A 144,179-nucleotide genomic window follows, 5' to 3' on the forward strand; every position below is an offset into this window, starting at 1 on the left:
CAAAGCAGCTAAGCTTGTGCACCACAAGTACTGAGCCTGCGATCTAGAGCCCATGAGCCACAACTACTGAAGCCCGTGTGCTGTAGGGCCCGTGTGCCGCAACTGCTGAGCCCGTGTGCTGCAACTACTGAAGCCCATGAACCTAGACCCCATGCTCTGCAACAAGAGAAGCCACTGCAATGAGAAGCCCGCGGACTACAACGAAGAGTAGCCCCTGCTCGCCGCAATCAGAGAAAGCCCGTGCACAGCAATGAAGACCCAATGCAGCCAAAAATAAAATAAACAAATAAATGCAGAAGAAAATATATATTTAAGGCCTAAATGTAAGGGCTACAACTATTAAACTCTTAGAATAAACATAGCTGTAAATATTCATGACCTTGCGTTACTTAACCAGGTTCATTTTGCCCAAAGTGCATGAGAACCAAGGTTTGCAGCAAAGAGGGTTTATTCACAAGGCAGCCAAGCAAGGAAACTGGAGAACTAGTCTCAGAGCCACCTCCCTGAAGGCAAGGGGCTGGGGTATTTATGGGATAAAGAATAAAACACTGTAAATCAACTATAACTCAATAAAAAATAGTTTTTTAAAAAAGAATAAAGCAGCAGGGCTGTCTGAAGCACAGGAAGTGTGAGGAAAGGTGATTGGAAAAACGTGTGGTAATGGTTGTTCCGAGCAGGCCTACCTAAGCTACAGGACTCTGCAGGTTCAAAAATAGAGGCACTTACCTGAAACCATAAAAATCCTAGAAAAGGACATAGGTGGAACACTCTTTGACATAAATGACAGCAATATTTTTTTGGATCTGCCTCCTAAGGCAAAGAAATTAAAGCAAAAATACACAAAAGAAACCCAATTAAATTTAAAAGCTTTTGCACAGCAAAGGAAACCATCAACAGAATTAAACGCCAACCTGCTGAACGGTAGACAATAATTGCAAATGATATGACTGATAAGAGGTTAATATCTAAAATATCCCAACAGCTCATACAACTCAGTATCAAAACAAAATCCTGATTAAAAAACAGGCAGAAGACCTGAATAGACATTTTTCAAAAAAAGACATACAGATGGCCAAAAGGCACAAGAAATATTCATCATTAATCAGAGAAATGCAAATCAAAACCACAATGACATATCACCTCACACCTGTCAGAATAGCTAACATCAGAAAGTCTACAAATAACAAATGTGGAGAGAAGTAAACCCTTGTATACCATTGGCAGGATTATAATTGGTGCAGCCACTGTGGAAATCAGTATGGAGGATCCTCAAAAAACTAAAAACAGAACTACCATATGACTCAGCAATTCCACTCCTGGGTATATATCCAAAAAGCCAAAACACTACTTCAAAAAGATGCATGCAACCCCCCAGTGTTCAAATAAGCAATAGCCAAGACATGGAAGCAACTTAAGATGAATGGATAAAGATGTGACGTACATACATACAATGGAATATTACTCAGCCATAAAAAGGAATGGAAATTCTGCCATTTCCAACAAGATGAGCCTACAGAGTATAATGCTTAGTGAAATAAGTCAGATAAAGACAAATACTCTATGTTATCACTTATATGTGGAATCTGAAAAACAAAGCCCAAGCGAATTCCCTCCTGGTAGAGGGAGATAGCATTCCTATCTCTCAACCGTCAAAGAAGGGGCAAGGGGCGGTGGGAGGGGTCAGGTGGTGGCAATGAAATTGCAGCAGTGCCATTATCTCCTTTCATTAAAATCAAGGAGAAAAGTTTCTTCACCTTTCCATTCTGTTGGGCCATAACTTTCCATTTTCTTTGCACAGGTTTCTTCTGATAAAACACTGTACGTAAGGTATTTCCTCCCATTTTTCTTCCTGTTTACAAAATAATTCTAGGTGCAAAGTTGTACTGTAATCGAAAGACCCATTTTCAGTCCATTTTTCTCTGAGTCTAAAGGCTATGCAGGGTTACAAAAAAACCACCTTTTTCTTTTCCATGGATTCAAGTCGCCCAATTTTGGATAATGCGTTGCCTAGAAGGCTGCAAGGGTAAATTGAATAAACATTTCTCATTTTGAAAGGGCTTTATTTCTAAATGGTTGCAGCAATAAATCTTTCTAAGGGTCACCCAGAATCTCAATCCCCAACAGTCAATTCTTAACACTTTAGACAATCAGACATAGGCAAAGAAAGGCAGACAAAGGGCCCCCCTAGTGGCGGTAGCCCAGTGGTTGAGAGTCCGCCTGCCGATGCAGGGGACACGGGTTCGTGCACCGGTCCACGAGGATCCCATATGCCGCGGAGCGGCTGGGCCTGTGAGCCATGGCCGCTGGGCCTGCGCGTCCAGAGCCTGTGCTCCGCAACGGGAGAGCCCGCAACAGTGAGAGGCCCGTGTACCAAAAAAAAAAAAAAAAAAAAAAGGCAGACAATCAGAGCCCCGGGCCTTTAACCTGGATATGGATGGAGTGCCTCAGCAGCTGTAAACTTTTATACTGTCTGTCAAAATCCAGCAAGGTGGGCCTCCAACCCACCATCTGGACAGGACTGCCAGACAGTTCAGGCATTTCCAACAAGATGAGCCTACAGAGTATTATGCTTTAGTGAAATAAGTCAGAGAAAGACAAATATTCTATGTTATCAGGTGTGTTCAGGTGTGTTTCTTTAACAAGGTTACTCACCCAAAAGACATCTTCCAAACCCAAAACCTGAAAACGGTTTCTCTGCTGCAAAACAAAACTTAACTCTGAAGGTAGGTGGCACCTCGCTGGGGAAATCAGGGGGACGGTTCGTGAAACAAACGGACCAAGTAGCTGCTTGGATGCGTCCCAAAACTCTCAATACCCGCAAGGGGCCAAGAAACCACAAACAAAATGTCTGTCTGGGCTTACCTTCTGGCTAGCTCACCAAACTTGTTACTGAACCAGGTTCTACTTTGTTCTACCCAACACACAGCAAGGCAAAACTGAGACGCCAAAGTTTGCAGCAAAGGGAGGATTTATTCGCAAGGCAGCGGAGTAAGAAAACCGAAGAACAAACCTCAAAATCACCCTCCCTGAAGGCAAGAGGCTGGGGTATTTATGGGATAAAGGCGGTGTGAGGCGTGGTCTGAGGCACGAGGGCATGCACAGCGTGTAGAAGGGTGATTGGAAAAAGATGCGGTAACCGTAGTTCTGCGCAGGCGTAATTAGGCTACAGGCCTCTGCAGGGTTCAAACGTGGAGGTTTTTAACAGGATCTGAGGCTCATCAAAAGATCACTGAGCACAGATGGTCCTGTTCATTCTTTTTCTTTTTTTTTTTTCGGTACACGGGCCTCTCACTGTTGTGGCCTCTCCCGTTGCGGAGCACAGGCTCCGGACGCGCAGGCTCAGCGGCTATGGCTCACAGGGCCAGCTGCTCCGCGTCATGTGGGATCTTCCCGGACCGGGGCACGAACCCGCATCCCCTGCATCGGCAGGAGGACTCTCAACCACTGCGCCACCAGGGAAGCCCGGTCCTGTTCATTCTTAACCAGCTCAACTCCAACTAGACACGTCTGATTCCAAGTCCCTGGAAAATAACTGGGGCAAACATCTTATTGTTTAGGCTACATGCTGCTCGGAGGACTTGCAAGCCTTTTGTAGAGAACCTTGATTAGTGAAGGCAGGTGAAATGGATTTGACTGGTTACCCATGGTTTCACTTGGATTAGGCAATGGTTTTTTACCATTTGACACCACAAGTACAAGCAACATAAGAAAAATAGATAAATTTGAGTTCATCAGAATTAAAAACTTTTTTGCATCAAAGGGCACTATCAAGAAATGAAGGGACACACTGCAGAACGGCACAACAAATTTTCAAGTTATATATCTGATAAGAGTTTGATATCCAGAATATATAAAGAATGCATACAATTCAACAATAAAAAGATAAATAATCCAGTTTAAAAATGAGCAAAGCATCCAAAGAGACATTTCTCCAAAGAAGATATACAAATAGTCAATAAATACATGAAAAGATATTCAACAACATTAGTCATTAGGAAATGCAAATCAAAACTCAATTAGATACCACTTCATAGTTGTAATTTTAAAAATGGAAAATAATGAGTGTTGGTGAGGATGTGGAGAAATTAGAACCCTCATACATTGGCTGATGGGAATGTAAAATATGAACAGTTTAGCTGTTCCTCAAAGAGTTAAACATAGAGCTATCATAGGACTCAGCAATTTCACCCTCAGCTATTCAAGAATTCAAAACATGTTTATACAAAAACTTGTAGATGAATGCAAGGTTGAGAACAGTGACATCCACGATCTTAATGGCTAGGAAAAGGAAAATTCAGCAGACAGTTTACACATGTGCTTTGGATGAAGAAAACTTCCAGTGCTGTTTCAAGATTTCTCCAATGAATCCTGGATGTACACACTAGACCAGTGGCTTTCAAATGTTTTTGACTTGTACCCAGAGAAAGACATAGAGTAAATGTAGTAGATACCACCACAGATTATTCTGTAGCAGTTAAAAGGAATGAACCAGAGTATAGATAGTGTCTTTTAAATTTAATTTTATATAAATTATAAAAAACAAGCACCCAAAGTAAGGTAGATTTTGTAAGAACATACATATAATAAAAAAGATAATACATTAAACACGTTATAATGTTTGCCTATGGAGGAGAAGGAGGGGAATGGAAATGGAGGATGCAGATAAAAGGAAAATAAAATCTTTCTTTTGTTTTAGAGAAGATATGGAATAAACTAGTTAGTGTAATTGAGATTTTTTTTAAATGCATTTTACCTTGCAACCCAGTACATATATGTACATGTTTAGCTGCAAAAATGTTTTACAAATCATTATTTACCTTCATTTTGTCCAATATTCTCTAGTTTTATTCCATTTGATATTTTTAATGCTCGTCACGACCCACTAAATTGCTTTCACATCTTCCTAATGTGACAGGACCTATAGTTGGAGCACTGTACCACCCTCAGTGAAAAGTTCACGCGCTCAGTAGCAGATCATCCAGCAGCTCTAAATTTGTTTGACAAAGACTCCAAAACCAATTAAGCACCGAAGTTTTTGTAAGGAGTGAAAACAGTTTGCTTTTCTTCCATCTTATACAGATACATTTTGGATTCATTTCTACTTCAGACTGAAGTTTAGAATTACAATGTGGTGGGTAAAAAATGGTCCCCCAAAGATGTCCACATCTTAATCTCTGGAGGATTTGAATTTGTTACATTACATGGCAAAGGGGAATTAAGTTTTCAGATAGCATTAAGGTTGTTAATAGCTGACCTTAAAATGGGGAGATTATCCTGGATTATCTAGTTGAGGCCAATGGAGTCACAAGGGTCCTTAAGGGTGGAGGAGGGAGAGAGAAGAGGAGATCAGAACGGTTGGTTGTGAACAGGACCCCACTGGCTTTTGCTGGCTTTGAAGATGGAGGAAGGGGGCCATCAGCCAAGGAATGTGGGTAACCTCTAGAAGCTGGAAAAAGCAGGAAGTGGATCTTAACCAGAGCCTCCAGAAGGGAATGCAGCCTGGCCAACACTTTGATTTTAGACTGGTGTGACCCATGTCAGACTTCTGACCTATGGAACTATAAGACAATAATTTTATATGTTAAAGCCATTCAGGTTTGTGGTAATTTGCTACAGTAGCATATGCAAAATAATCTGTGAGTACACTTAGAAAAAGTTAATCTAACCACTTGCTAAGAACCTGGTAACTACAAATCCCATAATGCTTACCTCTGAGGAAGGAGCTCTAAGCTTCAGACAAGTGAGTACAAATGCAAGTAGAGTTCTTAGCAACAAGAAAATAAACAGTTTCAGAAGCAGCCAGCTAGAGAGTAGAATCACCAACATCTTCCAGACTGCATCTCTTGGTACAAACTTCTGCCTTTTTTTAAACTACTTTACTTAAAAAAAAACAAAAACAGAGAGTTAATTTGAAAGATATGTAGAAATCATCACTCATGATAATTTTCCCAAATATGGGAATTCATTGGGTGGTAAAAATTGAAGAAACAATGCCTCTCAGAGAGTCCCTGAGTAAAGATAATACCTAAATCAGCAGTTAACATCTCTTAGGTCACAGATTCATTTGAAACTCTTTTTAGAAAAATGTACATACATACCTACACACACACAATTTTGCATTTGTTTGTATTAGTTTTACAGCCTCCTTCATGTTTATAAACTCAAGTTACAAGCAGCTGATTTAAGTGGATATTTTCATGATATCATATTTGATTTCAGTGAGGAATAAATTTCTTGGAAAACATGAGCACAAATTAGCACACTAGAAATAATATTATCTGTATTCTAGTCAACTTTCACTTATCAGTTTCAACAGCAGCATTTTGGAAAAGTTCACTGTGAAAAATGTGGCCAAGAAGTCCTGAAGGAGAAGCTCCAAGATCACAATAAGGTACAACGAGTGAAAGTGGGGGAAAACGGGGGACCTCCCCCTTTTCCTAAAATACACGTGCTTTTTGTTTGTTGGTTTTGTTTTTTAATTCTCTTATGGAGATATATTAACAGAAAACTAAACGTTAAAATTCATGGCCATAGGCCACAGGTAGGATGCAGTGGTTAAAGATGTGTGTCTCAGTCTTCTTGGCTCTAAAGGGCCCATCTTGCTGGGCTGCTGTGAAGGACACTCAGCAGAATTCCCTGGACACAAGCATTATACCCAGGGCAGCCACTATTATTGTAATTATTATTCCAAAGTGCTTATGTAAGGATAGAATTCTCACAACCCTAGAATTTTTTACTTTCAATGTGACCTTAGAGGTAGACTAATATACTTCCCTCCTTCCTCCTCCCCCATTTTACAAATGAGTGATCAAAGACTCAATTAGGTTGAATGATTTGCCCAAGGCCTGCAAAAGTAAATATCAGAAAAAGAACTGGGACCTTATTCTTCTGCTTTTATAAAACAAAACCTAGTGCTTTTTAAAAAATACTTTTTTCATCACGGTGGTTCTCATAGTTCATTGCTTGATTAATCTACAGCAGTTTTCCATCTGTGTCAGAAAAATTAATGGACTTTGCCATGTTTTGAGAACCATAGAATGAGAATTCGCTGTGCCCATGAATGGGAACATTTAGTGAGAAGCCAAATGAAAACCAGCAGATCTCTCAAATAGCTCTTATAATTCCTGTGTTAAGTATTTACTTTTTCTCAGTCTATACATGACAGGTCAACCATGGAGACACACAAGCTACACGGGGAAAATCGAGAAGAAAGGAATATAAAGCATATGGCTACAAAAATATCAAAGACATGTAGGATGTGTTCTAGGCACTTTGGAACAGTCCTGAGTCGGGAGAACCATGAAATACAAGAGCATCACTTCACAGCCAGTAAAAGAGGTAATGGAGATGCCCAGTGCTTTCCCTCTGTGGATGTTCATGCAACATAGAAACCATATTGTGAATTCCCTCCATCAGGGCATTGCAGATTGTTTCCAAGAATAGCAAATAGAGAAGGGAGAGGAAGGAACTAGGTTGTGGCTTGACACTACATACTCTTGGGGTGGCAGGGGCGGAGGATAATTCTGCAGAGGCACATTCGAGGAGGAAGCTGGGAAACCGAGGCATTGTGTAAAGAGGCAACACAGAAGCACAATTCTAGGGGTTCCCAGTCAGAAATGGGACAGAGTGTCAGGATCCAAGCGGGAGTCAGATTATGATCTGACCATCGAAAATAACCACAAAACTAAGATATTAAACCTTTTGCTCTCATATTCATGGTTCTGTCCTCTAAACTAACTGGTGGTTGCTGCTCTATGAAAGTCTTTTAATACATTTAAGCTTTTTCCAGGAAACAATAATTGATTCTGAATACAAAGTAGTCACTGAAAAGTGATCAGTTTTTGATGAAATGTCTCTAAAAAGAATGGTAACTATGTTTCAAGCAAAAGAATCAAACTGTCAGAAAAAAACCACAAACCATTAATCCGTTGATTTGACATAATTGATGAAATTTAAACAAGGGGCTGTGTATCCCCTGAGTGTTGATATAAAATCTCTTGTTACTGTTTAGTAATATGTTCTGATTTCTATTATGATTTCTTCTGTGATCCATGACTTATCTGAAGTATGTGTTTTTTAAAATTTCTAAAAGTATGGGATATTTTTAGTTATTTTGTTGCTAATTTCTCATTTAATTGCATGTTGGTCAGAGAATGTAATCTGTGTGATAACAGTTCTCTGACATGTGTCGAGTTTTATCTAGAGCTGAGTATGTATTCAATTTCTGTGAATGTTCCATATGTGCTTGGGAAGGAAGGATCAGCTGAAAGTTCATTCCCAGAAAGAATTAGTGAATTCTTCTTCAAGGCATTTGCCAAGAGGCCACTCTAAAATTAATTCTCAGTGATAATATGACTTTGTTATGCAAACCTGAATGAGGGCCACTTTATTACAGCAAATTCTCAGGGATTTTGTGTGTATGTGTGTGATCTATCCAGTGCAAAGGTTTTGGAAGTTTCTGGGCTGTTGAAAGGGATCAGGATATACCACCCCAAAATGTGCCAATTTGGCATATTGATTATTTTGAGCTGAAGGCAATTTAGAAACAAGAGATGCAAGAAGAGCTCTCTGCTCTCCCACTTTCTGCCTAAAAGCAGAGCATAAATTCCACCCACCCCCTGTACCAGGATGAGAGTAGCCCTTATCACCGGTGACATAGAGCGAGCACAGTACTCTGTATAGAAAAACCTTACTAAAAAACTTTTCACATTCCGTTAGTTCCCCCTATCTGTTTCTTAGTCACTTCCCCACAATTTATTGGCCTAGAAGCCCCAAATTCCATTTCCTTTGTCTAGTCTCTCCTCTACAATGTATAGTCCTTTGTTACAATAGTATATAAGTACCTGAGTCTGAATCTTTGTAGTTTTCTTTTTTTTTTTCTGTAAAGGACTCTGTGTATGTTTAAAAACAAAATCAGTAAAATTTGTATGCCTCTTCTCCTGTTAATCTATCTATTGTCAGTTTAGTTCACATACCTCATTCAGAAAACCTAACAGTTCAGTTATTTTGTTCCTTCCTGTGAAGCACGTGATTAGTCTTGTCAGTTCTTCTGGCTTAAAACACACACACACACACACACACACACCCCAAATATACACGCACACACACCTCTAATGTCCTCATTTTTAAAATGTGCTATCTAGAACCAAGATGGCGGAGTAGAAGGACATGCTCTCCTTCCCTCTTGTGAGAACACCAGAATTACAACTAACTGCTGAACAATCATCGACAGGAAGACACTAGAACTCACCAAAAAGACACCCCACATCCAAAGACAAAAGAGAAGCCACAATGAGATGGTAGGAGGGGCGCAATCACAATAAAATCAAATCCCATAACTGCTGGGTGGGTGACTCACAAACTGGAGAACACTTATACTACAGAAGTCCACCCACTGGAGTGAAGGTTCTGAGGCTGATGTCAGGCTTCCCAACCTGGCGGTCCAGCAACGGGAGGAGGAATTCCTAGAGAATTAGACTTTGAGGGTTAGTGGGATTTGATTGCAGGACTCTGACAGGACTGGGAAAAACAGAGACTCCATTCTTGGAGGGCACACACAAAGTAGTGTGTGCATCGGGACCCAGGGGAAGGAGCAGTGACCCAGGGGGAAACTGAACCAGACCTACCTCCTACTGTTGGAGGGTCTCCTACAGAGGCGGGGTGGGGGGGCTGTGTCTCACCGTGAGGACAAGGACACTGGCAGCAGAAGTTCTGGGAAGTACTACTTGGCATGAGCCCTCCCAGAGTCCACCATTAGCCCCACCAAAGAGCCCAGGGTAGGCTCCAGTGTTGGGTTGCCTCAGGCCAAACAAGCAACATGGAGGGAACCTAGACCCACCCATCAGCAGTCAAGTGGATTAAGGTTTTAATCCACTGCCCACCAGAGCAACAGCCAGCTCTACCCACCACGAGTCTCTCCCATCAGGAAACTTGCACAAGCCTCTTAGATAGCCTCATCCACCAGAGGGCAGACAGCAGAAGCAAGAAGAACTATAGTCCTGTAAGCTGTGGAAGAAAAACCACATTCACAGAAAGATAGACAAGATGAAAAGGTAGAGGGCTATGTACCAGATGAAGGAACAAGATAAAACCCCAGAAAAACAAATAAATGAAGTGGAGATAGGCAACCTTCCAGAAAAAAAGTTCAGAATAATGATAGTGAAGATGATCCAGGACCTCAGAAAAACAATGGAGGCAAAGATCTAGAAGACGCAAGAAATGTTTAACAAAGACCTAGAAGAATTAAAGAACAAACAAACAGAGATGAACAATACAATAACTGAAATGAAAACCACACTAGAAGCAATCAGTAGCAGAATAGCTAAGGCATAAGAACGGATAAGTGGCATCCAAGACAGAATGCTGGAATTCACAGCTGAGGAACAGAATAAACAAAAAAGAATGAAAAGAAATGAAGACAGCCTAAGAGACCTCTGGGACAACATTAAACGCAATAACAGGGCTTCCCTGGTGGCGCAGTGGTTAAGAATCCGCTTGTCGATGCAGAGGACACAGGTTCGTGCCCCGGTCCGGGAAGATCACACATGCCACAGAGCGGCTGGGCCCGTGAGCCATGGCCGCTGAGCCTGCACGTCCAGAGCCTGTGCTCTGCAACGGGAGAGGCCACAACAGTGAGAGGCCTGCGTACCACAAAAACAAACAAACAAACAAACAAAAAAAAAAACGCAATAACATTTGCATTATAGGGGTCCCAGAAGGAGAAGGGAGAGAGAAAGGACCCAAGAAAATATTTGAAGAGATTACAGTCAAAAACTTCCCTAACATGGGAAACAAAACAGGCACCCAAGCCCAGGAAGTGCAGAGAATCCCATACATGATAAACCCAAGGAGAAATGCACTGAGACACATAATAATCAAATTGGCAAAAATTAAAGACAAAGAAAAAGTATTGAAAGCAGCAAGGGAAAAATGACAAATAACATACAAGGGAACTCCCATAAGGTTAACAGTTGATTTCTCAGCAGAAACTCTACAAGCCAGAAGGGAGTGTCATGATATACTTAAAGCGATGAAAGGGAACAATAAAGATTGCTCTATCTGGGAAGGATCTCATTCAGATTCAGTGGAGAAATCAAAAGCTTTACAGACAAGCAAACGCTAAGAGAATTCAGCACCACCAAAACAGCTCTACAACAAATGCTAAAGGAACTTCTCTAAGTAGGAAACGCAAGAGAAGAAAAAGACCTACAAAAACAAACTCAAAACAATTAAGAAAATGGTCATAGGAATATACATATCTATAATTACCTTAAATGTAAAGGCATTAAATGCTCCAACCAAAAGACACACGCTTGCTGAATGGATACAAAAACAAGACCCATATATACACTGTCTACAAGAGACCCATTTCAGACCTAGGGACACATACAGACTGAAAGTGAGAGGATGGAAAAAGATATTCCATGCAAATGGAAATCAGAAGAAACCTGGAGTAGCAATACTCGTATCAAATAAAATAGACTTTAAAACAAAGAATGTTACAACAGACAAGGAAGGACTCTACATAATGATCAAGGGATCAATCCAAGAAGAAGATATTGGGCTTCCCTGGTGGCACAGTGGTTGAGAGTCTGCCTGCCGATGCAGGGGATGCAGGTTCGTGCCCCCGTCCGGGAAGATCCCACATGCTGCGGAGCGGCTGGGCCCGTGAGCCATGGCCGCTGAGCCTGCACGTCCGGAGCCTGTGCTCTGCAATGGGAGAGGCCACAACAGTGAGAGGCCCGCATACCTCAAAAATAAATAAATAAATAAATAAATAAAAGAAGAAGATATAACAATTATAAATATATATGCACCCAACATAGGAGCACTTCAATACGTAAGGCAACTGCTAACAGCTCTAAAAGAGGAAATCGACAGTAACACAATAATAGTGGGGGACTTTAACACCTCACTTACACCAATGGACACATCATCCAAAATAAAAATAAATAAGGAAACAGAAGCTTTAAATGATACATTAAACAAGATGGACTTAATTGATATTTAAGGGCATTCCATCCAATAACAGTAGATTACACTTTCTTGTCAAGTTTGCATGGAACATTCTCCAGGATAGATCACATCTCGGGTCACAAATCAAGCCTCAGTAAATTTAAGAAAATTGAAATCATATCAAGCATCTTTTGTGACCACAACGCTATGAGATTAGGAGTGAATAACAGGGAAGAAAACGTAAAAAACACAAACACATGGAGGCTAAACAATACGTTACTAAATAACCAAAAGATCACTGAAGAAATCAAAGAGGAAATCAAAAAATATCTAGAGACAAAAAACAATGAAAACACGATGATCCAAAACCTATGGGATGCAGCAAAAGCAGTTCTAAGAGGGAAGTTTATAGCTATACATGTCTACCTCAAGAAACAAGAAATATCAAATAAACAATCTAACCCTACACCTAATGGAACTAGAGAAAGAAGAACAAAGAAAAACCAAAGTTAGCAGAAGGAAAGAAATCATAAAGATCAGAGCAGAAATAAATGAAATAGAAACAAATAAAACAATAGCAAAGATCAATAAAACTAAAAGCTGGTTCTTTGAGAAGATAAACGAAATTTATAAACCATTAGCCAGACCCATCAAGAGAAACAGGGAGAGGACTCAAATCAATAAAATTACAAATGAAAAAGGAGAAGTTACAACAGACACCACAGAAATACGAAGCATCCTAAGAGACTACTACAAGCAACTCTATGCCAATAAAATGGATAACCTGGAAGAAACGGACAAATTCTTAGAAAGGTATAACCTTCTAACACTGAATCAGGAAGAAATAGAAAATATGAACAGACCACTCACAAGTAATGAAATTGAAACTGTGATTAAAAATCTTCCAAGAAACAAAAGTCGAGGACCAGATGACTTCACAGGTGAATTCTATCAAACATTTAGAGAAGAGCTAACACCCACCCTTCTCAAACTCTTCCAAAAAACTGCAGAGAAAGGAACACTCCCAAACTCATTCTAAGAGGCCACCATCACCCTGATACCCAAACCAGAGAAAGATACTACAAAAAAAGAAAATTACAGACCAATATCACTGATGAATATAGATACAAAAATTCTCAACAAAATACTAGCAAACAGAATCCAACAACACATTAAAAGGATCACACACCATGATCAAGTGGGATTTATCCCAGTGATGCAAGGATTCTTCAATATATGCAAATCAATCAATGTGATACACCATATTAACAAACTGAAGAAGAAAAACCATATGATCATCTCAACACATGCAGAAAAAGCTTTTGACAAAATTCAACACCAATTTATGATAAAAACTATCCAGAAAGTGCCTAGAGGGAACCTACATCAACATAATAAAGGCCATATACGACAAACTCACAGCAAACATCATTCTCAATGGTGAAAAACTGAAACCATTTCCTCCAAGATCAGGAACAAGACAAGGATGTCCACTCTCACCACTATTATTCAACATAGTTTCGGAAGTCCTAGCCACAGTAATCAGAGAAGAAAAAGAAATAAAAGGAATACAAATTAGAAAAGAAGTAAAACTGTCACTGTTTGCAGATGACATGACACTATACATACAGAATCCTAAAGATGCCACCAGAAAACTACTAGAGCTAATCAATGAATTTGGTAAAGTTGCAGGATACAAAATTAATGCACAGAAATCTCTTGCATTCCTATATACTAATGATGAAAAATCTGAAAGAGAAATTAAGGAAACACTCCCATTTAGCACTGCAACAAAATGAATAAAATACCTAGGAATAAACCTACCTAGGGAGAAAAAAGACCTGTATGCAGAAAACTATAAGACACTGACAAAAGAAATTAAAGATGATACCAACAGATGGAGAGATATACCATGTTCTTGGATTAGAAGAATCAACATTGTGAAAATGCCTATACTACCCAAAGCAATCTACAGATTCAGTGCAATCCCTATCAAATTACCAATGGCATTTTTTATGGAACTAGAACAAAAAATCTTGAAATTTGTATGGCAACACAATAGACCCCGAATAGCAAAAGCAGTCTTGAGGGAAAAAAGCGGAGTTGGAGGAATCAGACTCCCTGACTTCAGATTATACTACAAAGCTACAGTAATCAAGACAAGATGGTACTGGCACAAAAACAGAAATATAGATCAGTGGAACAAGATAGAAAGCCCAGAGATAAACCCATGTACCTATGATCAACTAATCTATGACAAAGGAGGCAAGGATATACAATGGAGAAAAGACAGCCTCTTCAATAAGTGGTGCTGGGAAAACTGGACAGCTAACATGTAAAAGAATGAAATTAGAACACTCCCTAACACCATACACAAAAATAAACTCAAACTGGATTAGAGACCTAAATCTAAGACCAGACCCTATAAAACTCTTAGAGGGAAACATAGGAAGAACACTCTTTGACATAAATCACAGCAAGATCTTTTTTGATCCACCTCCTAGAGTAATGGAAATAAATAAATAAATAAACAAGTGGCACCTAATGAAACTTCAAAGCTTTTGCACAGCAAAGGAAACCATAAACAAGATGAAAAGACAACTCTCAGAATGGGAGAAAATATTTGCATACTAATCAATGGACAAAAGATTAATCTCCAAAATATATAAACAGCTCATGCAGCTCAATATTAAAAAAACAAACAACCCAATCCAAAAATGGGCAGAAGACCTAAATAGACATTTCTCCAAAGAATACATAGAGATGGCCAAGAAGCACATGAAAAGCAGCTCAACATCACTAATTATTAGAGAAATGCAAATCAAAACTACAATGAGGTATTACCTCACACCAGTTAGAATGGGCATCATCAGAAAATCTACAAACAACAAATGCTGGAGAGAGTGTGGAGGAAAGGGAGCCCTCTTGCACTGTTGGTGGGAATGTAAATTGATACAGCCACTATGAAGAACAGTATTGAGGTTCCTTAAAAATCTAAATATAGAATTACCATATGACCCAGCAATACCACTACTGGGCATATACCCAGAGAAAACCATAATTCAAAAGACACATGCACCCCCAAAAGACACATGCAGCACTATTTACAATAGCCAGGCCATGGAAGCAACCTAAATGCCCATCCATCGACAGACGGATGGATAAAGAAGATGTGGTACATATATACAATGGAATATTACTCAGCCATAAAAAGGAATGAAATTGGGTCATTTGTTGAGTCGTGGATGGATCTAGAGACTGTCATACAGAGTGAAGTAAGTCAGAAAGAGAAAAACAAATATCGTATATTAACGCATATATGTGGAACCTAGAAAATGGTACAGATGAACTGGTTTGCAGGGTAGAAATGGAGACACAGATATAGAGAACAAACGAATGGATACCAAGGGGGGAAGTGGCTCTGTGATGGTGGTGGTGGTGGTGGTGGTGTGCTGAATTGGGCGATTGGGATTGACATGTGTACATTGATGTGTATAAAACTGATGACTGGGCTTCCCTGGTGGTGCAGTGGTTGGGAGTCCGCCTGCCGATGCAGGGGACACAGATTCGTGCCCCGGTCCGGGAGGATCCCGCATGCCGCGGAGCGGCTGGGCCCGTGAGCCATGGCCGCTGAGCCTGCGCGTCCGGAGCCTGTGCTCCGCGGCGGGAGAGGCCGCAGACGTGAGAGGCCCGCGGACCGCAAAAAAACAAAAACAAAAAACAAAAAAAATTGATGACTAATAAGAACCTGCTGTATAAAAAAATAAATAATATAAAATTTTTTTAAAATGTACTATCTCCTGATTTCTAGATGTTGGCTCAGTTTCTTCTTTTTAAAACACTTTTCAGGTCCAAATGAAACATTCAGGTAGAATGTGGCCTATTGGCTGACAGTTTAAGACCTTTAGAATAGATGGCTTAACTTGGAGTTCTTTACCCTGGGATCATTTCATTGAAATTTGATAACATGTGTTTCATTTAGAAACTTAAAATGATTTATAAATTGGGGCAAAGACTTTTTTCTGACTTAAGAATGAATATCTCAGTTTATCTCAGAGAAATTCAGCCATTTCTCTGTGGAGACTTAGGGTTAACCTGCCAGCTAAGCCCAGAGGGAGTAAAGTCTGTTGGTTCACCTAATGCCCTACCAGCAGAGAAGGTAGACCTCCCTGTTATCACAAAAGGCAGTCCTGATAATTTTTTTAAAGTCCTGATAATTAACTAGACATAATTTGCATACAAATTGAAATTTCTGTGCAGTGAATATCGAATGTTGATCATTTCTCTATAAAGCCCAAATGTCCACAGGATTTTCACCTCATAATATGTTGGCGTGTAAAGGTTCCCCAGAGCTACAGAGATTTGCAGACAAAAAAATCCGCCCTGCCTCGGATTCTCAGAGTGCTGCTTGTGTGGCTGAAATCAGCACCCTGATCCAGCTGATCCAGGGTTGCTTTCCAATACCGGCCTCCAGAGTCATCCAGGTAATCTGAGCCTCCAGCCCTCTGGCTGGGCCATGCAGCCCTAAGGAAGCCATTCCTTTCTCTTGGAGGTGATGCACATCAACCGGTCAGGGCCACATGTTCAAAGGCCAGCTTCACCTTCTTTGTGGGATGATAGGCCTTCTAGGAGCCCTTTGAAATGCCAGGGCAGGCTGCAGGCCAGCTGAGCAGGCACTCAACCATGTGACAGCTGGAACCCATTAAAGTTGGCAGTTTTTGCCCAAGGGGCAAAAGTGCCTTTAGATTGGCAAAGCCAAGGACTTGGCTCACACTTGACGGATATTTATAAATGCTTAAGGGAACTTCAGGCAAAGGAGGTGAGCGTATCCCCCAGAGCACTGTTTCATGGCTGGGCAACATGCCTGTGGAAGTAATTAGGTGCCTTGCTGATGGGCTACCAGCCACCTTAAAGACAATTCACTGTGTCTGGGAATAGTTGTCTACAGAGCACAGGGTCATTCTGTGAAAATTTCCTTGAGGGAAAATGGCCTGAACACAAGGAAGTGATCCAAACAACGATGATGGTGTGGTTTCCCTTCTATCACTATTATTTATAAGTTAATATCACCACTACATACTATCTAATCAGTGTTTAGAAAACAAAATACAGGACATAGTTGTGAGGGCATTTTTTCTTATAATTTTTCCATTCCTTCTTCTTAAAATGCACACATTATTGTTATAAAAGTATCTGTAAGCCATGTTTATTAAAATAAAAATATTAACTTTTAATGTAGCTTAATAGCAAATATGTTTTACGAGTATGATTAAATTCTAGCTAATGTAGCCATGGAAAAAGCCTGAATATGAAACAGCATATTTTATTCTACAGAAATAAGGCATGAGCACAGAGCTAGAAATTGGGAGCCAGAGTTCTATTCCAGTCCTGCTAGGTGATGGCTGAAAACAAGGGCCAATGATCAATTAAGTTGTGGAATTGCTGTGCCCTATATTACATTCTTGGAGATTGACTGTACATGTTAGCATATTACAAACTCTCAGGTTCAGGAAGCACTGAAAGCTACATTTCCCACATTCCCTTGCCACTATGACAAAATAGGTTTTGTCAATTAGTTGCACTACTGTAAGACTGAGTCCAGAACTGAGTTAATTTGAGGGGGAGGCAGTAGGGTATGAGGCACCTATTTTAGCTAGTCCAGATGTAGCAAGTACAGGTTAACTTTGAAACCGAGAGTTCTGGTGACGACTTCCAGTCCCTGGATTTACAGTAGGGCAGGGGGTTTCTGGGATGCACAATTGCAGAGGCAGCTTCTTCATTCCTAGATGTCAACTAAGGCAGTATGGTCCTGGAGCCAGCAGTTGCCATAACAGCTTTCAGAACAGGCTCTCTGATTGTAGCTGAGTCCACACTTGGCAGTTATTAAAACTCAGCAATGTTATTCTGAAAGTCATTCCTAAAAGTTCAGTCTAGAGCCTGTTCTTCTAGCTATTCCAATGATTCCCTAAATTAAATTCCTTTCTGCTTAAAGTAACTGAAATGGTTTTTCTTACCTGCAACTAAACCCTTTTGGTACCCTGTGGCTCTCCCTTTTGGAAATGTTTCTCTGAAGTGTAAGGCCATGAGGTAGGAGACATATTCATGTCCTTTCCCCTTGACCTACCTAGCTGTTATTGTTGGTAGGTGGTATTTGTTCCCTTATTTTCTTTAGCAGTAAATACTTTCCATAATCCATGAACTCTCCCCTCTGGCCAAGCTGCCATGTCTCTGTGAAGAGCTCAGTCTCCTCCCAGGGCAGGCTAGGTCAGTGCCAAGAATAAAAATGGCACATTATTGCTTACTTCAGTGAGCCACACAGTGCCTGACTGAATGGGCTGTTGGAAATCCTTGAGATTAGCATTCAATAGATGGCAGAGGGCTCAGAGCTTCGGAATGCTTTCTAACTTCATAAGAAATTGTCATGTCTCATTATGTGTCACAACCTACCTTTGACAGATTGCTTTTACCTTGTGGACATAATGTTTCCCAAATTATAGGTAACAGTTTCTTTTACTGATAAAGAGCCTCCTTCGGGAAATTGCAACAAAAATTCTCCTTGAGTGCTAAAGAAGGCAAAGATATGCTGTTAACTGCTTAAAGTTTTAACTTTTTTTTTTGTACGCGGGCCTCCCACCACTGCGGCCCCTCCCGCTGCAGAGCACAGGCCCCGGACGTGCAGGCCCAGCGGCCATGGCTCATAGGCCCAGCCTCTCCGCGGCATGTGGGATCTTCCCGGACCAGGGCACGAACCCGTGTCCCCTGCTTCGGCTGGCGGACCCTCAACCATTGAGCCACCAGGGAAGCCCAAAGTTTTAACTTTTATAAAATTATATTTAGCAAGAGTTTTGAAATAAATTCTCATTAATTATAATTACAGAATACTCTCTTTAAATCATTTATGATCTATTTAGAAACATAGCAAACGAACACCCTCCAGAAACACCAGTCACTTAAGGTTTTAACTCACAGGTATGGTTTGTTTTAGGGCACCTCTGCCCCAGGTTGCCCAACCAGACGTTCACTGAGGGCTGCCATGTGTGTCTTGGTCTGGGTTCTGCATGTACAGCAGTGAATTTAATTCGTGCCCTCGTGGATTCTTCACAATCAGTGGCTCTCAAGCAGAAAGTCTGAGAACTTCTAGCTCTAACTCTTCATAAGGATTTTCAGGCTTTTCCTGCAAATTATGCTTTCTTTTCCACAATTGAACCTAAATTCTCAGTAGACCATGATAGATTACTTTCTTCCCCTGTCTTTCCCCCCCCCCCCCCCCGAGGTGAAGGAGGATAAACTAGCACATATTTAAGCTATTCACAAAGTTAATTGACCCTAAAAATGCTACAACTAGAAATCTGCACTTCCCTCAAGGTTGAGGTTTTCCCCACATTGTACTCCTTGTCTTCACAGGGCGGTTCTTATGTAAAGGGGACTGACACCCCAAGGATACTCTGAGATTGACATAGTGTTGCTCAGTGATGTGTTTGCCAGTGTGAACCATTGCAAGAAACAACTGAGAGAAGGGTTGGAGACTCTGAGAGGAAACTTGAAGAGAACTTCACATGGGAACAGGTCTGGGTGAATGTGTTTCTGTGAATTCTTTTATTTCAAAGGTGGAAAAGACTGCTGAAGGAAACTCTTCGCTTGTCACAGAAGACTGTTATTGAGTAATAATTACTTGTATTTGCTAACGTTAAATTCGTGGGAGAAAACTTGGAGAGGTTGCCCCAGAGGCTTTTTTTAAAAAAAAGACTTCTGGCTAAACTTTCAATGAAATTTCACGAATTTGAGATCCTATGATTTAAAGACTAATTATGTCTTCTCCAATGCACCTTTATTTAATTTCCATCCCTTAGCTGAAATCTGACTCTGAGGAATGCAAACAGGAAGGGCTGAGATGAGAAAGGTGCCTCCAAGAATGAAGAATCTTTGAGATACATTTGTCTGATAAACATTCCCCTCGGAGATGTCCTGGGGTCTTTTGCTGAAGTGACTTTGCTGACAGGACACACAATGGCTCTTTGACCCCAGTGTTGAACTAGTTAGGTCTTTTTTTTTTTTTTTTTGGTGAGTTCCAAAAAGAAAAGAAAAAGCCTTCTTGACATGTTACTGTTTATTTTTCTATTCCAATTGTACATCTCCTGCTATTTTTTTTCAGTCTAATGAATTGTGGAGGAAGAAAAATGCAAATAACTATGTTGTAAAGGGAATAAAACATTTTTCTTGAGTAAAACAGACCAGACTGTGTGCCACTTCAATTCTAAAATAAGATCAATGTTTTAAAACAATGTCCCAGAACTGTTTATTAATTTAAATAATGGATTCGTTACCAAGCCCTTGCTTCAAATGAGTATAGAGAGCTAGCTTGAATGTGTCTTTTAATGAAAAACACTACCTTCAGGAATACCAAACACCTACTAAATTGTGGTAGTTAGCAGAGATGTCAGATGAATGGCATGATGGTAACTATAATGAAGCACATTGAGGTTGGAAAGGCAGGAAGGGAAATGATGGAGTTTCACATACGATTACACTTTGAACAGGGAAAGACCACCTTTAAGAAAAGAAAAAAAAAGAAGAAATGGGAGAATGTGTTTTTCATTTTTCCCATTGCTTCTTCCAAGTTTTCCCCATTGAATTTGTAAACTATAGGGTACATTATATCATTGTTATTATTATTTATCAAAACAGGACAGTTAAAGTACTCTCAAGGCACATTAACAATAAGAGTTAGGGTATACGCTTTCCCTGGTGACCTTATTTGGAATCAAAATCTTTGTCCTTCATTGTTATGTCCTAATTCTACACTCCCTGCCCACCCAACGTCAAAGACCCTAATAGATGAGCTCTCCCTAATTCCTTTTCCTGTCCTCTGTACCTCAGGCAGGCAGCCCTCTCCTGGACAAAACATGCTTGAAGCTTTTATTTTGTTAGATTTCCAGAACAAATTTTGAAGTAGAACCCATGGAAAAGAACAGCTCCAAAAACCTTCATTTACTTGCTCTAATTGTTCCTCAAAACAAGCAAACTCATTTTCTAAGCTCTGTTCCTTCTATTCTTTCAACTCATTAAAAAATTTCATTGAAAACTCTTTAAAGTTCAAACAAGTTCCCAGGTAACCACCATGCTTTCCTTTTCATCTGCTAAATGCCTGTTCTTTTTCTCTTCCTCGCAGTGATTTTTCAAGGAGCAATAATGGTTTTCATTCAGCTCAGAATATATTTTATCCCATATTTTGTTTTGCTGAACAATTCCTTGGCAAAAAAAAAAAGGAACATATTTGTAGGAAAATGAGACTTCAAGGCAGACTGACAGGGAAGGATCGTGAAGTCAGGAAAGGAGGCAGACTGTCCACGGGTGTTTCCTTGTACTGATATCTGCACGCAGCAGTCATTTTTTCTGGCTTTATTCTCTGCTTCTCAGCACAGCCAAGACCATACCACGATTCATTTGAGGGGAAAATTGAGTTAAAAATGGAAAAGAAGCAGATATGTGAGTCTGACAGTTGGTTTTGACTCCCACCCACTGAGAGAGTAAAGAAGTTTATTGTTTCAGTTGATACCTGGTTTTTGGTGATATATTGTTTGTTGCTGTTATTTTTAAAGCTATTCAGTTACTTTATTTTGCAAGATGGGTGTGAGAAATCCTTTCTTGTCCTTTGGAACTAGTCCATGTCTTAACCTACCAGTAACAGCAACTGTTCTATGTCAGTTACTTTCTGGGCCCTGCTTGTGAATGAAACCTCAGGAGACTTGCCCAATAAGCCCAAGGTACTAGAAATCATTTACACACCAGGGGCATGTGCTCCTCTCTGCACATACCAGTGTGTTTATTATTGAAAACCACATTGGGGAAACATATTCTGAGCTTTTAAGGAGACAGTGCTAAAAATATGTCATGCCTATAACAGTTATGTTTCTAATTGGGATTTCTGCCCATTAGCTCTTATTTCTAATTGCTTTGATTTAGAGGTCGTAAAGACAAGAAGCTCTCTTTTTATTATCAGGTCAGATAACTTAAGGCTCTTCTCTGATATATCGTCCATTTAAAACCACATTGCAGGACATGGAGTTGTCCTGACAAGACATGGCCAAGATAAAACCTGTCCATGGACTGGGCTGACATGAAATAGGAAGTGGCAAATATATCATCTGAGGACTCATGACCAAGCACTGCTAGGACCCATGTCCCATTTCCACATACAATAATAGAAAACCTTTTGAGATACTCATTGGACAGTAAGGTTCATATAAGTTAGCCCAGGATAGTACTGACATTCTCATTAATCTTGACTCATTCTAGAAGTGACCTGAACTCCCCAATTGATTCAATACCTCATTTAAGCCCTCTGGCATCTATAAGAATGAACTTCACCCACCTAGGACCATGTCTCCCTAACATACAGTTACCATGTTGAGCATAGCAAGATCTGCCCCCAAATTATGACAGGAGTGTTAGGCTACTGGTTTCTTTAATTCCTTTTCACTCTCCCTGACTGAGGGAGAAGGATATACTCATGATAAAAATAAGGTGAGGGAATTTGATAATGATTTAATGTATTCCTTTGGTGGTACATGAAGCCAATTAGAATTTCACAGTCTCGACATTTTTTAAAAAGTACTGAGGAGTTATAAAATTTCAGAAATCTCTGTTCAATTTAAATGAAAGGACATTATATATATTAAAAAAATTTTTTTTCATTTTGATGACGCCTATTGGCCTGTCTTTCAGGTCACTTATTCTCTTCTGCTATATCTAATTTTTGTTAAATTTATCTATAAAGCTTTAAAGTTCAATTATTTTTTTTAGTTCTATAATTTCCATTCTTTTTTTAATGTATATAAAATCCAACTCCAGTTTATTTTTTCATCTTTATGTCTACTTTTACTGTCTATTCCTCTGTTCATTGAACATATTAATCAGTTAAAATCCTTATCTACTTCTACCAATATTTGTTATCACCTATGGGGTCTGTTTCTACAGTTTGCTTTTTGTCTCAGTTTAAAATCTTATAGCCCGTCTCTTGGAATTTCTAGTGATTTTAAATTTAATTTCTAGTGATTTAAGGATTAAAACCAGGACACTGTGCATTAAAAATCTTAGATGCTTCAGATGATGTTCTCTTTTTCCAGAGAGGTGTACACTTTCCTCACCAAGGATAGAATAAGAGCTGATCCAGGTGTGTGATCCTGGGTGTGACGCAAGTCACACCTCATATCCGTTAAATAAAAACATCTGGAGGTGAGAGCAAGGCATCAACACTTTTTAAGGATCCCCAGTGATTCCAGTGTGCAGCTAAGGAATCACTGTTACAGCCTAGTAGTTTCACCAAGGACTTTCCCCTAATCCTTGTCTCCTCAGCCCCTGAGAGTGAATCCTAATCCATGTTACCTTAGCCTGGCAAGACTATCTACATCTCCACTCAACTCTCTAACATATTCTGCTTAATTTCATAACCATACCTGTCTCAAGCATCTTCAGAATTCAGCAAATGTTTGGAGGGAAAAGCAGGTCATATCTTGGGTTCAGTTCTCCACCAAGATTTCAGGATTTCAGGATGAAACCCAGGATTTCATCAGGATTGTGGCCTCCAAGTCTCTGCATTGCTTTAGCCCCGTAAGCTTGACAAAGTTCTAGTGGTTTCTTGAACCCCAAAAGCTTCCCTTTTCCCAAAGTCCATATTTTCAGCTTCTTCTCTATTTCCCAAATCGGTATATGTCCCCAGGGAAAAAGGCAGCAGAATATCAGTCTATCTCTCCATTATCTGCTACCCTACTCCTCACTAAATCCTGACCTTTCTAGCTTCAGCAACTCTCCAATGCCTCTAAAACACACATACACATGATTTTTTGAATCCAATTATCTAGTTGTTCTCAGTGAGCATTGGTCCGCTGTTAACTACTTCATTATATCCAGAAAGAGAAGTCTCAGTTCTTTTAAAATATTCTACTGTATCATACTCATGATTAACAGTATCTTATGCCCCCAATACATAGTCAGATAATAATTCGGTTAAAAATTATTAATCATCTACTATGTGTCAGATACTAGGGACATAACAGTGAACAAAACGAGCACAGTTCCTGACTTTGTGCACCTAGTACCCCTGTGTGAGAGAAATAAAGAAAGAATATAATGCCAAGTGGTAATTAAATGTTATGAAGAAACATAAAGCTGGGTAATGAAACAAGGAATAGGGAAGGAGCTCTTGTTTTAAAGGTGGCCAGGAAAGGTCAAATGGAGCAGCAGAGACCTGAATGAAGTCAGGGTCCAGCCATGTAAATTATCTGAGATAAGTGTAGTCTAGGTATAGGAATAGCAACTGCAAAAGTATGGAGTAGGCAACACCCCTGGCATGTTCAAGAAATAGCCAAAAGAGCAGCAGGGCTAGAATAAGGGGAAGGATGGTTGAAAATCATCTCATGTTTTCTTTTTTCTCTTTCTCTTATTGTTCATATGTCATGTTCCTTTTCTAAGGATCCTAATGGGGAAGAGAACACTATTGTCTTTAAGATTCAATTTTTTATGTACTGAAAGTCTTCACAGCCATTCTTTTGAGATCATGGCCTACTATGATGTCCTGGGGCCTACACCCTCCACAGGTAAGATTTACTTGTTTTGTTTCATAGGAAATCTTAAAAATGGCTATTCATTCAATGTGTGTTTATAGAGTACTGACCACATCAAGACACAGTATTGGGCTAGGTATACAGAACCAGGCTGTTGGCAGTGGCACTGAATCACTTACTGGTTTTAGGAGTCACTTTTTTTTCCCGGCAGTGCATTAATACTGTGTATCCTTATGCTACCAGTTTTTAAGTTAAGAAATAAATCAAGTATTAACTATGTGTTCTGTATAATGGAGTAGAGAAAGAACACAAAAGAAGTATGGACTTGGCCTGCAAGGAGCTGCCTCTTGTAGCAGGAATTCCAATCTGAGCCTAAATTGAGTTTGCACTGGGATTCAACCACAATCTGGCTAATTCAGGAAGGTAAATGAGTCTCCTATAATGGAAAAGACTGGTTAGGAACAGATCTTTGGTCTAAATTCAACAGATTGTTGAGAGTATTTAATACTCAGCTCCAGTGGACTCATGCCTCTGTCTTTGGGAGAAAGAGTTCAAAAAATTAAGTAAAAACCAGAAGAGCTGTTTCCTGGATGTCTACTAAGGCAGCCAAAGCTCAAGTTGGCACAGTTTTGCAGCCTGAGTGGTAGAAAGCAGCTCCAGATTTCCTGTGTAAGCAGAGAAGGGGCCCAGAGTGCCTGAACAGCTAAGAGGACCACCTTCACTCTGAATTGAGAAGATGCAGGAGCGGCCATCTCTCTTTGATGCTCTGGTACTGGCAAGAGCAGTTGTGCCTTTGGCATGGCATGGCCACCATTGGAGGCATGACTCTTTTTGGCTGGACCATCCATGCTTCTGGTAGACACAGCCACAGAAGGCATCAAACACAGCACAAAAGAGCAGAAAATGTTAATGGCAGATACCATGTGGTACAAAAAGAAAGAGCCTGCAAGCACATGGGAGATAGTCCCTGGGGACTGAAGTAGGCTAGGGATTTGAGGGAGTTGGAACTCCTAAAAGAAGTGAAAAGTGATAAGGACAGAGTCATAGAATGGCATTGTTATGGTCATTGTGATGTTATTTTTATCCCTAAGATGTTGTGGTATATCGGGTAAGATATGAAATACAGAGTCTAATCATACTCCTAAAACGGGGGGTAGAGTATCTCCATTTTAGGCAAAAACATGATGGCCCTGTTATGGATTGAATGTTTGTGTCCCCCCAGAATTCGTATTTTGAAGTCCTACACCCAAATGTGATGGTATTAGGAGTTGAGGCCTTTGAGAGGTAATTAGGTTTAGATGACATCCTGAGGGTGAGGCCCCAATGATGGGATTAATTCTCTTGTAAGAATAAAAAGAGATACCAGAACTTCCTCTCTCAGCCACGGGAGCATGTAGTGAGAAGGTAGCCATCTGCAAGCCAGGAAGAGGGTTCTCACCAGGAACCAAATTTACCGGCACCTTGATCTTGGGCTTCCCAGCCTCCAGAACTATGAGAAATAAATTATTTCTGTTGTTTAAGCCACTCAGTCTATGGTATTTGTTTTTTAGTAGCCCAAGCAGAGGCCCAGATGACTAAGTGATTTATATAGAGGTAAATGTATTCTCCAGAGAACTTAGGGGTTGAGTCTAGGCTTCTGCTTGACTTAAAACATTTGTTTATTCTCTGTGTGGCAAATTGGCAGAACTGAAAATGCCATAGCAATTTGTGAGTCAACACTTGACCAGTGACCCTGCTCTGGCTTAGCAGCAGGTACCAAATATTTTCATTGATCTATTCATTTAAATATTCTATTCAACCATCATTTCTGGAATACCTACCATGTACCATTAAATACTTATAGTGAATTAGGTAGGCGCTCAATATTTTTGCTCTTTTGGGGCTCACATTTGGTAGAGGAGAGATTCATGAGCCAGTGACTCTTAAATATTTCCCTCCTATCTCTGTCTTTGCACAATGTTTCCACTGATAAACTTTTCTTAACCTGTCCCATCCTACACCCTGCCTTGAAAGTTTCTGCTTACCCTTCAAGACTCAGCACACCTCTGGTGAACTTCCTTCCCTAATCAATCCTTCCTAGACCTGCCTCTTCTGCTTTCCCATGGAATCCTCCCTGGTATGCTTTTGGTGCATGACCCTCTTGTATTGTCATTGTGTCTAGCTTTGGCTTCCCATTGCATTTGGAGGTCTTTGAGGATAAGGTTTGTCTTTGTGTCTAGAACTGTACTATTTAATAAATATGTATTGAAAGAGGGAATGAACGAACATAACATTGATCCTACCATCTCTCAGACAGACGCCAGAGGAACATGTTGACTTTCTTGAGCTGGTTCTTCTACTTATCAGCACTGCTGGACAATGTGTTGCTCATATTAAAATTCTCTTCTGTTGTGCTAGAATTTGTCAATACACATGTACTGCATGCCTACCATGTTCTAGGAACCGTGTTAAGCCTGGAGGTACAAATATGAATAAGACATGGTGGGGTTTATAGTCTGGTGGGGTTTAGAGTCTGGAGACACACAAATCGGTAATTTTTCTAGAATATCATCTACATTATGGGGAACTCGGAGATAAGATGGGATACTAGGAAGGAGACTGTGGACTCAGCCCAACGAGGGTTTAGTAAGTCTTCTTCTCTGATAATCTTGCTGAGCTTATGATTTTTTTTTTAATGCTGTGATTTATCAAGCACTTATTATGTGCCATATATAATTCTCATTGCCCTAAAATTAATCTGATAAATGAATCCTAATTGATTTGCACAACAAACCTGAAAGGAAGCTATTTCCCCAGTTTGAATATTTAAAAACTGAGTCTTAGAAAATGTAAGCAACTTGCCCACAGTTATATAGTTAGTAAGTGTAAGAGCTGGGATGCAAATCCAGGTCTGTCTCACTGTGTAGGTCTGTGTAGACTGACATGACATCGAAGTTATATAATGGAGAGAACACACTGGGTTTGAAGCCAAATCCTAGATCTATTTCATATTGTCTATGTGAACTTGTGTAAATCATGTAAAACTCTGAAGCCTCACTTTTTTCATCTATAAAACTGAGATGAGAAAGCTACCTCAAGGATAGTTGCAAGAAGTAAAAAATGAGATTTATTTTGAAATCATGTAGCATGTAATTGTGCTTAGCTCAATGAATATTTATTAAGAAAAAATACTTCCATCTCCTTAGGTCTCACCAGAGGCCCATGAAGCTCCTGTGTTTGTGTAAAATGCTTTCTTTCTCTTGTGTGCAGACTTCAAAAGCACAATTGTTAGCCAACTCTTGGGTAATCATCTTGAGGATCTGAGGTTATATCAGTAGCTTTTGAGCTTAAGGGTCTCCCAGAGGAGCAGAAGTGTATTTTTACTCTGGCTTCTAAGTCCCCTAAGTTCTTGAGCACAACTGTGTGAAATGAATTTTTAAAAGACTGAAATTATTATGTAACCCTGCTTCTCTCCACTGATGATGAGGAATGGGTTTGAGAGGAGATGAACAGTTCAGACAAGTCCTAGGATTCCATTTAGGCAACTAAATGTTGCTAATAATTGTCAGAGCAAGACTGATGATCACATTAAATCTTCACAGGCATCTTAATGTTATTCCCTGCACATCTTACATATGTGCTAGACAACTAATAGTTTGGCCCTGTGTGCCACAATGCAGCCCAGAGCCATGAGGTTTGACAAGGACATGGTTGACAGTATTCCTGCTCTAAATATGATTCTCAGATTAGCAGTATCAGCATCACTTAGGAACTTGTTAGAGATACAGAATCTTGGGCTCCACCCCAGACCTACTAAGTCGGAAACTGCATTTCAAAAGATCCCCAGGTGACTCTTGTGCTCATTAAAGTCTGAGAAGTATGGAATTAGCCGCCGATTAGGAAGCATTTGGGCTCAGGTCTAACCTGCAACGTAGGACAGTAGGATAGCAAGAGATGGCTTAACTTCCTAGCTGTGTGACTTTGGGCAACCTACTTAATTTCTCTGACTCTATTTCCTCATTTGTAAACTGGAGATAATAATCGTTTCCATATCAAGGGTTGTTAAAGAGTAAATGTGTTAATAAATATAAAGCACTTAGAATAATACTTGATTAATAGCAAGGGAGCCAAGTATTCTTGCTTTTACAAATGATGATGGTGATAAAATAAACTCCTCTAAGTCACACAGTTAGAGTAGAAACAGTTACAAGCCACCAACTTGGGTTCCTGTCAATGAAGAACCTTAAAGAGGAGGAAATGTTGATACAGAGGTGGCTTTGAGTAGATAATCTCTGGGTCAGCCAAGACAGCTTATCAGATAATAGAAATAGGTCATCAAATATCTGACATACATATTGCATACCAAAATTTAAGTTAAATTATTGTTTCTTCTATCTTTTGTCATTATAAACCTGAATTTTTGTTTGTCTGTTTGCTAAGAAAGTCAGAGAGACTGTCAGTAAAATTGAAAGAGTATTTTAATAGTTGTAATGACTCTTGCCTTGTAAGTTTAGGACTAGAATATGTTTGTTATAACAGCACTTATGAGAATATTTGCCATAAACAATTCTATCTGCTCATCTATGTTTATCATAGGAATTTGACTTAACTCTAACCTGTTGATAATCAACCTACTATTATATCTCTGATTTGGCCCTAAACAGCTGGACCAGTATAAAAGGACTGTACAGATACTCTTAAAATTAGGAATCCAGATGAAGGCATAATGTTTTTTTCATGTATTTTACAAGTAAAATAGATACTTGACAATTAACTTTAAAATGTGTATAGTAAAATCTAAATTTGCCATGATTAACGAGTGTGTCATTATTACATGACAATTTAGTTAGACAGAAGGACAGGTGCAGATAGGGGTATACAAAATAGATTCATAATAGAACTTTTAATTGTGTCAAATTGGGAAAATTTAAGTAGATTATGATAAAAAGATACTAAACATTTATATATCATACAATTAGAATGAGTACAATCTGAGTTAATGTTGTTTTATGAGATTATAGTATTAAACTATAGATGTTTATTTGATCATGTTTGCTATTTAATCTAGTTTTCCTTCCTCATTAATGTATTGCTGTCATAGCTTGTTGGTTTGCAATTTAACCTAAATACATCTTTTAAAGTCATCTCCATCTTTATAAGTATAATCAGTTCCTTCAAGTGTCCAGGTAGTAGAATCTCTTCTGCAAAAATATATACAGATAATAACAATTTAGATAATTAAACAGAGGGGATTATATAGGTTATTGTGCACAGAGAATAATGACATTTAGTTTATATGCTAGATGACATTTGCAAATGGTAATGAAATTTGCTTCTGAGAAGTAAACTTCCTCTGCTGATAGAAAACCTTTCTATCATCTGATGAGAAAGATTTTCTTGAACCAGAGTTAGCTCAATTTGAGCTACTCTGGCATCATAATGTTGTAGCTTTCTCTTTTAACCACTTGGGTAAACTGGAATAACTCTCCTAAATACAGAAACTGTTTTGTTTTAAATGCTTAAGCTCTAATTAATCAGAGTAACACAGCTCATTTGTACCACAGGAAACCAGGAGAAGAGAGGAGGGAGGAAAGTCTCACAGTTGTCTTTGTTCCTTGGTGTTAACAGATTTAAAACTTCACCTTTACTCAAACTGTACCTCTGTAATGACAGTGATGAGGCCCAGCTGTGTGCCTTGGCCCTCTTACCTTACCAAGTGGATTTTGTCAAGGCATCTGTCATGAAGGTGAAGGAGCTCATCCGTTTAATGATACATTGGTTCAAGACATCATTTGCCAACACCACCAAGGAAAATAAGTATGTTAGCAGCACATGGGCACCATGTGAGCTTTTCTCTTTTCATGTCCCCTTTCTTTATTCTTTCAGGCTCCACCTCTTTCCTTGGTAGGGAGAGGGAATATATGTAGAGAGGGAAAGAGAGAGAGAGGAAGGAGAGAGGGAGGAAGGAGAGAGAATGATACAGAGAATGAGGGCTGTTATAAAATATGGAACACCTGTATTGCATTATTTCAAATATAACATAATGTTTTGGTAGGAACCAAAGAGTAGAAACTAAAATATTCAGTGGCATAACCAAATGCGTTGGTGCAAGGAAGTAAGGCACAGAAAAGGAAAAGGGAGACTACTAGCACGATTTGAATGAGCTGTTCAGTCGTTCAGTGTTCAAGCTTTAAGTATTCCTTCCACTGTAGCCAATTCTAACAGAGCAGAGCTGTCCTCTACAGGAGGGGGAGCCTCAAAAGTTGATATGTGCATGTTTTAGTATCTTTTCTTCACTTTGGTAGCAACAGGCTCTAATGTATGGTAAAGGGATGTGAGGGAGACTCAGATACTGGTTGGAGTATTTTAAGATAAACTTTTGAAAAACAGAGAACTAGAATATATTTGTATGAATTCTCCATTTGGCAGAAATAGCAGAGGCAGGGGGTTTATTATAACATATTTATATATGGCCACTTTCTACATGGAATAAGTCTTCTTCAGCTTTGTATAAAGTTGTTACAAATCTTGATTTGTTCATCTGAATCACACATTCTGTTTACTCTTTGTGTATTTTTGTGTTTAATATTGATGATAACATTAGTCACTTTGTAAAAACATACATTACTCCTATATAGTTACCTCCTATTTCTAAGCATCTCTAACCATTCTATATATTCTTTCTCTTTTGGTTGAGTAAATATTTACTAGTAAAAATAGGAAAACTAGTGAATATAGAAAAAAGAAATAAAACCTCTGACAAGCCTGGTTTTGAAATCACTTTTTTTTTTTTTTTTTTGATAGTGGAGAGCATTTATAGATCTGCAAGAAGGAACTTATCTAATAATGTAGCAGAAAAATAATTCTAAGACTTAAAAAGGTGGTATTGTGGGGAAATTGGACCACATATTTTTCAATATGATAATTGGTTTTCTATTTCAGGAAAGTAATCTTGTAATGTGTATTAAGTATTTATTATGTGTTAAGGATTTTAAAATATTCAAACCATCTGTCAAGCTAACTCCCCTCTAAGTTCAAATAAAACAAAACAAAAAACAGGTGAAAGTAAGAAGTAAAATATTTCTTATTATTTGGTTTTAAAAAAAGAATTGAGGCCATTTATATTAAGTATTTCATTTAAAAAAGAGTACTCAAAGATTTTAAAAGAGATGTCAGAAATACTTAGATGAACTACCCTTAGAGAAAATAAATCACATAAAAAAAGTAATTTGTATAAGTATATTCAGAATAGTGCTACTAAAGATAATGAAATTTGGGAATGACATAAAATTGTCATGATGAAATACTATTCAAGACAAGCTTGGGAAACATGGAAATTCACAGAAAGATTTACATGAAACAATTTAAAATGACTAAAATACTACACAAAATAATATGAACACATATCAGAGCTATATAAATATATATGTAATCATGCTATAAAAATGTGAGGTTCGTTGCTTATTAAGTCTCCCCCCATCCCCAAATTTTCTTTCATAAAATGTGAAAAGCATATCCTGCTTGAGCAATTTTCAACCATGGCTTACTTTGGGCACTTGGAAGCATCAGATTGTTAAAGTAGAGGTGGACTTTAAGTCTTGTGTCTATTGTCGTCAGTCAACCCCTGAGGGAAAATCAAAGGAACTGAGTTACTGATTAGCTGAAATCTGGTTTGCTGTTCATTACCAGGACAAGAGGTTTCATCTGTTTTTAGTTTTTTCTATTTCCTTTGTTGAGGTAAAAACAAATGATTAATATAATAGTAAGAAAATGCTACTCTGTTTCCCCTAAATTCTATTAGAGGAAATAAATTGCATGATTTTGCAATATATCATCAAAAGAGATGTCTATGGCTAATGAATGCCAAGGCAGTAAAAATACATATTTGAATATCAACCGCCATGAAATCCCAAAACTGTCATGTTGGGTTTTTTCTCCCAAGTTTGTTTATCAGCTTTAAATTGTTTTCCTGGTATATAAACTGCAGTTTAAGACAATGTAAAAAAAACCAAGTTTCTTTCTTCACCCTAAATCCCCACCTCCCAAAAATATGTTTAGAGCATATTCTCCAAATTTGTTTTTTATGTATGCTTAATTTTTAAAAATGTATTTGCTGTTTATTGCTTTAAAATTTTTTCAGTTAATCTATATTGTATCTTTATATCTGTACCTTGTGATCTACCTTACTTCTTTTAATGACTGCATAGTACAGGACAACACTGTCTAAAAAAATAGAATGTGAGGTTCAAATACGAGCCATATATGCAGTATTATACATTCTAGTAGCCACATTAAAAAGGCAAAAATAGGGAAAATTAATTTTAATAATATATTTACCCGATATATCCAAAATGTTATCATTTCAACATGCAGTCAATATAAAAATTATTAATGAGATATTTTACTTTATATAACTCTTCAAAATACAGTACATACTCAAGTCAGACTAGCCACATGTCAAGTGCTCAATAGCCACATGCAGCTAGTGGCTGCCATATTGAATAGTATAGTAAGAGATGTACCATGAAGCTATCTAACTAGTCCCCTATTGATGAACTTCCAATATTTACTATTTCAAACAATAAAATAAAAAATATATTTTTGTATATATCTTTAAGCACTTGTAGATGTTTTTTACAGAATGAATTCATAGAAGTGAAAAATGCTGGGTCAAAAGGATGGAACATCCCAAATTTTAATAGAGTTGACTCCAAAAAAGGCTATTTAGAGTCTCACCAATGGCGTGTGAGTGTCCCTTTCCTCACAGACTTACCAATGTTGGACATTATAATTCCTTTTTTTTTGCCAGTCTGATTGGTGGAAATAGTATTTTTGTTTGGTAAGTAGTGAGATTGAAAATAGAATTTCTTCTTCTGTAAATTGCCTTTTGAGCTTGGATTTTTCTCATAACTGAATAAACTTGTCTTCACTTTCTGGGTTAACGGAAGTAGGTACAACCCTTCATTCTGTGTGTCTAGATTCCGGAGACTTCCCTCCTCTTACACAGTGGAGCTCCTCACCATATACATCTGGGAACAGGCGGAGAAGCCCCTGTTCTTCAGCCTGGTGCAGGGAATGAGGGCAGTCCTCAAACTTCTTGTTCGATATGCAGAAATCGACGTTGTTTGGCACAGACACTATCATCCCAAGTTCCCCATTTTTGTAAAGGTTAACCAGAAGCACACAAGGTAACTATTTATCTTTTCTACACCCTTAATATATAAGAAGCAGGTTTGCTATCAAGGAAGAAAGTCTGGAGCAAAGAGTAGCTTTATTGGGATTCCATGTAAATGAGAAGTCCCTGATTACTACAAAGTCAATTCCCTTCAATTACTTCTCACAGAACTTTAATTCTAAAGTGTGAATTAAGAGTAATTTGAGTAAAATGAATAGAATGTGGGTATAGACAACAAATGAGGAGGAAACTGAAGACTGAATCCAGGGAGGACATGCTTCCTCAGGTGAAAAGGGAAAATGAGATAAAGTTAGAGTTGGTGGGGCCGAAGCAAGTGGCTGTTTTCTAATAGGTGTGGTTAGTCCTCCATGGACTCACTACCACAGTTCCCAGAGAGTCCTTTTCTTAACAGAATTCCATATTTAACTCACATTCTCCTCTTCTAACTATACAGCAAATTGAAACTGGGTTTAGAAATGGAGAGTATGAGGTTTTTCTTTGTTTTAGGCCATTTATTTTAGACCCTGTAAATCCTACTGTAAATGTGTGTGACACCTGCAATGCCTGGGATGAAGTTGCCCATGTGGCGAGACTCAGCTTATTGAAGCCTCTTTTCAGGGGAGTGAGAGCTGAGCCCCCCTGGCTTTTCACAAATGACTGGTAAACTGGGCAAGGAGCTACTGTCCTTGCATTTCTATGAAGAAAATAAAAAAGGATGCAAAACATGTTGCCAAGAACACTCTGGATGAAGGAAACTTGTCTTAATTTAATTCACTACTTTAGTGAACCCAATCTTTAACAAACATCACTTAAAAGGATCTGTCTCAGCCTTTAAGAGAATTTGCTTTGGTGGCCTTGTGACCAAAAAACATTTTTTAAAAATCCAAGTGGCCACAATAAACAAATAAATAAAACAAAATCCCTGGATCCATTGAGAGAAGATTAACTGAAAGGGTAAAATAGCTCCCATTTTTTATTTCATTAAAGTTTCAGGTTGACTTTTCAACTCTCCTGGCAGTCTGGTATTTCCCTGGGTCACCTACATTTTCACAATTTCCCTATGAAAACCTGCTTGCAATAAGTACCGCCTATTTACTTCCAGACATCATCTAACAGATTAGTACATGGAGGTAGGGAAATATCCGGAAGATACACAACGGATTGCCTCAGAATAACTTGTTTCCAAATCATTTTACAGCTATCTGCGTCATAACCCATGGGTCAGAGTGGAGCCATACTTAAGGTTTGCAAGTTGCTCAGTCATGAGCAGGGATAAACAAACTACCCAGGTCATTGCACTGTCCAGTTTTGCCACAATTGTTTTTAATTGTTGGGACCCACTGTTTTCTTTTCTATTAAAAGCATTAGCAGCCACTGGTAATGAAAGCCAGGGCCCACCAGAAATAGACCAGAGGAAATTTCCTGATTCTCTCGCATAGCAGCAATTCATCAGCACGGAAAGTATATGAAGTGTGGCTGCAGAGTAATGCCAGTGATTAGGCCTCTCCACACAACAGAACTCTTACATATAAATAAGTGCTGTCCCCTTCAGGGCAGTCCTCAGAGAACCTGTATGCTTATTCCAACGATGTGATTGGTCTGGAAACACTTTTGGATTTCCCCTCCAGGGGAAAAGCTTCTTTTGAACATCCTTAATGGTGACACAATTTGTCCTTTGAGGCTGAATTTGATTTTTGGAAATGGTACAATGTATTCATAGTGAACATCTGTTGTTTCTGGTCTACCCGGAATCCTTTTCCCCAGCTAATGGTTGAAGAGACTGCGTTTCTTCTATTGTTCACTCTGTCTCTGAAGGCTCTTGAGGAGAAATAGTTTCAAAAATGCCTTGGGAAATGGCCACATTTTCCCTATATTGGTAACTGAACCCATATTTACCTGAGGTGACTACTGCTCCCCTACTAGGTCCAAGTCATTTAGGTGGGATGGCCTCACCAGTAGTTCCAGGGGGCAGACATGTGACTCGGGTGATTGAGTCAACTGAAACACCGCTGTGGCACTCGGCTCTGGAATTTGGATTTACACTGCTGGGAAGAGAATTCTCATTCTGCTACGATGTAAGACTGAAACTGCTGGCCATCATCTTGCTGCTCTATGGGGAGAGAGCCTGCTTAAAAATGGAGCCAACACAAAAGAAAGGAGATGTGAGAAATGAGCAATGATACACACGAATGTGCACATATGTACACATCTATATAATGAGGGAGATCAAGTCCTGGCTTGTGCTCCTGGATCCAGATGTACTTGGAGGAAAAAGTGTCCTGGGGCTTGTTTACATCAATAAACTCCCCTTTTTGAGCCAATAAACTTCCCTTTTGCCTAGTAGGTTTGATTTGAGTTTCTGCCTTACTAATCCTGACTGATTAGTGATTCCTGACTAATCTGCTAGAACAGAGCCAGGTCTGATGAATGAATTAACTCCTCAAGCAAGGAGTAAGGAAGGCACCAAGACACTGATGACAAATTTCTACTCAAGAAACATTCATTGACTACCTGCTAAGTATTAGGCCTAATAGTCAAGATACTGAAGTAAACTAGTCAGTTCAGGATGGCAAGGTGCTTTCTGCTGACAAAAGAGACTGACTTTATTTTCTCTGACAAAAGACTCCATTCCCAAGGAGAAGTTTGTGACAGAAATGTCTTTGGCAAAGACAGCATTCTTGAGCATTGTCAGAGCATGTTATTAGTTTCCCAAGGTGACTAATTATTAAAGAAGACAACAATTATTTGAGGTTGTGAATTCTATCTTCATAAAAATAGAATTCTATGTCCTTCTGTGGTCATACCTCCTGTGGAACATGAGAGCACAGGAATTTCTGTGTAGGGGGAGGAACAGCATGATGGTTAGCACGTAATACATACATTTATTTCAGATTTGGGAAGGACTCCTGACTGGTTTGAGAGCTTACATTGGAGTGGAAGGAGCAGTGAGTGGGGAAAAATTTAACTCTGTCACCAGTCCTAAGTCTAGTTTTCTTAGCAGCATTTCTATTGCTTGAATAGGTTTTCCTCATGTCAGCTTTCTTGGTCTATTCTTAGTATGAAAAGTCCAGGATAATCTAGAGTAATTTTGCTCTGAAATTAGTAAGGTGAGATTTCTTTGGTTGCAAAGTGTGTGATCCACTCAGGTAAAGAGTAAGTGACTTTACTGAAGGGTGCTTGGGTCAGCAGCTCTCACGGTTTCCTCATGGGCCTCATGCTGTCACCTTTGACTTGTTTTTCTGCCTCTCCTTGCATCTGCTCTCCACACCAACCACCTCTCTCCCCTTTCTACTGCCCAGCTTCCTCTGCTGACTCATCATTCCTACTTCCTCATCACTTCAGCCTGCACAGCCCTCATGAACATGACCCTTCCAACTTCAGCTCCCAACTTGAACTGCCAAATTCCTTCCATGTTTCTTAGTTCACATTCCTGAGGGGGACAGACTGATCAGTCCAGTTTGTAGTGTTGAGCCAGATTACCCAGAATCACTGGCTAGCTATGGGACATCCATGATCAAGATGGGGCAATGCCATGTGGAGCCAAATGAGAACACCAAAGAAGCAGGAAACTTTAGGGGTATGGATGACTACAATAATGCAGTCCTGTTTCATGTGCTTGTGTCTTTCCCCACAGGACCTGCGAAGTGGCTTAGCAGCTGCCATTTTTAGGTCATCCAATGTTCCTGTTTCTAGTGATAACAATTCTTAGAAATTTTCAAAGTGTCTGTAGGAAAGGCAGGAGAAAAGGACTTCTTCAGTAAGTCAGCAAGTAGAAGAAACCATGATCAGAAGAAGCAACAAGTGATGGCAGGGGGTGGGGTATTATCAAGCTAAATCTTGGGGTGGGGGGCAAAGAGAAAATAAGGGGACTATTTGGAGAACCAGTCTGAGACTAAGGAATATGCCCCCAGGAGGTAGGTCCTCAATAATATGCCCTAGACCCACAGCTGCCCCTTATTCTATTCTCCCCTGCCCACAACCTAGAGCATATTAGGTCCCATAAATCAATATTTAAGGTACCCTATTGTTTATACAAGCTAATCTAGGAAACTGGCCACCATTTATGACTTTGCTCCTATAGAAGAATGCATCCTCAGGATTCAACAACTAACTGACTTACAAATGGACTTGTGACACATAATTGCTGCTAACAATCGGGAACTGCCTATAAATAGATAGCAATCTGGGACTTTCACTTGGAAACCAACAATCACTAGAGAATCAACAGCTCACAGGAAGAAGTTTCTGCTTCCCTTTCCCACAACCTGCTTTGCTCCAATGAAGAAAGTGCTACCAGGGTTTAGTCAGGTGTTTTTTTTGTTTGTTTGTTTGTTTTGCGGTACGCGGGCCTCTTACTGCCGTGGCCTCTCCCGTTGCGGAGCACAGGCTCTGGAAGCGCAGGCTCAGCGGCCATGGCTCACGGGCCCAGCCGCTCCACGGCATGTGGGATCTTCCCGGACCGGGGCACGAACCGGCGTCCCCTGCATCGGCAGGCAGGGTCTCAACCACCGCGCCACCAGGGAAGCCCTAGTCAGGTTTAAAGAAGTGACTTTAACCATGAGCTAATAGATATTTTCACGGTTTCTAGTAAAGGGATTAAAAGTAATTCCAAATGTTGGAGCCAAAGTGATAAAAAGAGTGGGAGCTCTTTGGGGAGAGAAAAGGCAGCTATATCTCTGCCCCTTCTGCTTCTGTCTAGCTTCCAGGAGGGTAAAGAGGCAGCCTTTCCATCTCCCCTTTATGCCTTTCTGTGCGCTCTCTGCCAAGAGGCTAGTTATATCAGAAGGCCAGGGCTGTGCTGCCTACTAAAGAATGTGCTAGGTAGCTCGAGGCCAAAAGAACTCAAATTTAAGTGTGATCAGAAACACCTGGTGTTGTGGTGAATAATCCAGACTCTCTCCTGGAATTTGGCCAGCAGGTCTGGGTGTGGCCTGGGAACTTGTACTTTTAAAGGATGATTCTGGGGCAGTTAGTGTATCATGTTTGTGAAAGAAAGCCTTGGACCCTGGAGCAGAATCTGGCTCTCCTGCTAAGGTGTGTGTGTGTTTATTATGCACACACAGGCACACTTGCTCTGCTTTAGTTCTGGGCTCCAGGAAAGCCTCTTGCTCAAGCAAAAGGTTTTGCTCCTACCTAAATCAGAAGAGCTCAACATTTTGAATTTGGAGCCAATGCCAAGTTAAGTAACAGCTCCCACTAGTTAGGCCACAGACCTCTGAGCCAGAACTTCCTGGGTAGAGCAGTGGTTCTCAACCTTGTTGTACATTCGAACTACCTGGAGAGCTTTAAAAAATACTGATGCCTGGGTCCCACTTCCAGAAAGTCTGATTTCATTGGTCTGGATGCAGTCTGGACAGTTAGGATCTTTTTAAGCTCTTTGGATATTTCTAATGGGCAGCCAAAGAAAACCACTGTAGTAGGGAAAATATTTTCATTTTCCTGGAACCCTGGCTAAAAACAATCTCAATATTCGTTCTTTAACATGGTGGACACCATAGAAGATTGATATTTGCATTTCTGCAAGGTAAAACAAAACAAAACAAAACACCAACAATATATAATAGATAATGTCTTGAATAGTGTTTACCTGTAAACATAGTCAAGGATAATAAAAATAATCTTAGTCTGGCTTCTTTTGTCCTTTGGCAAGAAAGAAAGGCATGGCATGATATAACTGAGAACTCGCTGAAGCATTTCAGAGATAAAGTCAACTACAACAGTACTCCTGACTTCAAAAGCTTTCCCTGAAGAAACCAAAAGGTGTTAAACCTTTATGTTTTCTCTTTTTCCTGAGACCTAGCTGACCAGATTCATCGTTGATGTAGGTACAGCATTTCAGGAATATCTATGGCTTGATTCTTTTCATTTTCTAGAAATAGGTGAATGAATTTAACAGCAAACATATCAATGGACTATATCTTTTGAATAAATGGACAACCAAATTCTGATCATTAGAGGAACAATGACTTTATTAAATCTGTAATATTCTAACATGTTCACACAAATTTAGTGACTAGTTTGCTTCAAGCTGTTTTTTTCATAACAATCTGGTGTATTGGGGTTTTGTGAGAATTAAACTATCTCTTGTCAAAATACAGTGCAATTCTGTATTTAATGATGATGACATTTATCTTAGAGATAGGTTAATGGGATGATGTCTGAGTTAGTTGGATCCCTGCTGAAAAGCTTAAGAAACTGTAAGTATGTGATCAAAATTAAGAGTTCTAAACTGGGGATCTTTGGACAGAGCAATCTATGGATTTTGGGGAGGTCCATATATGCTCTGAAACAGTTTGTGTAATTTTGAATATATATGCTTCATTCTACTTTCCTAGGAGAAGGTCCATAGCTTCTATCAGATTTTCAAAGGGTTTATAACCACAAAAGGTTAAGACACATAGCTCCATATATTTAAATAGAGAATCCTCCACTCCAGGCCCCTTCAACACAGTGTGCTATTGAGAACAAGATATAGAAATTGAAAAATAATAATAACCTACTTTGCTCTTCAACCCTACTCTTCTCAAGGCCAGGATTATAGACATTTATGTGATGTACTGACAGCCATTAGGTCTTAGCTGAAACTGATCTGCGACAAATGAGCATCAAAGGGAGAAGCAGTGGCAAAGATTCTGACTTTTGCTTCTTTTGCTGAAACTTCCCTAGCATTGAAGGAAGAGTAGGCAGTTTTGACCAGCCAGGAAAAGCTGATAGTGGCCAAGACAGAACCTCTGCTTTCAGTGTACAGAATGGGTACAGTTTTCTAATTGCAGGGCAGAGAATACATTTAATATTTTCCCAGCTGATTCCTGTTCCTGCATCTAATTAGATGGTGTCAGCTTGAGGTGGTCATTGTTAAAGGCTGCAAATGCAGTACAGATGTACCTACCTTTAATCACACCCAACATGGGAAGTTGTGGCTTTTCTGAAATGATAAAGAGTAATGACTTTATGAAAAAACTACCTTAAATAGGAAGTAATTTAATTTTAAAATTTATTCAAACTATAAATATTAATTCTAATTCCTATTTGGAAATTTCTTCTAGGTGACGTTTAGCCTCATTATGGGGAGAAATGTGATTTTTTTTGTTAAAACAATATTTTAAATAAAATTTATCTAATATTATATAGCATTACTTTTTCAAGACATTTAAGTAGGGCAGATATATAGCTAAATTTTCCCCTGATGTGAAAAATATGATGTATGAAGTTAATTTTTTATTAACAAGGCTAATTCCAAAATATATGCTTAGTATATAGTACTCAGTATACAGTTTTATGGGGATTTAAGAAGTGACAATTAGCACTGTAGATATTTAGATATGAAGCTAAACTCACATTTTTGTAAACTTTAATGTAATTATAATGGTTTTAGCTTTCATGAAACTTAATGTGCATTTGCCTAAACAAGAAGAAAAAGAAACCTTATTTAAAATTGAGAAAACTGTTTTCTTAAATTTGAATTATTGGAGTAAATGCAAGATAATCCTTCCCATGTTAAAAATAGGGAAATACTTGTAAGTGTTGAAAATTGACACTGCTGCCGTTCTTAAATCTGAGTGACCAGGAGACATCTAAAAATTGGTTTGTATTTGCTTTTGGTTTTCTAATCTGTTGACTGATCTGAGCCATTTTGAAACGAGATGGCAATGTTTTATCCCTTCTTTAAAGAAGATTCCAGTAATTTAAACTGGAAAATGACACTACATTTGAGCTACTGGTGGCTTAAGTTCTTGAAAAATAACAAAGACAGCTAATAATTCCTTTTCTCTAATGCATGAGAAACAAATCAAATGTGAATATAAGCATTGTTAAATGCTAATGATTTTTCAAAATGTTTTAACCTTTGAAATGCCAGTAACTTTCTCCATTATAGATATATGACTGAGGTGGCAGAAATAAAAATAAATCAGTTAATCTATTTGCAGATTAAAAATGCATATGACTGCTTGCAGGACTCGTAAAAATTGGATATTAATTCTTCTTGAGGAATACAAGTGACGGTACTATCCTGGGTGACATTTATCCCCATATGGAAGAGTGGATTGAAAAAAAATTTTATTACTATGACATTTTAAGCCACATTACATTTATATAGTATTTTCATACTATTACCAGTTCAAAATCTTTGATAGTGGGATGTCCAGATAAAATCCTCACTGAAGTTTTGGATTACACCTAGTAGAGTGTAAGTGATCTTGTAGCTTACAAAGCTTAGGAAGAAACTCTGACCCCTGGATATTTTTTAAAAGAATCCATATTGTTTATTTAATCCCAAGTATTTTAAAATTGCTATCATGCTATTTTCCCCAGTCCTCGCTGGTGTTCTTTTCGGGGATGCTACATTGACCCATTCTTTAAAACAACATATATAATCTAGCAAGGCACATGTCAACAAGGCTTCAGGTTGAAGCCAGGCCTGGAAAATATTTTTCAAGCAATCCTGTCTCCAACCTTTCAGTCTGAGGTGGAACTACTGAGAGTGTGATGGGAAAATTGCATTGAGTGACATGCTGGGTCTTGTAAGGGTCCTGCTACTCTGAGATTCTATGAATGGAATGGGTGGGGAGAATTAGTACAGCCTTCAGGCAGCATCTATAGCTGCTAAAGCCTCTGATGACCTCCTTCAATGAGCTTCCTAATGTTACAGTCTGGCCTCTGCCCGCCTTGGGGGCAGCTGGGACCTGGCCTTGTTAGTGATAGCTGCAAAGGGCCGTGAGGCTCAACTGATCATCACTGGGTGAGGAAGTGTCAGGATCACTGTAGATCTGAGTCAGGGCTAAACTCAGGATTTCTTTCTTTTCTTTGTAAAACCGTAGTTCTTGTCCTGCTTTCCTGGCTTCCTCCAATTCCCTCAGGGCCATTCGTAGCTCTTGGGAGAGAATTCCTGGTGACTCCCGCTCCTTCATGATCCAGTCCAGGGCCATGTGGCTGCGCATCTTTTCATCTAGGGAATACTGGGAATAGTAGGAGATGACTTCCTGGGAGCCAAGAAACAAAGTCCAGAGTGTCAGTAAAGAGTAACAAAGGTACCTGGGCTCATGGCCTTCTGACGCCTCGTTTCCTGTGCCTCCACTAACCCCAACACACCCCCAGGGGTTCTACCAATAACCAAACCTCTCTGATGTTCACAAACCGAAGCCAAATCTCGGGACATACCTCTTAAAGGAAATAGAGGGCTAAGCTGGTACACAAAGTAGGGTCACTCCAGGTTGAATCAAAACACTACCACCAAGAATGACCCAATAATGTTCACAGAACAGAGCTCTGACCTTGCTAGAAAATATGTCTTCCTTTGAAAATGCGTTCCTATAACAATCAGTATGAACATTATCTCATTCACTGAACTCTTCCGCTCAGCATTATCTCCTTTGGCAAGATAGAGAGGGAAACAATTATATGGAAGGATTCGGACAGAACTGGGTTTGGTCACACCCGTTGCAGAAAGCAGGGAGCTTTGAATCAGGACAAGACTTAAACATCAGGAGAATCAACTTCCTAACTGCTATGTTGTTAGCATAAGGAAGATGACAGACTGAATGGCTCACAGAAACTATGGGAAGAACTTTAAAAATGTATTATGGAATATAGGTATTATCATCATTGATATCATAATGGTACCTTCATGTACATTGTCTCTCACTTTCTCCAAATAATTAAAAATTTGTCACTATCTGTCAATTCTCATGTTAAAATTTGCCAATACATTGTAACATCATGTATAAGTTTGATGGATGCCCTTTAAGAAGATCTTGTGAAGTGGATGCATTGTTTACTTTTATTTTCAAGAACATATGGTATTTATTTATGACCTTAACAAATTAAAAACAATCATGGAAAAGTGTTTATAACCAACCCGGCATATTTCAAAGGCTTTTTATTAAATCAAAGGAAAAGAAAAAACCAGCCAAAGCCATTGTCAGCTACTCATTTCTTTTCCATCTCTGACATTTTGAAAGCCAGGCTTTCTAAGCAAAGAACAACTAAAAACTCCTGGGGCTGCAGTGCATGGAAAACTCTTACATCCACCCTCATATTGCTGACTAGTAGAGGCTCTGTTTCTCATACAAATTCCTGTTAGCAAATTCTCAAAACAAACTACCATCTTCGAAGTCTAATGGGGTAAAGGAAGAATAAATCTTGAAGGATAGTAGGTGAGAGCCATTAAGTGCATGGGAGGGGGGTTGTTTTTGCTAAAAAAGGGAGAAGGGTGCTTTTTATAGGTAGCAAAGAAATACTGAGACCCTGTCTCTGAAAAATAAAGAAGAAACTTCCAAACCAAAAAATGGGAGTGACTGAAATACCAGGTTGTCCACCTTTATAATCATTTCTGTTGTCCCTTAAGGACATTTGGTGGGGATGAGAAAAATCCTCCTGCTACACAACCAACTCTACCTGTTCTCAGTGAGGAGGTTCAGAAGCAGTGCAGACTCACATTTCTTTCTGCCTTGAAGAGTGGGAGAGGGCACACATTCCAAGCAGGCAGGACAGGTGCATAGAGTAGATTCAGTATCTGACTTAGAAACTAAGTCTGTCTTAATGATCCCTTCATTCTGGCATTCAGTACAGGTATCTAAATCAGGCCTATGCCCAGCCAACATTTTTCTCAGTGTGCATTTTTGGTCAGTCCCTGATGCAACTGGACAGATACCTATCCTGGAAGATGACAAGCCGTCTGTTCAGTCCATACAACGCAAACCTGTTTTTATTGGAAAATCTCACCTGTCGGGAACACTTTGTTTCACGAAGGGCTTTTAGACTTCCATTCCAGTGCAATAGTTGGAAAATGGTCATGAGCTCCTATAAAACCCAAATACCTGTCATTAGTCTCAAAGCAGAAATGTGAAGGAAAGTGCCTCAGTGATTGCTGAGCAGGGCATAACTCTGAGCCCCAACTGTATTGGGGAAATAGAATATACAGTACTGTCAGAACACTTTGAGACTTTTCAAATACCACAGTCCTAGGCTTTTGGAGCATTTTTCCTTCCCTCCCCTGCTATTTGGCACAAATTATTAAATAATTGACAAATACCTTTCAACATTAAAAATACATATGGTCTAACAATTATATACCGAAGAAATTATGTAAATATACCAGCACATCTTAGAATAATGTACAGGCAAGGCTATTTACTGTATCACTTTTTAAAATTGCCCAAGACTGGGAATATTTTAAATGTTCATTTTTAAAGGAATGGTTAAACAAAATATCATCCTAAAGTGTAGCAGAATACGGCACCCCCAAATATGCCACTTGGGTATATTGATTATTTTGAGCTGTAAATACTTAAAAAACTGCAAAGAGGCTTTCTCTGAACTCCCCTTATCTGCCTAAAGACAGATCCTCCAAAAGGAACACAATTGTCATAAATCCCCTCCCCAAGAGTTGCATCAACCAGGAAAGATTGACTCTTACCATAGAAGTAGAAACTAAAGTCCATTCCACACCCAGACAAACTTTGTCACAAACTATCATAGCTCCCATCTATTCTTCCAAGGGCCCATTCAACTTTCTTAAAGATTATTTAAGGCCTGAGAGGCCTATATCCCCTCTCCCCTTTCCTTATTAAGATGGTATTCAATCCTGAATTCTAAGCCACCTTGTGGAGGTACTCATTTTTCCCTGGGTACCTCTCACATATACATGAAGTGTACTTCTGTTTTTCTCTTCTTCATCTGTCTTTTATTACAGGGGCCTCAGCTAAGAACTCAGAAGGGCAGAAGGGAAATGATTCTTCCTCCCTACAACACATTCATCCTACCAAATATGCTGCAATCACAAAGCATGAGAAGGCTCTCTAGTTCTAATATAAAGAGTCTCTATGAGGTGTTGTTAAGTTAAAAGCAGTGTCCAACATGTACACTGTGTGCTACTATTTGATTAAAAAGAATAGGAGATGCCTATAAATATTTGCTTATAAATGCCTAGAAGAGTTCTGGCAAGATACAAAAGAATCTGGTAACATGAGTTGCCTCTGGGGAGAAAAAAGGAGGGAGACCTTTCTCTGACATTCTTTGCACCTTTTGAATCCTGTGACAATATTACATATTAAGGAAAACAATTTAAATATAATGGACAAACTACAGAAACTGTTAAAAACCCCTAAGTTTATAAATTCCGTCAAGAAAATGCCTTAAACTATTGACAATAAGGTTGAACTGACATTAAAACTCACCCATAGTTTTCACATTCAATGGCTAGGGCTGAGCACAGCATTAAGCCTTTCTATCAGCATGATCCTTTCCCTGCATGATACCCAGGGCAAGCTAATGTGTATTCAGCATACTGAAGATTTTATTTTCCTAATCGTATTAGGATTCGCAGTCTTCCATTGAAGTTACCTGCATTTTTTTTTTCTTTTTTGACCAGAGAAACATCTATTGTGGATTAGTAGTACAAACCACAACCACATAATTATTAGAAAATAACAATACAATTAAGGAACTTCCTGGTCATGAAACTAGTTATGAAAACTTAACATTTAGACAGATGTCTTATGCCCATTCAAAAAAAGTGTACTTTTATTGTCTTTATGTCTGCTTGCTCTGGAAAACGCTTTCACTGTGAAAATCAGGAGACACAAAGTCACTGTGAGATTCCAGTTATCTTAAAATTATGAGGTAAAATTTAAAGTGATAAGATCATCCGAAAAAATAGCACTATTCTCACATCTAAAACTGCCATTAGAATGTAATGCTTTTCTTCTTTTCAGTTTGGGATACAGTTTGGGATTTTGTGTATGTACTACTGCACAGTAAGCACCCCAAGAACCCACAGATACCTTAGTAAAAGCAAAACCATGTGTTTCCATTAATTAAAATATGACATAGACACGAGCTGAGCTACACCTCCTGCCCCAAACACTGACCCCACCACCTGCCCAGGGTCCTAGGTCCAGTGTCTGGGTAACCCACCCCTCTTATGCTAATTTGGAAAAGTGAGAGTGGTTTGTTCTATAACCAAATCTTGCCTAATCTGGATCTTACCACTATGTTTCTTATCAAAGTAACCCCAGTAACTGAGGAAGATAAATTTGTGCTGCCTTTCTTACCGTATCCTTAAGCCTACTCAGTGAATGCTTTGCGCCATAAAAATGAATAGGAATGCTCTTTTGGTTCTGATATGGAATAGTCTCTACCGTGTTACAGGAGGGACAATATTTACAAATAAGACATTTTGTTTTATGTTTTATCTTAAGACTCCACTTACATTTTGTATTCTATTGTTTGCACATTTTTTTTAAAGAAGAAAATAAATACGACTCCACTCCTTTCCCCACCCTGCAATCTTCATGTAAAGCTGACAACCCAGAAAGATATACTGAGTTTATTCTGTGGCTTCCAATAGCCCTCTTGGCATTGCCCTTGCATCCTTGTGGCCCAGTTTGAGAAGCAACCTATTGCCAACAGAGCTCTTAATTCCATCCTCTGACAATTGTTGCCTTAGTAATATATTTTTCTTCCAATGTCCTCTCAGCTCTTATTCTTATCTGTGCACTAAGCCCCCCATCCAGATAAATTTCTTTCATGCCACTCAGCAGTCCTCCTAAGACTTCAGAATCCACAATTCTGTGAACAGAACCAGAAATCTTTTCCATGTGCCTTGGCAACCTACATCTCTCAAAAACTCCCCCACAGAGACCTGAACTGTTTCTGCCTGCAAGAAGAGGATCATCCTCCTCCTCACCCCCCAAATTTCTATTCTATCACCAAGCAGTTTTTCCCTCTGCAGTTAATACAACTGCCTCTTCTTCATTGTTGCTCTTGTTCCTAAAATCCCCCAGGAAAGATAACCTTCTGTCTGACTTCTTACCTTATGTCCTGATCTAGTTCTTGCTCTCCTGTCTGGAGATATGACTCTCACCATCGTCATATAAAGTATATTGAAATATTTCCACATTCTTCCTGTCCCACTTCTTTATTTCCCCTCATACGACCAAGTTCACTATCTTCAGATCTTCCTGAAGCTGTATGAGTCCTGGGTTCAACCCCAGGAAATCCTTGTGTGCTGCACATTGATTCAATTGGAAATCCTTGCATTATGGCAGACTGGCAAGGAGAGGGTAGCCAGGGACTTCTGTGAGGATTCGTTTCATCATTTCACCATGACTCTTCACTGTCTGGTCTTCACAGCCTCCTTTTCTACCTGTCGAAGCCCTACCACTTTGAAGGAAGTCTGTTTGGTATTCTACCTGTCCTGCTCCTTCCTCACTGAAGTCTTTGTACTATGTTTGTTACGTGGGCTGATATAGAAGCCTGGGTCAACTGGGTGGGCTGACAGATAAACAAGAAGCTGGCCTAGAGGTGGGGCTGGGACGAGGGTGAGGTGAGTCTAGCAAGATTTAAGGTACGTCATACAAGTTCAGGGTCTTTTATTTGAAATTCTGTCTTTATTTAAAATTTGGATGTTTTGTTTGTTATGAATTTTTGCACATTTTTGAGTTTTTAAAATACTGTATTATAATATTATTTGCCTTGATTACTGAATTTTTTGACGCTCCTTTAAATTTTGTACCCAAGTTCAATGCCTAACTCTTCTTACCCTAGTCTGGGCCCTTCTGGGAATTTGTCTCAGGGACAAGGCTGGCTTCACAAGCTTGTGATCTGTGCAGTCACAGAGGCTCTGAGCTTGGTTTAGTGCTCTGCGGTCTTGAAATTCTTAGTAATTTTTGAATAAAAGGCCCTGAACTTTCATTCTGCACTGGCCCCATAAATTATGTAGCCAGTCCCCTTCAGCAAAGTAAATTTAAAATGGTGAATCAAGCTCTGCGTTTTCTTTCTCTTCAAGGAAATTGCAGTTGTAGCTTTCATTCTACAGCTTTTCTGGTTCATTTTGTCATTCATTAAATTTAAACCAACAACAACTGGGCTCTGTCCTCACAGTGCTTCCTGGTGTTGCCTCCTAGGAGAAACAATGTTTGGCCTCCCAGCTACTCCCCAGGCAGAAAATGTACACTGCTTCTCTCTGGAACTCTGTCTGGGAGACTGGATTGGTTCTGTGATTCATCAGAAATAAGAAAAACAAACAGTGTAAATGGAGAACTTGAAAAACAGGTGGGCACAATCTCCCCACCCAAGAGAATAGATTTAAGAGGAAATTTGTTTATGGGATGAGGTTTTAAAAGGCGACCTGGAGAATTTAGCAAAGATGTAAATAAACAACTCGTCTTTGGACTGCATTAGGCTTCAGAATAAATATATTAACCAGCTTCAGTCAAAGTCTGCCTTGAATCTGACCTTGACAAGACCCAGTGGCCATCCCACCCCCCAAACATCAGGCAGTTTTCTCTATGGTGAGGGGCAAGGCTACCTTAAACAGGCATCCCAGCCTCCCTCCCACGAAGTGAAGGTAAGCAGAAGCATACATCATGTTTCCTTTGAGCGCTGCCTCCTTGATGGCCCCCCTGAAAGCCTGCAGGCAGTCAGGAGACACCAGTCTTCTTTTTATACCGTACAGTCATCTATAGCTAGATACAAACACACATCTATTACCCACCAGGGGTACTGAATTGCTGTGTTGACTGCAAACAGCCCAGGTCTGTGGTCAATTCCCATTATGTGCAGAAACAAGTTGATGCATTTAACCCAGGCCACCAAGGAATGTGCAGGAACCCAGCAGGCAACCTGGAGCTGGCGGAAGGAAGAGGTACGTGCTTCATGGCCCTCCTCCTGGGTTGCCAGAATCCCTACTGGGAGGAGGGAGTTTGGATTTTTCCTGCCCTCACATCTTCCTCTTCCTTTGTCCCTCATCCAGCACCCAGCCTCCATTATGAGAATTTATGAAGCATTTCCACAGTATGATTCAAATTATTATTTCATGTATTTAAATACCTTACGACACAGACCACACAGAAAACATGCAGCCCGTAGCAAGGCAATTAAAGTATTACTAAAAGATGGTTGAGTACAGCCTTTCATAGTACTTGGACAGAATTTTAAGAATTTTTTGAAAAAAATCTTGCCTTCCCTATATTTGGCAGACTAACCCACTGTGTTGAAAAATCATTTTTGATTTTTCTGAAAACAGCTACTAAATCCTATACAAGCTATTATGTACTGGGCCAGGCAACATTCATTGTATAATAAAAGAAGTACAATATTCTTCTGTCAGGGTAGAGGGGGGAGGAATTAACATAAATGAGATTCTTCCTTGGGGAATCACCATGCTAAATGTTCTATAAATGTCATATTATATACGCCCCACAAAAAAAATCTACACAATGGGCATCATGATGCTTATTTTGTAGATGGGATAACTGAGTCTCAGAATGGTTGAGCTCACAGTTGGCAAGTGGTAACACAGGCTTTACACATAGGTCTGTATGGTTTTTTAAAGTTTGTGTCCCTTCTCTTCTGTCATGCTCTTCCCTTTTATTTTTTTTCTCTGTTTGACTTTAGATTGTTATGGAAGATTAAAAAAAAAACAACCCTTGACAGTTCCACTCTTTTATTCTATAGCAAGGGCTCTGAAACATTTAATGCAGGGGAGCTACCTTGTCCTCATGTAGAGCCTTTAGGTTACATAAAGTTGTCAAGGGAATCCATCTGGTAGCCTCTGGCATTTCAAATGAAGCAGTCCTTCTTCAGAAATATATATAATAACAGTTGTCAGCTTTCACTGAGCATTAACCATATGCCAGGAACTGTTCTGGACTTTCTATGTGGTCCAATTTAGTCTTCACAATGGCACAGTGAGGTAGCACCACTACTATTATTCCTACTATTATTCTTCCTGATTTACATATAAATGAGGAAACAGATTTAGAGATGAGCAGCTGAGCCCACTCCCAAGCCTGGGCTCAGAACCACTGAGCTGCTGCATGCCCCTGTCTACACCAGAAGGTGAACTTCAAGGTCTCTTCCAAACCAAGACAAGCAACATCAAAGGTCAGGGAGACCAAAACCGCTTAAGGAGAAACCTGGATGACTGAGATCTTCCTAGGGCAGGGTGAAGAAAGAGTATTTTGTGTCAATCAAATGAGAGAGTGATAAGGAAAATTACTGGTTTTTAAAAATGGGCAGGTGGGACATATCCACCTGAGAAGTGGCTATGCCATTGTAGTCAGGAAAAGAGTTTGAAAGGTACCAAAGATGGTATTTGGAAGGTGGTGGCTTCAGGGCTCAGCTGTAACACCACTGTAAATTATACCATGATGAACATTTGTGTCCATAAAACTTTTTATTCTGATTGCTTCTTGGAATCTAACCTAAAAAAATAGAAATCTTGGAGGGTAAAGTCTCCTCATTATAACATTGCATATTGATTCCTACTGGCATTGATATATATGGATGGTCAACTGTATCCAAGTTTAATTTTTTAGAGAGTACACTTTTCATTCTCAATAGCTTCTGAAGTTTTGTCTGCCCAGCCCAATATAGGATAATAAGAGTGTGAACCCAGAAATCAGACTGCCTGGGTCTGAACCCTGGTTGTGCCATTTGCTAAGCTGTATGACACATTTCCTTCAATGACGACATGGGGATAAGAAATACATGTTTGTTGTGAGGGTTAAATTATGGTAAGATTTGTTAAATGCTTAGCAGAGTGCCAAAGTAAGCATCCAGTGAGTGTTAGCTATTATTATTCTTATTGCTATTAATATAATTATTTAATTTTCAAATAACAGGTAATATAGTTCCTCAGCTCTATTACTGCTTGTCAGCAGTGGTATGAAAAGGGTTACAGATTGCTAAATGTTTTGATTTAGTTAACAATAGGAGATGGCAGATCTTGTTTAACAGAAATACTGTAACTGAGGGGAAAATTGTTTAATATACATTGCAGGCAACCTTTTCATCCATGACTTCTGAAAATTAAGAACCAAATGGTCACAACCAACACTTCAAACTGTTTGATTTGGTTTAAGGGGGTGCTTTATACTGAAAAGCTGGTAAAATGTTAATAGGGTCATAAGACTGTAATGTTCCCCACCTGTTTCTTAGCTTAAGTCTTTTACTTTCCTTTAAGAAAGCAAAGATTGTGCCTGTTTGCTTTTTTGTTTTAGCCTCCTGAGGTGTGGCTAAAAGAGAGCACAGTGCTGGATTCTAGGAGGGTTAAATTATAATGACCAAAACAAAAAAAGAGTAGATTATTGGGACGGGGGCGGGGGGGCTGTTAGAGATGAGTGGCATTCCCCCAGGCATCTGGGGGTTGTGTAGCAAAACAAAAATGTGGAAGGAAGCAGGTACCTGAAATTCCAGCATCGTCTTCCCCATGTTTGACTCCAGCATGTAGTGGTAGGCTCCAATGCTGGTGCTGGGGTCGTCCGCGTCATCCAAAGTGCCCTTGGGAAGTAAGCAGAAAAGGAAAACATCATGGGTTTTTCCTCCTCTTCTTTGGGTGGTCATGAATTAATTCTGTGGCCTCACAGTGAGCCTTCTATTGTCCTAACCCTTCAGGGGTGCATCCTACAACACTACAACCGTCTCCAGTTGATTTGGGATAAAATCCTGTCACCATCACTCATAGTTAAGAAGATTTTGTAATCAATTTGAATCTAGCTTTTGATTAGAATGTTAACTGATTATATACTCAAAAAGAATAATTATCCCAAAGCAGAAATTCCTGTATCTCTCCACAGAGTTTTTGTTTGTGGTGGCATTAATGTTTGAGCAGTTGCTCACCGAGGCTGCTTTCATCCATTATCAAAATCTTGAAATGCTGACTTGCACCGTAAGATTCCAATGATCACCAAGCAAATTATGTAACTAACAGGGAAAAAAATCTCCAGTTGTATGGACCATTCATGTTTTACCACCATGATTATTTATTTTTATTATTTTTTTAAATTTTTATTTATTTTGGGCTGCTTTGCGCGTTCGCTGCTGCATGCGAGCTTTCTGTAGTTGGGGCAAGCGGGGGCTACTCTTCATTGGGGTGCACGGGCTTCTCATTGAGGGGGCTTCTCTTGTTGCGGAGCACAGGCTCTAGGCGCGTGGGCTTCAGTAGTTGTGGCACGCGGGCTCAGTGGTTGTGGCTCACGGGCTCTAGAGCGCAGGCTCAGTAGTTGTGGCACATGGGCTTAGTTGCTCCGCGGCATGTGGGATCTTCCCGGACCAGGGCTTGAACCCGTGTGCCCTGCATTGGCAGGTGGATTCTTAACCACTGTGCCATTAGGGAAGCCCCCACCATGATTCTTAATGGGAGATTTTCATAATATGCCGGTGTTCAGCATGGAGACATGGATTTGGGTTTATAGTTTTTCACTTTTGGACCACTTAATCTTTAGGAAACAAGGTGGGTGGGTGATGGGAAGAAATGAAATTCCCTTTCAGTTTGGTTAGGGGGAGTGGCATTAAAAAAACTGACATGAACTCAGGAATGGCATTGGGGCCTGGGCTTCAATATCCCATGGCCTTGGATTCCTGGGAAGGTGGGCAACAGCTTTGTGAGACTGAACAAACAACTGCCAGCATCAGATAGCAGCAAATTTATAGCTTTTGAATGCAATAACATTAACACACTACTGCTGAAATATTTATGTTGGCTTTTTAAATATCCCAGAGGAAATCCATCCAGAAGCCTGCAAACCATATATATTCTCCTTCCTTAGAAATTTCCATGAAAAAATGATAAATTACATTTACACTGAGGGCACCTCCCTGCTCCTGAGTAAATTCCACACATATAAATCAGGCATCATTTTCCTAACTTCTCTTCCTCAAAGGCACTTGAAATTTACAGGGCAGGAAAATAAAGGCTCCTTTTCATCCTCAGAGCAGATATAGACCAGAGCTCCCTGAGGTCTCTCTGCCAGGACAACCACTCTCTGTCTCCGCCTCTCCCCTTATCTCTCTTCTGCATGATAAGAGCATTTATGAGGGGGAAAAGCAGCAAAAAGGTCACAGCTAGCGTGATAATGTCACCTTCATTATCAGTAGCTTCTCCAGAATGACAGAACCTTTATAGTCAGATTAAGGGAATCAGAGAATGAAAATCTCAGATGGCGTTGATCCGTGCTAAAGGCAAAGCTAGGAGGTGGCTAATCCCTTTGGTAATGCCAAATTTCTGCACTTGAAGGATACACAGGGCGACACCTGCCCCAGTTGAGACCCAAGGTTTCCTCCATGGTTAAAATGGTTTATAATTTGGAGGTACGAGGATAAGGAAAAATTCATGGGCAAATCATATACTGTACTGCCGAGAAAATGTCCTATCTAAATTTCTAAGACAGAGTTTTTGGCTCTCAAAGCACTTCGTATTTAATTACATCCATTACAGAGATTTCCAAAGCGCTCTGAAAAAAGTAGTTGATATTAAGCATGATAATTCTAACAGCTAACAACTATTGGGCATACGGCTTTTCCCATATCGAAGCAGTCAGGGTTTCCTTAAAAACATAGATTGCAGGACCTCACACTGGCTGGAGAATTGGCACTTTTCATAAGCACTTCAGATAATTTTTATGATTCGTCAAGTTTGGGAAAAATTGAGCTTCTTTATCTCTAGGTTAAAGCAGTATTCAACGGCATGCATTCTCAGGCCCTAAAAGAATCTGTGCTCCTCCAACAGCAAACATTCCAATAAACAAATCAAGGTGGATAATTTGATCCACCTTGATTTAAAGCTTGATAAATTGTGATCAATCCAGGGAGGCTAAAGAATATTACTGAGACATGGAATAGGGAGCCAGCTCCAATATCATGATTTCCAGTCCGAGTGTTCTTTCTGCTGAAAATTAATGATTTAATGGGTTAAAAATAAAACCTGCACAATTCTTTTTTTTAAAATTAATTTATTTATTTTTGGCTGCGTTGGGTCTTCGTTGCAGCAAGCGGCGGGCTACTCTTCGTTGCAGTGCGAAGGCTTCTCATTGCAGTGGCTTCTCTTGTTGCAGAGCACAGGCCCTAGGCACGGGGGCTTCAGTAGTTGTGGTGCGCGGGCTCAGTAGTTGTGGCGCATGGGCTTAGTTGCTCCGTGGCATGTGGGATATTCCCGGGCCAGGGATTGAGCCCGTGTCCCCTGCATTGGCACGTGGATTCTTAACCACTGCGCCACCAGGGAAGCCCCAAACCTGCACAATTCTTAAAGAACTTATTCACATTAGCATCTCCCAAGATTCAAATGGGTCCGTACTCTCAGTATAGCCAGCTTTTCCCTTCCCTGGTGGGTACTCACACTAGTCGAGGCAACTGCTTCCTGCACACTCTCCATAATGAATTCCTTGGTGATCCTGCGAGAGGGCAGCTCATTGAAGAGGGAGTTGATTAGGGCCACTTTAGCTGCATCACGTCTGGCCTCAGCTCTACTTAAGCAGCACTTAAGAAGGGAAGGAGAAAAGGAGTCATTAAAGAATTCAGCATCTCACCATTTCACCCCATCTCAATGGGTCTCTGGACATTTCTATTTATACATTTACTGTCTGCAGCTATTCCTCCATACCCATGGCTAATCCCCTGAAGATCATGCAAATTTTCTTTCAGCCCTAGAGTCCAGGCAAATGTCTTGGTTAGTCTTCAAATGTTTTTGTCTTATTTCACAGTTGTTGAATGTCTACTATGCACCAGATGCTTTCATACTGTTAATAAATAATAACAAAAAAAAATAATGGCTACTATTCTGTGCTAGGTGATTACATTCATTATCAGGGCCTTTCGCAAATCCTTATTCCAGAGAGAAAAAAAGTAAGGAAGGAAGGAAAATGGGAGACACTTTTAACACAATAATTAAAAACACAGGTTCTGGAGTCAGACTCCTTGGGTTTAGATCCCAACACTGGGACTTACTAGCTGAAAGACTGTGGACAAATTAGTCTTTCTGTGCCTCAATTTCCTCCTCTGTAAATGCGAATAATAGTAGTCCCTGTGTCACAGGGATCAAGATAGGCTCAATTAGTTAATATAGAGAAAGCAGTGAGAGTACCCAGCACACGGCCACACTCTATGAGAACATCTCAGGCTTATACTTTTTAACCTTCAGGTTAGGACAAAGGGGCTGCTATCAAAATCTACTGTTTTTGCTTTTCCAGCATTTATTCCTCACCCTCCTTCTAATAGTCCCCTGATTTTCTAGAGGACCACCTTTTCTACCTTGCTCTCAATCCACGCAGTTTGGGTGGGACAGGAAGTTTGGCTTTCCTGAAGTTAGGAGCCATAGGCAGCCTATGATTAGTAACTCACACAAAAAAATTCATTTTTCCCCAATTTAATACTGCTCTCCATCCTCTTAGCCTGGCCTCCTGTGGCTCACATGGGTCTGCTCAATTTAACCTGATTCTTTTCTGTCCTCTCTGTCTCTTTTCTTACCAACTCCTCTTATTCAAGTTCTGGTTTGGTGTGGACCCTGGGTCCAGATAGAGGATGAAGCCCTATGAGAACTGCACTGTCCCTGGAGATCACACATGTTGGAAGACCCCAGGGTGTGATGGCTCTCTCCTACAGGCTCCTGGGAACTAAGGTCCTAGATCTTACTCCAGGACTCCTAGTGGGAAACAAGCCCCAGAATGAGAAGCCCAGGCCTGGGTTGTGGTCAACAGGGTGGCCAGACACCCTTTCCTCGGCCACTCAGTGACTGTGAGACCTGGGCTGCCTGTTCTTTGGAGCTTATTTCCTCACTGAGCAAATGGGAAGACTAGGCTCTCTGGTCTCCAAGGTTCCCACTACCTAGAATGCAAGATTCTCAGAATCAGTAGTGCTTGGTTACTGACGTCAAAGAAGAGGGAAGGTACCAAAGACCCCACTTCATTTTGCAGTTTTGTGCCTCAAGGCCTTCATAGCACCACTGGGAGAAAGCCAAACCCTTCCAGTTTGCTTTTAGCACATTCCTGCCTCTACCCCATCTGCCCCATGCTGACCATCCCTGAACTGATCCAAGAACACTCCAAACTCATGCGCTCATGTCCTCCAGAGGCCACCTCTCCTCTCCATCTCCACAGACCCAGTATGAGTCCCCTGAGGTCAGGCCCTGGCCCCCTCTGATATGCCCCCTGTGACCTCCCTAGAACAGTTGTGACTATTAGTGCAATGATCCTGTACTTGACTATGGATTACTTCTTCTTGCCCTTCCTCCAAACTCCAGGCCTGGGAAGTGCCCCTTATATACTTCTTGAGCATCCTCCAGAGTGCTTACTCCCAGGGTCAGTTCTTGGAATGCTCATGTATGGTTAGTACATGGGCAAAGTAATGACAAGACTTCTGAAATGGTAGGAACACGACACCAAGAAGGATGGAAAAAACATGTCAGGAGCCTAACAGAACAATTAAAGGCAGCTATTTTAACTTAAACAACACAAAGAGATTTCCAATATTTCCTTTAAATGAAGACTGAAGCTAAATTTCTAAATATGTATGTGAAAGGTGGTTTGGGCTTTTTCTCCTTAGTGTTGAATGACAAGCTAGAAGGCTTTGGGGTAGCTTCAGGCAGCAGCGCCCGTCAAGGTTTAGACCTTTCTCAAGGTTTAGGCCACCTGCATTAAACCAGGGTTGGGGGGATCGGAGGAGTTAGGCAGACAGATTGTCTTTGCATTATGGACTTGGCTGGGAATTTACAGGACATTGAGTTCTGAGTCAGCAGTCTAACTGAAGCTTGGGTGCCACCTCTTCCAGGAAGCCTTCCCTGACCAGTCCCAACTGCAGGCTGGAAGGACCAGCATCTGTAAGAGGGACACACCACACTATTGTGTAATTGTCTACTAGTGCTCTGCCCACCGACCCCAGACTGTGAGCAACTTAAGGGCAGAGTCTGTGACTTAATCATCTCTGCATCTTTGCACCTGCAACATAGTTTGTTGAATGAATAACTGAATGCAGCCTAGGAAATTCAAACACAGGTCACTAATGCGCCTGACAAAATATTCAAGAAATCCTCTTAAAGAAGAGAATTCAAGATATATACTTATTACTTTAAAAAGTCCCATTTCAATATACGCTTTTATAGTATTCATAACCCAGTAACATAAAAATATACTAATATGTGAATTTCAGAGGGAAAATTGGCCATTAAGTTCAGACACTCTGAGAGTACTATTTTTGCCTGAGTGTAGGATATGTTTATTATTCTTTGGAAAATCAGTTCCCTGTTAAAAAGCAAACAAAGTTTTTGCAAATATTACCTGACATCTGTAAAAGCAGCTCATTTTAACAGGAATTTGCTGTATGTAATCTATAATAATGCCATTGGGGTTTTAGAAATTAGAGAATTAGATTCAGATCTGGGCACTTTTAAGAAACTTTATGTAACTTTCTATCTAAATAATAGCTATTTAAACCATCTTTCATAGAGAGAGACCTAGTAAACACTACTTAGATAAAAGAAGCTATCTATTTTAAATAAGACCAGCTAAGTACTACATCAAAGGCGCCACATACATTTACAACCAAATGGCACTGCTTCTGAGATCAAAGTGCTGCAGGGCTGAGAGAACAGAAAGAGCCTCTACCCAGAAAGCATGGAAGAGGGCTATGAGACTTAACCAATTTCAAGATTTTAAAGCAGACACATGTCTTTACTTATTTTATTGTTTCAATGTACAGGATCTTTGGTTAAAATGGGGGTAGAAAGTGTACCAATTAATAAGTACATAAAATAAAATAAATTCTGAGCCATCAAAGGCTTTTCTTGCTATTGTTTTTTTGCATTTCTGAAAGACAAGTACTTCAAAATGTCTATAATTTTAACCAGCCGCTCTCTTTTAAATTTTGGAGCTACAAATCCAAGCCAGTAAAGCTGTACATTTTTCTTTAGGGATCTTTTAATGGGAACTCTTGAACCATAAGGACCTGTGCTTGGACAAGAAATTTAGCTAAAAGCAATCTACTTGGCAAATCTAAATCAGAGTGTGTATTCTGCTGTAAGAACAGGCACTGTTAGAGTTACCATCAAACAGTGGGAAATGCTGCAAGAAAATAAAATATGGTAAGTGACAGGACGTTTTATTGATGTGTCCAAACTGGTCGTCAGAGACATCAGTTGGGGACTGAATGAAGTATGATGTTATTTCAAAGCAACTTCCTGCTGGAATTAGACTTCCCAGGTTGTATGGTTTATTCTTGCTGTTTTTCAGCCAGACCCCAATCATAAATACAGATTTGTAAACGATGCCTTATCCGCTAACCATTCTTACTTGTTAATAGAGAGAGACAACTTCTGTCCTTTGCACTTTGTGAAAGTACAGAGCTGGAATATTTAACAGTCAAGATTTTACTAAAGTCAGCTGTGGATTTCTTTGGTATGTGGAGCCACATGCTTTTCAAGTGGCTAGCAGACCCCACTCAGACATTTATCTTGAGGCTTGGATGCCTTTCATTTGCTGGTAGATTATAAAACACTATAATCATTTCAAAGCCTCTCAACTCTAAAATTAAAGCCAAAAAAAAAAAAAAGAGCATCTGTGGCATTGCTTAGGAAAACCATTTAAAGGCAGTGGTATCCAGCCTCTGAGATAACCCCCAGTGATCTCTGCCTCCTGGTATTCACACACTTGTACAGCTCCCTCCCATACTGTACAGGTTTGGTCTGTGCAACCAATAGAATATGGCAGAAGCTAAGGTATGTCACTTTTTAAATTAGATTATAAAAGGCCTTGTGGCTTCCATCTTGGTCACAGTTGCTTGCTCTCTGGGAAGACTCAGCTGGCACGTTTTGAGCAGTCCTACCAAAAGGCACACGTGGTAAGGAACTAACTAACGCCTTCTGCCAACAGCCTTCTGAGTGTGATTGGAAGCTGATCCTGCAGATCCGATCAAGCCTTCCGATGACTCTAGCTCCAGCTGATGGCTTGACTGAAACTTCTGGGACACCCTATGCCAGAACTACCCAACTAAGCTGCTTTTAGATTCCTGATCCTCAGAAACAGTGTGAGACAATGATAAGTTTTGCAGTAATTTGTTACCCAGCCATAGATAGCTAATACAAAGGCTTTGCTCACATCAGGCAATTGGGAATTCCCTCATCCCACCCTTGAGGGAGAGCTCACTAACAGTAATCCTCAGTGCTGACTCTATCTATATGCTGGGTGTTGAGCTAAGCAGTTTATGTCAATTGTCACATTTAGTTATTACCACAATCCTATGAAGTTGGTTTTGTTATTATCCTTATTCCGCCCATGAGAAAAACAGAGGTTACATATCCTAAGGTCATACAACTTAAAAAGTTACCAAAACAAGATTAAACCCCATGTCTGTCTGACTTGATAGCCCAGATTTTTAACCACAACACTAATCCGCTTGTCACAGAAATGGTCACCCACCTTGGGATAGAGAAGATATATAATTTGGCTAAAGTATCCCAGCATCCCCCAAATCAGTACAGATAGTACTTTAGCCCAAGCTCCAACTTTGATATTCCATGGTCATTTTGACATAAGACACCAAGAGTATCTCATCCCATTCCCACATGATGAACTCAACTTCTTTTAGAAGAAAAGGCCAAGGAAGAAGCAGTGCATTGTCATAAGAAACTGTGCTCAATGATAAGGGGCAAGTGCTTACAATTATATTAATACCTTTTCCCTCCTATTGTCCTTTTGATGCTTTCCTCCACCTGGACTGTAGGGAGAAGGAAAATAAAGACCAACTATGACTAGACCAGAAGATCAAATGTCATTCCCTGTTGGAAGTTTCTCATGCTGGCTGGAAGTGGTCCCTTGATTAAGTATGGTGCCAAAAGAATTGGGCGTTTTACCACATACAATTGCTCAACAGTTTTAAGATGTGTTTGGTAACTCTTCAAGAGCAAAAGTCATTTAAATCAAACTTCCCCAGCTCCACTGGATAAGAAATTCTCCTCAGACCAGCTCATTCTGGTTCTGTATTTTATTTTTGGATGTTAGATCATGGACAAGCTACTAGGAACCCACAGGGTACACTATGAAGATCATTGCTAAGCCTAGGCCAGGAGTCCAAACCAATAGTTCAAAAACTTTAGTATTCATAGTAAGTTCACCTGGGGAACTTGCTAAATATGCACATTCCCAGGCCTCAGTCTGACCTATTGAATCAGAATCTCTTCAGATGGATCACCACGGGGGTCTGCATTTTAACAAGCTTTCCAGGTGATTCTGAGGCAGGTGGATCCAGGACTATGCTTAGAGGAATGTTGTTCTAGCTTCTGTCCCTTCTGTGTCTCATTTCTAATTGGCAGAGGCAAAACTAGATTCTGTGGGGCCTGAAGCTTACACAATTTGAGGGACTTTGTTTGAGAAAAACAATACGAAATCACACATTAAAAAGACTGGCATGTGAATTGGAAGGAGCCTATGGCAGAAGTTTCATTGGATTCATGGTTGAAAGCGAGAACTCTCTCCTCTACCAAAATAATCTACACTTCTATACTCTGGTCACAAAATGTCTGGGGGTTTTCCCCCCTACACCAACTAATTATCTGATACCAGCTGGATGTCCTACAATTTAACTCAATTCTGAAACTGTCCACCTGAAGATAGCATCAGATTCCACAGATTAATGGCTCTGTCCTACAAGATGACTCCACTTCAGACACTAATCACAACTCCAAGTTGTTAGCTGTGTTTCTGACCAACTAACTGAAAATGACAGATTCCCACAACTCCCACCTCTGCTTCCATCATTTGCTAGAACAGCTCACAGAACTCATGAAAACTATTTTTTTACTAGATTATTCATTTAGTATAAAAGGATATAACTCAGGAACAGCTAGAGAAAGAGATGCATAAAGCAAGGTATGTGGGAAGGGGCTCAGAGCTTCCATGCCCTCTCCAAGCAAACCACCTTCCCAGTACCACAAACCTAGAAGCTCTCTGAATCCTATCATTTAGGATTTTTATGGAGGCTTCATAACATAAGCATGATTGATTAAATCTTTGGCTATTGGTGATTAAGTCAATCTTTAGCTCCTCTTCCTTACCAGGAGATCAGAGGTTGGGGCTGAAAATTCTAAACTTCTCATCATATGGTTGGTTCTTCTAGCAAACAGGCCCCATCTCTAGGAGCTTCCCCAAAATTCACCTCATTAACATAAACTCAGGTGTGGTATAGCCCTTTATTTGTTATAAATAATAAAAGATACCTTTATCACTCCTATCACTTAGGAAGTCCCAGGGGTTTCAGGGGCTGTTGGCAGGGAATCAGACCACATATATGTTATTAAAAATCACAATATCACAACGGTATATCTACCTCTGCTAACATCAAACATGCTAATTTCTCACTAGAAAAATTACTTCTACACAAAAGTCAAGGACGGCGGCATTCAGGTTGGAAAAAAAAATCCTTTACGACTGTTTTTCTAAAAGTAGGCCCTTAGGAAGTATGTAAGTACTCCTAACTTAACTGAGGTCTCAATTTTCTTTTTTGCTCAGCAGTTTTTATTTCTTCCATGATAATCTTCCATGTGTCACACTACATAACATAAAGATTAAACCAAGAATGATTTGTGGGTCAGTAGGCTGTCCTGAAATAAAATAGTGGCTAATCCATTTTTTAGCATATACGGAAATTCTTAAATTAATTGAAATAAAATTTTGGTAGCCACGTACATGTTGTTAACATAGAAATGACTAATAAGATACTAGTTTTATTGTTAATTATTGATAACAATAAAAATTGAAATTATTATAAGTGTGTTAGTGTTCACAGAAACATTTTCTAGCCAGGATGACACAATTTATACTCTGAACAGTAACTTTCCTGGTAGTCCTCATTTTATTGATAGTTTTTCCCTTGCTTTGTATTAGAACATGTGTTGAATGACTGTTTCTGGATACTAAGATTTTTCTGTCCATACATCCCAACTACAGTGTTTTCTTTATGAAAGCATGTGGAAAGACATCAATGTAAGTGACCTTTCTCCATCTTAAACAAACAACAGACTTCTTAGAATTTTTATTTTTATTTTTTGTGTGTGGTACGCGGGCCTCTCACTGTTGTGGCCTCTCCCGTTGAGGAGCACAGGCTCAGTGGCCATGGCTCACGGGCCCAGCCACTCCGCAGCATGTGGGATCTTCCTGGACCGGGGCATGAACCCGTGTCCCCTGCATCGGCAGGAGGATTCTCAACCATTGTGTCACCAGGGAAGCCCAGAAATTTTTATATTTGCATTTTAAAGACATCAAGAAAAATAAAGGTCTGCAGATCCTAAATGTATAAAACTGAGTTAGGTACACTTTATTCTGTGTCTACCAGTGGTAGCCGAGGAGTTGAAAAGTGGTCTGTAAGGAGCAAGGTTTTTGGAATAAGACCTGTCATGTATTATACATTTGACAGATTTTATCCACATGCAAACACAAAGCTGAAGATGCCATCCTCCCTGGGGCCAAGGGCATGTCAGTGTTATTTAGGTGGCATTTGCTCAATAGTCCATCGGACCCAAGGGGCTCTCCCAAGCTGGGACTTTGCAGGTGGCAAAACCAAATAAACTGACTCTGTGCGAGGTGAGAATTCTTGCCCAGATCCTTTGGGCTGTCAAGTCTGTCATTCAGGTGGTTGGGAGTGTTTTTCTTTTGTGACTCAGAGTCCAAGTCTCAGCAGCTGACTTGCAGAGTTTGTGTGTATGGCCTGCCAGCTCTGGTCAGTGTCACCAACACCTCAGTTTCATCCTGACAGCAAGCCATCAGCACAAAGAATGCCACAAACCAGGCCCTGATACTAATTGTCCCACTTTCAATTCTTTTAAGACCTTGACTGCCCTGGTCTAAGCATGAACATTTGCATGTGTTCCAATTTTTCTATTCGTAGATATATTAGCATTTTTTTCCCTTCCAGACGGTGATGTGAAAAAGGGCAACCGTTGAGACTCAGTCACCCAAGTTAATATCATGTCTCTTTCTCTGTAGGTCAGGCTGGCTGCAAATACATTGGGAACAATTTGGAGCTCTGTGTGTGCTGGGAATGGGGGTCTTTGCTAGTTGTGGGGGAGGGGACTGGTCTGGGAGTCCGATTTTCAGAGAAAACTCACCAGTTCCTGTCAACTGAAAGAAACGTTTCATGCACATGGTGGGTCAGAATGTTATTTTTATAATACAAACCACCTGGCCGCCTCCTCGTTTACCTCTGCCACAAATGCTATTCTACACACATACCTAGACCAAGGTCCCTGGTAACTATTACAAAACCATGTTGTTTTGCTCCTTGAGGTTTTTTCTTTTCCCCTTTTTCTTTTCTTCTTATTCTTTTTTCAACTTAAAGTGAAGACAAGATGAATTGATCAGGGCTCAAAGTTTTGGTTTATTTTTATAGTTGCTTTGATGTAAAAGTACTTGGCTCTGCACAGAGAGGGATGGGGGGTAGGGTGGGGAAAGATGGAGTCAGCCTTTCTTCCTCATTCAGCAGCTTGTGAGACAGTAAGCATCTTCCTAAAATTTATCAACTAAGGCTGGGGGACTCCCCTGGAGATTGTCCCAAGTCTATTTACCACAGAGACTTTTCCTAAGCATTCCTTTCACTATATGCTGCTGTTCTATTTGCAACAACAATATGTGAATATCTCTATTCACTTTGCTTGATTAAAAAAATAAAGTTAGCAAAGGGTTCTGGAGAATAACTAGGTCTCATTAAAACAATATGCACTTCCAGTTTCAAGGGTAAGCCATGAAAGCCTGATCATTAGCTGACATACGACTTTCAAATGCGGAGGGGTTATAACTAACCTTCCTATCTTTGAGTCTCATTAGTTGCAAAACAGGATGCTATCCTGTGGAGATTTCTACCAGGAAATACCTCCTTTAGAAGTTAAGTTACATTGCGTAGCACGTTGTGCATCAGCGTCAAGGTATACAACTCTAGAGACAGAGAAGAGGTCATGGTTGATTTCAAACAGTAATAGTTGGCATTAAAACAGCATTAGTGCAAGGTAGTAGTCTCAATTTTATGGCAGGAACTAAATCTCTCTTTGGAGCATGGAATGTTAAAGCTAGGCCTTATTTAATAATCGGTAAAAAAGACAGCATTACAATTCCATTTAGCCAAGTCTATGAATTAATCAAATTTTCTCTTAGTCCTTCTCTCTCGGGAAAAACTTAATTTTATAAACTTACTCTATTGTGATTTAAATATACTTTTAATTCCCTGGACTTTGAGAAGAAGAATCATGCAATGCATGAAAGTATGAAACATGTGTTTTATATCTGATAATACAGGTGAAGTGTGCTTACTGCCTTAAAAGTGACTAAAACAAAACCCCTATCCTTTCAGGTAGTATATACCTTGGAAAAGTAGTTTTTTCAGGTGTCTTCATAGGCAAAGACTTTGTTTTGAAAACCAAGTGGCATAAAAATGGAAGGACTTTCAGAGACAGAGCTTTGAAAGAAACTCATCTGCTCTGAGTGTTCCCTCTCACACCTCCCAACTGTGCGACCCTGTTACACAATGCCAAATACTGGTTGGAAATGAAAAAAAAAATCAATCAACAGCTTGCCTCTGGAAATATTAAATGTCTCAATTTCACATAGCACCTGGCATGATACAAACAGCCTAAGTACCTGACCCCAATGTTTACCACCTGTTTTTCTGTAAAGCAATTTTAACAATAACAAAATACGTGAAAAAAAGTATGACATCTCATTGAATGAGTGTTCTACACTTCAAATAAATCGAGGTATCACATCAATGTTTTAGCCAGGTGATACATTTTTTATTCAATCATAACTTTTGCACATAAATAATCACATGGTGTAGTACTACACTCAAATAATTTTTACTTTTTATTCCAAATAAGAGTAAAATACATTAATCCAAGTCATTCTAGCAGATTATATGGAAGACGACATCACTGGCTTGAAAACAAACTTGAATCACAAATCTTTTAATCAAAATATAAAATAAGAGAAAATACTCAATTAAGTTCCCCCTTTTGGATTTGGAAACAAAAACAGCTGCTGAAACAATGAGTGGTTTTCCTTCTGAGTTCATCAAGAGGGGAGCCAGACGTGGATCTGATGGCCCTTGTGTTGCCCTTATTGTAAAAAATGGAAATTACTGCAAGTTTTCATGGTCATGATATGGGGCTAGGGAAGGATTAACTGCCTAGACAAAAATGGCATAGAGAAAATACACCCAAGATGCATGAATTTCTACGTAATGCCTTAGAAGATAGTTTCTTTTATAAAAGACACAATAAGCACGAATGTGTTTCAGTATAACTTCCTAAAAGACAAATAATTTAATAACAGTAGATCATTTTATTTATTGTTTAGAAATTAAAAAATGAATCATACATTCACTTCTCTTTTTCTATACTGAAGTAGTTTGTGAAGGCACGGTTAAAAGGCAGGGTTATAGCTGCTTTCTTTCCCTCTGGCTCTCTGTTTTTTTCGGGTTGTGGCGTCAAAACTAACTGAAAATTCTTTAATTAGTCTTCTTGGACACAAGCCTCCCATTTACTTCAGTGGGAGGCTTCTTTGCATAAAACCAGTGGTTTGTGTCCACCACAGCCTTTTGACTGCTTTCCTTTGATTAATCAGAAAACTAAAACTCAGTCTGAGTACCACTTTTCTAAAGAATGAATGAGCATAATCTCTTACAGCTTTCATGAGCCAGAAGGATTAATCTGGCAGTCCAGTCCCATACTCCACTTCAAGTATTTTCAATTACTTGGCACCGTTGGAGGTGACGTCCACGGCTCAGTAAGAAGGCTACTGCTGGCATAATGGTTTCTCCATGTCCCAGCACATGATCTTGGCGTTAATAATCCATCATGAAATGATTTGTAATGCACAAGGGTGACATTTGATTACGTGAAAGGCATTGCAGGAATGAGCATGTAGGCTCTTAAGGCCAACTGCTGGCAAAAATATGATGAAATGTTATATGGTAAAAATAACATTTAGATGGTTTAGTTGAAACCATTGAAGACAGTTTCTGAACTGACCAAGAGAAGTGTAAGGACATTGCTTTAGGAGAAATTTTCTTTCTTTTTTTTTCCTTCCTGGTTTTCCTTTCTCAAATCACATTTTGGGGAGCCAAATAGGTTAAGATTTGGCAGCCAATCACCCAAACACATTCTCAAAACATATTTGATTCAGGAAATTCTGGATCTTTTAAAAGCAAGGATGTTAACAATCCTCCTGAGAACCTTAAAATATGATGATTTAAACATAAGGAAAAGGAAACCCTGAAATGATCAGAGAAATCACCAAGAGGTTTCCCTGCTGAAGAGTTCAGCTTTTTAAATTTTGTTTTCTATTTTTTTAGAGACAATAAGGAGGATGGTAAATTTACTACATACGGGAAGTCTTATCATTTGGGGTAGAAATTTATGAGATGATAGGGAAATTCATAATTCTCAAGGAAGCAAAAACAAAAAAACCCCAAGAACATTAGAATTTCTTAGACTCATATCCTCTAGATCTATTCACTGATCTGTCAAAAGCATTATATTCTAAGTACATTATAATGAATGTAGTTATTACATATGAACAAACATAATGCATGGGTGTGTATGGCCAAATGTTGGTTATTCGAGATCATGGGTATAGGGTGGAGGGAAAGTTATTTTGCATAAATGAAATTCAGAGAGAATTAGAAGGTTTTTTAAAATCAATAGTTTCAAATTAATCCACTTTCAAAACTTTAATCACAGATATGAACATAATAATATCAGATGATTTTAATGTTACTGATTTTTCCTTCCTAGCCCACCATCTTGCAGAGTGAGGTGAAATGCCTTAGTTGATATGTTATGTTGTATGTAATAGTATATATTGTTTTGTATATCTGTCAATAGTGATTATATTTTTTTTAAAAAGGACATATATGAACTTTATTGATTCTTTGGATTTGTTATTCATCATTTAGCTATTCATTCAATATTTATTAGGCACTTACTATATTCAAAGCCCAGTACTTGGCATCTTAGGGATATAAGGATTCAGACTCTGTCCCTGAGGCACTTACATTTTATTATAGGGACAGAACATGCACATAAGTAGCTGTAGCATGAGGTAAAAAAACATTAAATACTAGAAGAGAAGCAGAGATGACTGCACTGGAAAATCAGAAGAGGTAAAGATTTTTAGTGGGGAGATCCAGGGAAAATTCATGGAAAATGTGATATCTAAGTGAAGTCCTGGAAGATAGTCAGGGTTTAGACGTGAAGAAAAGGTGGCAACAGCACTTCATGAGTAAGTCATAGTATGCGTGTGGAGTGGCTGGAAGAGGTCAAGGCCTGGATGAGGGACAGTCAGGCTGAAGCACTGAGTGTCAAAAAGGAATGCCGGGAGATAAAGCTGGGAAAGTTGGGGCTAGTTGTAAAGTCTTTATTGCCAGAATAAGGAATTCAGACTTTAATAAGAAGGTAAAATAGTAGGGAGCCATTGGAGCCATTTTTTTTCTTTTTATTTTGAAATAATTTTAGACTTATAGAAGAATTGCAAAGATAACAGAGTTCCCAGAAAAAAGTCAATATTATCTAAGTTTTTATGCTTTTTTAATAGTTCATGTAGTATTTTTATATCACACTCCTATGATTACATCCCCTTTCTCATGCTGAGTGTAGTGTATGTTTTTTACTTTTATTTCTTACTCACAAATGTCTTTCTTGATTATCTTTTCAAAGATACAGTTTTTAATTTTGTTGACCAGGTTTGCCAGTTTTTGCCCAATTTCATATCAGCTCCCCCATAGCTATCCTACATATAAATCAAATCTACCTTAAAACAAAAGAAAACAAAACCCAAAAAAACAGTGAGATCAATGCACAGAAGTCCCTTGATCCATCTTTTAAACAGAATGCTATCCCTAAGTCTCATACAGCCACAGAGCTGTGTGACTTTTTGTCATGATCCTGCTTGGAACACGGTGGGTCATTTCAATATGAAAATCTGTGCTTTTCTTTGACTCAAAGAAAATTACTTCTGTTACTTATTTCTTCCCCTTATTTCCTTTGTCTCTTTCTAGAACTCTTATTAGATTAATGTTTACCTCCAGGATTTATCCCCATGTCTCCTGTCCTCTTTTCCCATCTCTTTGTCTTTTTGCTCTAAGTTCTAGAAAATTTACTATTTACTTTTTACTTTGTTATCCTTTACTAATTTGGCTGTGATCTATGTCTATTCATCTGTTTACTCATTTTTAATGTATTTTTATTGTTCTAATTTGGCAATAACACTTTAAATTTCCTGTTCCCTGCTTGCTTCTTTTTTCATAGATGTTTTAGGGATACTTATCTTTCCACAATTTTCTGAAGATAATTATTATAATACTCTTTTACATACTCCGTTGCTTGAATTATTTCTGTTTTTTTGTTTGCTTGCCTTGGCCTTTTTTTTTTTTTCTTTTGGTTTTCTTCAAATGTTTGGTGATCTTTAGTCCATTGACATTCATGGACAAAAAACAAAAAAGAAAACAGATTAATTTAGGTGGCTGGCAAAACCTTGCTCTGTGGCTGAGCAGCTCTGTTTTCTTAGGAGGCCTCCCCTGATGGGAGCTCTGTATGAGTAGGCAGGCTTCACCTTGAATGCTCAATGCTGGACCTGCAGACTCATGTGGATTAGGGAATCCTTTCCTCATTTGCTGCCTTTCTTCCCCCTCCCTTGCTCCCCATCCATGTCTAAGTGGCTAGGGTTCCATCAAGTTCTGTTCTAAGGCTTCTAGAGGCATTTTCAAATCATCCTCATCAGGCAGTTCACTTTCATTAGTCAGAGGTAAAAATCCACTGTTGACCACTGCTCAGGGTAGAAGGAAAGACCTCACTGGCTGGCGGTGTCAGAAGTGTTGAAAGCAGTTCTTTAAAATTACCCCATGCTACTGTCAGAGTAAGCTTTCTGAAACACATTTGAATATATCATGCTCCTGCTCAGAATCTTTCAGGGATTTTGATTTTATATAGAATAAAACCTGTTCTTCTTTGCAAAGCATGAACACCCCATATAGCTTGATGTGAGTGCCTATCATCATCTCTTACTGTTTTCCTGTCACAGACACACTTAGGCTCCCCAAATTCTGAAAGTTCTTGTGGGTTTCTCTTGTTCCATGCCTCTGTACACACTGTTCCCTATGCTAAGAATGTTATCTCCTCTTTACCGATTGGCAAAGACACCCCCAATTGTAAATCTCAGTGTGTGATTGCTTCCCATGAACTCTTTTCTGACTTCCCTAGGCAGACATAGGTTTGTGGGTCTATTTATTAAACTATATCTTCCCCTTACTCCACAAAGGATTTGAAATAATATAAAACAGATATATGGTAACAGGGCGAAATAAATGAATGAGGCACACTAAGTTGAAAGGGAGAGTAAAGTTAGAAATATAAATAATATCAAGTATGAGGTTAGTCCTAAAAATTACATGACACTAAGTTTTATAGACATACTATGAAGAGATACACTGAAAATTTGCCTCTGGGCTTCCTAGTTGTCAAAGCTAAAAGGCAAAGTTGAGCGCTTCTGAGTTTCACATTGTCCATAAACTATAAATGATGGATTTTTGCCAGTTATTGAAAATTAAGAGAGCGTTTACTGCACTAAAGGGGTACTTATAAAGGTGACTGGTAAATTGAGAAGCTCCTAATTTTGTGCTTTCATTGACCATCTAATATTACTATGTAATTACTATAATTTTTGTACATTTCTTTCCTCAAGGTATGGACCATATCCTCATTACTGGATCCAGTGCTTGATATTTCCTAGTCACTCAATAAGTATTTGTTGCGCACACAATCAGATACTGATTGTTAATGCAGACAAATGTTTTGGTGTGAACAGGTGTACAACTAGAAATGAATCATCATTTACACCCATCATAAACATAACAAAGAATTAACCAACTGGAAGAATCTTTATACTAATTATCAACACAATACTTGGAATATCTGCTATATATCAGATAAACACATTGCATGTATATTTCATATGACTCTCAACCTACCCTGTGGATATTATTCCCCATCTCAAAATCAGGGGAATCAGTAAGTTAAATAAATTTCCCAAGGGTCTACAATTATTCAGAGGCAGAACTTGGGATTAGCATAGGTGCCTGAATCCAGCCCTGTGACCCTCAACCTTTGCTATAGGTTCATGCTTTCGTGTGTAGTAGATTGATTAGTATTTGATTACAAATTTCATAAACGTGAAGACTTTCTACTGATGGAAGGGCCCTGATGGAAGGCCTTTGCCCAAGTTCCTTTGTTCTTTAAGATTTATTCCAAAATATCTGAGGGAAAAGGCAGCAGCAATCAGGCAAATAAAATACTATAAAATTCATTTTCCATAAAGAAATATCAGGGGACAACACCCTAATAAAAAATACTTCCCATTTAAAAAAATGGGAACATCTGACCAATTTTTCTCTTACATAATGGAATGCAGCACAACTTTTTTCATTACACCCAAGAAAATTTACAATGCACCATTTTATAAAAGGGCTTACTCTGTTTTAACTCAATCAGCTTTCACTGATCAATTTATGTTTGCTTCTTACCTGAAAGTTGCCAAAACAGCTTCCCCCTGGGAGGGTCACATAACTCACAAAGGGTGGTCCAGGAGATGGCAGCGACTCGTAGACCACCACACCTTCACTTGGGAATGCAGCCCTCTGTTGCTGCTTGCTTTCCCAAAATTCCTGTAACATTGACACAACATTCACTGAAAAAGACAAGAAATATAATCAGTTATTAAGGATGGACATACCCTAGCAAAAACAACATTTTATTTGCGGGTTGGATTGTATAACAAGGCACTTCCAGTTTAAGCAGAAGGGAGTATGTGGGGCTTCCCTGGTGGCGCAGTGGTTGAGAATCCGCCTGCCGATGCAGGGCACACGGGTTCGTGCCCCGGTCCGGGAAGATCCCACATGCCGCGGAGCGGCTGGGCCCGTGAGCCATGGCCGCTGAGCCTGCGCGTCCGGAGCCTGTGCTCCGCAATGGGAGAGGCCACAACAGTGAGAGGCCCGCATATCACAAAAAAAAAAAAAAAAAGAAGGGAGTATGTGTATGTTTGGGTGGGGTGGGGGTGTGGGGTGCTTTCAGTTGTGAAAGAAACAAATACTATTTAACACAAATGTGTTTATTTTTTCATGAGTATGGCTCAAGTGGTTTGGCACCCTAATTCTAACAGCATTGCAGTATATTAAATTTACAAATTAGTTTTTGATAACAAATTTGAAAATCTCACTCTTCCTTCTTTGAAAATTTTCCTTAATAAACTTTGTCCAGATCTATGATTATTCATGACTCCCACTCCCGTTTCTCATAGCTTCTTGGACCTGCAAAGTGAAAGCTAAATTCAAAGGTAAAAATATGAGCAACGTAATTTTTAAAAATTTATTTATTTTATGTTTTATTTTTGGCTGCATTGGGTCTTTGTTGCTGTGCATGGGCTTTCTCTAGTTGAGGCAAGCAGAGGCTACTCTTTGTTGTGGTGCAGGGGCTTCTCATTGCGGTGACTACTCTTGTTGCAGAGTGCAGGCTCTACGTGCACGGGCTTCAGTAGTTGTGGCACGTGGGCTCAGTAGTTGTGGCTCATGGGCTCTAGAGCGCAGGCTCAGTAGTTGTGGCACACTCGGCTTAGTTGCTCCACGGCATGTGGGATCTTCCTGGACCAGGGCTGGAACCCATGTCCCCTGCATTAACAGACGGATTCTTAACTACTACGCCACCAGGGAAGCCCCAAGCAATGTAATTTTAATTGGAACTCACCTATTATAAGATTTAAGAGGAGAAAGGCAGAAAGAAGAAAACTCTTTCATGCTCCTTTCCACCCTAATCCATAGGAGAATGAAAGCAATTGTATAATAAGTAGGAGGCTGGGGAAAAAAAACGTAAGTGAGACTAATAACATGGAAACTTTGTTAAGGACCACGTCTGTTAGATGACTTCAGAAAACGTAGTAATGGCTACAGCCATGTGTTTTAGATTAAATGACCTATGATAGCCTGTAGAAGTTCCAGATCAAATTAGGTTGGTTTGTTTATCCTGTACTGCAAATTGAATTGTGGAAATTAACAAGGATAATAGAATTGTAGAGGCAAAAGAGACCTTTCAGGTCATGCAGGCAAAGCTCTGCTTGATGCAGGAATTCCTTGCACAATACCACTGACAGCTGCCCATTTGGCCTGATTCTGGACACGTGGAAGGACCTGGTAATTGGCACATCTTGATGTAGCCCATTTCAAATGCTAATGGTTTTAACTATAAGAAGGTCATTTTGCTGAGTGAGCAGAAATCTGCTTTCCTATAAGGTTCATGCAAGTGGGCTATTTCTCATTTCTGGGACCTCATAGAGGTTAATCCCCGTATTCGTAAGAGAACCCATGACATACTTCAAGGTGGTATAGGAAATCTGTTGTTTTTGCCTCCCTGGCATTTGTTTTCCCTCTTTGTAGGAATAGCACGAAAGTTTTCCTTAAAGAACCACCTTTCCTTCAACCAAGTCTTCTCCAGGGTTGAGGAGTGGGGATTAGACCAAAGTCAAGTCATTTAGAGTCAGTGAGTTCCAGGACTTTTGTTGGAAATGTCAGAAGACTGGATTCTCCTTTTTCACTAGAGTTGCTGGGGTTATCGGAGAGAAGTAACGGTGCTGCCGAGGCAAGGTAGACTCATGGCCGAAAAGAAAGCCAACATAGAGAAGGGTAGAACCAAGAGATAGAGAAAGAAAGACTAAGTTCTGATGTCATAGCTTAAGCTCTTGAACCAACACATCTGCATTTTTCTTAGACCGTTTTGAATTGGCATCTCACACTTGCGTATAAGTGTACTAAAATAGACAACTCTCAGGTTTCCTCAGGTTCTAGATTGAATAGCTTTTCCTCTTTCAAACATTCTTTGTGTAATATGGTGTCTATGCCCTTTGACATTCTCCTGATATATTTCTGAATACATGTGCTTCAAGATGCTGGGTTCTGTTATTTTGCAGGGAATCAGGAGAGTCACAGAGTTTGACCTGGAGGCAAAAACATTGCACAACCACTTTCTAAGCTGTTGACCAGAGCACCTGGCTCTTTCACTTCATTCCTAGGTCACCCATCAGCTTCCAGCTTTACAAGGTGTAGTTCAGGAAAATTTGCAAGATGCCCAGGGAATTAGATGCCTGTGTATATTTAAGAACTGTAGTTTTTAGTATTTAAGATGTGTTTTGGGAAAGAAACTGGGAAATATAAGACTATCAGAGGGAATAATTGAATTAACCAATAAAATACATGCTAAGTGGTCAAGGTGAGCTTGGTAATTAGACATTTTTCATTCATTCAAAAATATTTGAAGTAATATTTGCCACCAGTTGATGTAATCCAAAATAGAATTAGAACTTTTATTTCCTAAACTGTATTTCTGCTCCCCAACTTCCTCTCCCTCCCATGTCCAGGAAAACAAGTATTTTGTGAGCGGGCTGATTTGTGTCTCAATTTGCCCATGACCTACAGAATTCAGCAGAGATGTCTTGAAGATTGAAGCCTAAAAGCAAAGTCACTGGTCTGTTGCTCTGATAGTCAACAAGGGCCATTAACCGGCTATTTTAAGTTGGTTCATTGTTTAATGATGTTCAGCTGAAAACTGGAGTAAGAAGCTGAAGACTCATGCTTATCTAGGTAAAATGAACACAAGAATTTTGGCATGTAAAACTGTGTGGATTAAAGAGTTCAAAGGTGGGTACTAAGTAAAATTTCTGCATGAATAAATGTAGCAATTTTCAAATTTTTTATTCTGCAACCTTGGAAGATTTCTTTGATGGTCTTATGTATGTCATCACCTCTAAACAGTGCAACATATGTACATGCACACACACAATCCATCTTTCTATCTCTATCTCTTCATGTCGACTGGAAAACCAGATGAATGCAGTGCAGAGGGAAGAAGGCCAGCATGCTGTTTGTAATTTCAAAGATCAGTATATCTGAAGAGCTCTATTTATGAAACAGATGCTCCTTTATTTTTTTGAAGTAGCAACAACAAGGTTCATGGACAACATCAAAGAAAAGGCAAGCAAAGGGTCAAGTACTGCTGAAGAAAACCACCCAAATTTGAGGAAAGGCCTCACAAAACAGTTTAGTCGCCAGCTGCAGTTGCACCTTCAGTGCCCAGCCAATGATCCTGTCTTTCACGTTACAAACTTAAGCCACCAAGCGTGTGATATCCCTCCCTACATCTAGTGCCCAGCCCCTCATGCTCTCATGCTACCAGGCCTACTGAACCAGAATCTACATTTTAAACAAGATTCTCAGGCAATCTGATGCACACTAAAGCTTGAGAAGTCCTGAGTAGGGTAGGACGAAGTTGCTATTCTCATCTCTCTTATCACGTGCCTATTATATGCCAGGAACTAGGCATTTTCTCATTTAATTCTCACAATACTCTCTAGAAATAGGTATTATCATCCACAACATAGAGATAAGAAATAAATGATGCTCAGGGTACAATCACACAGCTACTAAGTCTTAGCCTTGGGATTTTTAACCTAGTTTGGTCTAGGCATATAGTCTAGCTTTTTGCTCATCCGGAGCCACTCCTAATTATAATGGAATTTAAGTGGTTTTCATGCATGTCTACATCTATTAGAAGCATTTTAGAAGAAGAATAAAGGTTAATTGAATATTTGAATGTCATCAAAGGTATGGAAGATGTGTTGCCTTTTTGAGGCTGTTGGTAGGAAAGGTGTAGGAGGCTCTGCACAAGAATTACTTCACCTACCATTTTCTATGGGCCATTTTTCTGATACTTGTTCTTGGCAGTCAAACAAAGCAAAGGGTTAATATCTGTATTTTTTTCATAAAAGTGATATGACACTTTCTAGCTTGGAACTCTCACAATGAATGAGCAGTCTGTGTCATGTGAACAGGTATCCTGATTAATCTTCAGCTAACACTTTGCTCCGTTTTAAAACAATGTTGTAAATACCCACCAACCGTAGGCTTCATAGGGGGCTATGATTAGGCCTCCCATTCCAGTCCCTTCTTTCAAGGAATAATGGCTAAAGGAGAGACCACAAGAGGAACAAGAGGAAATAACAAAAGACCAAGGAGGGCTTTGGAACAGGCTTCCTTTGAAGAGGGGCATAAACAAAAGTCAAGGTCAAGTTCCTCTGTCTGATTGTGCCTTCCACCTCAGTGTCAGGAAGGTATCATCTGGAATACATCGTTTTTGGCTATGCATTATTTCTCCCAAAGTTTAGTGAAATTCTTTCTAAAGAGTTTCTACTTTGTCTGAATAGACACTAAAGGAAAAGGGCTTTATCCACAGCCACGACAAGATAAATTGGTCATCCATAGTGAATCTGGACACCAGACAGGAGAGAGGTCGTGAATCCTCAGCTGGAGACCCAGAGAATGCAGATGAATAACAACTTGGCTGATGCTGGAGCCAAGCTGAGCAACTCTCCGACTTCAGGGTTTAACACTACAGGTCATCTATTGGTCTTGCCTTTGTCAAGGTAACTGATGTTTAACTGGTAAAATTACTATAAAGAAGTAGAATGTCCAACAAACACATGAAAGAATGCTCAACATCACTAATCATTAGAGAAATGCAACTCAAAACTACAATGAGGTATCACTTCACACCAGTCAGAATGGCCATCATCAAAAAATCTACAAACAATAAATGCTGGAGAGGGTGTGGAGAAAAGGGAACCCTCTTGCACTGTTGGTGGGAATGTAAATTGGTATAGCCACTATGGAGAACAGTATGGAGGTTCCTTAATAAACTAAAAATAGAACTACCGTACTACCCAGCAATCCCACTACTGGGCATATACCCTGAGAAAACCATAATTCAAAAAGACACACACACCCCAATGTTCATTGCAGCTCTATTTACAATCGCCAGGACATGGAAGCAACCTAAGTGTCCATCGACAGATGAATGGATAAAGAAGATGTGGTACATATACAAAATGGAATATTACTCGGCCATAAAAAGAAACGAAATTGAGTTATTTGTAGTGAGGTGGATGGACTTAGAGTCTGTCATACAGAGTGAAGAAAGTCAGAAAGAGAAAAACAAATACTGTATGCTAACACATATATATGGAATCTAAAAAACAAAAATGGTTCTGAAGAACCTAGGGGCAGGACAGGAATAAAGACGCAGATGTAGCGAATGGACTTGAGGACATGGGTGGGGGAAGGGTAGGCTGGGACGAAGTGAGAGAGTGGCATGGACTTATATATACTACCAAATGTAAAATAACTAGTGGGAAGCAGCTGCATAGCACAGGGAGATCAGCTTGGTGCTTTGTGACCACCTAGAGTGGTGGGATAGGGAGGGTGGGAGGGAGACGCAAGAGGGAGGAGATATGGGGATATATGTATATGTATAGCTGATTCACTTTGTTATAAAGCAGAAACTAACACACCATTGTAAAGCAGTTACACTCCAATAAAGATGTTTAAAAAAAAAAAGAAAGAAATAGAATGTCAAATGGCTGAGGCTGGGGGTATGGGAGGAAGTGGAAGGAGAGAGAATTGTTGGGGAGATCCTAGGAACAACAGCATGAAATCCAGTTCCTTTTTGTGCCTTCTATCAGTTTATAACATCTGAGAGTAAAGAAAGCAATTTAACCTCTGAATTGACTTTGCATATCAAACTTCTTAATGAATTTCATTGCTCCAAATTGTTTTCTCAGACACATGTAATAGACCCTGTTGTGGACTAAACATCTGTGTCTCCCACATATTCATATGTTGAAGTCCTAACCCCTAATATAATGGTATTAGAAAGTGGGGACTTAGGGAGATAGTCAGGTTTAGATGAGATTACGAGGTAGAGCCCCATGATGGGATTGGTGTCCTTATAAGAACAGAGATACCACAGCTTCCTCTCTCTGCCTTGTGAGGACGCAGCAAGAAGGCAGCCATTTGCAAACCAGGAAGAGGGCTCTCTCCAAAGTACTGAGTGTGCCAGCAATTCGATCTTGGAGTTTCCAGCCACCAGACATGTGAGAAATAAATTTCTGTTGTTTAGGTTACCCAGTCTATGGTATTTTGTTACAGCAGCCCAAGCTGACTAAGACAAACCTCTTCAGCAATTTTGAAAATTTTCATATCAACAAGACGACAATTTGCTATGCAGTTTATAGACATTAGTGTGGATACTTTTTTCTTCACTGTGTTTAAAAATCTGAACAGGACAGAGTTTTCAGAGTGGTAACTAGATCCCCAAGCAAGTCTTTCATAAATGAGGTTTTCATTTTCTCCTTCCTCAAGCTTTCTCTTTGATTATAAAGTTCAGCATCAAACTTCACAGAAGGCAGTTGACCAATGAAGACATCCGACAATGTGGAACACTTTGACCATCCAACCTTTGACCCTTTCTAAGAGAAATTCTCAATCAGCTTCAGGAAATGCAGTGTCTTTACTTGTCCTTGAACATATACTGCATATTTTTTCCCTGTGTTTTGGTTCAAGTTCTCTTTCCTATCCTGAGTATTGTTTCTGTCCCTCCCTTCTACCCATCCAATTTACTCTCATAGTTCAGAGGAAATGCCACCTCCTCCATCACGCCTTGCTCACTGGTTCTAGCCCATATGAATGTACTTTTCTGTGCTCTTATTCCATTAGTGGCCCTATGTCTTAGTACTTAATCTCCTATAAGCCATGTAATAAAATAGATGTGGTGCTCCAGGCTAAATTTGTCAAGTCAGACTTGGCTGGACTTACTTCTGGCCAGGGGAATGAAATGCCTTGTGATAACAATTCATCTTATAGAGTACAGTATTATGTTATTTGCCTCACAGCTGACTGATTCTAGAGGGCAGGGACTCTGGTTCATTCTCCTCTGTAGCCTCCTTGGTATCTAGCACAGGACTATTCATCTAGAAGCAGTTGTTGAATTCATTTGGAATCTAAGAAAACTACATATCTGTACTGTGCAACTGAATGAACATACAGAAGATAGGTGAAGGTACTATGATTCATGGAGAGATCAAGACTTCCTTCTAGATAGGAGATTTCTTATATGAACCACCATGGTGCCCACACAGCATGGATGTGGTGGTGGCAGCCATGGCTCAGATGGAGATGGCTGAGGAAGTGCAGAAAGATGAAGCCTGGGCAGAGTAGACATGTGACTGCTAGTTGCTTGCCAGCTCGGGCTTTACCTTCATACCTTCATGATAACTAGGACTTAGGGAAATCCTGAAATGGTAAGTACTTTTGTCTCAGAGTGTCAATTCTAATCCATTTATGTTGACTGCCTGGAGCACTGTGTTGAAAAGGATTTGATAGTAGTCTCTGGGATCAGGAATTGTGTAACAGAACACCACAATTAACCAGCAATGAGGCACTGGTCTATCTGGTAACCCTGTCTTTGACGGTATAGAGTAAAAAAAAAGCAGTCAAAATAGGCCTCTGTTCATAAAGGCTTACAATTTGATTGCAGAAATAATGAATTCATAATATAATTTGTTAACAAAATACTAGACTGCTACATTGTAGAACAGAAATGATTTTAAGGTAATATTTAAAACTTTAAAATTTATGGTACAGTAATTAAATAGATTCAAGGGGAAAAGTAGATAAATGTGAACTGAAAAGGTCAGAAAAAAAATATGCGTAGGGGGACTTCCCTGGTGGCGCAGTGCTTAAGAATCCACCTGCCAATGTAGGGGACACGGGTTCGATCCCTAGTCCAGGAAGATCCCACATGCCACAGAGGAACTAAGCCCGTGCACTACAACTACTGAGCCTGCACTTCAGAGCCTACAAGTCACAACTACTGAACCTGTGCCACAACTACTGAAGCCTGTGCACCCTAGAGCCGGTGCACTGCAACTACTGAGCCCACGAGCCACAACTACTGACGTCCATGTGTCTAGAGCCCATGCTCCGCAACAAGAGAAGCCACTGCAATGAGGGGCTCGCGCACCACGAGGAAGAGTAGTCCCCACCCACCACAACTAGAGAAAGCCTGTGTGCAGCAACGAAGACCCAATGCAGCCAAAACCACATAAATAAATTAATTAAAGAATAAAAATATGCATAGGAGGAGGGCCTAAGCTGAGCCACCTCAGAAAAATGATATTTACAGTGGGATGGGGGAAGGGATAGAAGCTGTGCTCTCAAAGGAGTGAGAGTGGCATTTGACAAAAAGAGTAAGAAAAACAGTAATGCCTCAGCTGTGGAATTATGTATGGGAGCAATAGGGAAGGATGCCATTAGGAAGGGGGTACAATTTGATAAGAGACAGGGTAAGGGGAGTTTGTTTCTTTTAATCATTGGAAATTTATACTACTGTTCTGGTGCCTCAGCTTTACCCAAGTGGGAGAGAAAGGCAGGAACACAGAGTTCCTTGTCTTTTGTCTTTGCCTGAGGTGATGTGCTGCCTGTAGTGGCTCCATTCATGAAGAACAAGGGCACAAATACTTGGAGAGAATGTGCGGTTGCTCTTACGCATCTGGGTGAGCCCAGGAAGAATGTTTCTCTGGGAGGAGCTTGGGCAGAAAATCTCCATGAGGAGTGAGTAGGAGATGAAGCAAGCAAGAGAATGCTCCTTTTGTAGTCTGGAAGGAGGATGAAGCCACTCAGAGGGTTTTTATCCTAAAAACTCCGAGCTTGTCATTTTCATAGACTGGACACGATGAAGATGCTAATAGGGACACATGATATATGTTTTCATATGGGAACTCTGAGATGGAAAGGATGTAAATGCCCCATGGATTATAGAGTGTGTTATACAAGAGTCCTCAAATACAGGCTTTGGTTTGAACACAATAAAATGTGTCCTGCATCTTCTATCTCCACGTTTTATCAACAGGCGGGCAGTTTCCTTACGCAGTTGAAAGCATGGACTCTGGAGCCAGAATGCCTGGGTTTGAATCCTGTCTTTACCACTGTAAGAAACCTACCTAGTGCTCCTGTTCTATCTATAAAATGTAGTACTTACATTACAGGGTTGCTGTAAAGCTTAAAATGGAAAATGCTCAGAATAGAGCTTCACACATAGTAAGCACTAGAGTGTTAGCTATTATTTGTGGTTAGAGAAGGTGAAGGAAGAAAGGAAAAGGCATGATTATATGCTTGCATGTTGCATCTTTGAGACTGACTGTTCTTGTATCGGAAACCATATCATTAAACATTCTAAAAATAGTCTCAAATCTGAAAATTCTCTAATTGGACACATTGTGCTTTTAAATTTATTTCCAAAATATGTGAAGAATTCAGAGATGAAAAAAAAAAGCTCTTTTAATATCATTCACTCTTAAACTCAAAGCTTCATAATGGCCAGAAAATAAATAGATGAAATGCTACATGTCTCAAAATCTGGAGACATGGATGTCTGTCCCAATTTTTCACTTTCTAATAAATGCTAATGGCAATAGAACTGCTCTTAGCAAAAACTACAGAGAGGGGCTAATTCTTATTTGAAATCAATGTTAATGATTGATTGTGCTTCAGGAAAGTAGAAACATAATAGTTCATTGCCCAGTTCAATTACCTAATACGAGGTAAGTCCTTCCTGGAAGACAGTCATTTGTTGGTAATAAAGGGTCTTAACAGTATGTTATGAATGTTATGTTATGAATCTATCAGAAAAAAGAAACAATTTCTTTATGCCTTACGTGAGAAAAAAATTCTAGCTGGGCAAAATTTCCCTTGTCAAAAACAAAGACAAATTGGAAAGGCTACCATTTAAGGATAAACCATTAGGAGGATTTCAAGATGATAAACATATTTTCAAATCGATTCTCTGCCTCCAAACAGATGGATTTTTGTTATGCAATATTTTAATATAATCTTTAAATTACCCTTAGCAGGTGATACTTAAAAAAAAGTTAATTAGTATTTTCTATTCTAGCAATTCAATCATGTACAACTTGTTTTTGTCAATGTGATTCCCTAGATTTGTTGAGGAGAAATAGGAAAAGGATCCCCAGATAATTTAAGGAGCAAGCTCAAGGCATGATACCAATTTGCCATTCGTGCAAAATAGGGTACCTTTAGGTCTTGTGCTTGGCTTGGCTAACTCCAGGACACTGACCAACAGAGCCAGCTGTCTAAACATTTATAACCATCCTCAGGCTTTGACAAGTTTTGACCAGGCTAATGGAATCTTGCTGACACAGCTTGTGTGTTGTGTACAATATGTAGGAATCTTGGGCCCCTTCTTCTTTTCTGTAGATACTCTTTCAAAGGTAGTCACAGCCACACAACAGAGCTGAGACAGCTAAGAGTCTTGCTTTGTTCCCAGCATTATTTTCTTTTAGTAATGCTCCAGAGTCAGTGCCTAGCTCCTTCAGCAGCTGGGAAGCTGGTTGTTTCTTTTGTTTGCTTTTTCTTTTCTTCTGGTCTGGTCCCCATTCTCTACTCTGCACTTTCTCTGAGGGAATTAAGATCCTTTGGGTTTTTTTTTTTTTTTTTTTTTTTTTTTTTACAAAATTAACCTCTTGGGAGATTCTCTATAATATGCAAAAAAGTACATCATTCGTTTTGGTTTAATTTTCACCTTTAGACTTTTAAATTGCTGAACTATAAGTCATTTGGGGAGAAATTTAAATAACACTTAAAAAACATCTTTGGATGTACAAGGCAATTTTTTAAGAAGGCAGAGGGGAGAGAATATCAAGGAACAAGAGGGAATCACAAAGACATTAAAATAAAAGGTCATTAAATATATCACAATTGAACAGCAGCAGCAATAGCAGGGCCTGAGCTCCCAAATGTGCTTTATCTGTGCACCATGGTTCAAATGATGTCATCCAACCACAAAAGCTACATAGACTAAAAACTGATGTAATCTACTTAACCAATTAGGAAGTATATATTGATATCTTTCCCATGTGCCATTGGGCACTGACATTGCACTATATTTAAGAGACTTTGTAGGAACGTTGACTTTAGATAACCAAGGATCCAAGATAACAAAAACAAACAAAAAAATCAAACACTGTTACTTTGCTGACCAGTTCTGTTTAGTTAGAATGGTCAAATCTGTGCAAATGTGGCTTTAGGCATGTAACATACCTTCCCCAGGTAGAGTCATTATAAGAAAGCTCTCCATGATCCTGCCAAAGCTATCCAACTAGGGTTTATGTACAAGGCACGGGCAGAGTTTCGCCCTAAAGAGCTTGGTGCACACAGAGTTGTGTGACCCAGAGTTGAGGGTAGACCCTGAGGATGAATATAAGGACTGGCAATCTGAGTCACTGCCAGTGTGGTATATGGGATAATTTGGGCTGCTCTACCAAGGCCAACCTGAGGCAGTGTTCTGGGGAAGTTGCCTGAGGTGGTAGTGTTTATTTTCACAGCCCATCCTTCTTCCATGTTGTCTCCTGTTTCATGGGGCTGTCAACTTAACCCTGCATGCAATTAGGCTGTGATTAAGGTGTCAATGGATGATGGTTTAGAAAGTCCCAGTACCACTTATTTCATCATATTTCACTTGACAATGGGAAAAATCTTCCCCCTTATTGTGAGGGAGAAAATAAACAAATCAGCCACCGGAAAAGTCTGTGGTGCACCTGCTAGGTGCCTGGCCCTGTGGGAGACACCTTGGGGGTTACACAGAAGTACAAGGTATGGCTTTGCCCTCCTGGGACTTCCAACTTAGGTGTGGACAAAAACATGCCAGCAAAACTATAACTCATAGTACAGAGGCACATGAGAAAAATGTAAACTACACTATACAGCCCATAAGTGTGAAAGGGGTGGTGACTAGATGATGTGTTCCCACAGCTGCATTAATGGGATGAGATCAAAATAGGGATAAACTGATTATCATCCCAGTAGAAAAAAAAAAAAAAAGCAAAACCATAATTCAAACAGTATTCTAAGGACACCAGAGAGAGAATGTAGAAAACTACAGGCAGTGTAATAATTGCCTATTTTGTCATTATTAAACTTTCAGTAGGATTCTTTTTTTTTTCCTTTTTCTTTTAAAATAGGATTTTTAAAACTGCCTTGACAGACTAAACTTATATGAGCATTTGAACATGGAAGAAAAGAAATAAGAGCCTTTGGGGTTAAAACAGCAATATGAAATGTATTAAATAAAGAAGATTCTTTTATGAAAGGCTTCTAAAGTTGTCTTACATTTCTTAAATCAATCTGTAGCACATAATCAGTAAAACCGTATCATTTAAACAGAAAAATCATAACTTAGAAACTCACCCTTGTGCAGCTGTATCCTATTATGAGCTGTAACTTAACACATGAGTTTCAGAAGTTGTTAAAGTTGAGTTCAGGCTAACAAATCTTAACTGTTAAAAAAAAAGCCTATGGTGAGATGAGACAACAGACCATGAAGAGGCACCAGATTCAATCACAGGATGGGTGTCACTCATATTTTATTTTGATTTGTTAAATCTTATTTATTAAGAAATAAATGTATTAGGACAGATATGGCCATTAAGTGATCAAGAAGCCACTTCTTTTTTTCCATTTTGAAAAATTTTCCTCTGGCACTAAGACTTTTAGTATTTAAACTCTGCCAAATGTATCTACTGAAAAAAGGAGAACAGTGCTTATGCCACAGATAGCTCAAATGAAATCTGCATTTCTCTTTTAGTATAAATTCAAATAAAAATAGTTGTGTCCTGTAATAGATAAAGTAAAACTAGCTTTTGAATAGGCTTTTTCAGTAGAATGGACATCCAGTTTAGATGCTAAAATTATCAGAGTTCAAATTATTGTAATTAAGATGCCATCATTAATCCAAAATGAGCTAGCAAGCAGTGGAGTTTTGTTTTTTGGGGTTTTTTATAACAATACTTCACTTTTAAAAAAAAATAAATTTATTTATTTATTTTTGGCTGCACTGGGTCTATTGCTGCACACGGGCTTTCTCTAGTTGCAGAGAGTGGGGGCTACTCTTCCTTGTGGTGCGTGGGCTTCATCATTGCTGTGGCTTCTCTTGTTGTGGAGCATGGACTCTAGGCACGTGGGCTCAGCAGTTGTGGCACATGGGCTTAGTTGCTCCGTGGCATGTGGAATCTTCCCGGACCAGGGATCGAATCCATGTCCCCACCATTGGCAGGTGGATTCTTGATCACTGAGCCGCCAGGGAAGTCCCTGTTTTTTGTTTTTTAACCATGCTCTTTCTAGCACACTTTTTGTGGTGGAATGCAATACAATACGTGTAGGAATTTTACTGCACAAGTGCCTTCATCCCTCACATCCTACTCCATTCCTTTATGTGAATTGCAAAAACCATAAATGTATCATCAAATTTATAGATTTTAGATAACTACTCTAAAAAGCATGGGATGGGGAAAATACTTGACTCCTGAGAATTCTTCCTCTCTTGCATTCCATACAGCCAGATTCATGATTACTAAGATGTTTTTAATAGCTCTATAGTATGGTCCAATTTTTCCAAAGGGTAAAAATGTACTTTTTGAAGTATTCACCTAACTGGTATAAATACAACCTTTCATGAAGAAAATGTCTCCTCAAATGGAAAAGCTAATGTACTTCAAATATGTGAGAAATTTTTCTTCTAATTGTGCAATGTTTAGTTAAATGTTCCACAGTATTTTTTCATTATAAAATTTTGGGAAACATTAGTGAAATCTAACACTTCACTTTATAAATCTGTGCTAGAAACCAACATGTTCTCATGGCTTTAATGACAGCTAAGATAGTTTTTAACTATCTGAAAAAGTTTGCCTTGATTTTGGCCTTTATTTAGTGAAAGTGGTTTCTCCCTGTAGGCATGTATTGCATCTTGCCTGAATGGGCAAAAGGATTCTTGCTGTGAAAAATCTGCAATTCTCTCCAGCTTAGTATCAGGAAGTATACCTGCAGCAGATGTCAATATAATCTTTCCCCAATACAACATGAGGCCATACACTTCCAGAACTAATCTACGATCACTGCTAACTCTAATGGACCCTTGTTGCTTACACTTGAGTGTGACTCCACTTGCCTTCTCAGCCTTGTCTGCACCTCCCCTGATGCATTGTTCCTGTATTGCCTAATCTGCCTTTGGACAAACTGTTGTCTCTCCTCAAAAATGCCCTTCCCTTATTACTCTCCTGTTCAGATATGCCTATTTAATGGGCTCTCTCCATACACCCAGAAGAGTCCATTTCAGTTCCATCTCTGTTTTCCTAACAGATACTGCCATGACAGCACAAATGACATGGTAATGTAACACCTCTGAGAGGCAATGTCTTGCAATGGCTAAAGGTGAGAGGTTGGAAGATAGAATTTGAATCCTGGCTCTATCATTTTATTAGGTGTGGCCTTGGGCAAGTCACCTTAACCTCCACAGGCCTCAGTTCTCTCACCTATAAAATCAATAGTACCTATGTTATTGGCTTGCTGTGAAGGGTAAATGTTCTTAGCATAGTGCCTTAATCACACGATGAGGACTGACAGCTTAGCATTACTATTAATGCATGAAGGAGGATCCCAAGATGGCAGATAAGCATATTATGCTCTTGTAATTTGAGTTAATGCTCAGAGTAGGATCTGAAAGTGCAGACATCTTGAAATCATGGGGCGGTGATTTCCTTTGGGAAAGCATGTGAGAAATTGTTAAACAGGGGCAAACAGATAGTAAGCTCACACACAAACTCTCAAAAGAGCTGACAAGGGCTGCTTTCAGGACAGCTCATCTTTGGTTGTGACACATGACACATGAAAAGAAATTGGATGTTGCACAAAGCCAAGAATGAAGGGCAACATGGATATATGCCTTAATTTCTCTGCAAAGAGATTCTGTCTGGTGGTAGAGATTTCCAGAGATACTTGTTACAAAATGGAGAGATTTAGGTGGTGGAGAACAGTCCAGTGTCAGCTTGATGAGCAAATTACAAAACTGAGAGCCCACCTCATTTTAAATTTCTTTCCATTATTTTTCATTTGAAATGCAAAATAGAGAAAAAGGGGAAAATGTCATGAAATTTCCTTTCAGGAAAGAAAATAAAAAACAAATTACAACTTTTGCCAGATGAACACCTGTCTAAAACAAATGAGAGGTTTAATGCATTACAAAATGCCACTTGGAGGGCCTCCTTGGCTGAGAAAAACATTCATATTTTATTTCCTTAAATGAATGTAACTATCCCCATGTGCATCGGTCTCAGACCAGAAAACTCTCTGGGTACTTTTCCTGACCAACTTGAAGAGAAAATTCAATTTACTATTGCTTGTTTTTAAAGAAATCAAAAGCCAAGGGAGGGCAACAAATTAATCAAATGATCGTTTACATTCCTTGTATTAAATGTTTCTGAAGAATAAAGAGAAAAGAACTGCCTTTGCATCATAGAAGAGAAATTTAGAAAAACACTTTTAGAATGTTATTATTATTTTTTTATGCTCCTTTGTTCAACTGTGCATGGTTTTAAGCATTGTTGAATTGGCTTTTCATCTTGTAGGAAAGCAAGGTAGCAATTTTTCTTAAGGAATTGGCAGTGATGTGTTCAAGTGCTGAGTTCTTTCCTTCTGGCAAAAAGAGACTGGCCTGGGGTGGGGGAAGAGGAGACAAGAGTGACTAGGAGAGGAGGCTGCTTAGAACCTGCTATTCAAGGTTTGATAGCAGCTTTTTACAGGCTGTGTAAAGCAGGACTGTGGTGGCAGCAACTTATGGGTGTGCCAAAGAAAATGAGTCCACGTGCTAAACCCTGGCACATGCATGGTAGGTTGCCGAGGCATGGCATAGGCCCTAGGCAGACTTGTGATGTCTGCCCCAGAAAGTAAGTGAAACTGTTCCCATTTATTCCATGAGGATGGTGAGTGGTTGGATGTTTGGATATCATAAAAACCCCTGGCACAGAAATCTGCCATTTGGCTTACTTTCATTTAGGCATTTTTCAGATCAGATACACCTGAAGGGAGAGGCTCAGAAGTTAAAATTCACACCTATTACACCTATTAAACCATGCAAGCAATTGCAGAGTGGCAGCCCATTCTAGGGTAAGCAGGCAATGCTATCTGATGAAATTTTAAGTTCTATGTTAAGGAATGAAATATATAAAACAGGACACTTCTTTGCTTTTCCATATAAAAGAGTTCCCACAAAGTCCTGGATGATGGAAACTAACGAATGTTTTATTTTAATCCTTTTCTGTTTTATTCTCTCTGGTAAACTGTAAACAATTGCTGGGATTTAGTTCAGTTCAAAAAGTGGGCCATATAATTTCAGATTAAATGTCTTAAATTCACAATGAACTCAGTGAAAAATTTCACCTCTATTTCCATTTACTGTTTCTACTACTCAAACCCTCACCACATGATCCCTGGTCCTCTACAGTTTATCCAAAGTCTTAGGCAGGTCAAGATCCTTTTTACCCTTCACTAGTGAATTCAGTGCTATTGTAGGAGAGAGGCATTCTTTCCTCCCCTTTTCACTTTAAAAAAACATGCCAAACCTGAATAGACTCCAGGCTAGACTGGGGGAGGGAGTGATTTTTATTAGTTGTAACATAGCTATTGACACATGCTTGAAGACAATATTTAAAAGAAAGCAAGAAAGTAAGAAAGCAAGAGAAAGAGTAAGCGGAGTAAGAAAGCAAAATAAAGAAAGGAAGAGAAAAAAGGAAAAAGAAAGCAGGCTTTCACTTTATGCCTTAGTGGGCAAATGGGTTACAATTTAATTTCTAAGAAGAAAATTTTACAGAATAAAATTGCCTAACATTTCTTTCTCTTCATCACACATATGAGAAATACAAACTAAAAGGACATCTGGAAACGAACATTATTCAGCAATCAGAAAGCAAAAATACAAACCATTGATGTTTTGATGGACACAAACATACGAGATTCACAAAGAAGAAAGCTGTAATTTATTGAAGTTAAAAAAAAAAATTCCATATGCATTTTACCTTTTGGGCAGTTCCATAGCAAAGTTCTGTTTCAGAAGCCCTTTGTAATATGAAACCCACTGTAGATAAGATACAAGGTGAAGATAGTCTGTTTTGCAGCAGCAGGAAATCAAATTGGTTCCAGAAACGAAGTTACATGATAAATGGTCTAATAGTATTGCTAGAATTGGAAATCTTGATTGAATTATTTTTCATAACCATTAAAAAAAGATTTTGAAATAACTTTGCCATAGCTGTTTAAATTTTTTTGGGGGGAGGGGAGGGCGTTGTTGCAGAAGTGGGAAGACTTCTCATTTTACTGGCCTTTTAACTGAAGTGTTATACTTTGTTATCAAAATTTAAGAGCTCAGTGGTGATTTATTAACTTGTTTGCAACAAAAATATTTATGGTATGGAGGATTAAACAGGTAAAAAAAGAGATACTTTATTAACATATTCAAGGTATTTTTAGTTTTAATCCTAGTACCAATCAGTCTTGATTTATTTAAAAATCATCTGGAAAAGTTCATTAAGTCTTAGGCGAACCTTAGATTTTCAGACAGACTTCTAATCGGTTAATGAGATATATCACTGACAAAATATCCCAGCGACTGATACCCGTAGGTGAAATGAAATTATTCTGTCTGAAGTCAGGAACAAGTTAAATACCACTTAGACCACAGCACACGACTACAGAGATTTAGGAGAAAACATACTTAAATAGGATGTGACTAGACCTTTAGGACTATTTTCTAAAAAAAGTCAAAAAACGTTTTTCCCTTCAGTACTTACAGTCTTTGAAGACTAGAGCCGGGTCTCTGTGAGGCAAGACTTGGGCAATGATGTGTCTCAAGGATTCCAAGGTTCTGTCCATCTTGGGTCTGCCTGTGCGAGCCTGCTGCACAGTGTCCTCATGCCTGAATTTTTGCAGTGCTGGTCTGAATTTGTGCAGCTCATTGATGCACAGGATTACCAAAGAATCTCTTTTAACATCTGCCAATCAGACATTTCCCAGAATCTAAAGACCCCTCAGGGGGCCCTCCTCCCAGGCTCACTTATCTTTGTTGTATGCTGAGCTAATTAGCTCAAAAGGCTGGCTGACAGGCGGGTTCCCATTGCTTCTTCTGTTAAACACACCCACCTACAGGCTAGCTGGGGAAGCTCACTAATCATGGGAACTGCTTTCCTCTCCAACCAGATTTTGCCCAAATGGTGTGCAGCTTTCTGACTTCCGTATTTCTTTTGGTCACTCTATTTCTCAACAAAGTTTCCTTAGTAGCAAAGGAGTTTCCAGCTCAGGACTTCCAGCTCAGAATCAGTATAATCTAAATTCTTCTCGGTAAAGAAGTGCTGTAAAGATTGTGGATGTAGCCAGGCACCAGATCATGTATTGCATTTGAACTCAGGAGCATCTCTTTGGGAGCCAAGTGTTTAATTTTTTCACCCACCCAAATTATAGTCACTTTTGATGGGCAGAGTGGCAGGTAAAATCTTAGTCTGTGTTTTGACTTGCTTGGGAACATTTGTTTCCCTCTTTATCCTTCGAGGCAAATCGTTCCCAAGATTGACTTTAATGAATTCTGATATCATTCACTTCCTTTCATAACTTTTTATATTAAAAAACTTCAGGAGAAGTAAAAATATATTTTTCAAATAATATAGGTGGTTATGAAAATATCTGAAGAAAACAAAGCTGCTTTTTCTACCGATGTCCTGCACCACTCACAACAATGTTAAATAGTCCTTCCACAGGAGACATATCATAGAATTCTACTGCAGTAATAAGGATTTAAACCAGATGTAAAAGAACTGATTTTAGTGGCTGTAACCTATGTTAGTTGTTGATGGCTTGTTGAGGACTTCGTCACTTTTATTTAAAATATTTTTCCAGGGTAGGCACAGGAGATCGCTTTCCAATACTCAGACTCCGTAATTATGTTGTACTATATGATTAACTGAAACCGGTTCTTTAAAGATTATATAGAGTGTTTTCCATGTGATCAGCTTCTTTGGTTAGTTGGTATTAGTGGTGGGCCTAATAAAAGGAAATAGAAGGAATGAGGCTGTAATTCCTATTATAATGACCATCACCTAGTAAAATGCCCACAGAGTATGCATATGCCACACACACAGGAGACATATAGGGTTGCCTCAGAGTGCAAAGATACTATAAAAAAATAAATTGAAAGAAGTCGCACTTCATAGGGTCCCGAAGTGTACTTTACATGGGCTGTAACAAATAGGAAATTATCAATGTCCTTGCCATCCAGTTCATAATTTAAAAGAGAAAATAGATGGTTTGTAGACAAAAAATTATTATATATTGATTGGATATGAAGCATAAATGAATGCAAATATTTTCAGTGTGATACTGAGTTAGAAACCAAGATATTTTAGGTTCCCATTAGAGGAACAGAAAAAATAATATGGACTTCTCAGAGGAGTGAGACTAATAATATAAAAGTAGAAAAATTAGAGAAATAAGTCTGGGATTTCAATCAATAATGGACTTTTTATGGGCTTAAATTTAATTCCAGTAGTACATAAAGTATTTTGGTTGTGTAGTGTAGTGGAAGGAACACTGAATTTGGGATTAGTAAGATCTAGGACTTGATTTTAGTTATCTGCATAACTTTGAAGAAGTCACTTATCTTCTCTGGACTCAAGAGTCCTCATCTAGAAAATTAAGGGTTTGAGCCAGATGCTCTCTTTCCGATCCAACATCTATGATACTATGGGTATACTACAAATGAGCATAAATACTATCATACTTTTTCTAGCCTTCTGGAAAGTCATATATTTATTTCCTAAAAGCTAGACTGTCTTCAAAGAAATCATTGCTATTCTCATAGTCAACTTCATACACATTCATCAATAGTAAGGGACACATTCATAGAGTGAATTAAAAGATACCACTAAAGCTAACTAAAAGGAAGGGTAAACATTTATTAATAAAACTTATCTTCCACCACCGTAAGATTTTTTTAAAAAGGCAAACTGTGAACATCTGTTTAGAGAACCCCAAAACAGCTTTGCAAAGATAATTTCATAAAGATATCATGATCTTTATTGGGTTATATTTTAAGAAATAATAATAAAAAAAGAATTCGAGAAAGGTGGATATACAACATTCCAATTGGATAGTATATTTTCTTCTTTCTCATTAGGCCCAGTTCTTCAGCAGATGTTTTCTGAAGCCTTTGCATATTCATTTCTTCCTTGTCTGCCCTTAAAGACTTCTTACCTTAAAGTGCTATTGTGAGACTGTCTAGAAAAACAACTCAGTGGTTTCTCACCATTCTCTCTGAAATAGAAAACACCTGATGAAGATGGAAGAGCCTGAGAAATCCCTGTGCAGTGTGCCTGTTTTAGTACATATTCTACAGTTCACACATTAGATTTCACTGTCAAATGCAACCATCTCTAGTCATATGCCAACAGCAAAATGAAAGTATTGAAACAGGGTAGATGACTACAGTGAAAACCAAAATGATATTTTTAGAAATCCTGTTAAGGGTACCACTCAGAAATATGAGAAATGGAATCCAACTGACATATTCAGTGTTCAAAATTTATCACCCAATGGTAAAAGTGGAAGGCTGAGTGCAACAGCACACACAAAGCTCCCAGAGAGTACCAATAATAATACAGATGAGTAATATTCTTGTTGTTAATTAGTTCATTACAGGTAAAAACTGATAAGGAGGCAGGGGCTACCAACTAAAATAACATCCAGAATATTAGAAAACATAATAAATGCAGCCAAGAATAGTCTTCGGTTGGAAACAGGAAGTACCTCCACTATCCTCCTCGCTGTGTCACTTCATACAATGCCTGGCCCTGGAGGAGGAAGATGGGGTAGGTGAAATAGGAGAGTTGGCCTGTTGATGACAGGTCCTGAAAGGTTTTAGCACAAGGTATGCAAACTCCAAAGAGTAGGCTTTAAGTAACTAAGTCTGAGCTTATTTAGAACTATTCAAAACAGAAACAATGGGGAGCAATTGACAGCAGCTCCTTCCAGGTTCCAATGGAGATGGGTGGGGGAACTGGCAGGTCCTAAATACCAGATTGGCGGAAGAGGCTCAGAGCCCTGTGCAATGTTGCTGGGGGCTTGTGGGGAGGGGGGAAAAAGGGCAAGGCTAGGACGAAACTGACTTTACAGGGGTAATGACTAATGACTGTTCAGTGTCAACTTTGTTTAGCCTCATCTAGGAAGAGGCTAGTAGGAGGAATGAAAGGCTGGTTAGCATCAACTTTGTTTACTCTCAACTGCGAAGGAACAAGTAAAAGGAATGAAATGGCTTCTCAGTGTTAATTTGTTTACTCTCAACTGGGAAGAGACCAATGAAATGTTTGAATCAAGGAAGGTATTTATGAGAGGGTCAGTTGGAAAAGCAACTTCAAATTATCAGACAAAAGAAGTTTAAAAACACAGGCAACGTAAAAGAACTTTATCTCAGATATTCGTTCGTTGATATTTTGCTATTTTCAGGAAATCATTATTAAGTACTAACCTGCTGAACTACATGAATAATTAGAAAATTGATAAATCTCCCATTTACAGATTTAAGGGAATGTACATTCTCTCATTTTTATAGAAAATTATGAAAAATGCTTTCCTGAAATAATTTTCCTCCCCACCAGATAAAACCACTAGTGAACTGCCCTTTGTCTTTGCCAGGGCAGTCAGAGAACCTAAAAGCACAATGAAAGTAAACCCTTCATTTATCTGCACCTTCTGTTTCATATAATTTGGGGATCCTGAATGAGCCCACATCATCTTGATTGTTTTGTGTAACCAATAACCCAGCCCAATCTTGGTATTTTGTCTCCAAAGAGAAGTAAAATTGATTCTTCAAGAAATTAATTTAGAGGCCAAAGATATCATTGGAGGAGGCTTTGCTAGTTCACGGGTTAACACTTCCAAGATAAACAGTTATTTAAAGGTGGAGGAATTTGGATGTTCAAATTTACGAGATTGGAGATAATGATGCCAAGCCCTTGGGTCATGAGATATGTGTTCTATGAAAACTGAATTGATTACCTTAACTGTGGCTGGCTGACTTCCAGCATAATAATGTATTTTGAAAAGAAGGGTTAACAATTTTTTTTAGCTTGTTTTTAGAGTGGACTATGCCAGTGGGCTTTGCAACAATGTTTTAATAAATGTTTATCTGATTATTGGTTCCTCTCCCTCTCCTTGCATTTTCTCACAGGACCACCACCCGTACTCCCCCTGCTTCCCTCTTTCCAGGATAGGAATTTATTTTATTGGTTGTTGGGGAAAAAACATATAAGCTGTGGCTATAAAATGATCAGATTCATCTTAAAAGAGTTACCTGAACCCGTTAAACAAAGGTCTAAACTACCCAAGTACACTGGTTTTCCTACCATTCACCTTGCCGGTAGCATGAATTCCATCTTTTCTCTCACTCCCAACCTTATTCAGTCGATGTGACTTTGGAAAAGTAATTTTTACGTCTAAAGATGTTTTCCCATCTCTAAAATAAGAACTCCAGTTTTATTTTTTTTATCTAAAAATAAAAATAAAGATGCGGTCTTCTATAAGAGGCATGCGGGGCGAGGGGGTGAGACACAAGCCTAGTTTACATGGACTAACTAGAGCTACCCTCTTCCTTCTTTAGATAAAATCATGTTTCTGGGGTATGAGTTGTATGAAATGTTTAAACCTTTTGCAACAGTGAGCAAGTTAAAATGAAAATCTAGACTATGAAAAAAATTATATTTGGTTAAAACAAACCTAGGGCAAACGTTTTTGGCTATAAACAAATGACAAAACTGAGATTAGTTGATGGCAATGTTAGGTTCAAGCAAGCCAGTAACTTCACTGCTCTATATATTTTAGATGAAGCTTCCTGTAAAGACTGCATCATTAGTATACTCTTAATTCAATTCAGGCCACACTTATGGATATGCTTACATTAAGATAAAAGCCTTGTGCCCATCCATTTCACACTATAAACTATAATTTCCATTTCACTTCCTATGCAGTCACCACCAGAGCAATGCACTTAGCATGCATCCTGCTGACACAGAAGAAACATTATTTCTTTCCAAATTTGTTTAAAGAAGGAGGGATAGGAAACTGTATAGAAAGGGGGCTTATTTTTCCACAAATTGAAAACTGGAGAAAGACCAAGTTAGACAAAAATACATTCTTCTGATCCTCTCAAGGTACCTCATTAGCCTTGAGCTCAAGGAAAAAGTACTCCCCCAGCACCACCCTGCTTCCCTTCCACCTCCTCTAAACCAGAAATATTCCACTCAGGGCTTCCGTCTACTGAGATGGGTTTCTTGGGCCCGTGAGAAGATGAAAAGCCCTGTTATGGAAAAACAAGTGAAAAAAACCCACCCACTTTCTAAAAATGGAGGAACTTTGTGAAAGATAGGACTCCAAGCCTGGACCTGGTTGTGAGGACTCTCTTTTCTCATATCTCCACGGCACCAGGAAGACAAGTCACAGTCTGTGGACCTTAGTGACTTGTAGAATTTAGACCCCTCGGCCGGAAACAAAGGTCTAAACCACTCGAGTACACTGGTTTTCCTACCATTCACCTTGCTGGTAGCATGAATGCCATCTTTTCTCTCATTCCCAACCTTATTCAGTCGATGTGACTTTGGAAAAGTAATTTTACATCTAAAGATGTTTTCCCATCTCTAAAATAAGAACAAGGCAATAAAGACTATAACTCTAGTATAACAGAGTAGGATTCTATTCCAGGTTGTCTTAATTGGAATACTTAGGCTGACAAGACAAAATGTAACACTTTAGATTCTAGTTTTCCTCCAATCCATTGTCTAACATTGACAAAGTTCCCTTAGTTTTACTCCCTTCTCCTTTTAAAATCAAATACTTGCACTGCTTAAAATCTACAATCACTTTTTCCTAATTCATCAAGTTAAACTTAAAATTTTTCATATATAGGATGGATAAACAACAGTCCTACTGTATAGCACAGGGTACTATATTCAATATCCTGTGATAAATAAGAATGGAAAAGAATGTGAAAAAAAAAATAACTAAGTCACTTTGCTGTACAGCAGAAATTAACACATTGTAAATCAACTATACTTCAATAAAATAAAAATTTTTTTTCAAAATCATCTTTAATTTGGACCTTTGCCACACATTTTTCCCCATGTACAATATAATAAGCATACTACATTGATTTCTGACTTGTGAATTTTCTGCATGACTTCCTCTTAGCAAGCTTTCAGTCTACATATTCAACCAAATCCCCCTTGCCCAAAACAACTCACCAAAGCACTCTGGCCTTTCACTTATCTACTATACCTGGAATTTCCTCAGCACTAGATCAGTGGTATCAGGCTCTTTAGTATAGTCTTTGTATTGTCATGTAACTGTTTTGTGTTTGTTCCTGTCTCTCTGACCTTCAGTCAACAAAAATTTAAAAACCTGTGTACACCTTCCCCAGATACCATTTTACACAACACCAAACCACTTGGAAAACAGATGTGGACATGTTTTTTCCTTCCTATTGCAGGCCAAGCCTCTCCTACCAACAGCAGAGTTATAGTAAGCAGGGTTTTTTTTTTTGATTCATTTATTTCAAGTGGCTATTTTTTTTCTGAACGGAAGCATATAATACTGTGACAAATGTGCTAAATAACATATTTATGAGCATCCTCCTATTTATGGGATTAAACCTACAATAATTTGATTCTAAATGTTACATAATTTTAATGTCATCATTATTTATAATACTAAGGTAAAAGAAAAACTTGAGATCTTTAAAATATATCAGTATTAGTCTTTTTGAGTGTTGTAGGCTTTGTAGTTATTCCCACACATGATGCAACTTTGCAGCTCATGACTATTCTGAACCTTACCTCATCCCCCACCATTACAGTTGCAGAGTACTTCATAAAGCACATGAAGGGCAAACTAAGATATGGCCTGATGCTCTCTAGGGAGTTGTTCTGCGGAAGGATAAAGAACAATGAAGATGGTGAGCCTTGGCCTACCCAGAGCACTGAATGTGACATGAAACAAACCTACACCTCAGGGAAGTGCTCTCCGTGAGAACCTAATGAACTCAACCCCCTATCCTGTGGAAATGGCTGATAAAACTGTGAGGCAGCAGGTTTACCTGCTAAGTTTTTTAATTAGGCAACTATGTGTTTTGTCAGAAAATTTACAGTGCACTTAACTAAAAGGATTATCTTGAACTGCACTAACCTTCCAGTTAGTACCCTTTAAAGATCTTTATGATTCTGGAGAAAGCTCAGAAGCCACCTGTACACCAAAGAACAGACTGATGGTTACCAACACCGCAAACCTGGCACAAATACAAACTGCTTACCTTGCAGGAAAAGCTTATTTCAAGGGAACATGAAGTAGACAACGGAAAGCTGCAAGCAAAGTGTCTGTACATCTTGATAAAATCACAGTTGGAAAACCTTGAAAAATGGAAAGGTTCCTTTGGAATCTCCCTTTTGGTAACCTTAAGTCATTTAAACAATACATACACTAAACATAGTCAGCCCTCTGTATCCTTAGATGCAGAACCCGCTGAGATGGAGGACCCACCGTCTGCGCTTTTATTTAAGGGACTTGAGCATGAGAGGATTTTGATACCCACGGGTGGTCCTGGAACCAGTCCCCAGGGGATACTGAGGGACCAGCATCAAGCACTGTGCTAAGCTCCTGTAAGGTGTTATTTCATTTAATCTTTAGAACAACCTTGAGACAGGGACCATTACATGTCTTCATTTACAAATCAAAAGAGCGAGGTTACAGAGGCTACAGAAGGTACCTGAGAAGTGGTAGAACCAGGATTTAAATTTGAAACTCCCAGATTCAACAAGCGTTTTGAGTCACAATACAGTTTTACTATATTACTAGACTTAAAAATTTTTCTTATTGTTCACTATGGATGTCTTAAAATGTGAGGGTTACATCTTGTCTGATTAAGGCAAAGTCTCTAATTTCTAAATGATGGCTACTCAAAAACATCTTTTAAAAATCATTGTGATTGGACCCAGAATAATTTGTTTAGGTTTGTACATTTGACTAATTTGTTCTGTAACTCACAGGAAATCTTAGGCTATTAAGGGTAAGCACTATGTTTATTTGCCTTCTAAGTTCCTCAAATAGTAGTTAAGCTTTTTATGTAACAGATACCCCAAAAGCGGACTGAGTCAACTGAATAAAACTGAATAGGGTGAAGTCATATAATTTCCCAAATTGCTTTTCTAACTTTTAATATAAGAAAATATATTCCAAAATAAATATTCTGTGGTTCTATTATGCTGTCTTCAACATTGATATTAAAATGCTTTAAAGTAGATAGATTATAAAAAATGAATACCTGAATTTAAAGACATGCCTAAAATTCAAAGCTATGTAAATACTTTCAAAATTAGTATAATTTTCAAGGGAATTAGATTTGACATTTTCTTGTATCTGTATTATTACAGTGAATTTATTAGAAAGGTCTTGTGAAGGAACAGAATTAATTTTGCAAAGGTTAAAGGGAATCTGCTGTCTTTGTCAATCTTGGAAAAGAATCTGCTGTTGTATCTCCTGGCCAATGCTAACTACAGATGCAAGTAATTCAGACATCCTGGCTGGTGACTGTGGGGTGACACTGCCATCTAGTGGCCATTTTCACTGCAGGTTACATTCCCTCTTCTGGGCCATGCTGTTGCTGAAGAGACTGGATTATCATCAGGTACATGTACCTAAGAACCCACTTTCACATCTCACTGGATTATAAAGTCTTTGAGGGAGAAACCATGCCTTACGTATTTTCTTTTTTCCTGCACCCAGTGAAGTGAGTACAGCTGAATGCAGGGCCTAATTAGGGATGATGACCCCCAATCCTGTTGAAAATCAACCTATAACTTTACAATCAGCCCTCCCACATCCACAGATTCAGCCAAACTCAGATCACACAGTGCTGTAGTATGTATTGAAAAAAAATCCGTGTATAGTGGACCCTCGCAGTTCAAATCCATGTTGTTCAAGGGTCAACTATATTTGTTATCTTTGATGTGAAATATGTTCTTGACCCACCCAGTTAAGAATATCAGGGGCTTCCCTGGTGGCGCAGTGGTTGAGAGTCCGCCTGCCGATGCAGGGGATACGGGTTCGTGCCCCGGTCCGGGAAGATCCCACATGCCACGGAGCGGCTAGGCCCGTGAGCCATGGCCGCTGGGCCTGCGCGTGCGGAGCCTGTGCTCTGCAACGGGAGAGGCCACAATAGTGAGAGGCCTGCGTACCGCAAAAAAAAAAAAAAGGAATATCAGAAAGAACTGTTCACTTCTCATCCCTTCTACTTCCCCCCACCCTTAAGTCTTCTACTTCTGTTCAGGCTGCATAAAAGCTGGAAACTGTAAAAATCATGGTGTGACTATCTCAAGTTTCTGTTCCCATGACCACGTTACCAACTGAAGTAGCAGAAAATAAAAGGGGAAATTGCTGGCTTATCCTTAATACTAGAGACTAAAAAAATATACGGCAGTGAATTCTTCCTGTGGCTAAATAAAATGCAACCAAATCGTTAGCAGGTTTTCTGAAAGATAAATCATTATAATTACCATTCCAATAGCTACACTTTAAAGTGCTAGGCATTGTTCTAAGTGCTTTCTGTGCATTGTCTCATATAATCCTCAAAACAAGGCTACAAAGTAGTTATAAAACCAATTTTAACACTAAGAAAACTGAGGCAGAGAAGGAGAGAAAGAGGGAGAGAGAAGTAAGACTTGCCTAAGGTTGTTTCCACTAGTAAGTGGAAAAGCTGGAATATGAAACCAAGCAACCTACCTGTTTGTGGTAGAGAACAAAACCCAGCAAAACCAGTGATATTTAGATTTTAAAAAATACTCAAATATTCCTAACAAAAAATTACTTGGAAAACTGGGTTGTGTTAGCAGAATTACTATAGTTATTCTATAGAAGGCATGTACTGAATGAGTCAAATTTATTGATGAAAGAGTTTACTTATCTATTTATATATATATCTGCCTTAGTCCAAAAAATACTAAAGGTGGCTTAAAAAGGGATCATAGTAACTTTTTGAAAAACATTCAAGTTCTTAAATATATTACTCTCCCCAAAAGCTAGCTGCTTCCAAACTTGATTTAATATTTTGCATGTTTTCTCTCCGTTGCTTTGTAAATATATTTGCTTCTCCTTTCTGTAATCGTCGTCTCACAGTTGATTTTTGCTGTTTTGTCAACTGACGCTTCACCTTCTGTTTCACCAATTCCTGGAAAGATTTCATGAATTAGTATCACTGATAAATGACCATTTTGATAAGGAGTAAACATTCAATAAAACAAAGATTTACATTGCTAATATTTTTAAAATTTCTGTCAAAAGCATGAGTTTTAAAAATTCCAAACACTGACAGTACTATATTAAACAGCAATAAAATAAGACACCAAACTGTTATAAAATAGGAGGAATTAAATTCCTAACAGAAATACAGATTACAGCAAAAAGTAGCACATAGTAGTGAATAGTCACATTTCTTTAAATAACAAATCATCATAGTGCCACCTAGTGTCTATCAGGAAAACTGGGAAAAACCAACCAACCATATCCCCAAAACCCAAACCCAACAAGATGGAAAGAAAATAAAAATAAACAAACAAAACCAAAAAAACCTGCTTATTCCTTTGCTTTCTAGGTTAAAGGAGGCATGGTTTTGTAGTGGAAAATTATGTTTGAAAGCATTTACTACTGGTCAAATATACACGAGTGCCTTCATAACTTCAGGTGTAGAGATGACCTGATGGCAGCAGTTACTCATAGAAAAGTCCTCATACAGTTTCCGGGAGAAACAGTATGTTTTCACACTGTGAATGATCATAAATTCAAATTATTTCTTATCACTTAATACACAGGCTGCCAATGTCAAATGACTTATAAGATGAAGAAAAAAATCTGAATATTGCATTCACATAATTTTTTTTTCCTTTGAAGCAGCCTGTTGTTTAATTATGTATAATCTTGCATCATCCAACCTCTCTCCTAAAAAAAGAGTGAACGCTGAAAGGATAGAAGCAAGGGTCTCTTCTTAATATGCCCCACCCTATGCTAGGCACAAAGAAGCATTTATTAAAAATCTGTCAAGTTAAAAAATTAAAGATTAATGGATTTGAGAGGTAAAAAGGAGCTAGAAAAACTAGTCCGCCTAACGCACTGTTTCTTGTACTGTATATGTATAATATAAAACTCTGGATCAGATAAGTTAAATGCAGACTTCGGATATTTTACATAGTTAGGCAGACAGACTTTAACAAGTTATCCCTCTTTATTTTAGTCTAATGATTCTCAGTGGGAGGAAAGGTAAAAGAAGAGAAAGCGAAACAGAAGAATAAACATGCAAGTTCCTGCAGAGGCTGATATCCCAGGAGATGCAGTTCCAGGAAGGCCAGAGTCTTAGAAGCACCTGGTTGCTGCTATCCCAGAAATTTCATTACTGAAAGCATTAAGATTGGCTGAAAGTTTAACAAAGGAGTGATTGGCCTCTAGGACTTTTCTCTACTCCAGGAAGCCAGGCAACTATCACAGTCTCCTCACCCCAGCAGGAGACCAGAAACCTGAATCAGATCAGCATTGTCTTAACTATCACCAAGAAAACAAAGCAATACCTTCAGAATTCTGAAGGTCAATTATTTCCAAACCACAACTCTAATACTTAAATTCTCAATCAGGTGTGAGGACATGATAAAAAGACATTTTTAGTAATAAAAAGTCCTCTCCCCCACCCAAATTCACTCAAAAAACTACTAAAATCCATTCTGCCACATAAAGAAGTAAACTCAGTAAGAAAAAGAGATAAAACTAGGAAAGAAGGTACCCAACAGGAGACTGAGACAACAGTAGAACATGCACCATATTTAAACTAGAGGAGTTCAGACAGAGGCCTCTGGGATAGTTCCAAGAAAAAAAAATCAATTTCTTTTCTAAATATTCTGCTTGAACTTCCCCTTCGTTCTTTATTTCAATGAGACCGTAAGATAATCATATCAAGCAGCTAAAGAAAATAACGAGATAATGAATTACTATGCATATACCTCCTAATTCAGAACAATTTACAAATCCTACAAGGTTAATTTTCATGTTAAAAAAAGTGGGAGAGGGCTTCCCTGGTGGCGCAGTGGTTGAGAGTCCACCTGCCGATGCAGGGGACACGGGTTCGTGCCCCGGTCCAGGAAGATCCCACATGCCATGGAGCAGCTAGGCCCGTGAGCCATGGCCGCTGGCCTGCGCGTCCGGAGCCTGTGCTCCGCAACGGGAGAGGCCACAACAATGAGAGGCCCGCGTACAAAAAAAAAAAAAAAAGTGGGAGAAAAATCCACATTAGTATATATATTTTAAAAAATGATGAAATGCGAAAATACAGTTGACCCTTGAACAATGAGGGTGTTAGGGGCACTGACCCACTGTGCAGTCAAAAATCTGAGTATAACTTAGAGTCAGCCATCTGTATCAGAGGTTCCTCTGCACCTGTGGATTCAACCAACCACAGATCATATAGTACTGTAGCATTTACTATTAAAAAACCCCACATATTCAAACCAGTGTTGTTCAAGGGTCAACTGTACTTCTGTATTATTTCAAGTAGTACATGAAAAAATGAATGAAAATCATGTACTTTGTTGTTTGTTGCTATTGATGGTGGCCGTGTATGTATTTATTTAAAATCAATATACCTTAATGTTTACCTGGAATTTAATTCTGTTACATATTAGAAAGAACAGCGTTCATAAATGGCAACTATGCCAATAAATAGGGAAGTATAAAAGTATTTTAAAGAGGAAAACAGATTTTACAATTTAAAAGAACACAGAGCAACTCTTTTGGTTTTGCAGACACTAAAACAACAATCATCAAATTAACGAAGGTAATATAAAAGTTTGTTTTCTCCTGACCCTTAAAAAAAAATGGAATACAACCTCAAGGAAAATACTATGACCAAATTTCCAAAAGAATTAGAAGTTAACACGGTCAATTTGTTTCCAATGATTAGAGGGAAACCTTTTTGACTAAGCTGGCTAGAGAGATCTTTTTCCCCCTTAGACTAAAGGCAAATTTGTATTTTATAATGCAGTTTATTATAGGCTTGACCCCATTTGAAATATGTTCCTTCTGTTAGCTGTAAGTTAAATGGCATAAAGACCTAAAGACAATGTCAGTGTCATAATCTTTATATACAGAAGAGAGCATAACTTAGAATTTAAGGAAGTAGCAGGAGTAATCTAACTTTTCTTTATATGCAATTGCCAATTTTACACCACTGTAGTGGGTTGGCCAAAAAGCTCATTCGGGTTTCTCTGTAACATCTTTCAGGAAAACCCGAATGAACTTTTTGGCCAATCCAATAATTAGCTATAAATGCACTTATGTTTAGAATCTGATAAATCAAAGAAAGGAGGGTGAATACATCTCAATAAGTACAGAAAAATATCAAAGCCAAGAATGGACAGGCAATCATAAAGTGAGAGAAATTCTTAACCAAGACAGGTGATAATACTTAAAGGGAGATATTATCTTCCATCATAATTAAAAGATGTTTCAAAGATTTCACAGACTTAAATTTTATGTTCAGAAAATCAGGTAAATTATGAGGCCATCAGAGAAGAATATATAAAATCAATGCATTTATAGAATTTTATTCTTTTATTTTGGTCTCACAAGTTCCAAATGTTTCTATTATCGGGTAAAGATACCAGTACTACTAAAAGTGCTCTATATTAATAAAACAGAGTACTGTTATTTTTAGCTTGTTTTTTGATAACTGATTTAATTTCGTAAATGTCCCATATTACCCACCACAGGGTGTACATTTTAACTTGTTAACAATATATTTGAACTTAAAAACTGAGAAGTTCAGGAAAAAACAGTTTTCTTGTGAATTCACTTTCTAAATAATAATTTGATTTCCTCCTTTCTACCTTCTAAACTGATTTTCTTCTTTTGCTCATTTTAAGTAAAGTTATCACTAAAAACTAGTTTCAATGTTATTCAATTTAGTACCTTCAACCAGAAGGAAAAAACCTACCACACCAATTATGTAATTTTATCTCTGCTTAAAATCTACAAAGGAAACAAACTGATTCTTCCTTCCAGGTAGCCAGGAGAAATGGCTGGCAGGCATAAAAGCTAAACAGTAGGAGCTGGACTATGTGTTCATTATCCTGTCCAGAAAATGTCCTTTATGAAATTCTTTTGGACATTTGTTGCTAAATGTCTAACAAAAGCTTGAGACACTAAAAGTTTTACAATTACCTATTTTCCTCTTTCAAAATTTAAGAATAAGCTAGCTAGCGAAGCTCGTGCATTTTCACATTTAAGGTGCAGCGCTGTCACTAGCTGAGTAATCTTGAGCAAAGTCATGTAACTTGTCTGGGCCTCAATTTACTAATTGTTAAAATGCAGGGACAAGATCACATGAGAATCTACAAAAACCCCTTGGATTCAAATTTCTAAGATTTTCATCTTTCAAATTCAAACCAACTTAGATGCTGTGTTTTCCCTGAAAGCTCTGATCGTTCCAGCTAAAAGCAAAGTGAACCCTCTCTCCTATTTACTAAATTTGCACTTGTTATCAATTTTATACTATCAACATGTGAAGTCCAAATGGCCAAGGTGGTGCTGTACATCATCTAATCCTCAGAGTGCCTTAGCTTAATAATCTGTCCACAGGAGTGCTAATAAACACCTGGGAAATGTTGAATGAATAGTTACCGGAGGAACTGTTGAACGGCTTAACACACTGCCCGCAGAAGTAACACTCAGAGTTCTTGTTCTATGTTGATTAGTAACTTCCATATTTTCTTCATCTCTAAAATTAAAATCTAGTTAATTTTTAATAGTTAATTATGCTTGATTAATTTATATATTACTACTTTGAAATACATAAAGCCATATTTCATCAAACTACCCCAAATCTAAAAGTTAAATTTTAGACCTTTTGCTAATCTAACCTGAGGCTGATTCACTAATATTTGTCAAAAAAAAAAAAAAAACTTAAAAGAAAAAACAACAGTAATTTTAATTGTACATTAACAAATAAGTACAGAAGGTTCAAAGCACGAGGGAAAATTCACTCTAAGTAGATATTTTAAGAGAGTAGTAAAATATCTAAATATCTAAATAGTAGTAAAATATCTAAATATAATATCTAATATCTAAAATATCTTATTTTAAAATAAGTAGATTGGGCTTCCCTGGTAGTGCAGTGGTTGAGAGTCCACCTGCTGATGCAGGGGACATGGGTTCGTGCCCCGGTCCAGGAAGATCCCACATGCCGTGAAGTGGCTGGGCCCGTGAGCCATGGCCGCTGAGCCTGCAGGTCTGGAGCCTGTGCTCCGCAACGGAAGAGGCCACAGCAGTGAGAGGCCCGCGTACCGCAAAAAAATAGTAGATATTTTACTACATGTTTATTGGACTATACATTAACCAAACATACATTAGATGAATAATTATTAAAAAAATACAAATAATTCATCCATCTAAAACCTCATCAACTTATCAAGAGATCTTATTAACTATTTAAAAGTAATCAGTTTGAATTTGAAAGCAGAACTGCTTAAAATTGAATAAATAGGCTGTCTAGCATCAAGTCAACTGTAGAGGATTATTTGAATTTTAACTATAAAAGGGTTATTTGCTTTCATTTTGCACATGATGATGCAGAATACAGCTGTCATGTCATTTGAAAAAAACACTCATTTACCAGAATTAAAGTATAGGTCTCCAGATTAAAGTAAAAAACCAGTCAACAGAAGTCTATACCTGAAAGGCTTGAATTCTTTGTTTACTGATGACAAGGCAATCATATGCGAGAACTCATCTTCATACTCCTCAGAGCCCATGAGGATTCCACCTTGACCTGTCTTATCATCTTGCCTGGTGTCATGTTCAGTTCTGCTATTCTCCTCAGAAAACTCAGTTACAGAATTGTTTTTAACAACCTGCCCTTTTATTTCTTCTAAAGGTTGCTTGAATTCAGTCATTTCAAAACTATGTGCATCAGCACTGTCCTCTGACAAACTGTCTTCCTTTATTTGTTCAAGGTCTCCAGATGATCTGTAACAGCAGTCAACTGATTCACCTATAGAGTTTTGTCCACTTTCATTATCTGACCTACAGTCCTTTGCTTTTTCTGATATCTCTTCATCAGAAAATGAGAATTCAGATCCCTCCTCTGTTTCAATATTTTTATCATATGGACCTACTGGATGAAGTAGTTCACCATCTGCCTGCATTTCCTTTGTGTAGCCGCTGGCAGAAACCTCTACATCAAGAGAGTCCTCCCTCCTAGGAAAAAAAAATAATGTTATGCATTTAGAGAGAGAGAAAAAAAATCCACCTGACATGAATTAAGTATTTAGTGTTTGATAAATTATGACTCTCAAATGAGTTTAACAGTTTATATATTTTAAAGGTTTTTCTCTGCCTAAAAGGTAATACTTAAATCACTTAACTACACAAATGTAAAGGACATATGCTGGTTGTCATTTCAGAATAAAATGACTGTGAGGGACTTCCCTGGTGGTCCAGTGGTAAAGAATGTGCCTTACAATGTGGGGGATGTGGGTTCAGTTCCTGGTCAGGGAACTAAGATCCCACATGCCACAGGGCAACTAAGCCCGCACGCCACAACTACTGAGCTCTCGCGCCTCAACTAGAGAGCTGTGTGTGGCAAACTACAGAGCTCACACGCTCTGGAACCCGTGAGCTTCAACTAGAGCCCACACGCCCTGGAGACTGAGCACCACAACTAAAGAAGAGAAAACCCGCACGCCACAACTAGAGAGAAGCCTGCACGCCACAAGGAAAGATCCCTCATGCCTCAACAAAGATCCTGTGTGCCACAACTAATACCTGATGCAGCCAAAAATTAAATAAATAAATAAATAATAAATCTTAAAAAAAAAAAAAAAAGGAATAAAATGACTGTGAAGAACAACAGATATTAGTAGAAAAGTTACAGAAACTTCAGTTGATACTGACTTAATAAATTAACTTTCAGAGGAGGCTAAAGATTTTAAGTTATGTCAATCATCCCAAATCAGAAAACAGTATCTTAACTACGTACACAAAACGAGAACATTTGGCTGTGAGAATTTCCGTATAATTATGTTCCATGAATCAATTAAAGATAGCTCCTATAGTGAATAAAGGAAAAACACAGTTTCTGATAAACACTTGGCTTGATTCCTTAAAAATGGTTTATTCACATAGCATCCTATACTGAATCAGAGTTCTCGAATTTATAAGAAACTAAGTAGGTTCCTCCTCCAAATTCAGTAAGGTTAATGGACCACAGGCAGGCATAATTTTAAAGTTTCATTTGGATATTACACAGCAATGATACTGAACAACAATAATGAAAATTTTTTAGATGAAAGTGTTAACCTTTAGAACTAAATAAATCTGGTATTCAGAATTCTATCATTTTATGCAACATAGTATACAAACCTGATATCACTAAAGGTTGGGAAAAGCTCACTTTCATAGCTGAAACGTTTCATGAAGAAATCTCTGATGCATTTAACATCTCTGTCAAAATACCTGCAAAAGCAAGAATCATTTTTTATATAGCCTTTGTTGTTCATCTTTTTCCTTATTAGCCAATGACCACATCCTTGTTATTTGTTATGACATTCTTATTGTTACATGAAAGAGAAAAGGATGTTACTCAAAAGAAAAAAGAAACAAATCAGCTGCTGGTGTTTGAAAAACTAAAAGCCCAGGAACAAGGACTATTAAGCTATCAATGGCATACAGTTCTTATGGTTAGTTCTTATACAGTTCTTATGGTTTTCCCACACTGTGACAGACATATATATGAATCCCAGAAAAAAAGATAAGGGCCTGCAGTTTGGGGGCAGATTTCTACTTTCCCTCTCTAGTTTCCAGTCTGTCTGGTTATAGTTCCCATCAGCTTCAGCTATGTTCACTAGAACCTCTAGTCAACTGGGAAAGCTGAAGATAAAAATAAACTAGTGACTCATAAGAAAAAGTTTGGGGACTAATGTTATGTTTATATTATCTTTATTACCCATTAGCTAATATGCAGTAAACATCTATAGGAAATAAGTAATGCTGTGGCTTATAAATGGTTATCTGGAGACATGCTAATCTGAACGAGAGTAGAAGGACCTCTGAATATCAGGTTGCTTTTTAGGTTACCATAAAGCAGCCAGAACAGATTGAATTCTCTAGAAGTTTTCCAGAAAGGGAGAATTAAGAGACAGGATGACATGGAATTGAGAGAACAGGAGAAAAAAATACTCAATTTACACTCAATTGCATCACAGAATACAAACACATAAAGGAAAATATCCTGTCATATTTCACAATTTGGCTGTTTAAATGGTCAAGTAATATGAGAAATAAGATTATCACAGTATATGAAGTGATTCTGCCCTGTGTCAGGGATGAGGTTTTATGTGAATTCCTTTCTCTTAACAAAATAAAAGCTAAAAACAACATGAGACATATTACCGGTCTGGTAACCAAGTTCAGTACAAAACCACAACTTTCATCAAGGCCATAAAGAATTATTAAATTATGGCTGGTGAAGCCCTCTTGGAGGCAACCATGAAAGCAGAGAGAAAAGGGGAAAGGCAGAGAGGATGTGGTTCTACGGTTCCTCCTTCTGTGTCCCTACTTCTTCTGAGCTGGCTTTTGTTTTAAAAACTGGGCTTCCACCTAAACGTTTGTTTGAATGAAGAGTTCCATGGCTGAGAAAGTTTGACTTTCGAAAGTCTGTCAGGTTACAAGAGTAATTCAAATTCTTTTGATGATTTATAAAAGTAGGCAGTTTCTTCAGATTTCTAATATACAGCATTATTTTAATGAATAGGTTTTAAAAACTGTATCAAAGTGCATTTTTTTCACTTTTAAAATACTGAGTAAGAAAAATTCTTGGGAAAATCAGAGCATTTTGATATCCTTAAATAAAACCCCAAATTTTTAGACTCTTAACATCAGCCACTTCAAACCAGTTATTAACCCCAATGACTGTATGACAAAGCTGAAAAATTATTAATAAATAAAAAATGACTGCATCACACATAAACACAGTTACATCCCGAATATACCATTCAGCATTGGTATGAGAAGTTGAAACCATTTGTGGAAAATCGATCATGGTGATGTGGTCATCTTTATCCAAAATGAGATTGAATTCATTGAAATCTCCATGAATCAGCCCATGATTTGCAAGTTTAACAATTAGTTCCATAGCTTCATCATATACTGATGCAGGATCTTCAACATGGTGTATCTGACATCTGAAAGTGTAAGTATGAAAATGGTTATTTGTCCTCATTTATGATTTTAATGAAAGCAAGCATGTGTGTATTTACATTTAAATATTATTTCCATTTCATCATGCCTCCCTTGCAGTTTTCTCTTCAATCCTATCATCATACAGACATAACAGCTTTAAAAAAAAAAAAAAAAGCCACAACCCATTCAATACTGTATCTTCTTTCCTGTACACCACATTCTTTCTTTCATCTTAACAGCCAAACTCCTCTACTTGTGCTTTCTCCAATTTAATGAGCACTCTAATGAGCCCATTTCAAACAAGCTTTCATTCAACCTTGTTCCAATGAAATAGCTCTCGTCAAAACTACCAATGACTTATATGTTGCTACATCCAATGGTCAATTCTTCACCTTCATCATTATCTGGTCTGTCAGTTAACCTCTTCCCCCTCCTTGAAGCAGCTCCTTTCACTTGACCCTTGGTACACTAACTATTCAGGCTGTCCTCTTTTTGCACTGATCATTCCTTCTTAGTTTTTTTAGCTAGTTCTTCAGCTTTTCCCTGACATATAAATTTTGGAGCTCCTCAAAGGTTAATCCTAAGACCTACTATCTTAACCATTCTTGGTGATCTCATACAGGCTCATACACAGACTCTAATCTAGACTTCTCTGAGCTTCTGGGCATCTCTAACTTACCATGTCCCAAACTAAACCTCTGATTCTGCCCCACCCTCTAACTCCAAACTGTCTTCCTGCAGTCTTTCCCATTTCTGTAAATGGCAACTTTATCTCTCCAATTATTCAGGCCCCAGATCTTGGTGTTATCCCTACCTGCCCCTTCCTTTATATCAATATCCAATCCCAAACAAATCACATAGGCCCTGACTGTAAAACATATCCAAAATCTGACCATTTTTCATCACCTTCACATGTACCACTCTGATCTAAACTACCATCATCTCTTGCTTGCATTATTACAATAATTTCCTAACTTTTCTTCCTAATCCTGTCCTAGTCTCCTTTTAGTCTATTTTCAATACAGCAGCCAGAGTGATGCCATTAAAACATTAGTCAGGTCATGTCTCTTCTTAATTCAAAATCCTCCAATGGCAGGGAGTTCCTTGGCAGTCCAGTGGTTAGGATCTGGAGTTTTCACTGCAACCAAAAAAAAAAAAAAAAAAAAAAAATCCTCCAGTGGCTTCCTGTCTCAATCAAAATAGTCCTTATACTATTGCTACAATGGCAATCACATTAGGAAATATAAATGTATCAAATCAACCTTAAAGTTACTGAATGTTATATGTCAAATATATCCTCCCCACCAAAATCAATAAATAGAACATCCTTGCAATGGCTTACAAATCATCTGCTGCCTCTGTGATCTCATCACTTACAATTTCTCCCCTTACTCACTCAGCTCCAACCACAGTGGCCTTCTGTTTCCTGAACATATAGGCATACTCCCATTCCAGGATTTACGCATTTGCTCTTGCCTTTGCCTGAAACGTTCCTAGGTATCTGCATGATTTCCTCTCTCACTTCTTTCAGGATTCTGCTCAAAAATCCCCCTATCAAGGAGACTTTTCCTGGTCACCCCATGTAAAATAGCAGCCTCCTACACTCACTCACCTCAACACTCCCTGTCCCCCTTACCCCACTTTATTTTTATGCATGGCATTTACCACCATCTGATGTATCAAATATTTCCTTGTTTAGCTATTTCCTGCAAGTTTCCTTCCATCAGAGTGTAAGCTCTATGAGGGCAGGGACTTTGTTTTGTTTACTGGGGAGCCTAGAACAGGGCTTGGCACATACTAGACTGTTTATTTACTGACTGAGTCAGAGAGTATAAAATCCATATTGTCAGAATGAAACTGAATTTTCAATTTGCCTTTAAGTCTACTACTTTATGTTAATTTCTAACCTCCCAGAAGCAATATTCCATTTACAGAAAAAAAATTTATTTAAAAAAACTGAACCTTACAATTATTTATTAGGACTCAAGGTTTCAAGAATTATACTTACAGAGGATAGCCTTTTATGAGTTCCATGACCACTGCGTGGCGATTATAATCAACTGGCTTTGGAACTGGAAATTTCCTTTCATACAATGCCTAAAATATAGCAAAACAGGTAAAAAGTAATGAAGAGGTCATTAATTTTTAGGGAACAATAAAATTAAATGTACCTGTCCACAACCAGAAGAAAAACATATAAGCCTTTACAAAATTACAGTTAACACATGATTATTTATATATGGCTTATTCACAGCACAGAATGAGCTGTACATAAAAACAACATTCTAAACCAGTTTTTGTAATTCACTTTTTTACCAAACATTCATTTACTGAACATTTACTAAATATTATACACTGTGCTAGGGTTACAAAAATGAGTGTGAAAATGTCTCTGCCTTCAAGAAGTTTAGTTTCTTACGATATGTATATCTTCTATTTTGTAAGTTTCTGTCATTTTCTGGGAGTGTGGTTAAAAAAATTCAAATGGAAATAAATTGTGATTTAGGAAATATACTGTCTTCTGGCATATCAGGAAATGAAATATTCCAATATATTAGAAATTTCAGTTTATACAGCACTGACCTTTTTCTTCAGACCACAATATACAATATAAACCTATTATGTGACAAACAGTCACTGTAGTCACAAACACTGTAGTAGTCTGAGTCAAATGTTACTACCCACCATCCATAAATCCATTTTTTACCCTATGTTTAACTTTTTCTTATTGCTTACAAAGGCCTGTTGTATTACTTTCTTCAAAATATCTTAGATTTATGCCCTCTGCCATTTGGAATGCTACCATTTCTAAGCAGGCCTTTGTCATTGATACCTGAATCACGCCAACAGTGGTTCTAGTTCTTGCTACCACACCAAACCTTTCTTCAGTGTACCAATACCAACTAAGACGCTTGCGTCAATGCTCCATTTTAAAAAAACTACAATGGCTGTAAATATCGACTTCAGTCTGAATAACTTTTCCTAGTTTTCAAAACTCACCCACATCCCCTGCATCAGCAGGAGGACTCTCAACCACTGCGCCACCAGGGAAGCCCTCAAAACTCTTTAATCCACTTATCTAGTCCTAGTTCTCTCAATACTCTGTCCAATAAACACTCTGGAGTGTGATCAAGACAGTCACCTTAGTGACTGTCCCCATACACACAGGGCTCACACAAATATTCATGTCTTTGCCATTCTGGCTCCTTTGCAAAGTACACTGTCTTATTGTCTTTTCCTTACAGACAAATCATATGCAACTCCATCACTCTACTCAATCCCACTCACTTATGAAACCTCCTTCATCGATCATTCTACTCTACAGAAGATTCTTTAAACTCAACATATCATTTGACATTTAAACTGTTCTTTGTTTTAGGTGTATTCATGTTATCTTTCCATCTTTAAGATGCACACTGCACTCGTTATTTCTTTGGTATCCGCTGTTCACCTCCCCCAACAAAATACTTAATATAGAGGTAGGCACACAGCTGACACTCAATATATGCTTATTAACAGGGTTAATTTTAAGAGCTGTCTACTCTACTTCCTACCTTCTTTGGATAGGAAATGAACTATTTCCCTCTCTCCAAAGATTATCTGCTTGGCCATATATTTCAACAGTATGTAACAACTCTAACTACTGTCATAGTGGTCTAGCCCTTGTACCATAGCTTAACCCTTAAGTTATAGCTCAATCTTACCACATTTTCACTTAGGAAAAGAGAGAATAAATTAAGAAATATATTTATCCACAACCAGGCTCTATTCCTGTGCCTTCATATAAACACACTAAGAAGACACTTAATATAGCTTGGGGGAAATGTGTAACAATTCCTACCAAACTGCCTACTTAATGACTATCACAGGATACAAACCATTGATATAACACAAAAAACACAACATGCATGATATTGGTATCACTTACTTATACTGCCTTGAGGATTCTTCCCTCAGGATTACTAAAAATTTAAGCACATGAATTAAACTAACCTACTCAAAGAACATCAAACTGAAACTCCCAAGAAACAACAGGTCATACACTAGAGTGACTTCTAATAATTGAAGTTATAACAAATAAATCCTACTGGAGAGAATAATAAGAATGCAGTTATTTTCTAATTTAAATTATTAGTGAAGACAATTAATTTGGTTATTATTAAAGATATTTAGTAAATCTATGTTGAACTTAATTTGGAAGGTAAAAGGTTAAAAACTAAAGATTTTTACCATTTCCAATATACATACAAATTCATAAATTGACATTTCTTCCATTGTGGGGAAAAAAAATACCAGTCAACTTACCTGAGAGACTAAGGTTTCTACAGAAGGTAATTATCTGGTGTTTTCAATTAGAGACAGACACACGTATATATATAGATTTACATTCACACATACACATTTGTAAGGCAATTACATCACTAGTTATTTCAGGCTACTCTATCTTGTTAATATTGTAGAATACAAGTTGTCTTTATGCATTTATAACAGCTAAAAATACCTTTGCATAGAAGGAAACCATGAGAAAAACAAATAACAAAAATAGTCAAAAGAGTTAAAAGTGACTGTAAGGATTGGGACAGGGAGTAGGGAGATGTGGAGGCAACAGGCTGATGCATGTCACTACAACCTTTTAACCACACATAGTTTGGTTAAAAGTATAAAATTATTAAAAATACCTTCATATAAGCAAATTCTTTCATGGCAGAGAGACGAGATAAATAAAGCCAAGACATGTTATGCCTGTGTTTATGATAATCACGCTTGTTTTTCAGATTTCGAAAGGAGGTTCTTCCCAGTCTGTGAAGCTTTAATGCAAATTGCTGCCCTTCTTCATTTGCAACAATGTAAATATCTAGAGTCAAAATTTTAAAAGGATCATTATTATATTTTTATCCCAGTAAATTTAAACAATTCCAATTTTCTAACTTTGGTTTTATTTGTACCAAATTTTATCTTTCCTAATAACCAGAAATACTTACCATTCAGCAAAATTCTTTTTATTGTAATTTTAATTAATTACAAAATGATAACATGTATTAATATCTACTACAAAAGAAAACAGGGATGCAAAGGTGTCAAAGTTTATTGCTTCCAAAGATGCTCAATGCTCAATTCCATTTAGTGGGAATACATCTAATTGCTCCTTAGTGTCCTACATGTACGAGCAGTGATTAATAATATCTTCCATTTCAACATGGGACTTGCCTGGCAGTCCAGTGGTTAAAACTCTGCGCTTCCACTGCAGGGCGTGTGGGTTCTATTCCTGGCCGGGGAACTAATCCTGTATACCACGCAGCAGGGCCAAAACGAAAAAAATTCTTTCTTTTCAACAATGTGAAGTTCAATTCTTAAATTGCTTCAATGAATAAATACTGAGTATCCGAATATAATCCTTTAATAATCAGAATGGAGATCTTCCCATAAATATTCTAACTATCAAACAAGTTGCTATTTTAATACTAACATTTAGAACATGTTCTAATTACTCATGAGAGAAACAGCCTCTCATGTTCGTGAGATTATAAATTGACACAATTTGGAAGGAAATTTGGTAATATCAAAATTTTGAATGTACATAATTTTAGCTCTAATAATTTAATTTCTAAGACTGTAATACTTGGCAACTACAAGAAAGACACCTCTGCTGATATGAAATGTCAGGGATGCACCAAGTGGAAAAAAGTCAAGGTGTAGAATTTTAAGTACTGTTTGCTTTCACCTACGATTAAAAAGATATGTGAATGTATATACGTACATCCTCAGTACATTATATACTTGTATTTACAAAGAATATTTCTAGGATATGTACAATATTAATAAATAGTGATAGCTTTGGGAAGTAGTAACAGGAGATGGAGACCTGGGTTAGGAGTTAAGATTCATTTTTTACCGTACTCTGTTTTGCAAGTGATGAAGTTCTTAAAAATTAAAAGAAAGCCATTTTTTTAACTGAAAAAAAAATTGGACATAAAAAAATTAAGAGGAAAAAGGTGTCTCATTACATCATTTTATATATTTTTACACACACATGGCCGTATTTAATAACTCTAATATTACTTATTAAATATATACCATACTGGATATTAATATAGTAGACATACAAACCATATGAAGTACCAAAACAACCTCCTTTGGAATAGGTTTCCTAATAGTTCTTTTACTTCTAATTTTAATTTTTTTGCTCTGTCAGTTTAAATTATGTAACTATACAGCATAAACTTTGTAGGACAAAAAGTAGTGTATAAGAGAGCATGGCATACAGAAAATCTTTCTCTGTTCTTTATTTTTACCACACACAAAAAAACCAGTACATAGGTATTTGTTTAATGCTATTTTAGAATTTTTTTCTGTGGTTCTACACATATCTAACTTTGCCCTGTTGATCATATTGCTGTGATGGAAAGTGTGGTTTTTATAACTTCCTTGTGATATATATATTTTTAAAATATTTATTATTTTTGGCTGCATTGGGTCTTTGTTGCTGCACGCAGGCTTTCTCTAGTTGTGGTGAGCGGGGGCTGCTCTTCGTTACAGTGCATGGGCTTCTCACTGCGGTGGCTTCTCTTGTTGTGGAGCACAGACTCTAGGTGCGCAGGCTTCAGTAGCTGTGCACGTGGGCTCAGTAGCTGTGGCTCATGGTCTCTAGAGCACACGCTCAGTAGTTGTGGCACATAGGCTTAGGTGCTCCACAGCATGTGGGATCTTCCTGCACCAGGGCTTGAACCCATGTCCCCTCCATTTGCATCCTAACCACTGTGCCACCAGGGAAGTCCCCTTGTGATACTTTAAAAAATTATTACAAATGTTCAATTTATCAGATATTAAAATAAGAACAAATAAAGTATTTGCCAAAGATTTCAGTTATTAGAGGATAACTGATTCTTGGTATAACTGAACTTTCAGTGATACACTTATGAAAAAACAGTAATTTCCTAAACTAAGGGTAATTTCAAAATCTGTATTGCTTTCAACCAACTTTTCAATTTACTATTTAGTTAGAAAAATAGAAAAGATGAATCCTTCCTCAAGGGGAAACATAAACTAAAGCAAATAAAATGCACTCAATAGTACTATCAGCACTTACCAGATTCTTTGCCAACACCCATCTGGTTTCCAACAGACTCAACCACCTGTCTAGAAGAAAGTGTTTTCAAAGCTAGGTAATCATAGCCTGCATTTGTCAACCGATAGCCCTGGACAGCTAGACAAAATCAAATGAGAAAGACCATATTTTAGTTACACTGTACCATTGAGTCATATCAGGTCAAGAGAAAAATTTAAACACGGGAAGCCTTAGCTGGAAAAAGACTGGCTACCCAGGCTTATGAGTTTTGGCATTTCTTGCTGTAATTTTTATCTTCTCTAGAGAAGTGTTACTCAAAATGTAACCTACAGACTGACACCAGTCTACAAATGTTTGTTACTAGTCTGTGACAAGTTATAGAAACGGAAATGAAGTGGTTCAAAAATTTTTGTATTAGTATGACTAAGTTATTTTATGTCTTCAATTCTAATAAGAAGGAATTTGTGCCTGTATTTTGTCAGTTTTTTATTTCATTTTTCTAGTAATTATTTTTATTATTTTATAAAGGTACGGATCCATAATAGGTAGAAAAAGAGAAACTCATCCCTCACCGCTATGGTTTGAGAGGTAATGCTCTAGAGTCCTTTGGCAGACTGTACTTGCCAAAGACAGCAACAATATCTTAATCCCACTTGCTCTTCTGCAATTGGAACTTGCTAATCCCCTATGAGGAAATGGAGGCTATTTCTCTAGCCTCCTGGATCTGGGTGGGCCCTGTGATTGCTCTGACAAATAGAACATGGTAGAAGTGTACTGTGTCAGTTCTATGTCTAGTGATTTCCTAGTCTGGCAGCTTCCACCTGCCTTTTGGAATACCTGTTCTGGGGGAAGCCAGTTACATGGAAAATCACAAATGGTGCTTCAAATACTTACTTTTGGTTCGCTCCCAAGCTATAAGTTTATGTTTTGCTAGTTCTCTTAAAACTTTATTACAACCACCATGTTTAAGGCTGGCTATAGAAGCAACCAAACTGCAGGGGACAATTTCATGGTTCTTCATGCCCATTTCAACCTGCAGTTGAAGAAATCAAAATGCAATCATAATCAACAAAGAGCTGTTGTCTACCAAAACCTTGTGAAAAACTTAACTTCTCCGTCAAACTTTCCTGACCATGCAGTTTCCCAACCAATTGTGAGACATAGTTATTACCTTCTCTAGACATATTTTTAATCACAATTTGGTATATAATCACTGATATTCATATTCTCTCTACTATACTATATGCACTTCAAGAGTATGAATTGTGAATGCTTAACATAGTTACTAACATATGGCATGTACCAAAATACGTATTGACATCCAAATATTTGTGTTTAATAACTACAGATATTCCAGGTATTTATTAAGAAGGTATTTAATGAGAAGATATGAAAGTATCTGAAATGTAGACCAAAAATTTTAGATTTTATACTGAGGAAAGTAGGAAACTCATGAAGATGCTTAGGCAAGGGAGATTTAAGGGTTGTTTTAAGGATGTTAATCTATCAGGAATATGCAAAGTGGTTTAGAGAAGGCAAAAACTGGAGGTGCTGTATTGGAGAACTAAGACAATAGTCTAGGCCAGAGGAAACAGAAGCCAGGACAGGGAAGAGGTGGTGGTAATGGAGGGAAAGAATTAAAGAAATTAGTATGGGAGAGATTGGCACTGGATGTGGGAGGGTAAAGTGAATGAAGAGTCAAAGTTGACGTGAAAAGAAAGAAGAGGCTTTAAGATAGTGATAATTATTATTTTAATGGAGTTTGGGAAAGGAGTGAAGGGGTAGACAAAGTTGATTAATTCGATATGAGCACACTGAGTCTGAGGTGTTGGAAGGTCCTTCATGGAAGGTACTTCAGATGAAGATGTTTAAGGAAAATTGGAAAGGCTGATCTGCACTTGGGAATGAAGTCATAACTACAGGGAAAAAATCGTCAATTACTTGATGGAGGTAAGAGTTAAAGTCATAAAGTGGATGTGATCATTAAGTGAGAGATAATGGAAGAAAAAGGAGGGATAAGGGATGGAATTTGTGTGTGGGGGGGGAATTCACACTGAAAGGTAAGGGTAGCCGGTCAAAGTATAATTATTGATGTAGGAGGTGCCAGAGAAGTAAAGGGAAGATGGTCAAGGAAAGGTGGCCACTGATACCAAGACTAGTAAGACTCAACTGAGACTGAAATATTTAATGAATTAGGCCATTCCTTGGTAAACTTCAAAAAGAACTTAAGAATTGCAAAAATAAAGTGTTGGAAGATAAATCTGGCATCGTCTTGATATCCCAACCAAAACCTCACACTTTAAACTTAACTCATCCTCCTTGCTTTATTCTGTTTCTCCCAGCCTCTAACATTCTCTTGACTCCCCTATTTCTGTCAGAGGCATTAAGGAGTGAGTTAATGTGCTGAGGAAGTAGAGACGGAAGGTATCTTTTGACAGTAGGTGTTTAGAAAAGGTCTGGCTGAATTTCAGAATCTATGGGAGGAGAAAAAAGTGTTTTCCAAATTTTACACTGAATTTGCATTTGATAGTTTATTCCTTAAGAAATGCCTATTTAAGCAAAAGATAATAGCTCCTAAATAAATGTGTTTTATTCTGCAAATGCCTAATCTATGTTGATCTTTGTGCTATAAGACCATAAAATCCGTTTTTGTCACTTCCTTGCTTAACAACATTCAGTGGCTCCCCTATACTTAGAATATATTCCAAATTCTTTACCAAGCCTGCATGACTATCTATAGCACATGATCTGGCTCTCACCTTTCCCAGTTACATCTCCAACTCTTCAGCCTCTTGCTCACTATGCTCCAGCCACACTGGCCTTTCTAGTCTTCAGAAATTGTTCCTGCCTCGGGGCCTTTGCACCCACCACTGTAGCTTCCTCTCCCTTCAATTCTTTCCAAGGACTTCACTGGACTGGCTCCTTCTCATTCAGCTGTTATGCCCGCCCCGCATTCTTTCTTTTACTTAGCAAATATTTATTCAGTACCTACCAAATACTAGGAACTTTATAAAAACAGACAAGATTCTTGCACTCAGGCAGTCTTCTCTGACTAAACAATTTAAAAACAGTATTCAGGCTCCCTGCCTCCACCATGAGGGGTCTCTATTCCGGTGTTCGCTTTATCATCTTCATAGCACTTATTATCTTGATATTATCCCTGATTTACTCGTTTACTTGATGATTTACCTCCTTCGTCTTGCCTGTCCTGTAACCTGTGGAACTCTCTAAAACGGTTACTACATATCCGATAAGTATGTGTGGACTGAATGAAACTGAAGGAATGCTATGTGACTCAATCTGTGAGTAGAGAACTCAATGCTATCAATTACTCTTCAGGAGTCTTAAACCCTTCTCAGCTGGTCAGAAGCCCAGGATCAGAGAAGCTTCCCAGGCTACAGAGATCCGATGTGGCTCTGGAGAAAGGGAGCAAAATAAGAAGGAAAAGAGGGGTCTTTGCTTTACGTGGGGGAAGATAAAAAGCTTCTGAACAAAGGCTTTTGAAAAATCCGACTCTCCGGTCTTTTCCCCATTCCCAACCTCGGCCGCGTTCCAGGGCCTAAAGCGCGCTCAGCTCCCAGCAAACTTGGAGGAAGAGGAAGAGCACACGCAGTGGAAAAGGACAGGGGAGAGGGAAAAACGGCGAACTTCTTACCGCGGTCAGGACCCTGAAGTCATCCCGGCTCATGTAACGCAACTTAGCCACATTCACCTTCCCCATGGCGGCCCCGGACCCAGACCAGAAGCCTGTTTCAACAACCAGACAGCACTAGGAAAGCTGGCACTCCGGCTTCTCCTGCGCCTCACAGCGGCCGGGCGGCTCGCGCCTGCGCAGCTTATACTACAGGTCCTTGTTACTAAAAAGAGGTACCGTTCTCACTGACTTGGGGGCAATAAAACGTCTTCTGAGTCTTATGAAGCATATAGTACGGAAAAAAGAAGAGTATTTTTTTATAAAGTGATTTTGTTATGTGGCTTAGTCGGCGGACTCTAAGTGCGCTCTATCATACGCCATTTATTTTTCATATCTGTCAGGACCGGCTGCCTAAAGGATGTTACCCGCCTCTAAGAGCAGAGTGGTAGTTTAATGGGAGGAGCACGCTTAACAGCAACTCCTACTTTAGGCGAAGATGGAGAAAATGAACCTGAGCCGGACGCCGGACAATCCAGGAGGTTAGAAATAAAAAGAGTAACCACACGAGCAGGCCCCTGTCTAACTGCGCATGCTCAGCACAGGGGCCGACGTGGTTAAAGAGAACTCTGGCATCTGCTCAGTACTTGGTTGAAGTTGGTCCCCGAGACACCGGAGTGCGCCTGCGCCTGGCTTGCGCCTGCGCCTGGCTTGCGCCTGCGCCTGGCTTGCGCCTGCGCCTGGCTTGCGCCTGCGCCTGGCTTGCGCCTGCGCCTGGCTTGCGCCTGCGCCTGGCTTGCGCCTGCGCCTGGCTTGCGCCTGCGCCTGGCTTGCGCCTGCGCCTGGCTTGCGCCTGCGCCTGGCTTGCGCCTGCGCCTGGCTTGCGCCTGCGCCTGGCTTGCGCCTGCGCTTGCGCTGCTGGGGTGGGGTGGGGCCTGGAGTGACGTGTGGGGGCGGGGCTGTAGCCTGCGTCTCTCCCGCGCTTTTCCAGAAAAAGTGCGTGTTTTGACGTTTCCGAGCAGACCTACGTGGGTTGTCAATTGAGGACCCGATTTAAGGGCTTTAGGAGAACTGCCGACACCCGCCCTGGGACTCCAACCTACGTGAACAAAAATGTAGCCGGAGAGGGACCGAAAACAGTTTGCACCCCGACAAAGAGGGTGCGTACTCTACTTTCCTTACAAGTATAACAAAACTTGTATGATAATATTTACGTTTATATCTCGTTTCATGAACTATATTTTAAACCTTTAAAAGGCAGTTATTTTGGTTCGCTACTCACGTGAGGTGAGGGTGCTGCATTTGCTCGCAGGGGTTTGTGGGCCACTGCTGTTCAGCCTCTCCCTGGGTCTAGCCTCAAAACTTTTTTTTTTTTTTTTTCCCGTTACGCAGGCCTCTCACTGCTGTGGCCTCATCCGTTGCAGAGCACAGGCTCCGGACGCGCAGGCCCAGCGGCCACGGCTCACGGGCCCAGCCGCTCCGCGGCACGTGGGATACTCCCGGAACGGGGCACGAAGCCGTGTCCCCTGCATTGGCAGGCAGACTCTAAACCACTGCGCCACCAGGGAAGCCCTATCTTCAAAACTTTTAGTGTAAACTTTGGAAATCAGTCTTTACAAAGAGTTCGTATCCTTCCCCCGCCTCCGGTTTTTCACTGACATGTGTGCTGATTTTCCTCTTCTCCAGGCCCCACTGGGTATGTTGCTCTGTCCAAACATATTTAATAAAACATGCACTGGAATTCTAAGGCAGGCAGTTGAATCTGCCCTATCTTTTCAGCCAGGATAGTTAATATTCTGAAATAGAGAATAAAGAAAGCAGAGCGACCTTCTATTCCCTCGGCACAACCTTTGCCTTCTTTTTTACTTTAATTCAGTAAATCTTTGATTAACCAAGCTCAACTAATGGAAATCTTCATTGAAATGGAATTTTTTTCCTGTAATTCACATAAGACATAAAAATGAGAAGTTTGGGGATTTCCCTGGTGGCGCAGTGGTTAAGAATCAGCCTGCCAATGCAGGGGACATGGGTTCGACGCCTGGTCCGGGAAGATCCCGCATGCTGTGGAGCAACTAAGGCGGTGTGCCACAACTACTGAGCCTGCTTTCTAGAGCCCGTGTGCCACAACTACTGAGCCCGTGTGTCACAACTACTGAAGCCCGCGTGCCTGGAGCCCATACTCTGCAACAAGAGAAGCCACTACAATGAGAAGCCTGTGTACCACATCGAAGAGTAACCCCCACTCACTGCAACTAGAGAAAACCCGCGCACAGCAACGAGGATCCATTGCAGCCAAAAATAAATTTTTAAAATAAATAAATTTATTTTAAAAAAGGAAAAGTTTTTAAGGAAACCAAATGACTAACTTATGGAGCAAGAATGGGATGGGAGAAACACAAGTCATTTGGGGTCTATTCATAATCTAACACTTTAGCAGGCATTGTTAACCTATTGTGGCACAAACCTTAGCGTACTTCTTAACTCTGCTCCAGGCAACCACCACTAATTGATTGGATTTGGCTAGAATTGCTGTCCTGGTTCTGGCATATTTCCTGGGGATAATCACGCTGAGCCCGAATATTTTATACTTTCTATATATATATATATATTTAAAACGTCTTAATCTAACCTTTGAAGAGTAAAAGTGATTCAAGTACTGTTCAGTATTCTGCTCTACTCTACCATACCATGCTTAGTAATGACAAAAATGCACAATATTCTTCATTGACTCATTTACCGTTTATCAAACATATATGTCAGAATTTTTTCTCGATCTTGGGGAAACTCAATCCCAACCCTTAAGCCTTGTGGTGGAAGGATATGAGTAAAAAGTTAGAGAATAGTATAAAAGAGGTATGCAAAGGATTTATCACATCATTATTTCTTCCTCCCAGACTCTGTCTTCTACCCCTCTCCCTTCCACATACGGGGCTTGTCTTCACAAGCTGCAGAGATCTTGACTCTCCAGAAATTTAAAGTTCAAATTTCTTAAAGTTCAGACTTCTTAGGCTGGCATTTCAAATATTCAGTAATGTATCATTACTTCCAAGTAGCATATACACTTGCTTAATTGAACTACTTTGTTTTTACCTTGTACAACTCCCTTGATTTTCTGTCTCCCTGCCTTTTCTCTTCATCTCTAATGCTCACTTTCCCTTCCACTTTTCTTTTTTTTCTTTATAGTCACTGTATATGTAAATCCTACCTGCCATTCTTAAAATGCCATGCATTCCATAAAGCTTTTGTTTAATATCTTTATATAAGTTTCCTAGGGCTGCTTAACAAATTACTGCAAACTTGGTTTCTTAAAACAATCAAAATTCATTCTTTTACAAAAGGTTCTGGACCATGCTGCAACCAGAGTGTCTGAGGGAGAATCTGTTTCTTGCCTCTTCCAGTTTCTACCAACATTTGGTGACTGCTGGCATTTCTTACCTTGTGGTTGCATCACTCCAGTCTCTGCCTCTGTAGTCACGTAGACTTCTCCACTTCTGTGTGCCTCTCTCTGTCTGTATCTTATAAAAATACATGAGATTACATTTAGGGCCCACCCAGATTCTTAACCATATCTGCAGTTTTTTTTTTCCATAGAGGGTAAATTCATAGGTTCCTTTATATTATGAAAGGGTTGGACTTGACTTGGTGTTTCTAAACTTTTGGTTTATGTAAGTCCCCATCTCAGCCCCATAATCTCCATTCTGCTCTGGTTGAGAATCACTCTCTTCTGTGTATGCCTAGGAACCAAGAATATTTGGTTAAGATTTGTTTTATAAAAATAATATTTTTTTCATATTGATGATTTTGATAGCGCCATTCCTCTTTGGAACTACTGGACAGAGTCACACCAGGTTTAGTCAGAGGACAGAACCCGTATAAGTTATTTAAAAAGAGAATTTAATATTAGGAATTATGAATTTGGCATAAAGCTAAATAGAAAACTGAAAAGGGGAAAGGAGAATAGTCAGACACCACAATTACCAGGAGGACAAGATAAGGATTGGTTTGGCAGATGTTGCACAAACTGCAAACTACATTCACACGTTATGGAAGGGTTTTGCTGCTGGGTTAAGTGTTGGGACAATGCTAACAAGAATGACGTACTGAAGAAGCCTGGAGGAAGCAAATGAGATGTGGACTGAAGGAACAAGTTGATTCTTTCTCCTCCTAGGATTCCTTTTCAGCAGACTCCAACATGGAGGCAGCTGGCAAAACAGAAATGTGGTTTACAAGGTCCCAGCCCTGGCGTCAGAAAGTATAATGTAGAAGTCTGGGTTTGGACTTCTAAAATACAATAGCTTAATAACTGGTGCAATCTCTGAGATGTTTTTGAGATTTAAGATTCTGTTTGTCTGCCTCTTAGACTTCCACAGGGTAGTACTCAATTAAGAATCTTTATGGTTTGCTTTTTTTAAAAAATATACTTTGATACAGAGAGTAAATGTTTCAGATTTTTGATCTTCTGTTTCATTACCTTACTTGAATTAATGAATGTCCTTGCTTTAGTCCTGTTCTTTTTTTGTTGTTGTGTTTTTTTGTTTACAAGAGTTAAAAATAATCCCATTATCCTAATAGAGATTTTTATTAAATAAAGGCTTTTGGTTTACCTAAAATAGTGTAATTGTCTTGGTTCCAAATTAGAACACTTGGTATATTATTCCAAGTTACTCTTTCAAATGATGGAATTTTAAACGTTTCCACACATTAAATTTTACATAGTTTTATTACTTTTTCTTTGAATAATGAATCTGAGCTTTAAAAATATTCTTCAGACTATGGGGTATTTAACTGGCCCTCTGTTAGAACAGCTTTTTTTAGTCTAAGCTACTGCCGAACTTCCAAACTTGGTTAAAAATTCTTACCATTCCTCTTTTAACGTGGCTTAATATGCTAGTCTTTAACATGAAAACATTATTTGCTCACAAGGAGTTCTCATGAAAGCAGACTTCATGTAAATTGTGATACTCAACTTTCAGTAGGAAATGGTCAAATAAATATAGAATATTAAAAATGAGGTGTTCAAAAGTGGAATGGTTGTTTAATTAGCTGAAGAGTACCTAAAAATGTCTGTTGACATAAACCGACATACATGAAAATGTATTTAGTCGTTTGTATTTATCAGTTGAAACTTTATTATAAAGAATAATCTATGAAAAAACTTTGAAAAATATTTTGTCTTTAAGCTATTATATATCTAAAACTTTTATCTTCTATTTAAAATTTGATTGTCCCAAAATACACATTCTCTAAGATCCAAATTGTGAAAATGAGTTCTAGTTAAGCTAATGAAAGGCAGTAACTGTGCCAGACCCCCAAATACTGCAAATTCTCTCCCATAAGTAAATTTATAAATACCTCAATGTGCTTTCTCAAAGTCCAGCCTGAACAGAGCAGTTCATATACTGGGTTCTTTCATGGTAGTTTTGGGAAAACCACTGGTCTTGAGACATGTTCAAATGGTTCTACTTTTATTACTGCAGGTGTCCCTTTTCAAACACATCTCCCAAATATAAGATTGTTTAGTTATCTTGGAATTTTTAACTTTGTTAAACTACCATCTATAGTCAGAGGACATCTGGAAACTTTGGAATTAGCTTTTTAAAAAGTGACTATGGTAATCCTAGTCACGAATTCTCTGATACTCCAAATGCATTTATTAACCTACTAGGGATTTCTCGCCAAGGAAGTCAGAAGTTGGCTTTAACTGATCTGTGGTTGCTGCCTGAATATTAGTTCATGTTGAACTGATTTGTTTTTCTAAACACATCTTAACATATGTTAAGCCTATGTGGAATAAAGCTCACACAGTGTAGTTTAGCCAAAAATAACCTGTTGGCTGGTAATTTTTAGAACTTTCACTATGTCTAAAAATATTAGAGGTGGTGTCTTCTAATACTTAATACATGGCCTCTTTACAGTCACTGGAGGAATTGATTATTTAGTTTGTGAATGAACAGAACGCTTCTCTTGAGTTTTTCCTCATAGCTCCTGCTCTAGGCATTTTCCTACCTGTTTAAGTCAGGGTAGGTAGGAAAAAAAAATGAGGTGAAATGAAAACTATGCTATTTTTATTTTTTTAATTTTATTGGCTCTGATGAAATATTTCAGAGTTTGAAGGAATTGAACTGAGGGTCCTAGCTCATCTAAGGATCTTTTCTGTTGTTGTTTTCACTATTTCTGTAGATCACTGAAAGTAGATCTCAATGATCTCAACATTAGTTTCTTAAATGTCAAGATAGATTATAATTTATGCAGGTTTAAGATTTTTTTTAAGCTATTTTAAGATTAAATTTTTAAAGAAAACTTTTTATTTTTAAAAGAATATTCTGAATGTAGCATTTCATGTTACATTGTTCAGTAATTTCCTTTTCAATATTAATTTTTAATTTTGAAATTATTTAGAAGTGATTATTAGCAGAATCTGCTAATTATCACCAATGTCTTTTCCTTTTAGCAATAGAAGCTACTGACTTCCAGCTGGGTACATGGCCCTTGAGCTAGAGATTATATTTCTGAGACTAGTTAGAGTTAGGTGTGATTACATGTGTAATTTTTTTCCTATGGCATGTGAGTAGAAATTATAAATGTAATTTCTGAGTCTTGCCTTTAAAATATTGGGTATGTAGATCCGTCTATTGCATTCAATTCTCCTCAAGGCTGTACTTCGACCATCACAGTAGTGAGCCAGCTTCAACTGTGTAGGTGAGGGCAATACTCTAAGGGGATGTACAAAAAACAAAATGGAAGGGCCCTGGTCCTAGGTGACCCCATGGAGCAAGCTGTCTTCTCATGAGGTAAAAGTTTATTCTTCCATAAGGTAGAAGTTTATTGCTCTCTTAACATGAGAGAGCAGTAAACCTTGACCTTATTTGAGCTGCTGTATTTTGGGGTCTTTTGTTATAGAAGATTAATCTATACTGTAACTAATACAGATAGGATTTTAAGTGAAAAATTTTCCTATGACTTGGAGTTTCAAAGGAGGCTCTAGGGGGCCAAGGCTCTATGGGCCAAGGCTCATAAATGCTAAGTATCTACATTCTAAATTTAAGCACTAGTCCATCTATGCATAGTTCGAAAAGGGGGTTTTCAAAACTCATTTCTGCTGTCCTTAACATATCACCTTCCTAGATATAAAAATGCTGAAAGATGGAGGCCTGTATTGAGTATTTCTTATGACAGAGATGTCAGTATTTAATGATGTTTCCTCTCCCACCTTTCCCAGAGAGAGGAGAGTGGTGCTGGCCTCTACCTCAAATAAAGCGATGGGGCCTTGAAGAGACCTATTTAGAGAACTTCACATTTGGCACTGAAAATTTAGAAGGTATAGGGCCTGGCAACTGTCTCACTCCTAAGAGTCTTAAGTCAAAAGGTTGGCTGGAGAGGTCTTCGTAAAAAACGAAAGGAGAGGGTTGTATTGAGGTCATCCTGTGCTTCCAGAGTTTGGTTGGGTGGCGCTCAAAGGGGTTAAAGAATGTTGCCCATTTACAGCAAGTGAGCGTAAAGCCTTTATGGACACCTGTATCATGCCAAGTGGGTCTCTTTGTTGTCACCACTTGCTGAACATGAGCTTCAGGATAATGTCATATTCTATAATGTCATATTCATGGGCTGTGCATTAGGTTTTATTGAAGACAGTGAAATTTATGAATCAGTCAGAGTTTAGTCAGGAAACAGGAACCATATCAATTATTTTAAAGGAAAAATTTTTTTAAATTAATTAATTAATTAATTTTTGGCAGTGTTGGGTCTTCGTTTCTGTGCTAGGGCTTTCTCTAGTTGTGGCAAGCGGGGGGCCACTTTTCATCGCGGTGCGTGGGGCTCTGACTGTCGCGGCCTCTCTTGTTGTGGAGCACAGGCTTGAGACGCGCAGGCTCAGTGGTTGTGGCGCATGGGCCTAGTTGCTCTGCGGCATGTGGGATCTTCCCAGACCAGGGCTCGAACCCGTGTCCCCTGCATTGGCAGGCGTATTCTCAACCACTGCACCACCAGGGAAGCCCTAAAGGAAAATTTTATGTGAAGAATCATTAACCAAGTATTAAAGAACAGATAACTCCTTTAAGTTGGGGGTACAAAAGGGAAGAGGTTGGTATTTTAAAGTCTTAGAGGTTTAGAGGAGGGGTCTTGAGCTGGGACTCAGACCTCTGAGGTGGGGTCATTGCTGGCACTTTAGGAATATGGATGCTGGACTGAGAACTCTGGTGAGGGCCACTGCCCATTCGGTACTGGCATATCTGAGGGATACAATGAAGGTGGTTTTGGGAGTGAAACTGCAACCCACTGCTGCTTTAGGATCAACTGTTTCTGCTGAGGGTAGAGTATCATTGCTAGGAGACGCTGACAGAAATAGGAAGCATACAGGGAGAGGCCACTTCTTTTCTCCTCTTCCTTTCCTCTAGCTTTCTTCAAGTGACCCTATAGACAGAACACAGTAGGGAGCCAGGTGTTCCTTTTGGATAGGATCTTGGTTTGAATGATTCCAGACCAACCTACCTACCGTGAATTCCGTATTTTGTTTAGGATTCACACATTTTGGTCAGCCATTGGAGGGGTGTGCAATTACTTCCGAGATGTGGCCCTGTCTGTTCTGCTGTCATAATCTGCTTTAGTTTTCTCAGGAGAAAGTCATTCAATAGATGACTTTGTCCCCCAGCTGCAGGGAATACATGAGAAATTTTCCAGGTTTTTTTGGTCAAGTCCCTCTCTTTAGGCTTGGGGTAAAGTGAGGATTATCACCCACACCCTCTCTGGAGTGGGTCAGAATTACAGCTTTCTTAATAGAAATCCTCTTTGCAAATATTTTCATAATCCTTATCAACAAAATTCTTTATAGCCTTGATAAAGGTGACTTGTCTATCCATTTCTCAGCTACCTATTTTGAAATATTGTGGTGTGAATAGCCCTGGTAATAGTGAAGAAGCAGATGTTGAAGATGCATGTGAAGAGTTTGAATAACATTGTTTCATCAAACTCTAAGTGGAACAAAGCAATATTTCTAGATTACTATGTAATCTTATATGTAATTTAAGTATATATCTAAATTAATTAATTTAATATTAATAGATGTATGGGGATTCCATTTATTCCATTTATTTTGGAATAAAAACCTTTTTAATTGGACTTGCCCTTGAAAAAATAGGAAATCACTTTATATTAAGGGTAACCTGATATCTAGACATATACAATGGCACATAAATGTGTCATAAACCAGAATTTAATTAGGCAAGGAGCCATAAATCAATATTTTCCTCTCCTCTTGATATTTAACTATACCAAGTAATATGACATTGGGATCTCTACCACGATTTTTCATACCTCTGATGAAGAACATGTAACACAAATATATGGTTAACATTTCAACAATTCTTGCCCATTGAATTGCTTTCTAAAGGTGGATTATGTATTTCTAGCATTTATATAGCTGGCATCTAAAACTTAATTTTGATGAGGTATTTTTTATTTTTGGATATTGTATTGCTGATAGTAGTTTATTAGCCTTTAAAATGTCCTTTACATAGCAACATTTTAAATTTACCTTGTACTGAGACATTAGCTTACTCATCTGAATATTTCATCATTTTTGACTTTGATTTAATCTTTAAGAATTTTAACATCAATAATAATTTAGAAATATGTTAAAGTGTTTATTATTAGTTATCTTATTGATTTAAATACTATAAACGTGTGTGTATCTATATTTCTGGAACTTTCAGTTGAGTACTTTCTTATTTTTTACATTTTTAAATTTAATTTAATTTATTTTTTTATATAGTAGGTTCTTATTTGTCATCAATTTTATACACATCAGTGTATACATGTCAATCCCAATCGCCCAATTCATCACACCCCACACCCCATCCCCCAGGGGCTTTACCCCCTTGGTGTCCATACGTTTCTTCTCTACATCTGTGTCTCAATTTCTGCCCTGCAAATTGGTTCATCTGTACCATTTTTCTAGGTTCCACACATATGCGTTAATATACGATATTAGTTTTCGTCTCTCTGACTTACTTCACTATGTATGACAGTCTCTAGATCCATCCACGTCTCGACAAATGATCCGATTTTGTTCCTTTTTATGGCTGACTAATATTCCATTGTATATATGTACCACATCTTCTTAATCCATTCATCTGTTGATGGGCATTTAGGTTGCTTCCATGACCTGGCTGTTGTAAATAGTGCTGCAGTGAACATTGGGGTGCATGTATCTTTTTGAAGTATGGTTTTCTTTGGGTATATGCCCAGTAGTGGGATTGCTGGGTCATATGGTAGTTCTGTTTTTAGTTTTTTCAGGAATCTCCATACTGTTCTCCATAGTGGCTGTATCAATTTACATTCCCACCAACAGTGCAAGAGGGTTCCCTTTTCTCCACACCCTCTGCAGCATTTGTTGTTTGTAGATTTTCTGATGATGCCCATTCTAACTGGTGTGAGGTGCTACTGCATTGTAGTTTTGATTTGCATTTCTCTAATAATTAGTGATGTTGAGCAGCTTTTCATGTGTTTCTTGGCCAGCTGTATGTCTTCTTTGGAGAAATGTCTATTTAGGTCTTCTGCCCATTTTTGAATTGGGTTGTTTGTTTTTTTAATATTGGCCTGCATGAGCTGTTTATATATTTTGGAGATTAATCATTTGTCCGTTGGTTCGTTTGCAAATATTTTCTCCCATTCTGAGAGTTGTCTTTTCATCTTGTTTATGGTTTCCTTTCCTGTGCAAAAGCTTTTAAGTTTCATTAGGTTCCATTTGTTTATTTTTGTTTTTATTTCCATTACTCTAGGAGGTGGATGAAAAAAGATCTTGCTGTGATTTATGTCAAAGAGTGTTCTTCCTATGTTTTCCTCTAAGAGTTTTATAGTGTCCGGTCTTACATTTAGGTCTCTAACCCATTTTGAGTTTATTTTTGTGTATGGTGTTAGGGAGTGTTCTAATTTCATTCTTTTACATGTAGCTGTTCAGTTTTCCTAGCACCACTTATTGAAGAGACTGTCTTTTTTCCATTATATATCCTTGCCTCCTTTGTCATAGATCAGTTGACCATAGGTGCGTGGGTTTATCTCTGGGCTTTCTATCTTGTTCCATTGATCTATGTTTTTTTTTTCTTTTGTGCCAGTACCATATTGTCTTGATTACTGTAGCTTTGTAGTATAGTCTGAAGTCAGGGAGTCTGATACCTCCAGCTCTGTTTTTTTCCACTCAAGATTGCTTTGGCTATTCAGGGTCTTTTGTGTCTCCATACAAATTTTAAGGTTTTTTGTTCTAGTTCCATAAAAAATGCCATTGGTGATTGGATAGGGATTGCACTGAATCTGTAGATTGCTTTGGGTACTATAGTCATTTTCACAAGATAGATTCTTCCAATCCAAGAACATGGAATATCTCTACATCTGTCTTATATGGCCTTTATTATGTTGAGGTAGGTTCCCTCTTGGCCCACTTTCTGGAGAGTTTTTATCATAAATGGGTGTTGAATTTTGTCAAAAGCTTTTTCTGCATCTATTGAAATGATCATATGGTTTTTACTCTTCAGTTTGTTAATATGGTGTATCACATTGATTGATTTGTGTATATTGAAGAATCCTTGCATCCCTGGGATAAATCCCACTTGATCATGGTGTGTGACTCTTTTAATGTGTTGTTGGATTCTGTTTGCTAGTATTTTGTTGAGGATTTTTGCATCTATATTCATCAGTGATATTGGTCTGTAATTTTCTTTTTTTGTAGTACCTTGTCTGGTTTTGGTATCAGGGTGATGGTGGCCTCATAGAATGAGTTTGTGAGTGTTCTTTCCTCCAAATTTTTTGGAAGAGTTTGAGAAGGGTGGGTGTTAGCTCTTCTCTAAATGTTTGATAGAATTCACCTGTGAAGCCATCTGGTCCTGGACTTTTTGTTTTTTGGAAGATTTTTAATCACAGCCTCAATTTCATTACTTGTGATTGATCTGTTCCTATTTTCTATTTCTTCCTGGTTCAGTCTTGGAAGGTTATACCTTTCTAAAAATTTGTCCATTTCTTCCAGGTTGTCCATTTTTTTGGCATAGAGTTGCTTATAGTAGTCTCTTAGGATGCTTTGTATTTCTGCGGTGTCTGTTGTAACTTCTCCTTTTTCATTTATAATTTTATTGATTTGAGTCCTCTCCTTTTTCTTGACGAGTCTGGCTTATGGTTTGTGAATTTTGTCTGTCTTCTCAAAGAACCAGCTTTTAGTTTTATTGATCTTTGCTATTGTTTTCTTTGTTTCTATTTCATTTATTTCTGCTCTGATCTTTATGATTTCTTTCCTTCTGCTAACTTTGGGTTTTGTTTGTTCTTTCTCTAGTTCCTTTAGGTGTAAGGTTAGATTGTTTATTTGAGATTTTTCTTGTTTCTTGAGGTAGGCTTGTATAGCTATAATCTTCCCTCTTAGAACTGCTTTTGCTGCATCCCATAGGTTTTGGATCGTCATGTTTTCATTGTCATTTGTCTATAGGTATTTTTTGATTTCCTATTTGATTTCTTCGGTGATCTCTTGGTTATTTAGTAATGTATTGTTTAGCCTCCATGTGTTTGCCTTTTTAACGCTTTTTTCCCCCTGTAATTGATTTCTAATCTCATAGCGTTGTGGTCAGAAAAGGTGCTTGATATGATTTTAATTTTCTTAAAGTTACTGAGGCTTGATTTGTGACCCAAGATGTGATCTATCCTGGAGAATGTTCCATGTGCACTTGAGAAGAAAGTGTAATCTGCTGTTATTGGATGGAATGTCCTATAAATATCAATTAAATCTATCTGGTCTGTTGTATCATTTAAAGCTTCTGTTTCCTTATTTATTTTCATTTTGTATGATCTGTCCATTGGTGTAAGTGAGGTGTTAAAGTCCCCTAGTATTATTGTTTTACTGTCTATTTCCTCTTTTATAGCTGTTAGCAATTGCCCTATGTATTGAGGTGCTCCTGTGTTGGGTGCATATATATTTATAATTGTTATATCTTCTTCTTGGATTGATCCCTTGATCATTATGTAGTGTCCTTCCTTGTCTCTTGTAACCTTCTTTATTTTAAAGTCTATTTTATCTGATATGAGTATTGCTACTCCAGCTTTCTTTTGATTTCCATTTCCATGGAATATCTTTTTCCATCCCCTCACTTTCAGTCTGAATGTGTCCCTAGGTCTGAAGTGGGTCTCTTGTAGACAGCATATATATGGGTCTTGTTTTTGAATCCATTCAGCAAGCCTGTGTCTTTTGGTTGGAGAATTTAATCCATTCACGTTTAAGGTAATTGTCAATATGTATGTTCCTATGACCATTTTCTTAATTGTTTTGGGTTTGTTTTTGTAGGTTCTTGTCTTCTCTTGTGTTTCCCACTTAGAGAAGTTCCTTTAGCATTTGTTGTAGAGCTGTTTTGGTGGTGTTGAATTCTCTTAGCTTTTGCTTGTCTGTAAAGCTTTTGATTACTCCATCAAATCTGCATGAGATCCTTGCCAGGTCGAGTAATCTTAGTTGTAGATTCTTAGTTTCTGCTGAGAAATCAGCTGTTAACCTTATGGGAGTCCCTTGTATATTATTTGTCATTTTTCCCTTGCTGCTTTCGATAATTTTTCTTTGTCTTTAGTTTTTGCCAGTTTGATTACTGTGTGTCTTGGTGTGTTTCTCCTTGGGTTCTTGCTGCACTTCCTGGACTTGGGTGGCTATTTCCTTTCCCATGTTAGGGAAGTTTTCGACTCTAATGTCTTCAAATATTTTCTCGGGTCCTTTCTCTCTCTCTCTTCTCCTTCTGGGACCCCTATAATGTGAATGTTGTTGCATTTAATGTTGTCCCAGAGGTCTCTTAGGCTGTCTTCATTTCTTTTCAATCTTTTTTCTTTATTCTGTTCCATAGCAGTGAATTCCACCATTCTGTCTTCCAGGTCACTTATCCGTTCTTCTGCCTCAGTTATTCTGCTATTGATTCCTTCTACTGTAGTTTTCATTTCAGTTATTGTATTGTTCATCTCTGTTTGTTTGTTCTTTAATTCTTCTAGGTCTTTGTTAAACATTTCTTGCATCTTCTTGATCTTTGCCTCCATTCTTTTCTAGGTCCTGGATCATCTTCAGTATCATTATTCTGAATTCTTTTTCTGGAAGGTTGCCTATCTCCACTTCATTTAGTTGTTTTTCTGGGGTTTTATCTTGTTCCTTCATCTGGTACATAGCCCTCTGCCTTTTCATCTTGTCTATCTTTCTGTGAATGTGGTTTTTGTTCCACAGACTGCAGGATTTTAGTTCTTGCTTCTGCTGTCTGCCCTCTGGTGGATGACGCTATCAGTGGAGTACTTTTAAGAATAGTTTCCATTTCCCCACAGAACTTCCCCATCTGATCACTTATCATGTCTCTCTTTTTCTTAAGTTTGAGTATATTTATAAAGTATTTTCTGCTATTCCCAACATCTGGTACATTTTTCTGTTGACTCCTTTCTCTCTTGATGTGGGTCAGGTTTTCTTTCTTTTCTCCAATATAGTATTTTTAAATTTTATAGTGGACATTGTCAATGGTAGGGGTAAATATTCTGTATTATATTTCTGTATTGTATTATTATCCTTTGGATGTTGAGTTTCTTTTTCCTGGCATGTTAAATTTGCCAGTTAAATTACTGTATGTTTACAAATAATAAATGCTGAAGAGGGTGTGGAGAAAAAGGAACCCTCGTACACTGTTGGTGGGAATGTAAATTGGTACAGCCACTATGGAGAACAATATGGAGGTTCCTTAAAAAACTAAAAATAGAGTCACCATATGATGCTACAATCCCACTCCTGGGTATATATCCAGAGAAAACCACAATTTGAAAAGACACATGTACCCCAATGTTCACTGCAGCACTATGTACAATAGCAAAGGCATGGAAGCAACCTAAATGCCCATCGACAGATGAATGAATAAAGATGTGGTACATATATATATACAATGGAATATTACTCAGCCTTAAAAAAAGAACTAAATAACTCCATTTGCAGCAACATGTATGGGCCTAAGTCCATACTGAGTAAGTAAGCCAGACAGAGAAAGAGAGATATCATATGATATCACTTATAAGTGGAATCAAAAAAAGGCTACAAATGAACTTACCTACAAAACAGAAATAGAGTTAGAGATGTAGAAAATAAATTTGTGATTACCAGGGTATTGGGGGGGAGGGATAAATTGGAAGATTGGGATTGCTATATACACACCACTGTGTATAAAATAGATTACTAGTAAGGACCTACTGTATAGCACAGGGAACTCTACTGAATGCTCTGTAATGGCCTGTATGGGAAAAGAATCTAAAAAAGAGTGGATATATGTATATGTATAACAGATTCACTTTGCTGTACACCTGAAACTAACATAACATTATAAATCACCTATACTTCAATTTAAAAAAAAGGAAAAAAAATGTTTTTCCCATTAAAAAAATTGTTGGACGATTCTTTTGATTTGTCAGAATTAGAGTAATGATTTGTTAATGTAGGTCTATTTTATATTTGTCCTTAGTCCTAGCGTTTGTCTATTCTTTCAGATTTTGGTTCTTACTGTTAAGGCAGACCCTTTTGGGAGTTGCAATTGAGTACCTGAGAAATTCTACAAGATCCTTCCATTCCCTTTGCCCTGAGTATTTTCTAGCTTTGTGCAGCTTCTCTTTTTTTCCACTCAACTCTTGGCAGCTACTGTCTGCTAATTCTCATGGAGTCTTAGCTTGAAATGCATGGTTCTGGCTGTGGCCAAAGTCCTGAAGGAAACTACTATGCATAATTCTATGTTACCTCCTCACCAGAACTCCCTCCTCTGTGAATCCTGCCCCATAATATCCAGTTGTCGCAATACTCCAATCTCCAGTCTTTGCCTTGTCAGCTCTGTGAGAACGACAGTTTTTACTTGAGCTCCTCCTCACTGCACCAGGTGCAGAAAGAGCCCCAGAGGCTCACCTGATTTGTTCCCTTTTGTACTACAGGCTGTCCAGTTTATAAAAGGAGTAAGTCATATATTTTGCCCAGTTTTATAATCGATAAGTCCAATACTAGTTACCATACAGTGGCCCAAAGCACAAGTCTATGCTCCTGCAAATCCTTTATATAAGTATCTTTTTTATCTTTTTTTCACTAATAATCTGAATGTTAAATGAGTACATAAAGTCTTATAAATCTTTTTTTTAAAAAAATTACTCTGCTTTTACAAAAGCTAGAAGAGGAGGGAAAACTCCTCAAATCATTCTGTGAAATCAGTATTACTCAGATACCCAAACCAGATGAAGACATTACAAGAAAAGACAACTACAGGGCTTCCCTGGTGGCGCAGTGGTTGAGAGTCTGCCTGCCAATGCAGGGGATACGGGTTCATGCCCCGGTCCGGGAAGATCCCACATGCCGCAGAGCGGCTGGGCCCGTGAGCCATGGCCGCTGAGCCTGTGCATCTGGAGCCTGTGCTCCGCAACGGGAGAGGCCACAACAGTGAGAGGCCCGCGTACCACAAAAAAAAAAAAAAAAGAAAAGACAACTACAGATAAGTATCTCTGTGAATGTAGAGCCAAAAACTTCTCAACAAAATATTAACAAACAGAATCAAGCAAACTTAGGAAAAGGATTATACACTATGATCAAGTGAGGTTTATCCTAGGAATGCAAGTTGATTCAATATGCAAAACCCAATCAATAAAATGGACTGTAACAATAGACTAAAAACCCATGATCATCTCAAAACACAGAAAAAGCACTTGAAAAAAATCCACATCTTTTCATGATAAAAACACTTAACGTATTAGGAATACAGGGAATTTCTTCAAACTGATAAAGGGCATCTATGAGAAATTCAAGGTTAACGCCTAACTTAATGGTGAAAAACTGATAGCTTTACCCCTAAGATTAGGCACAACTCAAAGATGTGCACTGTAATCACTTCTATTCTACATTGTACTGAAGGATTAAGCTAGAGCAATTAGACAAGCAAAAGAAATATAAGGCATCCAGATTAGAAAGAAAGAAGTAAAAGTATCTGTATTCACAGATGGCATGATCTTGTGTATAGAATATCCTAAGGAATACACACACACAAATGATCAGAACTAATAAATGAGTCCAAGAAGAGTGCAGTATACATGATCAGTATGCAAAGCTCGATTCTGCATCTATTCACTAGCAATAAATAATCCAAAAATGAAGTTAAGACAATTCTGTTTATAGTGGTAACATCAAAAATGAAAAAATATTTAGGAATAAATTTAACAAAAGTGTAAGACTTGTACACTGAAAACTACAAAACATCATTGAAAAAATGAAAAAAAGACCTAAATAAGTGGAAATAATGGATTGGAAGACTTAGCATTGTTAAGACAAATCCTTTCCAAATTGATTTACAGATTCAATACAATCCCTTTAAAAATCCCAACTGCATTTTTTTATTTTGCTGGAATTGACAAGGTGATTTTAAAAATTCATGTGGAAAGGCAAAGGACACAGAATAGCCAGAAAATCTTGAAAAAGAAAAAAGTTGGAGTACACTTTTGAATTTCAAAACTTACTTCAAAGCAACAGTAGTGAAAACAGTGTGGGACTGGAATAAAGACTGATATATAGATCAATGATGTAGAATTGAGAATCCAGAAATGTGCTGGGACAACTGGATATCTATATGTCAAAAAATGAAGTTGGACCTCTACCTCACATCATATATAAAATTAATATAATATATATAATTATATAATAATATAAAATTAATATAAAATTGATATACAATTAATTTAAAATGCATCTAAAACCTAGATATACCCAGTTAGTGTTGGAGAATTTATTGTTGGTATGGAAAAAAATCCACATAGTTCATGTCAGAAGAAGTGTCAGGAGAAGGAACCACACAGGTTTCTTTTTGGGATGGTGAAATGTTTTGGAATTAGATATTGGTGATGTTTCACAACTTTGGAAATATCTAAAAGACACTGAATGTTACTCTTAAAAAATTACTCTGCTTTGTTAGTGAAGCCAACCTGAAAGAACCAATAGCCAAAGTTGGAATAATCTGAGCAACACAATAAATAGCAATAGTATGGATTATAACCCAAAGAATAAAATAAATATCTATGAGTCCATACTGACATAAATAAATAATTAAGTAAATAAATAAATGGAGAAGGGACAAATGTTCCTTACAAAAGAATTTCAAATAATAAATAACAGGAATAAGGGAAATAGAAAATCACAATTAACATACCACAGTAATAATTTCTGCAGGCAAATCTACTGATGAATGCTAAAATTAGTGGGCAACACTTTAAGGAGAAACAGGATATTTGCATAGCCTGGAAGTATCTGCCCCCAAATATTTATTAATTACTCTAATGATTTAACGTATGTTCACAAATGCTTTGATACTCCTTCCTCTAGGAGGTTGAGCTTAATTCTCCCTCTTCTGGGTGGTCTGGATTTCAGTGACTCATTTCTAATGAATAGAGTATGGAGAGGGACACAGTAATTTTATAGTAAGAAACCTGGCTGACATTACCTTAATCAAATGATTAAGGTTACCATCACTAGTTTAGTCATGTGGATACCATATACCTTGTGGTATGATGTGATGGTAAGGGCACTTCACCTCTCTAGTATTCTCAAAAATTCCTAACCCTGGTATTATCATGAGAAAACATTAAGCAAGCCCAAATTGAGGAACATTCTACAAAATACCACAAGAATGCTCTTCAAAAGTGTCAAGGTCGTGAAAAAGCAAAGACCAAGGAACTCACAGATACCAGAGGAGAATAAGTAGTCATCAAGACTAAATGTAACATGGTATCCTGGCTTGGATCATATAACGGAAAAAGAGCATTGCTAGAAAAACTGGTGGAATCTGAATTTTAGTTAATAGTGTTGCGCCAATTATAACTTCTTAGTTTCTGTAAGTGTACCATACTTATGTAAGATGTTAGGGTTGGAAGACTAAAGGAAGCTGTACCTTCTTTATGATGCTCTGTAAACCTAAAATTATTTCAAAATAAAGTTTTAAATATTACTATAACTTGCATGCTCTGTTATTTCTTCTTTTCTTCCATTGGATAAATTACAATCTTCCTCCCTCAAGAAGTATCCACTTAAAAATAATATGTGATTGGCCCTGAATTTTGTGGGCTATTTATTATTCATATTTAAAAGAAAGTCTTTACAATCCTCATCAATCTAATTATTATATTTTAAAACCTATAACAATATACTTTTGTTTCTCTGATTCCAGAATATTATATTGTTTTGTGGAAAAATCTGAATGTTACAGAGTACTTGATCCATCGAATAATTTTAACGTATGTTTAAATTCAGGTGTCATATTTCAATTTATTTTAATTTACAATATGATGTAGATTATTTTGCCTTTCAATAATGATAAAAATCAGATTAAACTAATATTATGCTATGAGAGTTAATATTTATTTATATTTTATATTCTACCAATTTCCAAAATGTTTTCAAGTTAGGTTACAGTAAAAACATACACAGAGTTATTTAAAAGTCATGTTTTAGAAAAATATTTAACCACCTGGAAAGGTAATTGTTATATTAAAAAAGTTACACAGAGTTTCCATAATATTTTCATAGCTTTGTAAAAGAGAATACATATCTAATCTAGAAGAACATATACCAAAATTTTAAGAGGAATGATTATCTTTGAATTGTAGTATTTAAAAATTTTCTTTTCCCTTTTCTGCATTTCAAAAGTACAATGTATACCATTATTTTTGTAATCAGAAAAACATAATGTTATAAATGTACACGCACACATACAATAGGATAGAGGTGGGAAATAGCATAGAGAAAAGAAAGTCAATATATTTTGTTCTCCAGAATAAATTAATCTAAAATTTACAAGATTTGTTCATTTCCTGAGGCTTATAAAACAGCTACAAATTGTTAATGCTTAGTGCTTTAATTAATACATACACATTTGAACACAGATGCAAACCTTGTATATGTCTCCATTCATACAATAGACTCACGCCCTGTTTTTGGTGCAGTGAATCCTCAATTCTTAAAAATAATTTTACTTAAAAACTATTTTGAATTTATTTATTAGTTTTTATTTATTTATTTATTTATGGCTGCATTGGGTCTTCGTTGCTGCGCATGGGCTTTCTCCAGTTGCAGTGAGTGAGGGCTACTCTTTGTTGTGGTGCGCAGGCTTCTTACTGCAGTGGCTTCTCTTGTTGCAGAGCACAGGCTCTAGGCACACGGGCTTCAGTAGCTGTGGCACGCAGGCTCAGTAGTTGTGGCTCACGGGCTCTAGAGCGCAGGCTCAGTAGTTGTGGTGCACGGCTTTAGTTGCTCCACAGCGTGTGGGATCTTCCCGGACCAGGGCTCGAACCCGTGTCCTCTTCATTGGCAGGTGGATTCTTAACCACTGTGCGACCAGGGAAGTCCCAATATACTTTAAATTTTTAAAGGCTGGCCGGCCGTTATATTTTACAATGACACCCCACTTAGCCTGCATCATAAGGATAATTTAGAGTTTTTAAAATAACTGAAGCTTAAATTTCAGAGCTTTTGCTTTACTCATTTAGAAAGAAAATATTTGTACAATGCTTGACTTCCATGACTTAAATCCTATTTGAATCTCAAATATTAAACTAAACTGTGATGCATTGACACATTGTTGAATATGTTGTTTTATTATTCATTAAAATCGAATGCCTTTAGGACTTCTCTGGTGGCCTAGTGGTTAGGATGCCGGGCTCTTTCACTGTGGTGGCCAGGGTTCACTCCCTGGTTGGGGACGATCCCACAGGCTGTGGGGTGCAGCCAAAAAAAAAGGAATAAAAGAAAATTGAATGCCTTTAGATTGTAAAGAAGAACCAAAAATAAGACAAGATCTGGTCTACTCTTTTTAAATTGTCTACTAGCTTTTACTTCTCGCTGGCTATCGTATCCACATATAATTTATTATGATATGGTTTACTTAATTGTTAGTGTCTATAGATAACTCTGCTTGTCCTGTCATAAAAGAGTTCATGGATTTCACAACAGGCCTTTCGGCTTTTTTTTTTTTTTTTTTTTTTTTTAATTCCAACTTCTAGAGGACACTAGAGATTGTCAGAGGTCTGACCTGAGTTAAGTGGGGGCATTATTGTATTTTTATATTTAACTTAATTAAAAAAGTATGAACAAACACTTTGAGACTAGTGCTTGCTTGTGATCTAAAAAAAATTTCTTACATTTTTGGCAAGTCTTTATTGCAGAAGGCTTTAGTTGAGGTATAAGTACCTTTTATTAAGCACTCACTGTACTTGACTCTTCCATGACAAGGCATTTAACTTCTCTTGTGGAGATGATAACTGCATCTAAGGTTTTGAGGGGATTTAATGAAATGTGTATGAAAAGTGCTTATTACAGTGCCTGGAGCATAACAAGTGCAAATGTTTTTTATCCAAGAAAGGAAGATAAACTGAAAGAAGGTCAGTATGGATGGAGAAAGGCAGAATGCTGTGCCACCTGAGGAGGAAAAGTAGGCGAGGGTGAGGTCAGGCTGTGTTAAGATTTTGGGCTTTATTCTGAAGGATTTTAAGTAAGGTGTGACATAATCAGATTTGCATTTTGAAAAGAGCGTACAGGCTGCTGTTCGGAGACTGGAAGCTAGAGGAGCCGGGTACATATTCTCTCTTTTGGACTATATGTTTATGAGTTGAGTGTCTCTGATTTAAACCTCTGGTTTTAAATCCTTCCCATGAATTTACAGCAGGAATCTTGGCTTCTTTTCTTTTGACGTAGTCATAGTACACTCGCATGTCATGCAGCTCCTGTGTTGTTGGTATTTTATGAACAAGTTTGTCTGTGTAGGGCCACCCACATTTGGTTGAGAATAGGCAGAATGCTAAGGAGCAGGTCAGCCTTTTATGTGACTCTGCATTATGATGTATGGTACTTTTGACTTTCTTCTGGCCTCCTGGATTCTCAGGTAATGCCTGCATTTTACATGGAAGATAAGTTTCCTTTCCAGGGTTTATAACTTTAACTCCCAGAAAAGAAATGGCACCTCTGTGGCATAGGTGCTACCATTTCCCTATTCCTCACTGATCTTGGATTTTTTTCCCTCCTTGGAGTGCCAGAATCTTTATAAGAGCACTCCAGGTAGCTATCAAATTGTTAAAGTTAGCAAGACCATTAGGACTTAATAACATTCCTGATATAGACCCTTGGTTTATCATTGGCATCTATGTGATATCATCTCACTGCTGCCTTACTCTACATATAGGTCCTAACTATTGAATCTATGTCTGAGTGCATCTACCATAAATGCCTTTGTTTTTACTATCTTTTGGTATGCAGCCCTTGGCTCACTTCTTATAGCCATGGAAGGCTTGCCCTATCACATCTGGGATGTCTGTTCTGGTCCCTCCCATTAACTCCTTACTTTATTAAACTAGTTTCATTCTATTGCCCATTTCCCAGGTTGATATATCCAGTTGATCCTGAATATCTTTCTTCAGGGGTAAATTACATAGGAAGAAACTGAAGTATTAACTGGTGAAATAATATGTTGACAGAGATTTGCTTTTAAATGCCCCAGCAAAACCACTAAACGAGGGGTAGAACCAATAATGAAAATGCCAAGATCAAAAATGAAAGAATGTTGATACTTGCTAAAGCTGGGTGATGGCTACATTATACTATTCTATTTTGTATATGTGTGGATTTTCCATAATAAAAAGTGAAAAAGAAAGACACATGGAGGATTCTAACTTTCAGCCAAATAGAAGTCCTGGACAGATGGGACAGAGGTGTGAAGAGCAATTTGGTGATGGCCACAAAGAAGGTACTCTGTGTTTTCTCGACAGATTGGACAGGCCAATCATCTTGTCTTCTAAAACATGGCCCTTTGTGAGGGATTCTTTATGGAGATGACTATTCATGTTCCATTTGACTCTGCTATTCTGGTCATAGATGACTGACCCAGAGAGGGGCTCTTAAACAAAGGCATGTATCTATATAGCAGAGTGTCTCAGTCTGCACACTGTTGATATTTTGGACTGGATAATTTTTATGTGGGGTGCTGTCTGTACATTGAAGATGTTTAGCAGCATTCCTGACTACCCACTAGTTACCAGTAGTGCCATCTCCCCTCCTTCCCAGTTGTGATAATCAGAAAATGTCTCCAGACATTCCACATGCCCCTGGGGGGCAGAATTGACCCTAATTGTGACCCACTGAAATATGTGAGTAATGTGAATTTTTAGTTAGGCTCCATCCTTGTGGGTGCTGGTTGACTTGATCTGAGTATTTAAATGCCATAATTTTTCCATGCTATATTAAAAGGCTGGTTGTAAGTATTATAAATAAATAATAATTTTAAAATAGAAAATTTCAGGTCTCTCTACATGTATGTCTCCCTGTAGTAACATAAACATCTTTTAATCCAGAGTCCCTCTGGTTTTTCATCTTAATCATATGCAGTCTTGATTTTTTTGCCTAAAATGTTCTTAGGATCATTATTTCCACAATCTCTGCATAACATTCATTATTTTACAGAATCTTCTGTACATTACTTTTTTCATCATTTACAGAATACTATTTTTCTTTTTTTCTGATTTTTAGATATAATTATGTAATGCTAGTTTTTACTTTAAAATTAGTCTGAATTTTACAGTGTCTTTGGAAATGTAGCCTTTGCTTGGATGGGAGAGTCTGATAAATTTTGTGGTTCTGGGCACAGTGTAAATGAAACGTTTTCAGGTGCTGCAGTATATAAATAAATGAATGTTTTTCCTGGCTCAGTTTTGTACTGTAACTAGCCAACAGCTCTTGTATTAACTTCTTCAACTGAATGGAAGCGTACTAGTACATACTTCTGATTTAATAAAATCCTCAAAATAGGTTTTTTGTGCTAACATATTTATAACATTCAGGTGTTTGACACAGGAACATAAATTACATGTACATAAAATTGGTTCAGGGAAAAACTGAAATGTGCTGGGGAGGATATTAAAATATATATTTGAACACTTATTTTATAATTCAGCTTGAATATTTTTCAGAACTGTTAGAGAGTTCATAGCTCTATTATATGGTTCATTTTTCTCTGTTAAACATTTATAATCTTTTATAGTTTTTATCATTTCTCTATTTTTCTTGAAGTGATGTTATTTAGTTAGTCTGGTTGTGTAATATCTTCTTTTTTGGAGCACACACAGAGATCTGATTACTAAAAAATCTGGGTAATTATTCCCAAGAATCTTATTTATCAGCTCTTTTTATTATGCTTTCCTATAGCAAGTTGTATAGTTTATGGTTATCTTGCTTCTCGAGAAACACAAATCTGCTGGTCTACTTAGAATAGCAGTCATATTTGCATGTTGTGCTAAAAAATATTGGTCACCTATTTGAGATTTTATAGAGACAATGCTATTAAATGCATTATTTTAAAGATATTTAAATTAGCTGAAGGATCATCTCTGAAATTTAAACATGCTAATCTAATTTGCCTCTTAAAGCATTTATTAAAAATATGTTCATTGAGTGCTCACTAAATGACAGTGTTCTTTTTTAAAATTATAGTATTTATTTTATTTATTTTTATTTTTTAAAAATTAATTTATTTTATTCATTTTATTTTTGGCTGCATTGGGTCCTCATTGCTGCACCTGGGCTTTCTCTGGTTGCGGCGAGTGGGGGCTTCTCTTGTTGCGGAGCACAGGCTCTAGGCATGCGGGCTTCAGTAGTTGCAGCATGGAGGCTCAGTAGTTGTGGCTCACGGGCTCTAGAGTGCAGGCTCAGTAGTTGTGGCAGACAGGTTTAGTTGCTCCGCGGCATGTGGGATCTTCCCGGACTAGGGGGTCGAACCCATATCTCCTGAATTGGCAGGCAGATTGTTAACCACTGCACCACCAGGGAGCCCCAACAGTGTTCTTTTTGATCTTTCTTTTTGATCATTGTTTCTAACAAATTACCTGAAATATTTTTTTAGTAAGAAA

At 38.4% G+C, this 144,179-nt stretch overlaps 2 protein-coding genes across 2 annotated transcripts; both read right to left on the reverse strand.

Moving 5' to 3' along the window:
- Positions 1-41,911: 41,911 nt before the first annotated feature.
- On the reverse strand, positions 41,912-89,624 carry LIX1 (limb and CNS expressed 1). Its single transcript, XM_059062910.2, has 6 exons — positions 89,043-89,624; positions 70,999-71,162; positions 54,791-54,931; positions 51,862-51,957; positions 44,395-44,472; positions 41,912-42,653 (listed from the first exon to the last, which is right to left on the reverse strand). Exons 1-6 carry the CDS (start codon positions 89,122-89,124, stop codon positions 42,366-42,368), a joined length of 849 nt encoding a protein of 282 aa, XP_058918893.1. The 5' UTR covers positions 89,125-89,624; the 3' UTR covers positions 41,912-42,365.
- A 7,027-nt stretch (positions 89,625-96,651) lies between these two features.
- On the reverse strand, positions 96,652-119,458 carry RIOK2 (RIO kinase 2). Its single transcript, XM_059062908.2, has 10 exons — positions 119,274-119,458; positions 116,513-116,651; positions 115,640-115,756; positions 113,232-113,407; positions 110,561-110,649; positions 108,363-108,554; positions 106,735-106,827; positions 105,046-105,570; positions 103,996-104,092; positions 96,652-99,505 (listed from the first exon to the last, which is right to left on the reverse strand). Exons 1-10 carry the CDS (start codon positions 119,337-119,339, stop codon positions 99,341-99,343), a joined length of 1,659 nt encoding a protein of 552 aa, XP_058918891.1. The 5' UTR covers positions 119,340-119,458; the 3' UTR covers positions 96,652-99,340.
- Between the last annotated feature and the right edge of the window lie 24,721 nt (positions 119,459-144,179).

This window comes from Kogia breviceps, chromosome 4 (genome assembly GCF_026419965.1).
Source record: "Kogia breviceps isolate mKogBre1 chromosome 4, mKogBre1 haplotype 1, whole genome shotgun sequence".
Taxonomy (NCBI): Eukaryota; Metazoa; Chordata; class Mammalia; order Artiodactyla; family Physeteridae; genus Kogia; species Kogia breviceps.

What these genes read in the sequence shown, in the direction of transcription:
- RIOK2 (XM_059062908.2), bottom strand. Translation starts at nt 119,339, where the DNA reads ATGGGGAAGGTGAATGTGGCTAAGTTGCGTTACATGAGCCGGGATGAC. An exon ending in AGCTTGGGAGCGAACCAAAA is followed by an intron (nt 115,757 to 116,512) that starts GTAAGTATTTGA and finishes GATTTTGTCTAG; the next exon opens with CTGTCCAGGGCTATCGGTTG. An exon ending in CCAACCTTTAGTGATATCAG is followed by an intron (nt 105,571 to 106,734) that starts GTTTGTATACTA and finishes TTTTTTTCCTAG; the next exon opens with GAGGGAGGACTCTCTTGATG.
- LIX1 (XM_059062910.2), bottom strand. Translation starts at nt 89,124, where the DNA reads ATGGACAGAACCTTGGAATCCTTGAGACACATCATTGCCCAAGTCTTG. An exon ending in GGCTCTAGTCTTCAAAGACT is followed by an intron (nt 71,163 to 89,042) that starts GTAAGTACTGAA and finishes TGTCTTTTTCAG; the next exon opens with TGAATGTTGTGTCAATGTTA. An exon ending in AAACAAAGTGTTCCCGACAG is followed by an intron (nt 42,654 to 44,394) that starts GTGAGATTTTCC and finishes CTTGGCTCCCAG; the next exon opens with GAAGTCATCTCCTACTATTC.